This window comes from Kogia breviceps, chromosome 2, assembly GCF_026419965.1.
Source record: "Kogia breviceps isolate mKogBre1 chromosome 2, mKogBre1 haplotype 1, whole genome shotgun sequence".
Classification (NCBI taxonomy): domain Eukaryota; kingdom Metazoa; phylum Chordata; class Mammalia; order Artiodactyla; family Physeteridae; genus Kogia; species Kogia breviceps.
In genome coordinates, this window is record NC_081311.1 from 127,770,284 (window position 1) to 127,901,302 (window position 131,019).

Sequence of the window (131,019 nt, forward strand, 5' to 3'; positions counted from 1 at the left end):
TGTGTCTCTTAGACTCTTGAGTTTATTTGAAAAATAATATAGTCATTTAAAAATCAATGTTCTTTTTATTCTCCAATTTTTCTGAAAGAACACAATTAAAATTAACTTCATCACCTGGAAGATTTCTTTGACAAGAATTAGGTAACCATTTTGTGCTTACAGCAGAGGCCTAGAATTTTCCTATAGATCAAATAAATTTATAAGATTATTTTAAACAGTATGCCAATGGTAAACTTTTAAGATAAACCCATTTTTGAAACGTTTACATCTTGCAAGGCGCCTGACACAGATTTAAAGATGCTTAGTCAAAAGGAAAGGTTTATTTAGTAGACTAACTTATTAAGATGCAGATATCATATCATCAGGTCAAAGCATGCCAATCAGTTATACCGATCCATGCAGTCTCAGTCTTGAAGAGTTTGTAATGCTTTCTAAGGTGGAACCCACAGATAAATCCAGACTCCCTTATCTGCCTATAGCAGCTTTGAGTTTTTGATAACATTACCTGGATTGCTTTTTCAATACCACACTCACGTAACATCCCATGCAAAAGCTGTCTTCCACATTCCATCAAGCAATTTCTGTGTACAAAATGGAAGTTCCTCTTACCTTCTCTGAATGTCATTTCATCAACACTTGTTTCTTGGAGAGAAAGATCTGTGATAGCCTTATGAACAATATAGAGATTCTCTTCTGGTTTTTCTGGGAAGAAAAACCCCCACAAGATTAATATTTTAACATTTAAGTAGTCTAAGATAAATAAGTTACCAATTAAGATTAACAAGGTAGATGTCTTTGAGTTCTGTGGTCACTAAAAATAACGATTTCATCCTTCAAGCTCATTTCTTCACGGATTCCTTTTATTTATAAGCATAACGATAACCTCTCCTTTAATGTCTATATAAGTTATAGGACCACGAATTCAGACACTTTCAGGTAGATTTAGAAAGAAAAGTTGAATTTATGAATTCCTTCTGACTGAATAATAATGGTGCTGTCCATATAATAATAAATAACGGTAGTTAACATTTAACCAACAGTAATTTTCACAACAACTGTACAAATACCAGAACTATTATTCTGCCTTCTTCTAATGAGAAAACCAAGGCTTCGGGAAGCCAAGAGAGTTGTCTAGGGTCACAGAGCTATCAACTAAATGAGGCTGGATTTGACCCAGGGCAGAGGTTTAGTCCTTATGCTCTGCAGCCCCCGTAGGATAAGGGACTGCATTTGGGCAGGGGCAAAGGGTGGGAGAATGTGCAGCTTACTCCTGTCATAACCGTTCATCCAAAGATTCCTGAGTGAGTTTACAAATCAAATCAAGCAAATTATAGAAAAGGAAAATGCTTTACCTTTTAAAATCTTCTCATCCATGGATGAGGTGAGCCGTATGTTCTCTTGTAATTTTTCACTTTTCTCCTGATTTCCTTCTGTGGGTTCATCTGCAAGACTAGATTCTACCCTGCAGTATGGTGGGGTGCCATCCATATCACTGGCTTCTTCTGTGATTTTATGTTGACCGTTTTCAGGGGGTGTATCCCCATTACACTCAACCTGACTGAATGTCACTGGAGCGTCTGTCATGATGTACAGTTGAGTCCGACTTGGAGAGAGCTTTGGGGAAGATCCTTGATAAGTTCTCTTGCCTTCAAATCCAGCTTTTACTCTAAGGACACAAATGATTTCCTTTAGTGCATAATAACAAGCTTCTTTTCCCGAAGGTGTGCAGATAGAGCATAGCACAAAAGTAATAGAATTTGTCAGATTTGCCACCAACCCATGAGCAAGAATCTGGCCAATCACCACCTTCTTTGTTGCTCAGCAGTCCCACTTGCAGAATTAATGGCAGCCTTTTGATTTACATAAACAAACAATCCGAGGCAATCAGCCTTTTGTGTTGGCGTGTACTGGGGGACTTTCAGCTTGTCAGTCCCCCTCTGGGAACAGAGATTTTTGTCCCTTTTCATAATGGCCCTTTGTCATTTTCCTTGTAACAGGAGCCACAATTGTTCCACAGCTTTAATCCAGAGAGAATGACCACCTTGAGGCATATTAGTTCTGTGTAACCAGCTTAACATTTCCAAACAGATTTTGTTCAAGTACAACCTCAGCTATTTTGTAAAGGACAATGGCCTCTTTTCTTATTTATTAAAGAATAAAAACAGCTTATCAAAAACCTGTAAACAGGACAACTTTATTGTAAGTGGCTCTGGCAGCAGATTCCACGGTATGCTTTCGGGAACCCAGAGAAGTAGATCTAAGAAAATACAAGCATAAATTCTGCCGTCTTGCTAATACCCAAAAGTTTACATTTCAGTGATTTATTTGGTCTATAGCTTCTTATCCTCTAGTTTATTCCTGTCTATTGCAGCTCAACCTATCCTGTAAAACCCTAGTATAATTGCCTCCATGAAATCTTCCCTTCCTCCAATCAGAATTATTTTCAATATTCCCTACTGTTGTTTCATGGTGCTGGTAAAATTATAAGGCATCAACACTGTCTGCCTTGGGGGGAAACAGGTGATTATATAAAACAGCTGCCACCTACCATTCCTTCCTTCTTAAAGTAAGACATTAATTCTTTTCTTTGTTGAATCTCATCTAGTGCAAAATGATTCCAGAGCCTTTGCCCATATGCTGCTCCCTCAGCCTGGAACGCCCTTCTCTTCCTCAAGGCCAAACCCCTGGCCTAGCCAGCTCCTCTGAAGTACCATTTCTTTAAAGACACTTTCCCTGACCCACAGGATTAGGATGGGACTCCTGTTACACATTATCTTTGTCCTTCAGAGTGTTCTTCACAGTTGTGATTAAGTAATTTCACAGTTATCTGCATAATGTCTCTCACCAACTAGAATCTAAGCCTTATCTGGGCAGGGACCATGGTTAACTTACTTACATGTGTCCCCAGCGTGTAGCATCTGCCTTGAAATAAGTAGGTACTGAATAGAGAAAAAAAAAATTACTGTTGAATAAATGAATAAACGTTACTCCCTAGAGAATACATTTAAGATCTTTTCTAAAGGGAAGAAGAATAGAGATTTGAGAGTAATTGCACATTTATCACCTTTAAAACTGTGTCTAGGGCTGAATGCATTAGGGTCTATATCAGGGACGACAAATACAAGGCACTCTGGTCTCATCCCCTTTCGCCATATACTTGGAGGATATGATCCTAGACTTCTCTCCCTTGTCATCACTAACTCTTCTCTACCCAACACACTGATTGTTTGTTTGTTTGGTTCTGCACAGGAGGAAAATTAACTTTCCCTCTCCCTTCTTCTGAGTTCTTGTCTGAGATCCCTGTAATAAAAGATAGATTAACAAGAGAAAAGGGAACAGACGTTTATTCATATGTTGTTAAAAGGTAAATTGAGGCATATTAAAAATTTTAAGAGTTTTTTTTGAGCAAAAATCGATTCTAACTGGGTAACGTTAAACCGGAAGTGACTAGGAGCACTAAAGGGGACAGGAAATGGGGAGACATAGAGAAAAGGCAGAAGCAAAGTAAGGAAATTATCGATTGACTACAGCTTAAAACCTGGTTGGCTGTTTGTGATTGGTTGTCCTTAGCATTTTGATTTTGGAAGCGTGAGGAATATATAGGCTTTTATTTTGGTTTGCTTATGTAGGCCAGCGGGCACTAGAGCCACATTAGTCCAATGGCCTCCTTGTCTAATTAATTTAACAAATATGCCTCGTGTATACATGGGAGAGACCCAGGGAAACCAGTAACTCCCTAAGATGGCCTAAGCCACTCCCGTAAATATCATCTCCAGCTAAAGACAAAAGAGAAAGGTGTGTGCTGGGGGTGGAACAGAGGAGGCCAGTTAGAGGTTTCCAGGAAAAGCACAGTAAACAAGGGTATGGTATGTTATGCAGATTTAAGTGGCTGCCTTCTCCATTGACAAGATTCTGTTATGTTTCAGAGTTATACTTCTCTTCCTGGTACAGAGAGGGAGACACTAAGTTTCTATTTTCTGAACTTCTCCAGTGTCTGCAGTTTCTCAAAAATAATTAGCTCAAAATAATCCTTATGCCAAATAGACATATTTTGGAGTCGCATAGCCTAATGCTCTTCCTTTGTTTGTTTTTATTATATTTTTTTACAAACTTTCATATAGGATTTATTATATGTCAGGCACTGTTCAAATGCTTCACAAATAGTAACACATTTGATCTTCAAAACAGCAGTGTAAGAAAGATGCTATTATTAGCCTCATTTTACAGAATAGAAAAATTAAACACAGAGAGATTAAGAAACTTGCTGAAGGTCACACAGCTAGTAAACCTACTGTTGAGAGTTTGCAGCTTAGATGAAGCCAAGAGCCACCTGGTCGGGGAGCTAATGTTTCCTTGGGCCAGAGATCCCACTGGGCTCCAGCCTGATGAATTAACCACCTAGGCAGCAGAAGTACCTCTAGCCAGGAAAGGGCAACAGAAGGCCTGAGGTGTCATCAAGGCCTTCCCAAGACAGACACCCCCAGCTGCTGAGGACAGGGTTGGGAGGGTCAGGGAGTTTCCCTCCCATCAGAAATAACAGAGCTATTCTCTTAATTCAAAAATCAGAACCTGGAACTTCAGGGCCAGGTCGGTTCACCCCCACTAACTTAGAGTTAGAACAGCCCAGGATCTAGGGCAAGAAGAAAATATAGGGGGAATCAGATGGGAGGATGCAGAGACTAACACCAAAGCTAGGAAAGTATGGGGACATACTAGACTGTGAGATCCAGAAGGGCAGGAAATAGTACTAATTCAACCGAATGCCCAGCAATAAACATAAAAATGTAGAAGCGCTCACATTAGCTTTGAAATCCTGTCTCCAACATCTGTCAGTTCCCTCAAGACTGCCAAGCACTTCAGGGACACGGTAAAGTGTTGTTTCTCTCTCTTACTCTTAGATTTCTATACCATATAGCAACTTGCAACTTGTACCTATAGCTTAGTGTTTATGGGGATTAAAATTTGGGGGTGGGGGGAGGATTATCTTTTCTCTAATGCCTTGCTTTGACATTTTTTATTGGCATTAGAACTATTTCATATTTAGAAATATAAAAAAATGATCCAGACTTCTATCAGCCTTGGCTAACCAGTGTGTTCACTTCTATAAAAAGCCAGGTAAAATGTTTTGTAACATGTATAAGTTTTCCTACAAGTAGACGGCAACACAAAAACCATTTAGCTCCAAAATGAGTCTAACTACCAAATAAAACACAGGGTATTTTATCCATTAAGAGGTATATTGTCACCCATTGACTATAACAACCTACGATTTGTAAAGTGTGTTTGAATTTGCATTAAGGATCCTCAATTCAAAATACCATTGCATAATCTTCACTGCATGAAATATGACTTTTTTAAAAGAAAATTTACTGGAGTATTTATCTTTTTTCCCTAGTTATTATTCTAAATGGTAAAGGATGTCATATAAATATAACCATTCTGAAATCTATAACAAAATATGGTAATGAAAGAATCTTCACATGAGAACTTAAAAAGTTTCAAAATTACATTATGCAAATATCCACATTTCACTTGTCAAATGCCAAATGATTAATGTTAAGGCTATATTAGGTCCAGCTAAGGAGCCAGGAAAAACTGATTCGGTTCACTTAAGGAACTAACATTCCACGTTGACAGGACAGCCCAGCTAAAGTGAACTGTAACAGAAATACGAAATATTATAACATCATAAAATCAATCAGTAATCATATATCTCACTTCGAAAAACAATAGTTGCCTACCAACTTGAATAAATTAGATTAAGTTGATTAACGTATGCCATCTTCATACCTTGTGTTTATATTTAAGCCTAGCTTGAAGCAATAGCTATTATTTGGGCAATATAAGGTCTTGAAGCAAAGGATGGTGTCTTCCAGGCAGCCAGTAGTGAAGTCTGTGGGTAACACTTGAGGTTTAATAATTTAATGTAGGGCTTCCCTGGTGGCGCAGTGGTTGAGAATCCGCCTGCCGATGCAGGGGTCACGGGTTCGTGCCCTGGTCCGGGAGGATCCCACATGCCGCGGAGCAACTAAGCCCGTGAGCCATGGCCGCTAGGCCTGCGCGTCCGGAGCCTGTGCTCCGCAACGGGAGAGGCCACAGCAGTGAGAGGCCCGCATACCACAAAAAAAATAAATAAATAAATAAAATAATTTAATGTAACAAAATTTTAAAATTCAACTGTTTTTTACTAAAAGTATGCTTTCCAGTCTTGGAGATGGGATTGGTTGGAAGGGGATTGTTAGTTATCTCTCTAAAGACAAAGTCTTTCTTATACCCCAGGAAAGATACATGTCTTTGCAGCCCTAGAATCTGGGGCCTAGCTTCCCAGTGAGTCACTGTTTACTATATTTTATTTTATTTTATTTTATTTTATTATTATTATTTTTTTGGTGGTACACGGGCCTCTCACTGCTGTGGCCTCTCCCGTAGCGGAGCACAGGATCCGGACACGCAGGCTCAGTGGCCATGGCTCACGGGCCTAGCCGCTCCACGGCATGTGGGATCTTCCCGGACCGGGGCATGAACCCGTGTCCCCTGCATCGGCAGGCGGATTCTCAATCACTGCGCCACCAGGGAAGCCCTGTTTACTATATTTTAAAAAGTACTGTAAGAAACAGACTAGGAATTTGGTGAGGATTAGAAGAGAGTGTAGCCCTGAACAAGAAGCCACAACGTAAATCCCTGTGGCCAAGGCAGGCAGGTGGGAGTGAGTGAGTGCACTAACCAAGAATTAAGAGCCCCCCCGGCAAATAAAGGGCAAATGAGCATTATCATCAGCGACCCCTGTAATGATCAAGAGGATGGACTCAGTCATCAGATGACCTGGCATGAAATCTGCTCTGCTGTTTTGTGACCCTGAGCCAGTGTACAAATCTGGCATGTTTGGGTTGCAGATTACAGAAACTCAATTCAAAAAGTCTTAAACTCTGGATTGAACAGATCATTTCACTAGAAAGTCCAGAATTGGCTTTGCACTTGTTTGGATCCGAGAATTTAAACAATGTCACAAGTAACCTTTCTCTCTCCATTCCAAGGAAGGTGACGATTAGGAGGTATTTGGGTGAAACTTTTTTCTAGGTCCCATAAGATTTCCAGCTGAGTGTGATAGGCTGGATGATGACCACCCCTCAAAGGTGTCCAAGCCCTAATTCCCATACCCTGTGAATCATCACCTTACAGGGTAAATGGGACTTTGCAGACATGATTAAATTAAGGATTTTGAGTTAAGGAGATTATCCTGGATTATCAGATTGAATCCAATGTAATAATCACAAGGGCCCTGACAAAAAAGAGGTAAGAAGGTGAAATGCGATGTCACAGGAGATGTCACAGGAAAGCAAGAGGTTGGAGTCATACAAGGAAGGGATCGTGAGGTAAGAAACATGAATAGTCTCCAAAAGCTGAAAAGGGCAAGGAAATGGAATACAAAGCCTCTGAATGCAATACAACCCTGCCAGCACCTTGATTTTAGACTTCCAACATCCAGAACTGAAAGAGAATAAATCTGTGCTGCTTCAAGCTATTAAATTTGTGACAGTTTGTTACAGCAGTAATATGAAACTAATACACTGAGTTTCTTGTTTCTCTGCTTTCATTTTCATTGACCAGCTAGGGGCAGAAAATTCAGCTTTTCCAACTATTTGTGGGATATATATTTTTGAATCTTAATCATCTTGGATTGCTTCCTACTGGTCAAAAAGACCTCTCATACTCTCATAATAAGGTTGTATTTTCTTCTCACTCATCTGTCCATCAGTACAGGTTTGACTGAAATCTGTAGCAGTTTGCTAAAAACCATAAGAAAATTACAAACTCTCAAGCATCCTGATATTTTTCTATCTGGTCTTCTAAAATTCAATCTTTAGTAGGAAATGGTCCTAATCAAGATTTGAGGAGACAGTTTAGAGCAATGATGGTCAGTTTCACAATCAGGAATGAGAGAATTCTCATTTCTTCTCATCACTCCTAGTTATCCAATCCCACATTTTAAGATCTATAATCTACCTTTCACTCTTGGTGTCCATTTCTTTGATATATAATGTTTCACTGGTTGAAAATGGAAGAGAGTCAATTTAAAACAAATCCCACAGAAAGGAGAATTATTCTGGCTTCTGGAAAGTTTCATTTCTCTCCCTCTCTCTATTTCTCTCTCTCTCTCTCTCTTATTGTTCTACTTTCCTCTATCCTGGCTTGTTTCTCAAGTAAATTCTCCCAAGGTCATAGCAAATACTTCTCCGGCAACCCTAAGTTTACATTATCAAGATAATTATTAATATGAAACAGGACCATCTCTTTCCCATTAATTCCAGCCCAAGTCCCTGGGATGGCCTTCACTGGGCCACTTTGGGATATGGGTTAACTCTTGAGCCAGTTGTTGTGACTTGGGGGATAGAATCCTCCAGTTGTCAGGCCTGGGACAGGTGTCCACTCCTGAGCAGAAAAATGGGCAAAGACAATGAGAAGGGCCTATAGAACAAACAAACAAACAAAAACCAGACATTAGCAGATGCCTACCTTTTGAAGAGACTTAGATCTCCCATCAGTAAAAGGTAGATTCTAATATAATATTCCTCCTAGAATTGTAAAAACTAAATGTGTTAATCCGGGGAAACTGTTCAGCACCCTGTGGCATAATAGATATTCATTCATACTTTTTTTTTTATTGTTTAATCGTTACTTAGTTATGTTACTATTATTATGACTGCTAGCCATGTAGTTTCGGAAAAGCCACTTAACCTACCTGAGCCCATTCCTTCATATTAATAAGAATGGTAACACATCCCTTGTCATGTAACAGTAAAAAGCAAGTTAATATGTACAAGGTGCCAGGCACAAGGTTGGCACATAGGAGAGAACCATGAAGAGGAGATATTATTTATATTGTTATCGGAGAAAGAAGGAACAGGACCACACCTATCTTATCTACACATGCATAGATTTTTTTTTTACAAACCAAACTCTGAAATTTGACTTCTGAGATAGGTATCATTAGAACCATGAAAGGCTCTTTTTCATTCAGTAGGAGGCAATGCATGGGCTGCTTCCGAGACTGACACACATACATGGAATTTAGATCTAATGTAGCTTCAGTCCTATCCCTTCCTGTAGTCCCTGGGAAAACTTCAGTCATTGACACCCTTTAGAATGACTTGTTGTAGAGGGTCATTGCAAACAATGGTGGCATCTGTTCCATCTAAAAACACACACCTGGGTGAGTACCATGGCTTCATCCTTCCTATCTTGAGTTGGGATTAGTGTGTGAGCACCAGCCTGTGGCCACTACAAATACCCCAGTGCATTGGTTTGGTGGAAACTGATCCTAAAAACGTACAGAAACTGATCCTAAAAATGTATGAAATAACAGGTGACTATGAAAACCTTGACCCCTAGGTCTCTCTTACACATCAATCCTTGCAGTAGAGAATGAATTATGTCTGAGACCCTTGCAGAGCAATCACACAGGTAAGGAAGCGGAAGCCCCATGGAATGAAATCATTTCACTCTGTTGGCCATAATTTTAAGAGTATACTCTCCTAGATGCATGAAGGAGTGTCCCCAATGAGCTGGGCTCTCAAGAGCTTTTAGCCAGGCAATTATAATAATCCTGTCTTACTTACAGTGGGATTTTTCTTGATGCACTTTAATGGAAAGAATGGTTTCTTTATTCATGGACACTCCATATATGTGAGATAATAAAAGGAATTTGTGCAGGTGTTTATAAAACCACAGGAAGAAAATTTTTAACTGCATACACACTCTTTGGTAGTTTGAAAGCATTTTATCATCCTCCTGGGGAAGCAGAGCTGTATGAAAGTCATATCACTGTCAGCAGCCTCCCTCCTGAACTATTTTGAATGTCACTAGGAGTTTAAGGCAGCATATTGTTTTTCAGAGGAGAAAGGCAACAAAATAATTAAATACATTTTTCCTTCAGGAAAAAAAAAGAAAAACAAGTCATCTCTGCTTTTGTACAAAGGTGATATGATGTGACCATGAACAAATATATCTCCTCAAAGATGCCTCTGGTAATTTAGCTCAGAAGACTGTTTCAGGGTAAGCAGGAAAAATGCACACACTATCAATGAGTGAAATACATCTGCAGAGAGATTAGAATTTCTTGTAAATCCTTTGTGTTGAATCCAAATGAGGAACACTGGACAGCTGTGCAGGTTCTTCTGACCTTTAGATGAGGAGAGCAATGATTTGAAAGCTGTATTTATTGATTAGCTTATTCAGCCCCCTGCACCCCGAAACTTGAAGCCAAACAGGAAATGCACTTCAGAAACCATCTGGGGACTTCCCTGGTGGCACAGTGGTTAAGAATCCGCCTGCCAATGCAGGTGACACGGGTTCGAGCCCTGTTCCGGGAAGATCGCACATGCCATGGAGCAACTAAGCCCATGCGCCATAACTACTGCAGCCTGTGCTCCTACAGCCCACGAGCCACAACTACTGAGCCCGTGTGCCACAACTACTGAAGCCTGTACGCCTAGAGGCCGTGCTCCACAACAAGAGAAGCCACCGCAATGAGAAGGCCGTGCACCACAGCAAAGAGTAGCCCCTGCTCGCCACAACTAGAGAAAAGCCCGCATGCAGCAACAAAGACCCGACAAAGAAGAACCAACACAGCCAACAATAAATAAATGAATTAATTAAAATAAAATAAAATAAAAAGAAGCCATCTGACTCAGAGAAATGTAGGAGAAGAACAGCACACTCGCTCTGTGGGGTCTGCACAAGCAAGGTAAATGTAGGCTCTGGGAACTGTTGATGTGGACCGTAGTAATAGTCTTCTAACTGGCTGCCCACCTCCAGTCTTCAATTCTCTGTCTCCCAACTCCAAATGATAATATTGTAAATTCCAAGTACATTATGTGCCTCACGGCAAATGTTCATTCACACACAGAGAAACTCAGTTTTTGCCCATTGTTCCACTGCTTGCCATATTCAGTACCAGTTCCTTGTAACACAATACAGCTACTTTCCAGGTTGACAACCCCATATTGCCCTGTTCTTGTTTCTACCCTTGCCACAGAGAAATGTTCTGTGTTACCACACATGACTACCATTTCCATGTCTTGGAGTATTCTTTTCCCCATGTCTGGAACTTTCAGAACTTCAGAACATCTGGAGAATGCCTACCTCATGGAGTTTTTGAGATTAAATTACGTGACAAAATATACGTGGATCACTTGGTACAGTGCTTGATATGTAGTGAGAGCCGAATAATAGCAACAATGCTATTTATTAATATATTGTTGGATACTTGCAGGCTTTGCATGATTTGTTTTTGTTCTTCGATAGGGGCAAGCACACCACCTAGTTCATAGTCTATGGTATATACACAAGATTTGAGTTGGCAGTAGAGGTTTCTGGCCTTAGAATGTGACAGTAAAATTCATTTGAATATATCTCGGATCCCTTTCTTGTCCTTCTTTTACAAATCTGTTTTTATCTACTTAAATTAAGTACTAGGGATTCAGGATCCAAGAGTTGGGTTTTCCACCGTGTAGGATTGTGGTATGGTTTTCGAAGACGCCACCTACTGGCAAACAGGCAGAGTTTAAGTTAGAAAGTGAAATAAAAGCAGCTCTAAAATAAAAGCACTGAAGACTATGCTCAGTGTTCTGATTTCACTGATCTTCACCCTCCTGGTTGCTCACTGGACAGAAGCTCTCAATAAAATATACATTGGCTAATACAGTCTTCATGTAGACAGTTTTAAAAGTCAGCTGTCACTGATTTGGAGGTGAATATTCTGGGTCGGATTTTCCAGAACAGAAAGCCTCCACAGAGGAGGAGCATGTGATCAGACAGGATGTGACGTGCTTGACATGTTTAGGAGCCCTATATTCTGACCAGGTAGAGCCCACCCTATCCCTCAATGTGCCCCCTCACCAGTAGCTCTTGGGCAAATCCTTTAACCCAGGAAAGCCACAAATCCTGATCTGAAAAACTAAGATCATGAACCTTCCCTCAGAGGCCTCTTATGAGGGTTTAATGAGATCCTACCCAGAGATCTCAGTGACTGGTGTCTAATATATGCTCTAGAAATGGACCTGTTGCTGTGATTAAGCAAAAGAGGCCATGCCAGCATTACTCAGTCATCTTCAGCATTCAGTTTGCCTCAGAATATTCTGGGCACCTCCTTTAAAATCTAGGTTTCTAGACTGTACTCCCAGATATTCTGACTTGGTTGAAGCCCAGAACATGCACTATAAACAAGCACCTTGGGTGATTCTGGTACACATTCTAATAAGCAATACTACACTTTCTAACCTCCAACATACACCTAAACAAAGAAAAATAAAAGGCAGTAATTCTTGGAAGACAATTTTTTTTCATTATTCATATTACTTAAGAATTTAAAGACTGTGAATAAATAAATTTCTGGAATAACAGTAATAATTTAAAAATAAAAGTAGTAATAATAACATGCGCTAGCTCTTATTACATACCAAGATTGGTCAATGAGCTCTCAAAACAATAGTCCTTTAATCTTCACAACAATCTTTGAGACAGGTATTCTGGTTGTCACCATTTTACAGAAGAGGAAACATAGGCACCATCTAGTCATCTGTCTAGTAAGGGACAGAGCCAGGAGCCAGAATCTAAACCAAGTTAAGTCTGGCTCAGAGCCTATGTTCTTAAACACAATCCACCATCTATAAATATATAGCACTATTCATGACCAAACCAAATCAGAGGGACTAAACAGCTATTAGTCAAATAAGGGACCAAATTTCCTGTAGAGCTTTTCTATGTAATAGAAACCCCAAGGGAACAGGTAACTAATATTATAGTCACAGGCCACCTTTTAATGCATTCCACCTTCCCATGTTTGATTTTTAAAAATTTTTTCTAATAGGTTGGTCTTCACCTCTTATACTTTACAATATCCCAATGTTGAATTCCCATGGTCAATAACATTCTTTAGTCTGGTGTTCATGGATAGACTTGCAACTTTATACTTGTTTGCAGTTTTAATTTTAAAAAATGAGCTGCCTAATAAAACCAATACATCCTCAATAAAAGTCAAGGTTCAGAAAGACTAAAGGGATGGAGAAGTCCTAGCAACCTCTGTGAAAGGCTGGTTTTGAGGGAAAGAGCTAATGTGTACCTAAAAGCCTAAAGGTTATACTTAGTTTTTACTATCTACAGTAAGAAACATAATTTAAAGGGTAAGGTCTCCCAGGTTATGTTCTCAAGAGATTCTATGGCTGACAATAAAATTCATGCCTGAGGCTCACTTTTGCAACAAATTTTAAGGAACAACTTGCCACTTCTTCCATCCGAAATCCTGAGGGAGAAGAAAAAAAGGAGTAAGAGAATGACAGGGCTCAGAACTCATAGTCATCCTTAAGGGGAAATTAGTGGAAATTAAACAGTGATTTGTTTCCTTTCTCATTTCTAATCTCTCACACTCTGTGCATAGGCTTTTGGATAATAAGAATATGTGTATAGATGGAGCGTTCCAGTGTTCACAGCCTTTCACAGTCATTCATTTGATATGAGTGAAGCAAATCATTTCAGGCTGAGTCCAGTGAGGAGCTTTTTAAAGACAATGTTGGGGGCTTCCCTGGTGGCGCAGTGGTTGAGAATCTGCCTGCTAATGCAGGGGACACGGGTTCGAGCCCTAGTCCGAGAAGATCCCACATGCCGCGGAGCAACTAGGCCCGTGAGCCACAACTACTGAGCCTGCGCGTCTGGAGCCTGTGCTCCCAACAAGAGAGGCCGCGATAGTGAGCGGCCCGCGCACCGCCATGAAGAGTGGCCCCCGGTCGCCGCAACGAGAGAAAGCCCTCGCACAGAAACGAAGACCCAACACAGCCAAAAATAAATAAATAAATTTATTTTTTAAAAAAGACAATGTTGGCAGCCCAGGATCATCGCCATCTTGTCACTGACTTGACGTGAACTCAGAGCACCTAAGGGCGAGCCAGGACGTGTGTCTTTGCATCACAGAGAACTAGTGCAATGCCTGCCACCAAGGATGCACTTCATAAATGTTTAAACGAATAAACACAGTATCTTACCCAACCCACTCCATTTACAGATGAAAAACTCAAACCTCATAGGAGTGGAAAGTTTCATGAAGCAGAAGTTAAGGCATAAAGAGAGGCAAAAGAGCCAGGCAAATAAAAGAGAACATGCTTCTGCCAATTACCTTCCTTTTTCCCAGCTCTACCTCTTTTCTCTGTGTATCTCTGAATCTTTCTTATCCTCTCTTGGTTCCTTGTTTACTAAATTAATTGACATTAATATGTAACTAAAATATATGGTTAATGTGCTGAATTAAGAAAACATGAAATATTTAAACAGGCTTCTTAAAAATGAGCTGACCTCAGATAGGTTTGGGTTTCTGTGTACATCTCTATGTACACTCTGCATTTATTTGTCTCTCTTAGGGTTAGTAGCCCTCAGGGGTAAAGAGGTTTATCGTACCAGCAGCTTATGTTTTTAGTTAACTCATGTTCTCTGCTCTCATTTTATTTTCAAGGCTAAAGAGGGGAATGAATTCGACATAATGTATATAATTAACTCACAGAAATAACAGAATTACCACTGAGACTCCTGCCTCTTGGTCATAGAATCAAAGATGCTCAGGGAGGAAGGGATCTTTGAGTTGAATCTATGACACCAACTGTTCAATAGTTGAATCCCTTCCACAACACCCATTCCAGGCACTTGACTATTCTCTTTTCGAATATCATTAAATAATGGAGAATTCAGCAATTCATGAAGGCAGCCATGCTTTAACTGCTCTGAGTTCTGAAAACTTAACCCTGTGTGGAGGTGAACTTTCATGCCCTAAAGCTTTCACACATCAGTTGTGCTTGATTGAACCCTCTGGAACCACCCAGAACAAGTCTAGTCTGTCTTCTACCTGACACTCTTCAGATATTTGAAGACAGCTTTCATGTCCGCCCCCATCACCCAAGTCTTCCCTTTTCTGGAATAAACTTCTCTGGTTCATCATGTAACATTGTATTGAGTAGCTTTACACTATCAAACATTCTTACCTGAACATACTGTCATATGCTGTGTACAGGGCTGACAGGGGTCACATATATACTAATATAGACACACTGTGTATTAAAATAGTTTCACTATAATTGATAAAAAGTCATGGTTCTAAAGCTATCCCTGAGTGTCCACCACTACCTTTGCCCATCACCTGGCACCCTCCTGACATCGGCATGACCAATAATCAAGGGTTGTTCCTAGACCAATGTGTTGATTAGTAAATGACTAAATCATATTAGTTGCTAGATGTTCTAAATATGACCTATTTCTAAGTATCTTTTTCAAGGTAATGGCCGGAAATTTAAAAAAAAAAAAACAACTTAAAGGAAACTTTCAACATTTACTTAGAGCTTCTTATGTGCCCAGCAACATGACAAGCATTTTCAAACATTATTCTCATCTAACTGTCATAGAAAGACTGTGAAGTAATCATTATTATTCCTATTCTAGAAAAGAGCACACTAAGATCCTTGGAGGTCACATATCTTACCCAGTGTTTCACAACTATTAAATGCCAGAGCCAGAATTTAAAAACAGATCAATGGTCAAATAAATTTGGCAGATGCTACAGGTTCTTTATCCTCATGGAAAATCCTGATGAACTTGAGCACATTAAAGATTCTAAAAAGTTCTTTAATAAAGAAAGTAGTTTAACCCAATGCGTTTGAAGTTTTACTCTTATTTAATACCCATAAGCACTTAGCCGAACCAATGTTTTAATTACTTTGGAAGCTGATCCTCACTGTTGATTCATGGCAGTCTATATGATAACTAAAGCCCCAGATCTTTTTCATGGATGTCATTGTTAAAGATCAGCTATCCTTTCCTATCCCTGAAAAATGTGTTTTGAACTCAAGGGCAGAAACTTAAGTCTATGTCTTTTATATTACCTTTGGTTAAATTCATGCTTTTTTCCAGCTTGTCAATATCACAACTCTGCCATCTTATGTAGTCACTGTTCCTTTTGTTTTCATTCATCCTCACACTGACCACATTCTCTACATCTTCACTTAGCCTGGGAATTATAAATGTTAAACATAGAAGAATTGAGGACTTTCAGTTTCAGATCTAACATGTAATGAGGTCAGAAGTCATCACCTCCATCCTTATAATTAAAAATCTGAATAAACTAAAAATCACTGACTTTTCTTGGACCTATCAGAGAACTGAGGTTTCAGGGCAAAACATTATCTCCAAATTTGAAGGGTTCATTGAGACAGACACAGTTGATACCTGCTTACTTAGAGCAGAAGGTACTGGAGCCATAAACTGTTAGAAACACTCACACAATAACTTTGACAATTTGCTAGAAGCTGAGTGAGGACCAGTGTGAGAGGGGAAATTCCTGGGGGCCACACTTCTCAGGGGTTCCCTCACATATTTACGGGCTTTATGTCCAGAAACCCAACCAGGTTCTCATGGTGAAGATCTGAGAAAGCTCTACTGGCTCTGGCAGAAAAAAAAGGAAGAAGAATAATTGTGAAATATTCCCCAGAGTCTTCTTCATAACAAAGGTCTAATCTCCCTGGGGAAAGACTTCTCTGAGCATTAGTTCAGCTGGAGGAGGGCATTCCTCCCTCTCCAGCCACATCTAGTCTCCCTGTCTCACCTAAGGGAGAAATTAAAAAGCTATGTTAGTGCAGAAATACTTGTGAAGGTGACAGCTCAGAGACACTGCCCCCAAAAGAACTGAGATTTAATCATAAAATTATTGAATGTTTCTGCTGCCCCTACTTTTCCACCACAGCAATGGGGCTCCAATATAATAGTGGGTTGCCAATGAAGGAGCTTCAAGACATAGATTCTTTCTGAAGAAAAGTAAACAGGGAAGCCCAAAGGCAAGAGAAGAGACAAAATTAAGGAAGAATTTGAAATCTCTGACGCCTAACACTATAGTGAACACTAAACACAGCCCAACTACTAGCCAGATTAACATAAATCCTCACACTAAAATCCTATTACCTATTTATCTGTCTCACTTTCAACCAAAAATTACTAGGCATGCCAAAAGGAAAAACAAAAAACAAAAAAAAAACACACTCTAAAGAGAAAATCAGTCATCAGAACCAGACTCAGATTTGCCAGATCAGTCTGGTAATTTATAATATAATAACTATGATTAGTGTGTTAAGAACTTTAATGAATAAAGTAGGCAACATGCAAGAACAGATAAGTGATGCAAGCAGAGAGATGAAAACTCTAAAAGAGAATCAAAAGAAAATATTCCAAATAAAAAACACTCTAATTTATGGAGAAATATATGGAGGTACCTTTAAAAAACTAAAAGTAGAGCTACCATATGATCCTGAAATCCTATTCCTGGGCATATATCTGGAGAAAATGATAATTCAAAAAGTTACATGCACTTCAATGTTCATTGCAGCACTATTTACAATAGCCAAGACATGGAAGAAACCTAAATGTCTGCTGACAGATGAACAGATAAAGAAGATGTGGTATATATATATATATGCAATGGAATATTACTCAGCCATAAAAAAGAAGGAAATAATGCCATGTGCAGCAACATGGATGGACCTACAGATTATCATAATAAGTGAAGTAAGCCAGACAGAGAAAGAAAAAGGTCATATGATATCGCTTATATATAGAATTTAAAAAAAAAAAAAGACACAAATGAACTTATATACAAAACAAAAATAGGCCCACAGACATAGAAAACTAACTTATGGTTACCAAAAGGGAAAGAAGGGGGAGGGATAGATTAGGTGTTTGAGATTAAGATTTACATACTACTATACATAAAATAGATAACCAACAGGGTCCTACTGTGTAGCACAGGGAGCTATAGTCAATATTTTGTAATAACCTATAAGGGAAAAGGTTAGCTTTTTCAGATTTTAAAAAACCCATATATATATATATATATATATATATATATATATATACAGATATATATATATATATATATATACAGATACATATATAAATATAAAACTGAATCACTTTGCTGTACACCTGAAACTAACACAACATTGTAAATCAACTATACTTCAATTAAAAATAAATAGGTCAATAGCGACTTCTAAAAACTGAAATGCAAAGAAAAAAATAATGAGAAAAAAATTAACAGAACATCTAAATTGCCCATGGGGCAATTTCAAAAGGTATAACATATAATTGGAATACCAGGATAAAAAAGAGAGAATGAAACAGAAGAAATATTTGAAGTATAAAGGCCAAGAACTTTCCAAAATTAATGTCAGACACCAAACCACAGATCCGGGAAGATCAGAGAATACCAAGCAGGTTAAATAAGAAACACAAAACAAAAAACTAACCATAATATTCCAACTGCAGAAAACCAAACACAGAAAGAAAAATCATGAAAGAAGCCAGAAGGAAAAAATCATTTTACCTATAAAGGAACAAGAATAAGAATCACCAGACTTCTCATCAGAAACCATGCAAGCAAGAACAGAGTAGAGTGAAATAGAGTGTTAAAAGAAAGAAGTCCACTCACCTAGAATTCTATATCCTGTGAAATTATCCTTCAAAAATGAAAGAGAAATACTTTTCTCAGACAAAAACTGAGGGAATTCATCACCAACAGACCTATCCTGCAAGAAATGTTAAACGTGGAAGAATCCTGGGAAGCAGCATTTAGAACTTCCTCTTTGGATGACATCTGTTAACATTCTGTTAAGCAGCCCTTGTTCAGACACATGTGAACCATTTTCCAGCAGGATATTTATAATTGCATTAAATCTATTCTTCATCCTTTCTCCAGAGACTTTATGAAGGAACTTCCAATATGCCTGTGGAAGATCAAATACAACAGGCAATATTTCTTGCTAAAAGATGAAGTGAAGTTATTCTGTCATGAAGTGATATTAGTGAACTCTTGCTGGATTTTCTTCTTGGTTTTTCTGAATCCTCTCTTTAATAATTTATTCTGGAACCTTGCCCAATATGAATTTAAAGCTCACTAATCTGGAATGTCAGAATATACTCTTTTTTGTTCCTCTTTTTAAAATGTGAATCTAAATTTGCATTATCGCATCTTCAACTTTTCCTTTATCCTTCTAATTTCTTTACATATCACTGTCCTCATTTGCACCCTGGGAAACTGTACTCCTGATTTGCCACAGCAGGAAACTTGAACACATTTTTAGTAGCAGGATTATCTCTTAGACTATTTTATCCCATCTTTATCTTCCATTCTGCCTAACCAATGTTTATTCTGTACAATTTAATATAGAAGTCAGTCTATCTCAGTATGCTAACACATATATATGGAATCTAAAAAAAAATTGTTGTGATGAACCTAGGGGCAGGACAGGAATAAAGACGCAAACATACAGAATGGACTTGAGGACAGGGAGGGGGAAGGGTAAGCTGGGACAGAGTGAGAGAGTAGCACTGGCATAAATACACTACCAAATGTAAAACAGATAGCTAGTGGGAAGCAACTGCATAGTACAGGGAGATCAGCTCGGTGCTTTGTGACCACCTAGAGGGGTGGGATAGGGAGGGTGGGAGGGAGACGCAAGAGGGAGGGGATATGGGGATATATGTATATGTATAGCTGATTCACTTTGCTATACAGCAGAAACTAACACAACACTGTAATTATACTCCAATAAAGATGTTTACAAAAAAAGAATGTATCAGTGTACAATATGAACTACTTGCTTTTTTCTTAAAGAAAAGAATAAAATATTAATATGTTTTTTGAAAAAAAAAAAAAGAGTTCTACTCTCTGGTGTCAGTAAGCAACTTTATATCCTAATTGTGATATGCCCTCTGTCCCTGAGCCTATTCTCTTGATGATCTTATTCTTGTCCTAAATGTAACTAAGATTATTTGGTCATCCTTGACTTTCTCATAAGTTACAAACCACTTTGGATCTTAGCCTTTCTAAAGCTGATCTTCAGATCTTTGCTTCCCCCTCTGCTGTGACATTAAATTTTTCAATACCAGGAGCCCTTATTTTTACTGCTCTAAACCTAAGGTCATTGAAGAATCTAGTACATTTCCTATACTGCCACTCAGGCCAAATCTCTTCCTTCTCCATACATCTATTACACTATATATGAAAGCTGATGAATGAAATTTCCTTACCAACCTAGATCCCTCTTGAAATAAATCACAAGCAGAGGCTGAATGTCAGTTAATAAAATGTCTACCCTCAGGGTATTGAAATAAGAAAAATCCGTTTCCTGTATCTTAATAAATTTTTAAAATAATTTTTATTGTTACTTACTTATTGGAGACTTTTAATAATAAAAGAGCTTAGTGAAATAAGTCAGACAGAGATAACAAACACTGTATGACCTTTCTTATATGCAGAGTTTTAAAAAATTGAACTCAGAAACAGAGACTAGAATGGTGGGGTATGGAAGAATAGAGGAGATGTTGGTCAAAGGATACAAATTCTAGTTGTAAGATGAGCAAATTCTGGGGATACAGAATAATATCGATAATCACCATAGAGCATGGTGATTATCGTTAATAATATTGTATTATATACCTGAAAGTTGCTAAAAGACTACCTCCTAAATGCTTTTATCACACACAAAAATGGTAATTTATATGATGTGATGTGATGCAGGTGTTAGTTAACTAGTCTATGGTGGTAATCATTTTGTAATATATGTGTATCAAATCAACACATTGTATACCTTAAATTTATACAGTGTTGTATGTCAATTATATCTCAATAAAGCTGGGGAGAAAAAAGGAATAAAAAGAGCTTGAAATAGGGCTTCCCTGGTGGCGCAGTGGTTGAGAATCCGCCTGCCGATGCAGGGGACACGGGTTCGTGCCCCGGCCCGGGAAGATCCCACATGCCGCGGAGCGGCTGGGCCCGTGAGCCGTGGCCGCTGAGCCTCCGCATCCGGAGCCTGTGCTCCGCGAAGGGAGAGGCCACAGCAGTGAGAGGCCCGTGTACCACCAAAAAAAAAAAAAAAGAGCTTGAAATAGTCGTTGTATAATGTATAACACAATAATAGTGTGAAACATAATAATATAATACAATGATGGTATAATTGGAAAGTGCTTTGTTTCTCAAAAAATCGGGCTCCTGTCTGTATCTAACACTGACTAAACATGGGGGAGCAGTGGTCTTTTAACCTCTTTAATCTTTGTTTCCTTATCTCTAAATTTGGTCTAATAAATGAACAAGCTGTTAATGCCAACCTCATAAAGTTCTTGTAAGGGTAAATGAAATAAATAAAGTATATGATCTTGACCCTGAAAGCCTCAAGGCAGTGAATTCAAAGTGTGGGACATGATGTTTTGTTTTGTTTTGTTTTGTCTTGTTTTGTTTTGTTTCGTTTTATGACTGTTGGACATGTACCAATACTAAGTAACATTAAATCACATAGTAAGAAAATAATTTCAATATTTTTAATTATGTAAAGAAGAAAGTCTCTTTTTGGTGCTGGTATGGTTTCACACCTTTCTAGCCCTAGTTAATCTCCTTTTTAAACAAAGGGAATGTAGGTCACAGGCCTCCCTTTAGCAGGCAACAGCATTTATCCAGAATTTAATTACATTATTTTGTTTTAATTGTACTTATTTTTTTTAGAACTATACTTACTTAAAAATTTTTTTTTAAATTTTTATTTATGGCTGCATGGGTCTTTGTTGCTGCGTGCAGGCTTCCTCTAGTTGTGGCGAGTGGGAGCTACTCTTCATTGCGGTGCCCAGGCTTCTCATTGCAGTGGCTTCTCTTGCGGAGCACGGACGCTAGGTGCTCAGGCCTCAGCAGTTGCAGCACTCGGGCCCTAGAGCGCAGGCTCAGTAGTTGTGGCACGCGGGTTTAGTTGCTCCGCAGCATGTGGGATCTTCCTGAGACCAGGGCTCAAACCTGTGTCTCCTGTATTGCCAGGCAGATTCGTAACCACTGCATCACTAGGGAAGTCCCAATTGTACTTATTTTTATAATTACTTTCTATTTAAACTATATTTGTTTTCGAATTTCCATTTCTTTTTCAAATAAGCAAATTGAAATAAAAAGAAAATTGACTTTTTAAATGAGTAAAAACCAGTACAGATGGTTTAAGGTTTGGCATAAATCATGAAGTTAATATAAAAAGGACTGAGGAAATATCCTATAATGCAATGTACTCATTTTAATGTATTATACTGGTGTTATCAATGAAATTATATTCTTATTATTTGTTACTAAAAACAAATAATTCTTTGAAGAATTGATGTTTGGTACAATTTCCTACACCTGATTCCCAATGCTTCTTACACACAATTTTAAAAGAATTCATCCATAAAAAATAAAAATGCGGGCTTCCCTGGTGGCGCAGTGGTTGAGAGTCCGCCTGCCGATGCAGGGGTCATGGGTTCGTGCCCTGGTCCGGGAGGATCCCGCGTGCCGCGGAACGGCTGCGCCCATGAGCCATGGCCGCTGAGCCAGTGCGTCCGGAGCCTGTGCTCCGCAACGGGAGAGGCCACAACAGTGAGAGGCCCGCGTACCGCAAAAAAATAAAAAATAAAAAAAATTTAAAAATTAAAAAATAAAAATGCAACTTGAATTTGATGTCTGACTTTTATCTCCTTTAAGTTAGGGATAATATCCTACCTCCTTTGTTCATCCTACAGTAACTCTCAGAGTGCTGAGTGCACAAGTGTTGCTAAGAAAATATTCAAATGTGTTGAACTGACATTTAGGAATATCAAGAAAGTTTATGTTTAAGATATCAGTGCCTCCCCAACTCTTCTCAAAGTATCACCCGATGTTAACTAGCAGGACAATTTCCTCACCTAACTCCCACTCTCAACTATGAAGTTATAGCTAGATAACGTAGAGACCAGTCTGGCTCACAGAATCTTTAGCTGTTTAGCATGTCTGCCAGTACCCTGTAAGCAGGCTGAGTCTAGGTCAAGAAAGTGTACTTTTCTCCATAGTTTATATACGCTATAATTATAATTACATATCATTAAGTGTAATTATATATGTCTTCTCTAATCCTTTCCCAATTCAGTCCCTGTTCCCCATCACCATGACAATGCATATCTTACAAAGAGAGCCTTTATCAACAGTCAAAATGTGAGACCTTTTGACTTTTCTCTCCAGGGAGCTCATCCATATCCATATTCTCTACTTGTGGGCTCCTGACATTTTAATGTCTGAAATACCTAAATCCTTTATAATCAATAGGGAAAAAAACAAACAAACAAACAAAAAAAAACCATGTCTCTACATTCTAATCACAAAAATGGTTGTTCAAAGTCTTAAGCCTAAAAGGAATAAAAACATTTCCAGGAACCTCATCTTGGAAGATATTTCAATATTCATGAGAAGCATTATTTACCATTAAAATATCTAAAATAGAAAACCAAAGCCTGCAGAGGAAAGCCAGCTAAAGGCAGATTTTAAATTCTCTGCCCTTGAAGCTGGGTTAGTAGAGCTCATACCAATTGCATTTGATTAGGTTCTGCTTTAAGCCTGTGGAATCCTCTCAACTAATACTATGCTTTTCCTTTATTTCTGACTCTTAAGGTCTTTAATAAAAAAAGTGACATGGCTGACTGCCCAAATAACACAGTTGGCTAAAATCCCAAGCTCTGACATTTGTCTGGCATGCTAGGTTGTTCATCAGAGCCTAGATTTCTGAACCTTCTGAACGTTGGGCAGGCTGACTGCTGGCTGATAACAAGCATCCGCCCAGTCTTCCACCTGCCCTCAAGAAGGAATCTAGTGTACCTACTTTGTGAAAGACCAAGCTCTATTTTGCCCTTTATATGTGAGATTTCCTGTCTTCTTCCCAACAACTCAATGAGAAAGTCTTGCTATTTGCATTATAGGCAGAAGGAAACCTGAGCTTAGAAAGTTGTTACTCAAGGTTATGGAACTTGTGAAGAGCAGGGCAAGTTAAAATCCAGGTCTGTCTGACTACAAAAGCCATTCTCTTTCTATTACACCAGCGAAGTCCAAAACGGTGTTATAATGTTAATCTTAAGAGTGTTTTAGAATATTAAAAGAAGTATTTCAATTGACTTGCATCCAATATTAGCTTATCACTTGCCTTAAGAAGCAACTATTTTTCCCATCTGTTCAATCAGAAAATCAAATCTCAACAGATAGTTAGTACCCTCTCTGGCAACTTGTGATGGTAAAACAGCTCCTCTGATGAAATGCTGTTGCAGTTACTTCATGTATATGTGATCATAGTCATCCTTTCTGCAGAAAATACAGAAAATAAATGGACTACCACATCTTGCTAATGCTTATAATTAGTCTGTTGTTCAAACTCCTAAGCTTCTGTTTCAATTCTGGTTTTTTATTTACATTCTTGCTTTTTTTTTTTCTTTCTTTCTTTCTTTTTTTTTTTTTTTTACCGCTAATAACTTCTACTGTGGCTGTTTTATCAAATTCAAGAAAGTCATGCCTTCTGGACCTCATTAATAGCATTTCCTGCAGACCAACAGCACTTGTGAATCTAATAAGCCTGAGCAATCTGCAAATAATACTCCTCCCGGGCTTCCCTGGTGGCGCAGTGGTTGAGAGAGTCCGCCTGCCGATGCAGGAGACACGGGTTCGTGCCCTGGTCCGGGAAGATCCCACATGCCGCGGAGCGGCTGGGCCTGTGGACCATGGCCGCTGAGCCTGCGCGTCTGCAGCCTGTGCTCCGCAATGGGAGAGGCCACAACAGTGAGAGGCCCGCATACCGCAAAAAAAAAAAAAAAAAAATACTCCTCCCATGTGTGTATAACCAAACCTTGGGGAAATATTCTACGACCTTTCAGCTTTCTCAAAGAAGACATGCCTTCATCTAGAGAAAAACAAAGCTCGGGACAATTGGCTGCCTGATTAATGCTTCCATATGGAAGTCTGTGATTCCCAAATTTTTTGACTAGTAAAGCATGTTGGCATCTGCTTATTGCATCTGGAGGCAGACTGGGAAATATGAATTTTATATCCATATATATTTCTTCATGTTCCTCAACAGTGTTTTCTTCCTTCACTATATCTTTTGGTTAAAACTCTTCCTAAAATATGCCCTGCTTCTACATTCCGGCCACCCCTCCCTGAATTATTCCAATAAACCAATTTTTAGAAGAGACCCCAACAGGATTCCTACACTAAGAATGCTTCTATGAAGTTTTAGAAGCCCTGGGACCACAGTTTTCTGAAATACAAACAAAATCATAATGAGAAGAAAGCCTACTCTTATTATCATTTCGTGGAAGAGCTTATCACCACCACTCTTCAGTTCCATAGAGAACAGACTTCCACATCTCTCTGAAGAGTAAGCAGTGAGTTCTAAGTCATAGGCAGCCCACTATGTCCCCCACAGTGGTTTCTATTTTCCCAATTGAGCTCTGACTGAGGCAATCACATAAATTAATAAGAAATGAGATTGAGAACATAGTCTATCTTGATGTGAGTCCTATGCTCTTTCTACAAAGAAATAAATGGCACACTTGTGAAGGTAAGGGAATTTCCACCACCTTGGATACCTATACTACCCATGGCTAACTAAAGTTTAGCTTAGTACTGAGTGGCACCTTAGAAGCCATCCTAGTCCAGTGCCCTCATTTTACAGAAGAGAAAACTGAAGTTCAGAATTATTGAGACTTGCCAGAATCACCCAGATAGAACGTGGCAGAGTGATAACATGAAAACAAATCTTTTGAGTCACATACAAAAAAAATTTTTTTGATTAACCCATTAACTTTCACATTACTACAAAGGAAGAAAGAATCTGGGGACTAGATAACAAGAGAGGAACAAGTTTGGTCTTGCTAAGAAAGGGAGGACAAATCTGAATGATTCTGCCCTTTATGAAGGAAATTAAGAGTGGAAGGGGGTGTTAAAGATTAATGCTGTCTCTTCCAAATTGTGCCAACATAATTCACACACACACACACACACACACACTCACACTTCAGTTATTTATCAAAACCATGTCTATTTGTGGGAATGAAATTATGGGTTTAACACAGCTTCCTTCTTTAGGATTGAAGAAACAAATCTGCTTTGAAATGGTAAAGGAAACTGGGAGGCTTGAAAACGTGGGGATGTTGATTTCCCATCTGCGCCTGAGTAGGACCCAGATCATCTGCATCAACTACCTGGCAGGTGAAGGACTGGCAGGTGACATGCACACGTAAATTCTCCAGAGCAGTACTATCCAGGCTGGGCACTACAGGTTCCCAAAGGAGAGGAAAGGGTGGACTCAAAGTAATTTCAAGAGTTCTGTTAATACATATAATTTCCTTTCATAGAATTTTCTGTGGACTAGTTTTTTTTTGGCTCCCTGTATTGGAAGCATGGAGTCTTAACCACTGGACTGCCGGGGAAGTCCCTGTGGACTATTTATTATCTGAAAGCACTCAGAAAACAAATGGTTTCTAATATTCCCAAATGATTAGGAGTTGTTATTTTATGGGTTTTTTTTTTTTTTTTTTTTTTTTTTTTTTTTTTTTGTGGTACGCAGGCCTCTCACTGTTGTGGCCCCTCCCTTTGCGGAGCACAGGCTCCGGACGCGCAGGCTCAGCAGCCACGGCTCACGGTCCCAGCCGCTCCGCGGCATGTGGGATCTTCCCGAACCGGGGCACGAACCCTTGTCCCCTACATCGACAGTTGGACCCTAAACCACTGCGCCACCAGGGAAGCCCTAAGGTGTGTGTGTGTGTGTGTGTGTGTGTGTGTGTGTGTGTGTGTGTGGTTTGTTTTTTTTTTTTTTTTGCGGTACGCGGGCCTCTCACTGTTGTGGCCCCTCCCTTTGCGGAGCACAGGCTCCGGACGCGCAGGCTCAGTGGCCATAGGTCACGGGCCTAGGTGCTCCGCGGCATGTGGGATCTTCCCGGACGGGGCCATGAACCCGTGTCCCCTGCATTGGCAGGCGGACTCTCAACCACTGCGCCACCAGGGAAGCCCAGGAGTTGTTATTTTAAAGCAAATGTGTTGGCTCAGCCACATCTTTTCTTCTCACTGGCTCCCTTCCCTTCACTACCTTGCCCTTTTCTGGGTCACTGCACATCACAGATGAAAGAGGCAGCGGGGCATTCTCTGGGACAGCCCCAGACACCTGGGTGGGGAGACACGGGGGAGGTACTGCTATTTCTGCATGAAGAGAAGATCCACCAAAACAGAGAAGTTGCAAGTATCGTCCTAATCCCTGTCTCATTTTTGTGTGTTTCTTTAATTCTTTCAATTTTTACCACAGGTAAAATTTTAAAAGGCAAAAACAAAACAAAACAAAAAACTGAAAAATCTTTGCCGATATCAGCCAAGATAACTTTGAGATTGAGTTCTCAATTAAAATAATTACTTTATTGCAAACCGCTATTCATCTCAGTAGACTAGAGCTGAATGTCTGATTTAGAGGTTAGGTTGAGACAGTCAAAGAAAGTTTGAAAAGCCCTAAACTCAATGTGATTGCGCCCTAAGAAGTGGGAAAAGGGATGGAGAGGAGGAGTGAAGACTTATGATGCATGACTAAGAAGGCCAGGGTCAACATGCTTGGCAAGAAAGCTCAGGAAACAGCGTTGAATTGAACTTAATTGAAACTAGCCAACAAAGTGGAATTTCAATGTGATATTTGAATAGAAGACTAAAATAATTCTAGAATAGAAGAATAGAGAAAGAATATAGAGGAGTCTGGTAATTCCATTGAAAAATTAAAGACAAATATAACCCTTTTGGTGGACTTAGATGACTAAATATAGTAATATGTCAGGAAACAATCATAAACAGTGAACTAAAAATCTTAACAAAAGAGAATGAAAAAAAGGGAAACATTGGGCTCTTTCTCCAGGTCAAATATATCACTTCCTTTAATATTCATAATAACCTTATAAGACAAATATTATTTCTACTTTATGGATTAGGAGGCCATGATTCTGGAAGATACATAATGTGCTTGAAGTCATAAAGATACTTTTGTTTCTGCAAATGTTGGTAGGTATTCTAAAAAAAGAATTTCACAGTAAATAATTTTTGAAAGACAGCAGCTAATGCCATTTCTCTCTTCTAGAGATTAGGCTATGAGAGATTGTACAGAGATAAATATTTTTAACCTCTCTTTAACCCAGAACTTCTCAAACTTATAACATGATGGGAAATGTGTGTGTGTACGTTTGTATTCTCTTACTGCCTTTATGAGCACATGAATGTTCTACAGGAAGTATTTTGCAGGAGACAGCAAAAAGCTATAATACAGCTAAACCAATAAGACTAAACTTAATAGAGAACAATTTTAATCTGGCATTGGATATTTTTAAAGTCTGATTGTGCAAGAACAAATTTCAGGCCAAAAATGTCATTTAAAATGCCAGAAGCAGAGCTACCATGAGTCAAAAGATGATGACAAAACTAAAAGTTAATGAAATCTTAGGCTATGTTAATAGAAGTATACTGCCAATATTAAGGGAGGTTAAGGTGTATGTCTGGCCCTGGATGAAACCTTGAAATAGAATGTTTACAAATTAAAGAAGACATTGACATTAAAGTTGAAAGTTCTGGGAATTATGTCACATGACATTATTGGTTAATTTGAGAATATTGTAACTGATATAAATATTTGGTTGGAGGCTTGGTGTTGCTAAGGAGAGGTACTTATCTTGCCATAGTTAACAGGTTGTCATAAGGATCATGGTGTAGACTAGGTGTTTTTCTAGAATCCTGAACTAGCACTAACAAATTATAGTTATAAGGGATTAAGTTTAGGTGTAACATAATAAAATGATTCAATAAGGTATCTGAGAAGAAAACAGGCTGATGAAAGATTAGACTTGTTAGATAGTCTCTTAGAAGTTACCAAGGAGCAGAGGCATTTTCTGGTTACTTCACTTTATAAAGTTTTACTCTGAAAATTCATTAGTAAAAATGGCAGTCTCAGAAATCTCATAGCTGTGTTTAAAAAAGAAATATAATGTTATGTACTGATGTCCAGAATTCAGACATTTTTAGTTGTCAAAGAACTGTTCTGTTGACCCAACACAGCAACTCCAGTTATTGGCTATGCTTGTGACTGAACTTCTCCTCTTTACTGCTCCAACTGCTTTGACCAGTCCCACAACTGACTAACTTCTTTCCATCTCATGGCTTCTCCTATTCATGACTTCTTATGCTTCAGGGCAGGAGAACCTGCTGCATGGTTTGTACTCACTAGTTTCTTTCTCTGTTGTTTGGCTTCTGACAGCTCTGTTATCTGATGATTTTCTCCATGACTTACTTTAAAACTTTGTAGGAGATCATCTTATTGTATTGACCTGTCAACATCCAGTTTAGTGCATCACTATTAGATTTCTCTCATGAGGCTGTCTTTCATACTACTTTCTCCAGATAGCTGCCTTGGGGAAAGCTATCCAGCATAATCCACTCAGCGGTGACCAGGATGTTGCTGTCACATGATAGCAAACGTTTTGCAACCTATATGAAGGAAGTTCTTAAGCAGGGATATGAATGGCAGACACTTTCAATGACCTATCCAATACCACCAGCTCTTAGGAATGTTTCAGAAGGAGGTTTTGCTCTTTATGAAGATTAAATAAGATCTCCACCATAGTCTTTTCCAACAATAGTATTCTATTACATTAGAGAATAACTATGAACTTATTTTATCATATTGATAAACTAGATTTTAGGTCTTCTGGAAATATTAGACTTACTGGCATCATATTTGCTACAAAGCATTAATTGAACATAATATTACTTCTTCCAACAGAAGCCTCTAATCCAGACCATTAGTTAACAAGTGAGACAAAAGAGAGAAATGAGAATAAGATATAAGCATACAGACACAAGCATGTATTTAACATGTTCCATCCTGCCTTTTACTTGCTGAATTTAAGCAAATCTCTTTATCTCTCTTGAGACTCTGTTTCCTCATTTGAAACATGTGGAGACTATCATCTGCCTTCCAGGATGTAGGAATCAAATGATATAATTTTTTATAAGTACAAAAATTTCTATAATACCCTTGATCAATAATCCAAAAATGATTAAAATCACAGGATTTTGTTTCCCTCCGTATCTCCAGTTATCAAAGTACATTCTTTCAAGCAACTGTAGAGTAACTGTTTGGTGCTCAGAAGAAAATTGGGCATTTGGAATTTCAAGCACGTTTCTAGATGACAAACTCACGGCTAGCCAATTGTTCTGCCTTGATTTTCACCATTCCCTTCTCCATGTTTTTCCCATTCGATTGCCCTTAATGATTCTTATGTATACAACCACTAATTATTCTATATTTCTTATTAGCCTTTGCAAATCACATGGAGTTACAACTTAAACAATAAATCTTAGGTGAAAAACCCAAGAGTCTGTTATGACACATTTCTTGTTCTCTGGAATAAGCAGGGATAATAATTAAGAATCACATGAAATATCACTAAAAATAGATTTCCTGGTTTTTTTTTGGTCACACACACATCTAAACTTTTTTTAATGTTTATTTTAATGCGATACATATTTAGTGTCTGAGAATCATTTCACTGAGTAGCCAGGAAGCTGCAGTAAATTCTTAGTTACTAAAATGACAAGTGGATGAGTTATTTAAATATCCTTATGTGCATGACAATAGCATGTTTGAGACAAATATTCCTGTTGTGGCTAACTCATAAAGAACTCATAATCTAAATAGGAGGTAGCATGCATCTTTTTTTCCTCAATGCATGAATCTCTTTAGATAGTCATTCATTCAACATTTATTGAGTATCCCAAGGCTAAGGATACTGCAGTCAACAAGACAAATGAATATACTTCTCTCATAAATTCATAATTCTATTTTAGGAAGGCAGACATTGAACAATGAAATAAATAAATATATATATAATTCCACAAGGAGATAAGTGTTATAGAAAAAGAAACTGGGTAACAGAATCAGGAAAAGCTACAGAGATGGGGACAAGGAAGAGCTTATTTCTACTGAATTCTTATGGCAGACTCTGAGAAGAACTGAGTGATGAGAAACCTGTCACTTAAACAGTGGGAGGAAGGATGGTTAAAGCAGAGGGAATCACAATGGTAAACATGACATATTCAGGGAAGGGAGGCCACTGCAGCAGAAGCACAGAAATCAGAATGTGGTTGGAGATGTGGTCAGTGTGATAAATGAGAGCCAGATTCTGCAAGGACATGGGAACCTTGATGATGAGTTTATATTTAATCTAAGTTCCATGGGAAGGAGCAACTGAAGAGTTTTTAGCAATGGACCAATAGGACCTAGTTTACATTTTCAAGAGCTTACTCTGGTTATTTGGCAAATAGGAATGGAAGTAAGGAAGTCATTTAGGATTTTGAAACACTCAGTAATACAGACAGAAAAAGTGATGGCTTGGACTACCATTGAAGGTGGGTGCAGAGAAGAAATGGTGACTTTGAGAGGTGGTCAGATTCAGGATGTATTTTGGAAGTAAAGTCAATGGGTGTTATGATTGATGTGACACGTGAAGTTAAGATGAGGAAATGAGGCAGCAATTTTTGTACTTTATTCTTCAGTCCATTTTGTACCAATCTCTGTGTTGCATGGTAGGAGTTCATAGTTGATAATAAAAATAAAGAGTATCTACATAACAGAAGGTTTGAGAATGAGGAAGAGTCTACTAGATATTAGAGAAGTGCAGAACAATGCATTGTGAGACCCCCATAGAAACAAAAGTAAGTAAATGCTGTTTCTAATTCTGTGATCATTGCAGGAAGACCAGGGCTTCTGGATTTGTGGAATTTTCCATGTCCTTCCTCTATTATAACACATTATTCTACTACTGTCTTTATGTTTTACACTAGACTATAAATTTTTCACAATGTTTAATGAAGTGCCACAACCCTATTACATAATTTCAATAAAATTTGGTCAGCATAGATATGGACATAGAAAAGAGAAAACAAAATGAAAGTTAAAAAAATATGTATAGACAAAGAGGATGAAAGAAACAGAGGGGAAAAGCCTGAAACATGCCTGGAAAATACAAAGCAAATTCATTTCTAAACATCAGTTCCTGTGTGCTTTTGAACTGAGGAAGTTTTGAACTGAGTGAGTTCAAAAGGTGGCCAAGACTGATAATGTGTCTTTGTTAATAGAAAAATTTAAAACAAGTCTACTTGAGGGAGGCATACTTATAATCTTCTAATGAATTTCTCAGTGGAAAAAAAAAATCTGAACCTAACCTTTGGTTTAGTAAGTTAGTTCTCTTAGTGAAAGAGAAGTCTAGTGAAACGAATTTTATGAAATGCTGAAGGAAAAACTCTGCAGAGAATTGGGGTCCAAACTACTGCATTTCAGGCCTTTCTTCTCTCTATATTTTTTTTCCATTCTCTTTGTTGGCTACTCTAGAAATCACGTATCAGGATTCCAGGCAAGGCAAAAGTCTGAATGCTTTGTGACAGGCACTTGAAAAAAATCACATATGTCTATCAAAACTTTGTATTTGTGGAGGTGAACAGTAAAAACCAAGAGAACAAGTCTGCAATCTGTATTACTATTACAAGGATAATGCTCAGAACCCTTTATACTTAGAGGAAGAATAGCATAGGATCTCAGACTATGTCCTTGAAGTACAAATATTATTATACAAGGAAAGATCTGCCTTGAACTGCATGGCCCTTGGTATTTTGGTAAACGTAGTTTCATAACCTTATAAATGATGCAGGGAAATTTCAATAAGAATCTCATGAAAGTAGACTTGGGTTGTAGAAAACATTATAAAGCTTTAGTTCTGTAAATCTCGAGGTAATTGCAAGCATCCAATTTTACCAGCTCATTACATAATGGTCAGCTCCTTTTAACCATGGATAAAGAATAGAAGAAATTTAAAGATTCAAAGCTCTAAACTGTTTTAACTAACTTTTATAACAGTTACAGAAGATATTTTGTCAACATGAGTAAATAAAACAAAGTGGTACTTGAGTTAAATTTGGAGTATTTCTATAGAACTTTTCATGGTAAAATGGCCAAGGTAAATTGGATAATGGGGCTGGAGGGTGGGACACATTATTTTTATATAAGATATAAAAGTAGTGATACAAAGGTAGAGAACAAGTTTTCCTTTTTATTGTTTATCAGCAAGTACCAGTGTGCCCCTCTAGAAACAATCTTTTCCATCAATGGAAAAAAAATAACTAGTATATATAGATGGTTAAGGTAAACCTGAGAAAAAATGTCAAAAGCAAGATTACGCATTACAGCTTAATTCACGTGTTTAAGATACTTTATTGGAAAGCCATGTGGTATTGCAAAAAGAGCACAAAGTATCTAGTAAGAAAGACATGTTTGCATTCATGTTCCATCACTCACCAGCCAGGTCATCTCAGGCTAATTACTTTACCTTTCTGAGCCGCAATGTCCTTAACTGTAAAATTTAGATTCAAAAATTAATCTCATGGAGTTGCTCAAAGACATAAATGAGAGATTACCTTGGAAATATTTGACCCATGGTATGTAATACCTAAAACACTTTCACATCTAATTCACAGTGTTATCACTAGCATAGGTGGCAAAACGATATCAATTTGTATTTAAAGGAAAACAGCATCTATTCAAGAAATAAGAAAATTCAATGAGTTCTATAATTCCATTTTCCCTTAAAATACTGCATCCTCCTCTGTAATTACACTGAGATATTTTATTATTGGCAATGAGTTAAGCACCTCTTTACACAAATACACTTCTTGTTAACTTAGAAGCTCAGGACAAAGGATAATGAGAAACACCTTTTTTACAGGCTTAGGGAAAAAGGGAATAAGTGAAAGTAAAAGGCTAACAAGACAGGCAATTTCTTCTCTCTCAAAGGCGTTTTAAGAGAAAGGATCAGAGTATCTGGAGAAGAACACCGAGTGTGGATTTATTTAAGGTGAACTTAGTTGGAATGGAATGGTCTAAGTTATAAGAACTCAAGTAGGATTATCTGTAAGTAAAGAGGAATTCTAAAACCAATGGAAGAATTTCCCAACTTTCACCCTTTTAAAGGAGTTGCAGAGATAAATGCCAAAGTGTGGCAGTTTTTAAACATAATTAACATTTGTTGAATCTTTATTATGGACCAGGCACTGTACTCAGAGCTTACATTAACAATCTCATTTAATCACCCAACAACTTTATGAGGTATATAATATTTTCATCTCCATTTTAAAGATTAAAAACATAGGGCAAGGTCATATAATTAGTAGACAGAAACACCAGCATCTGATTCCAAAGTCCAAGCTCTCAACCCTTTCACTGTACTCTTTAACAGCACCGGTAGATCTCGTAAGCTTCTGCTCAAACATTTCCACTTACCAATAACAGCCTCCTGGTGTTTAACCATAACTTATGGGATCAAATTCTTCAAAACAAGCAGCCTGATATCGGACACAGTCTGACAATTTGTGGTCATTTTCTTAAGCAGCCTATGAAAATCTCCATATTGGGTTTCTTTTTTTTCCAAGTAAACTTATTAAAAGAACTATTCCATTTCCTTTTCCTCTTGCAAGTATCACTAGGTATGAATTTCATAAAACTCTGATTATCAGATTGATTTGCAGGAATTCCCTCCTCTTCTGTAACCTCTTGCTTTCAATGAAGATATGAATTATTTATTTTTTATAGCTAGCATTTATTGAGTCTTAGTATGTGCCAGGCTTGGTCCTAAGCTCTATGCATAACATATTCTATTTGATCCTCACAAATCTCTATAGGTAGATGCTGCTATTATCTCCATGTTATGTCTGAGGAAACCGAGGCTCAGAAAAGTTGTGTCTTGTCCAACATTACAAAGCTTGCAAAAAGCAGGGACAGGATTTGATTCCAGAGCTATGCGACTACAAACTCAAACTCTTAGGCATTATAAAACTGGATTAATGTCACTTTTTATTAGCTATGAGTACCTTGGGCAAGACATAAAACCTTAATGACCCACAATCTCCCAATCTCCTCATATGAAAAATGAGAATAATAATATAACTGGCTCTCAGATTATGATCAGTAAATATGAGATAATGTATGTGTAGAGTTTAAAGAGTGCTATAGCGTACATAGTAAGCATTAAATAAATACTAACTAAAATTTTAATTCTACCCAACAGTGTTTTTGAATAGAAATGATAAACTCTATGCAAATATGCTTAGGTGTATCTCAGGTCCTATGAACACCAAGTTGCAATAATAGCAGGATAGAGAAGCTTCCTGGAAAGACTTCTACCTGATTATGTGCTGTTAAAATGCTACAGTTGGTGATGGTTAATTTTGCTTGGATTTGTCCTTTGGCTCAAACCCCAGTCTCCATGTGAGCTACTGTTCAAGTTCTAAGGAGAGGAGAGGCTATAAGTAAAAGCTCCCACAGTATTTTTGTGACCCAAAATATCTGTAAGACTCTTGTAGATAGAAACAGAAATGCAAGGTGTCACTCTTTATAATCAAAGTAACATGGGAGAAAGAGAGTCTCCTAAAAATATTTTCTGGGAAGAAGTTCATAGTGTTTAAACCTTTCTCTTGCTTTGCTGTTTGGGTTGGCCTCCTTAGATGGTATCTCATACCAAACCACATCAAAGGACCATCCTTCAGGCTTATATTGAAAAAGAAGCAGGCCTTGCATTTAGTTCCATTCTTCTAAAATTGTTTGGTTTGGAATTTCAGGAAAATATGTCGAATTAAAGATATATCTATTCTAGACTTTTCGTTGAAATCTACCAAAAGTACCAAAAAAGTTTTAAACGGGGAGGAACATTACATTCATAAGTTTAGAAAAGTGCTACCATACAACCAAACAAACAAACATAAAAAAAAAAAATCAAGGGGAACGATCATGCAAAATCTACTGAGTTCAGTAAAATGTGGGCCAAAATGAGGGAAGAAGCTATAAACTTAAGCATCTTAAAGTAAGCCAGAGGATCACTCAAAGACTCTTCTGATGGCATTTTATATAACATAAGGAGGATTAAGGGCACGGCTTCTGCAGAAGACTCATGGTAGAGCCCTAAGAATGTCAAAGCCAACATCATGAAAATAGCACAGGAGAAACTACCACCGAGGATGGGATATTTGACCTCAAACCACCATCTGGAGGTAACCCGAGGAGGAGGAGAATAACAGGGAAACAAAAACCAGACTTGCAATTAAGTATGAATGCAACTGAGCAGAAATAAATGCAGAATGATCACTTTTAAGACCATCGTAAGCCAAGATGCGCGAAACCCAATATGACCTCTGACTAGTCACCTGCTCACCCTGAAGGGAAAAGTGCTACAAGGTCAGAAAACTGTTGAATTGATGAGGACTTGTGAGGCAACATTCCTGATCTGAAGCTGTCCATGGCTCCAGCTCAGACCAGGGGTGCTGGTCCATAATGCTCGTAATCAAAGTGCAGGTACACATTTATTTCCTCATTCAGGAACAGGAATAATAAAAATAAAGATTCCAACATAGGAACCTCAACTGAAAGCTACAAAATTTTTAAAAAATGAATAAAAGGATAAGAACAAGCAAAAAAAATCTAACAGTACCCTAAGAAATAGAAGAAAATTAAGCACTACAGCCCTACGCTCTTGAAAGTTAAAAGGATTATGAACTCTGAAAAGGTATTCAGTGAAGAGCTATAATGATCAAGAACACACCAAGGAAACAAGTCACCCTGGGTAAGAGTCACTGGAAACAATAGATTGTATCATCAAGGTCTTCAGACATTGGAACTATCACATATCAGATATCAGAATATAAAATAGCTATGTACTAGGTATTTTTAAAAATGAAAAATTGATTTTTTTTAAATGAGCAAGGGACAAAAGAGTACTAAATAATGATGAAAATTTGAAAAAAACAACAAGTAGAACATTTAGGGGATATAAGCATTGAAATTAAACTTTCAGTGAATGAGTTGAATAGGATATTTGATGCAGATAAAAGAACACTCTGAAGAAATTATCCAGAATTAGTTAAATGTTATGAAATCAAGAGGGAAACACAGTGAAACTAAGAGAGGCAAAATGCAAAATAGAAGTTAAAACACAGAAGCATAGAATGGAATTATCCAACATACATCTAATTAAATATGCAGAAGGAGAAAAAATAGAGAGAATGAAGGCAAGGTGATATTCAAGAGATATAGCTGAAAAATTCCCAGAACTGATAAAAAATAAGAAGTCCTAGATACGGAAAGCAAAATATATGCCAATCAAGATAAACAAAAGAAATCAACACCTATACATATTGCAGTGAAAAAAGGTAGATTATTATAGATAAAATGAAGATATAAAAATTATCCACTTAAAAAAACAACCTAAGAAGGACAATAAACTGATAGCAGACTTCTCAAGGGCAAAAAATTAATAAAGTCATAAAATAAAATCTTCTAGGTGTTGAGAGAAATTGCTACATGCCTATAATTATGAATCTATAAAATCTTTATTTCATAAAATATGAAATAAAGGGTTTTTTTGTATTCAAAAAAGAGTATTCACCACTAGATTTTCACTAAAGGATTTTCTAATGGATCAATATTTGGAAGAAAGAAAATTATCTCAGGACTGTCTGAGAAACAAGAAGGAATTAATCACAATAAGGGTCATAAATATTGTCTTTATAAAATAATAGCTATTATATTTAATTTGTATAGTTAGAATTCAAATAATGGAAAATAATAGCATGCAAGTGAAGAGAAGGATGATCAGAGTTAATGGATAATATTCTTGCTTTCTTCAAAAGAGGAGGTTAACTGTTTTTATTAACTTCAGGCCTTACTAGGTTATTAAATGAACAAGGTACAAGTTCAAGGGTACCCATTAAGAGTATAGAAATAGGAAGTATACTCTCAAACCCAACCCAATAGAGGGAAAAAAAAATCCACTCATTTAAAAAAGAGCATTTTAGGAAGCATTGAAAAAGCAAATCAATAGCACAATATAAAATACTAGGACAAAAAATTCATTTATCAAAATAAATAAAATGAAACTAAATATTCCAACTAAAAAATAGACTTTTTAAGGATAAGCTTTTAAAAATTGTTCAAAAGAGACATTTAAAAAATAAAGATCTAGGCCCTTTGGAACTCAGGGAAGGTCTAGGAAACTGAATGAAGCCTATTTCCTACAAACAAGAAATGAGGGACACAGGAAGGATTTGTACTTGCGAGGGCCCCACAGGGTCCTGCTAGGTTTCATGCCTGCTTGAGCTAATATGACTAAGCAAAAGCAAACGAATACAAAGGTTAAAGTAAAAGTAAAAGAAACTGACCCAGTATAGAGTCAGATTTGTTCTTCCCAATTACACATTGAGTTTCTGTGATGGACCAGGCATTGTAATATGCACTAGAGAAACAAGGATATTCCCTGTCCTCAAGGATTTTCCCTTCCAGATTGTGAGGAAATGTATAAACTCCATGAAGCCAGACATTTTGGACTGCTTTTTACTACTGAAATCCACAGACCTGGATTAGTTCCTGATTCATACTGTGTGGTTGACAGGGTCTTGGTGCTCCAGCTGGGTGTCGGCCTGTGCTTCTGAGGTGGGAGAGCCTAGTTCAGACATTGGTCCACCAGAAACCTCCCAGCTCCATGTAATATCAACTGGCGAAAGCTCACCAAGAGATCTCCATCTCAACACTAAGACCAGGCTCCATGCAACAACCATCAAGCTACCCACGCACATATGGTCACCTTATTTTTGATAAAGGAAGCAAGAATATACAGTGGAGAAAAGACAGCCTCTTCAATAAGTGGTGCTGGGAAAACTGGACAGCTACATGTAAAAGAATGAAATTGGAACACTCCCTAACACCATACACAAAAATAAACTTAAAATGGATTAAATACATAAACGTAAGGCCAGATACTATAAAACTCTTAAAGGAAAACATAGGGAGAACACTCTATGACATAAATCACAGCAAGATCCTTTTTGACCCACCTCCTAGAGGAATGGAAATAAAAACAAAAATAAACAAATGGGACCTAATGAAATTTAAAAGCTTTTGCACATGAAAGGAAACCATAAACAAGATGAAAGACAACCCTCAGAATGGAAGAAAATATTTGCAAATGAAGCAATTGACAAAGGATTAATCTCCAAAATTTATAAGCAGCTCAATATGAAAAAAACAAACAACCCAATTCAAAAATGGGCAGAAGACCTAAACAGACATTTCTTCAAAGAAGACATACAGATTGCCAACAAACACATGAAAGGATGCTCAACATCAGTTATCATTAGAGAAATGCAAATCAAAACTACAATGAGGAATCACCTCACAGCAGTCAGAATGGCCATCATCAAAACATCTACAAACAATAAATGCTGGAGAGGGTGTGGAGAAAAGGGAACCCTCTTGCACTGTTGGTGGGAATGTAAATTGATACAGCCACTATGGAGAACTGTATGAAGGTTCCTTAAAAAACTAAAAATAGAACCACCATATGACCCAGCAATCCCACTACTGGGCATATATACCCTGAGAAAAACATAATTCAAAAAGAATCATGTACCACAGTGTTCACTGCAACACTATTTACAATAGCCAGGACATGGAAGCAACCTAAGTGTCCATTGACAGATGAATGGATAAAGAAGATGTGGCACACATGAACAATGGAATATTACTCAGCCATAAAAAGAAAGGAAGTTGAGTTATTTGTAGTGAGGTGGATGGACCTAGAGTCTGTTATACAAAGTGAAATAAGTCAGAAAGAGAAAAACAAATACTGTACGCTAACACATATATATATGGAATCTAAAAAAAAAAAACAAAAAAAGGTTCTGAAGAACCTCGAAGGCAGGACAGGAGTAAAGACACAGACATAAAGAATGGACTTGAGGACACAGGGAGGGGGAAGGGTAAGCTGGGATGAAGTGAGAGAGTGCCATGGAGATATATACACTACCAAATGTAAAACAGATAGCTAGTGGGAAGCAGCCACATAGCACGGGAAGATCAGCTAGGTGTTTTGTGACCACCTAGAGGGGTGGGATAGGGAGGGTGGGAGAGAGACACAAGAGGGAGGATATATGGGGATATACGTGTATGTATAGCTGATTCACTTTGTTATAAAGCAGAAAGTAACACACCATTGTAAAGCAATTACACTCCAATAAATATGTTTAAATAAATAAAGATCCAAAAACATGGAAATCATGGAAGATGATATACCTGGCAAATAAGAACAAGAATTAAAAATTCTGAAATATATATATTAATATTAGAAATATGGACTTTAATACAAAAGTATTATAGGGACAAAGACATCTCTACAAAGTGCTGAAAGTAGCCAGTCATCAGAAAGATATAATAATTCTAAACTTTTATACATCTAATAAAATAGCTTCAGAATACATAAAGCAAAATATTATTTAAACATGAGAAACTGACTAATCTAACCCGAAGTGGAAGACTTTCAAACACATTTCTCACTGTCCATGCACAGAAGGGTGAATTATATATAACTCTACAGCCAGAAATTAGAGAATACACATCTGCTCCAATAAAGGTGGAGCAAGAAAAACTTGACCATGTAAAAAGCTAAAGAAAATCTCAGCTCATGTTAAACACAATGCATCATGCAAACCATATTATTTGCATTATAATTAATTAACAAATTAACAAAAAGTTAAAGCATCCCATACATTTGGAAATATAAAACACAATTCTATATAGCTCATTTATAAAATAAGTAATAATGCAAACTTAAAATATTTAGTACCAAATAACAATTAAAAAAACCATATATCAAATATTTGTCAAAACGTGTGGGATGCATCCAAACTAGTCATCAGAAAGAAAGCTATGGCCTTCAATTATTACTTTAGAAAATACAAATCCATCATGAGAAATTAGAAATAGAACAGTAGACTAAATTTGAAGAAAGTAGTAGGAAGAAGAAAATTTTAAAAGAGCAAAAGTTAATAAAATCAAAACCAAAAATACAATAAATTCAACAAAGGTAAAAGTTTATTCTCTAAAGACTAATAAAATAGACAAGGCTCTGCCAAGATTGAAGAAGGAAGATGAAAAGAGACAAAAAAATATTAGGATTTTTAAAAGGTAATATAACCAGAAAGTTAGTGGAGATTAAAAAGTAAATAAAATGATACTATGAAAAATATTATGCTAAAGTCTCTGAAAAGTTACACAAAATGAACAGTTCTAGAAATACATAAACTATTAAAAATGTCCCAAGAAGAAACAGAATTATCCTAAAATTAGTACAGAAAATCAAATCAAAATTTTAAAGTTTTTCTGCAAAGTAAATAGTAGACCTAGGTGATTTTACAGTTGAGTTCTACCAAGCCTTCAAGGACAAGACCATACCAACCTTTCAGAAACTCTCTGGGAGATCAACCCTAAGGCTAGTATTACCTTGATAGACCAAAAGGCTACAATGAGGAAAACGGTTCGGTTAAGAGTCAGGACCATATTCAGTACTAGAAAGTTTTGGGTATTCTTAAACCTCAAATAGGATAAGAAGGATAGGGTGGGAGTGGAGTGACTGGATATCTGTAACTAACATAGACAAGAAAGAATAAAATCAGGAAATCATTAGCATAAGCAAGGGACTCATTTAAGATAGTTAAAATGCTAATTAGAAGAAAACATTTCAAGGTAACATAATTAAATTTTAAAGGGCTTTAGATATTAAAAACTTGATTGTAAATTTTACAAAAAGAAGTGGACTCTAATGAAATTTAAAACATCAAGTTGCTGAGCATTATATATGGTATAATTCAGTTTATATAAGTATATTAAACGTTTTTGGTTTTTTAGATATTAAAAAGTACAATTTAATATATAAATTATATATATATATATTTTTTAAAACCACAATTTAATATATCAATGCCCAGACAAAGGCCTATAAGAAACTCACCAAAGTTTTGACAAAAATACCTCTGAGGAAGTGAAGAGGAGTTAACTGTGAACATCTTTTTTTGTTTTTTTGTTACGTGGGCCTCTCACTGTTGTGGCCTCTCCCGTTGCGGAGCACAGGCTCCGGACTCACAGGCTCCAGACGCACAGGCTCAGCGGCCATGGCTCATGGGCCCAGCCGCTCCGCGGCATGTGGGATCTTCCCGGACCGGGGCACGAACCCGTGTCCCCTGCATCAGCAGGCGGACTCTCGACCACTGCGCCACCAGGGAAGCCCGAACATTTTTAATTGACTTAATAACAGCACAAAAATTGTTTTGTCACTGCCAGGCAACTATGCTCATGAACATTCTCATTTGAGGACTGTCAATGATCCATGCTTGATTCCTGCTAAGCACGTTCCCTGTTCTGACACCACGCAAGGGGATTCTGCTCTTGTAAACCTGACATTTTCAAATTCTTTTTTGTTTCCAAAATAAACCCAAAGGGCACACATATTTCTGTTGCCTTTCTAAAATGACTGCCATCACTTCTTGGCCTTTAGGCTAACATCAAGTGTAGTATCTGTTCTTATCAGTTTAAAATGACTGCCAAATTTTTGTCTGTTCCATGCTTAGTGATGCATACACAACATTTTTAAGTTTTTTTGTTTTTAAGGCAAAAACATCAATAAATGTCTTCTGGACCATTTTGAATGTGAAATTCTTCCCCTTAAAATAGCAACAATCAAAAACCTCCAATTGCCCAAAAGTAAAGCATGTGGATTTACAATCTTGAATTGTAAAATTAGCATAGATACTGCAAACATGATCATGTATTAAAATCCAAAGATTTTGCTAAAAGCAGTGAAAGTCAACTCAGTATTGGCCTGGCTATATACCACTTCAAAGTTCAATGTATCTTTCTACCCGGAGTTGGTTCATGTGCCAATTCCGATGACAGAAAAAGGGAAGGAACTCATTATTACTGGCCTGCAAATTCTGTGACAGATTTTAAGTCTCTTAAGTATTTAAATACAATCTTTCAAAGGAAAGAAAGAAAAGGAAGAGAGGGAGGGAGGGAAGAAGGAAGAAAGGAGGGAAGGAAGGAAAGAAGGAGGGATGGAAGGAAACAAAACCTGAAAAACAATTCAGTGGAGCTGAGTAGCAGCTGGTTTCCTGGCCATAACCTCCTGAGTGCCCACCTTTCCCTGTTGTCCTGACACAGAGGCTGAGTGTCTGTTCCAAAATGATTTCTTTACCTGGCCCACACCACTCATTTATGCATTCTCTCTAATCTCTGTAGTCATAGAGACAGAAAAGTTTGTTCATTCAATACAATTAAAATACAGGATATGTAGAAGAGACAGGGAAAGATAAGGTCAGAGGGTTAGATTAAGAGCAAGGAATTCTGGTCTGGGAAAATGGCTGAGGTATACAGCAGTGATATTTGAAGTTGTAACAGAAGATGAGAACCGCAAGGAAAAGAGTATAGAGAGGAGAGAACCTAAGGAATGGCTCCATTTAAGTGGCTGAAAGAGGAATCAAAAAAGGAATAATCAAGAAGGCAGGAGCAGAGCATTTCATAAAGGAAAGAGTCTGATCACAGATATCAAATGTTACAAAGAGGTTGAGGAAAATAAAGTTTAATTTAAAAAAAAACATAACACTGTTCTTTAGAAGGCTGTCAATGACACTTTTCCAAGATTAGTTGTTAACAGAAGGAAAAAGATACAGCAACAGATGCAAGAAGAAATCAGTCAAGATGCATATATACAGATGTATACATATGCATGTGTATTTATATATATATATATACACACATATATCACATATATATACACATATATTTAAGGCATATAAAATTATGACAAATTTCTCTAAGCCTGGAAGTGGAGACAGCAAGTTATCTTGAAGTATGATTTTGTTAATAAGGGAAGAATCACTAGAATGGCTCTTTAATTAGCTAGTTGTAACACAAGTAGCAACCTACGTCCCAGGTGTAAAGATAAAACAGGACCTTTCATCAGCAAACAATGGTTGTCCTTGGTATGTGAAGTTGGACACCATTGGAGAAGAATCAAGAAGCCAGAAAAGAAATACTGGTTCCTCTCTCCTAGACTCTAAAATTAGCTACTTAAGATCTCTGATAAATTGAGATTGTCTTTAATGAGGTCCACTAACAGGAAAAGCTCACAAATAGATTTCACCAAAAGGGAAGGATCAGTCTCAACTGGTGGGTTTTGCTCAATATCTGAGCCTTGCTAGCCATGCAAAGAGGGGTTGCTCCATTTTGAAAATTAGACCACAGCTCCTTCCAGTTCAGCCATCCCATTACTAAAGGGGTCTTGAAGACGAAAGATGGAGCACGTGACTGAAAGCTAAAAGAACTGCCATCTTGGGAGCTCACATTCTTTTGGCTGCATTAAATACCAGATGACCCAGACTAGCTTCTTTCCAAGAAATACCAAGATCTTGAAGGCTCAGGAGAAGGAATGGTGTCAGTGCCTTGAACTCTACAGGGTAGGATTTCAGTAACAACATTTTGTGACAGTAGCAGAACAGTAACTGAACCTGGGCCCACTAGTGGCATTTCAAATTCTCCATTTCTCTTTTCAGGAAGTTTGGAAGTAAGTACCACCAAGTAAGGACCCTCGATTCCCGGGGAATTTAGGGAAGAAGGCAGAACAGGATCCATGAATGAAAATCTCCTCCTGCGAAGCTGAGCAGATCGTGGGCTCATGAAATTAAATATTGAAGAGATGTGATCTTCTTTCTACTTCATGCTGGAAAAGCAGGTCTAACTGGTTAAATTCAGAATAAGGAAAAATAGAAAACATTTATAGGCCTAATGGAAGAAATCCGTGGGTAAGTAAAAAAGATGGGAGGGAAGGGAAAAACATGAATTCACTTCAGTCAGTACCTTATCTCTGAAACAGGGGCAAAGGGAAAGAGACACAGAAGTCAATGGGGGAAGGGAATTAAGGAAACTCCTTTCCGAAGACTCCCACTGCAGTGGAGTAAGGGTTAGTGTCACTTGCTGAAAATGAGGGGTAATAGAGGCTGGAAAGGATAAAGATTTCACACAGCCCTGATGGGAAATAAAACAGGAAATTCCTAGGAGGTAGCTTTTTTCTAAAGACACTTTTAATATTTTTAGATTTCTCATAATTTTTTCTTATACTTCTCTCTTTATCACTCAATCTAGCCCTTTAACATGACCAGAGCTGGCAGAGAAATTGTAAGCTTCTTGTGTTTCTCAAAGTGTGGTTCCTTGGCTATCTGTATGAGAATCTCTTGGGGAGCTCGTTTAAAAGGAAGATTCCTGGACCCCACCCAGACCTATTTGACAGACTCTCTGGGATCTGGTGCCTGGGAATCTGCATCCTAACAAGTTTCTCAGGTGATTCTTACACAGCAAGCCAGCACTGGTCTGAAGATGCTGTTTCAGAACCACTATCTTAGCTCATGTCTAGTCCAGCAAGTCCTATGCATAACTGTTTACCCACATCCTGTTTTTAATCAGTGGCTCTGTCTACAGTTTTAAAACTAAATAAAAGTGTCACACACTGTGGTGAGGAAATGACAACCATGCCTTCAAGTGCAGCTAGCTAGGATCAGACTCCTACCCATACCCGTGATCATCTTCTATGGTTTCATTATTTTTTTATATTTAAAAATAGTTTAAAAATCCACTTAGTTATTGATGGTCAAGAATGGTAGAATTACTATATTGAAGCAATGTTATAATAGTAAACTGCATTGTTTAGTCAATTAGATTTGAAGATATATTGACCTAGTTACTTAATTCTGGGCATTTGAGTACAAGACAATTACAGAATTTCACTCACCAAACAGTGCAAACACTATTCCTCTTCTCATTTCCTCTCTGGTTTAACTGGTTCATTGGTATTTGGAGATACAGGTAGGAAACGAGTGTGGCGAGAATGGAAGACACTCTCTTCATTGGCCATTGGGAAGGAAAGTGGGTACCATTCCACCTGCTCTGTTCTTCAGTCTGAGCACACTCTTTCATCAATAATGAATTTGTGACCTAACCAGAAGGCTCTCAAGTCATAATCACCAAATTGGCACAGTTGTGAAGAAAAGGAAAGCTTACTTCAAATCCAAGTGATTTGCTTAGATTAAAAACTTTGTAATTTCCTTTGTCATATGTCTGCTAAAATGTTATAACCAGGCGAAGTTCTTTGCACTCCTCCCCCGAAGGGTTTATGAGAAATAATTATTACATTTCTAACTCCAATCTGAGTTAAGTGGCCCTTGTATAAGTTCTTAAATTACGTTACATATCTTTACCTTAGAATTTATCATGGGGAATTCCCTGGCGGTCCAGTGGTTAGGACTTCGTAGTTCCACTGCAGGGGCCAAGAGTTCAATCCCTGGTTGAGGAACTAAGATCCTGCATGCTGCATGGTGCAGTCAAAAAACAAATGAATTTATCATGCTATAATATCAATATGTGTCTTCTGACAGAACTCTAACTTTTGAGATAAGGGATTTTTAGTTGTTTTGACTTTCTAAGAGTTCCCATTAATTAGAATTAGCTCAAAAATTATTTGTTGACTTGGATGATTGAAGAAACAAGTAAAGATTGAATATATGTATTCTTTTACATACATATATTCAAATCCTTGTCCCTTTAATAAATATTTTCCTTACCTAGTAACTGCAGAAATATAAGAAAGAAGGAAAAGCGCACGTGTCACCAATGGTAAGTTAAATTCTGCCCCTAAGAAAGGCTCATAGGAAATCACACAAAAGATATCACAAAGTGGCATTCTTTACATGAGGGATTTAGTAGGTCTCCTCTGTGTTACAGATGTAGAAACTTGATTCTGTCAACATCATTATTGTTCCTTGTGATTTCTCTTTTCTCTTTGGTTGCTTTTAAGATTTTTCTCATTGGCTTAAGTGTTCCATGGTTCTACTATAATGTGTGAGTGTGGATTTATTTTTATTTGCCCTGATCAAGCCATTCTTGGGTTTTTATCAATTCTGCTAAATTCTTAATCATCAGATCTTCAAATACTACCCCTCTCTCATTTTCTGTATTTCATCTTCCCAGAATATCCATTAGATGTATATTGGAGCTTTCCATTCCCTTTGCCTTGTCTTTAACCTGTTTTTAATACTTTCAGTCTCTTTATCTCTCTCTCTCTCTCTACATTAACATAATTTCCTCCATTTTTCAGTTCATAAATTCTCTCTGTACCTATGTGTGATATGCTGTTCCACCCATTGTGAAGATTTAATTTCAGTGACAATGTTTTTAGAATAGAAATGTGTTTATATTTATTTATATCATCCCAATTAATGTTACTATTTTTATTCCACTATGATTTCTATCCTTTTTATTCTCTTTAATCAACTTCAAAATCCTTATATTTACTAAACTTTATTTTTTAGAATACTTTATATCTACAGAAAAATTGTGAAGATACTATATAGAGTTCCCATATACCTTGCACCCAGTTTCCCCTCTTACTGACATCTTACATTAGTATGGTACCTTTGTTATAGTTAACAAACCAATATTGGTATATTATTACTAACTAAAGTCCATACTTTATTCAAAATTTCTTTTACCTAATGTAACAACTGTTTCAATTAGAGTACAAATGTTCATTTATCACTTTTTTTGCCTTTAATTTTACAGACTTAAGTCGTTTCCAAAGTTACTTAGGTCAGCTTCTTTTCCTTCCACTTTTTTAAGTAGGTTGTTACATACATTATTAACACAGATAGATTGTCTTGTCACATTCTGCATTCTCTTCTGGGATCCCCCAAACTCCTAAGTTGGTTTTTATTAATTTGCATACATTGAGTCATTCTTCGTACTGAAAGTTCTGTGGATATTGAAAAACACATAGTATCATGTATCCACAATTACTGGTACAATATCATACAGAGTAGCTTGCCACTCTTGTCTTAGCTCAGGCTGCCATAACAAAATTCCACAGACTGGATAGCTTATATGACAAAAATTTGTTTTCTCATTATTCTGGATGCTGGTTCCAGATCCAGTCCAGGTTCAAGTTCTGGGAGAGTTCAGTTTTTGGTTAGAGCTGTCTCCTTGGGTTGCAGATGGTTTCTTTGTCCTCAGATAGCTTCCCTACACCCAAGGTTCTGCTGGACAGTCAGCCTCCAGAACTATGAGAAAATAAATATCTGTTGTTTCAGTCTCACAGTCTGTGGTATTTTATTTCAGTAGCCCGCATAGACTAAGAGAACATTATAAAACTCATGAGTGCCAGCAAGCCCTCGCTGCCCTCAAGAGCAGCAGCAGGGTCTCAGCCTGAAAGCCCGAGGGTGGGAGCACCAGCAGGTGTCCCCAGAATGGGGCCCTGGGCCAAGAGGAGATCACCTGATGGTGCAGCCCTGAGGTCACATGACAGCCATTGGCCAGGGCCGCTCTGTCCCCTCCCCCCCCATCTTACTTGTATTTAACCAGGAAAAAATGTGATAGCACATGGGTAGCCTAGGCAGTGAGTAAATATCTTAGAAGTCCTCTTGCAGCAAATGTCTGTACATGTTGTTGTCATTTTCTATCTTAGATGTTCTCAAATGTTTGTATTTCAATAAACCTCTACCTCTTCACACACACACACACACACACACACACACACACACACACAAACTCATGAGTGCTCCATCGATTCAACCTTCTCCACGTGCACCCCCACCCTGCACCGCCCGCAAACCCCTGCAAACCACTGATCTCTTTACTATAGCTATAGTATTGTCTCTTCCAGAATGTCATATAAGTAGAGCCATACAGTATGTAACCCTTTCAGACTAGCCTCTTCCACTTATCAACATGCATTTAAGGTTCATCAAGTCTTTTCTTGGCTTAAGAGCTCATTTTTATAATAGTTGAATAACATTCCATTGTTTGTTTATCCATTAACCTATTAAAGGACATTTTAGTTCCTTCCAATTTTTTTGTGATTGAGAATAAAGTTGCTACAAATATTTGTGTGTGGTATTTTGTGTAGACATAAGTTTTGAAATCAATCAGGTAAATACAGGCATACCTGGGAGATATTGAAGGTCCAGTTCCAGACTACCGCGATAAAGTGAATATCTCAATAAATAGAGTTACATGATTTTTTGGTTTCCCAGTGCATATAAAAATTATATTTACAGTATACTGTAGTCTATTGTGTGCAATAACATCGTTTAAAAAAAAAACCCACCAATGTACACACCTGAATTTAAAAATACTTTATGGCTAAACAATGCTAACCATCATCTGTGCCTTCAGTGAGTTGTAATGTTTTTGCTGGTGTAGCATCTTGCCTTGATGTTGATGGCTGATGACAGATCAGGGTGGTGATTGCTGAAGATAGGGGTGGCTGTGGAAAGTTTTAAAAATAAGACCAAAAAAAAAGTTTGCCACATCGATTGACTCTTCCTTTCACGAATGATTTGTCTATAGCATGCAATGCTGTTTGATAACATTTTACGCACAGTAGAACCTCTTTTAAAATTGGAGTCAACCCTCTCAAACCCTGTTGCTGCTTTAGCAAATAAGTTTATGAAATCTTCTAAATCCTTTGTGATCATCTCAACAGTCTTCACAGCATCATGACCAGGAGTAGATTCCATCTCAAGAAACTATTTTCTTTGCTCACCCATAAGAAGCAACTCCTCATCAATTAAAATTTTATCACGAGATTGCAGCAGTTCAGTCACATCTTCAGGCTCCACTTCTACTTCTGGTTTTCTTGCTATTTCCATCACATCTGCAGTTATCTCTGCCACAAAAGTTTTGAGCCCCTCAAAGTCACCCACAGGGATTGGAATTAACTTCTTCCAAACTCCTGTTAATGTTCATATTTTGGCCTCTTCCCCTGAATCACAAATGTTCTTATTGGCGTCTAGAATGATGGCTCTTTTCCTGAGTTTACTTTGCCCAGGTCCATTAGAGGAATCACTATTTATGGCAGCTACAGCCTTACAAAATGAATTTCTTAAATGATAAGACTTAGAAGTCAAAATTACTCCTTGATCCATGATGTTGTGTTAGCAGGCATGAAAACAGCATGAATCTCATTGTACATCTCCATCAGGGCTCTTAGGTGATGAGGCACATTGTCAACAAGCAGAAATATTTTGAAAGGAATCTTTTTTTCTGGGCAGTAGGTCTTAACAGTGAGTTTAAAATATTAAGTAAACCATGTTGTAAACAGATGTGCTTTCATGCAAGCTTTGTTGTTCCATTGATAGAGAACAGGCAGAGTAGTTTAACAGAATTCTGAAGGGCTCTAGGATTTTCAGAATGGTGAATGAGTTTTGACTTCAACTTAAAATCAGTAGCTGCATTAACCCCTAACAAGAGAGTCAGCTTGTCCTTTGAAGATTTGAAGCCAGGCACTGACTTCTCCTCTCTAGCTACGAAAGTCCTAGATGGCATCTTCTTCCAATAAAAGACTGTTCATCTCCATGGAAAATCTGTTGGTTAATGTAATCACCTTCATTAATCATCTTAGCTAGATTTTCTGAATAACTCGCTGCAGCTTCTACATCAGCACTTGCTACTTCACCTTGCACTTTGATGTTACAGTGATGGCTTCTTTCCTTAAACCTCATGAACCAACCTCTGTTAGCTTCAGACTTTTCTTCTATAACTTTATCACCTCAGTCAGCCTCTATAAAATTGAAGACAGTTAGGGCTTTTCTCTGGATTAGGCTTTGGCTTAAGGGAATGCTGTGGCTATTTGATCTTCTATCCAGACCCCTCAAACTTTCTCCAAATCAGCAATAAGGCCGTTTCACTTTCTTATCCATGTGTTCCCTTCAGTAGCACTTTTAATTTCCCTCAAGATTTTTTCGTTTGCATTCACAACTTGGCTAACTATTTGGCACAGAGACCTAACTTTTGACCTATCTCAACTTTCAGCATGCCCTACTCACTAAGATTTATCATTTCTAGCTTTTGATTTAAAGTGAAAGATGTGTGACTGTTCTTTTTGCTTGAACACTTAGAGGCCATTGTAGAGTTATTAACTGGCCTAATTTCAATATTGTTGTGTCTCAGAGAAGGCGAGAGATGGGGGAACACCTGGTTGGCAGAGCAGTCAGAACACACATAACATTTATCAATTAAGTTTGCCGTCTTATACGGGCACAGTTTGTGGTGCCTCAAAACAACTACAATAGGAACATCAAAGATCACTGATCACAGATCACCATAATAAATATAATAATAATGAAAAAGTTTGGAATATTGCAAGAATTATCAAAATATGACACAGAGACCCAAAGTGAGCAAATGCAGTTGCAAAAATGGTGCTGATATTGCTTGCTTAATGTGGGGTTGCCTTCAATTTGTAAAAAAAAAAAAAAAAAAAAAAAATGCATTATCTGTGAAGCATAATAAAATAAAGCACAATTAAACAAAGTATGCCTGTACCTAGAGGTGCAATTGCTAGATCGTATGGTAAGATTATGTTTAGCTTTGTAAAAAACTGCCAAACTGTCTTCCAAAGGGCTGTACTAGTTTGCATTCCCATCACCAATGAAGGAGCATTCCTGTTACTCCACATCCTTGCCAGCAATTTGTATTGTTAGTTATCTGGATCTTAGTCATCCTAATAGCCATCTAGTAGTATCTTGCTACTACTTGAGATTTAATTTGTAAACTCCAAGTGACAAATGATATTGAACTCTTTTAATGCACTTATTTGCCACCTACATATTATCTTCGGAGATGTGTTCACATCTTTTGAACATGCTTTAATTGGGTTGTTTGTATTCTTATTTTTGAATTTTAAAAGTTCTTTTTATATTTTGGATGCAAGTTCTTTTTCAAATATGTGTTTTGCAAATATTTTCTCCCAGTCTATGGTCTTTCTTTTGATTCTCTTAACATTATCTTTCCCAAAGCAGAAGTTTTTAATTTTAATAAAGTTCAATGTATCAACTTTTTCTTTCACAAATCATCCCTTTGGTGTATCTAAAAAATTTATCATGAAACCCAAGGACATCTAGATGTTTTCCTTTGTTATTGTCCAGAACTTTTATACTTTTATGTTCTACATCTAGGTCTATGATTCATTTTGAGTTAATTTCATGAAATGTGTAAAGTCTTGCATATGGATGTCCAATTGTTCAAGAACCATTTTTGAAAATACTGTCCTTTCTCCATTTAACTGCATTTACTTCTTTGTCAAAGATCAGTGACTATATTTGTGCAGGTCTATTTCTGGGAGCTCAAATCTGTTTCATTGATCTATATGTCTATTCTTTTGCCAAAACCATGCTGTCTTAATTATTGTAGATTTATAGGAAATCTAGAAATTGGGTATTGTGATTCCTCCAACTTTCTTCTTCTCCTCCTCCTCCTTCTTATACTTCTTCTTCAGTGTTACATTGGCTATTCTAGGTCTTTTACTTTTCCATATGAATTTTAGAATTAGTTTCTCAATGATTGCAAAATGTTGATTGGAATTTCAATGAATCTATAGATTAAGTTAGGAAGAATTAATATCTTAACACTACTGAGTCTTCCAATCCATGAATACAGAATATCTATTTAGATTTTCTTGGATTTCTTTCATCAGAGTTTTAGAGTTTTCCAGATATAAATTCTGTACATATTTTGTCAGGTTTATACCTAAGTGTTTCTTTTTTTTTTTTTTTGGTACTATTGTAAACAGTATTGATTATTGAATTTCAAATCCCAGTTGTTCATTTCTGGTATATAGGAAATCAGTTGACTTTTGTATAGTTATTTGTGTCCTGTGACCTTGCTATACTCACTTATTAGTTCCAGAATGTTTGTTGTTGTTGATTTGAGGGGATTTTCCACATTGACAACCATACCATCTGAAAACAAAGTCAGTTTCATGTCTTCCTTCCTAATTTGTATACTTTTTATTTCCTTTCCTTGTCTTAGTGAACTAAGTAGGACTTTCAGTACAGTGGTAAATATAAGTGGTGAGAGGACATTCTTAGTTTGTAACTGATCTTAGAGAAAAGGCATCCAGTTTCTCACATTATGATATTAGCTGTAGGTTTTTTGTAGATATTCTTTATCAAGTTGTGAGACTTATCCTTTATTCCTAAGATATATATTTTTTATATTCTTTCAAACTGTTTTATTTTCTCAAGTTCTAATACTTCTGCTGTTTGTGGAATCACCTGACATTTGCTCATTGTTGATCATTTCCTTTTGTGCTTTGTAGTTTTGATTATGAACGTTTTGTTTTGTTTTTCTGTGGAATTCCTGTCATCTGCTCACAAAGATGCACCCACATAGAAGTGATAAAGTCCAGCATGTCAATCACTGAATTCACTTAAATACATTCAGATTCCCTGAGCAGAATTTGGAAGCAAGTAACTGGTTCACTCTTTAATATTCTTTTAAAATCTTCTATCATTTCATGCACTTGGGGGACAAAGTTGGGCGGTCAATAATAGACCTGGATACAGTTTCCTACTCAGCTTATTGGCTAGTTATACAATCTTGGCCAGTTTCTTTAATTTCAAAGGTCGTTAATCTTAACATTTCTCTCTATAAAAATTAAAAATGGTGACATTCACAATTTCTTTTTGCTCAGAGAAGTTTAGAGAAGACTCAGTATCTGAAGTTATCAATCTGTGAACTCCTTGAATAGTGTTGTGAATAGATACTAAGGCAGCCCCTGATCCCCACCGCCTGATGTTCATGCCTTTGTGTAAGTCCTGCTTTGTGAGTGTGGGTGGTTCCTGTGAGTTGTGTCTGACAAACAATATGCCACAATTGATAGGATGTCACTCCTGTGATGATGTTCTATTATATGGCAAAGGTGCCGAGATGTCAGTCTGGTTACGTTGCATTATTTAGGACTCTGTCTTGCTTGCAGTATCTCTTTCTCTCTGTTGCTGGGTTTTAATAAGCAAGCTGCAATGAAACCTATGGCCACAAGGAATGCTTCTGACAACAACCTGAGGGATTGCGGTAGGAAATCCTTCCCCAATAAAGCCTGCAGATAAGAACTCAGTCCTGGGTGACACCGTGATTGCTGCTTTGTGAGACACTGAGTAGACCCAGGTAAGCTTTGCCCATACTCCTGACCCACACTTTGAGATAATAAATATGTTTTAAGCTTCTATGTTTGCAGTAATTTGTCAAACAACAATAGAAAGCTAATACAAGTGCAAAGCTTCAATTAAGTAGGTAATGCCTCTTAAGAACCACAAAGAGGTAGGTGTTAAGATGTCACCCAGATTGTTTTTAATCTTCTTTTAAAACAACCATTTTATATAAAGTAAGTAAGTAAAGGGAGAGAGAGAGAGAGAGAGAGAGAGAGAGAGCAGAAAGTTCTGACACTGAAGAATAGCATTTTTTATTTCAAAAAGGTGTCAAATTTTTATTTTATTGCCCATAGTTCTGTAAGGAAATGGATATAAAGCACCAATAATTTTGTGATCTGAAGGATAGTATAGTTGCTATGTATCATTTACTGTGTTTAGATTGTATACATCCATAAATATTTATACTTTATGATTAGTCACACTGTGTCCAAGTTTGATTTTCAGTTCAAACTGGTATTTTTAATATTGTTTGTATCATGCAACTAAGATATAAAAGAATTGAAAAGTAGAAAGTAATAAATAAAAGTTCATTTCAAAAACTATGGTTCCAACCTGTTTGACATGGTGGTGTTCCTTTTAGTCACATGACAGAGTAAGTCCCAAGAGGCTTGATTCAAATTTGGCTTATCAATCAATGCCATACTAGAAGAATGCATTTTCATAACAAATTATCAATTAATAAGTTCACCAACATTACATATTTGACAACTTTGGGGTTAAAAAAACTTTTCATTTTTCTTTTCCCAGTAAATTACAGCAAAGTGAGTCACTGTGGTCATTGTGCACCAGAAAATTAGAGAAATGAAATCTTCTAAAGCCCCACTGAGGTCAGATTCAGTCTGAAAAGCTGTGCTATAAGAAATTTACCCACATTTCCACTAAACAATAGTTTTCTTACAACTTGTGAACACACAAAACATGACATACCCTTACTTCTTGTACTTTGGTTAAAAAGTGCTTAACTTTTTTTCCTGAACATATCTAATTCTTGACTCTAATTCTGCTCATCACAGACTACAGCAAAACATGCCATGTGCTTCTTCCCTGTACCATTTTGGGTTTGATGTTTACTGTAAGAAAGTATTACACTATATTTAACACTTAAAACCACAGAAAAGCAAATGATATATTGTCTGCTTTTCCAGATGAACTGTGGTAGTTCTTGAAACATTGTCCACATTGTAGAAGACTTTAAAGTCATCTTTCCTCAAATAAATGTGATATTTCTTTCCCCTTGACTTGGTGAAATAGGATTAACAGATAATGCTGCATTCATATAAGCAGATCTTTAACTTGATAATTCTAGCCTACGATGAGAAATAAGCAGTATCAATCAAATCACAATTGATTTGCAAGCCCTTGTTGAAAATAAATGTATTGCTAACCATGCAGTTATTAATGTGCTTAGATCTGAAAACTTGCTTGTGGAAGCGAAGGAAGAGTCACCCTAAATATATGTTTGTTTTCCTATTTACCAAATAGGATTTTTTTTCCTATTTACAATATCCTTATTCATGCAATATCTACAACTGCACATTTTAAATTTTCCTGGGATTGGGGCAGGAGGTAGTCCTGTGGTGATAACTACACAGAACCAGCAAAAGGGTAAGCAATATCTAGAGAGACTAAGCGGGTAGGCTAGAGCTAGGAAGAACTGGCTTCCAATATCAGCACTGCCACTGACCATGGGAACTTCTCCCAATACCTTCTTCCTTATCTGTATGCCTAACATCTCTCTACAGGGTTATTTCCAGGATCACATGGAAAGCATCTATAACCTATTATGCATTCAGTAAATAATAGACAAGGTTGCTATTGTTCCTGTGAAAGCTCTGCTTTTCACATAAATGATTCTCAAGCAGAGCCCACTGGATACTTCTGAATTCAGAGACTTACTAGGAAGCAGATCTCAACTAGAAATCTTTTTCTATTTTGTTTTATTATTTATTTCTTACCCTACAAGCTTCCTTACCTTCACCTCTTTTTTTTTTCTCAAAATGACTCACTCTTTACTCAGTTTATTTAAGTGTTTAAGTGTATCAGTTGCGCTCAAAGTCAACTATCACACACACACACACACACATACACACACACACACAGAGAGAGAGAGAGAGAGAGTTTAAAATCAGTAAGGACTATTTATTGCATTGTCCAGATTATCTACCCTAGAATATAGGTAATGAGCAGCTTTATCACCAGAACAGAGAAATCATGGACTTTAATGGGTATTGAATAAAAATATGATTGAAAGGTTAGAAGTAATGTGATACTAACATAACTAATAGACAAAAGAGTGCTGAGGAAATAATTATTTGGAATATATAATATAAAGTGAGGAGTAATATGGAAAAAAATCTATAGGAGGAAAATACTTTTCCTGACTAATTTTTCAAATTTTAGACATTTGTTCAAAAAAATCACAAGGCTGTAGGATCTTGAGAGAGCTAGACTTGTCATCAATGTTTAGGCAGAACAAAAGTTGAATTAGGTAAGAATCACATCCTCATCCATTTTGTTTAGGCTACCAGTAAAAAAGGACTTATAGTCTTCCTTAGCACCCATCTTAGATAACATCTTTCCATGGATCTCATAAAGTTTAAACCCCCTTTTAAAATCTTATACTTCCTGACTTATTGTCATTGTGGATGTAAAAAAGGGCTGATGATCATCTTTGTTTATAATCTTTCATAGATTTGAACAGAAACATTCAAAATTGCCTATTAATAAGCCTCCCCAAAGGCTACTGAGCTTAAGCAAATATAAAGTTTTGTAACCTACCAATGAACCTACAGAAGGTATTCCAAATAATTATATTCTGTCACTTTCTTATTCACACTTGACTCCAAAAAGTTCTCAACTTTTTACATGAATAATCTAGAAAATAAATTTTACTCTTGCCTTCATAGGCAGCATTAAAATGAGCAGGCACTTGTGTTAACTTGTTATATTTTCTAATTTATTACTTAATTTTCCTACTGCCTGCTTAGAACTTGAGTTGTTCTGGTTAAAAAAAATGATTGAAGGAGCAAACATAATGATACAAAAATTTAAATAAAGTTCATTATTGCCATGAAATGGGATGTCAGTTTTGCAATCCATCTGCACTTTCCCACTAAGCTGGGTGGAGTTGGTCTAAATGGATCTGAAGATATTTATGCAATAAGCTAATATGAAAGGGCACTACAACCCATTAAAAGCGACTCTCTTCCTCTTCCACAGCGCGATGAAGGCCAGGGATGAATTTTAAGAGCTGTTTCCGGACACTTCCCCTTCTGCTTTTCCTGGGCAGAGTCCCAAACATGCTTGAGAAGTTGCCTTCCCACAAGGGAGACATGGACCCACTACTAGCAGAACTAATGCTCTGGTTCCTCCTCGAAGAACACCTCTTCAGAAAATCATCCCCATCCTTGAGGACAAAACACTCATCATCTGTGCTTGTCTGTCGGCTGAAGGCTTCCCTGCTCGAGTCTTCAGACACGCATGTCTGGTACCCATCCTCACTGTCTATCGTCATGGAGCTCAGGCAGCTCTTACAGCTGCTCTCACTGGATAATCGACTCCGGTCCAGGAGAGCTGAACCAGGCAGGGGTCCAAACAAACCTGATTCATCTATGTCCATATTTTCCAAACTTGAGCAGTTAGCTGCATCACCTAGAAAGCAGAAAACAAAGCCTACTGTGAAATGGATCTGAGCATCACTCCTTACAAGTAAATACACCAAATTTCTCTTTGAAGGGCACAAGAAAGAGTAAGGGTAAATAATACTTTTCACTAAACTTTCACTTGCATGAATAAGTAACTGTTCATGAGACCATTCGATAAACCTTATAGTACGATTTTTCAAACTATTTGTTCATGAACTAGCTTCCAGGTAAAAGGGTTCCATGGTGACAAAAATGGTAATGCTAGATTAAATAAATTGAAACAAGATTCTTCATATGAGAACAGTTCAACTCATCTAACAGTATGCCAGTGTGACTTATGAATTTCCAAAAGAATCATTTCTTATATTGAAGTGACCATGCCACCTTTTATTAAAATTATCATAGAAATGGGCTCCAAAGAATATACTTGGGGAAATGCCTCTTATGGATTTTCTCTATTTTAGTTCCTCTGATTTTTAGTTACTATCTTTTTTTAATAATTGTAAAATTATTATAACATCACTTGAAGTGTATGGGAAACACAGTTATAAAACCTGCCCCTGTAGGCTGATTATTAGATAATTCAAAGATGTTTAAAACAGAAAGGATATCTTCCAGCCTCGATATGCCCAGTTGATTCTTAGAACACTTTAATACTTAAATGCTTTGAAATGGCAGTGTACCCAGAAAACATCCCTGTCCTAAAATAAGTAATAATTCATTTGAAGAAATTGAATGTTATCTGCTTAGCTGAATTTCTTCATCAACCTTTTATAACCTACATCTGGGCTCTCCAAACTCAAATTTTAATCTCACACCAACAGCCTATTCATATCCCACTTGTTTCTGTACTATTTGAGTTGGTTAGTATGCTGCTAAAAGAAAGGAGATTATTTGTAATACTAGCATGAGAAAAACATCATTAGAAGATGACTTTGCTTCAGGAAAAGTAATAAAACCTTACACACTCAGAAATTGTTTTATTTTGTGCTGATAATCTCTACTTCTGCTCTCCTTTGTCCTTGGTTGACACTATTAAAAGAGACTGTTTATTTTTCCATTTGATCTGCAAGGTTGAGTAAGGCCAGCACTGTGGTGACTAGTTATAATGCCTTCCTTTTTGTTAACAAAACCGATTTTATTTCATCTCCCAACAAGTTGATGAATTTCTTTTGATTGGCGAGCAGTTGGCTTGTAGAAACTCATACCCTGGATATTTATTGTAGGTCTAGAAAAAGTAAGCTAAAGAACTCTTTCAATCTCTCAAAAAATATGTACAACAATGACCTATGAAAAGTCAAACTCCTTGATTCTGAACTAAGGATCGTGTCTATACAAGGCCACTTCCATAAAGCCATAGAACTGCCCACACTTACCAGACCAAACCCCATCTCCACTCCAGGATGCTCCAGAAGTAGAGGCAAAGATATCCCAAACACCCTCAAGTCTACAGAAATCCAGGAAGTGGCCAGAAATGTGTGCCTCTGTCTGGTTAGCAAACTTCAGACCCCCCCCAACAAAGCCTACTATATGTTTTTAAGAATATTAATTTAGAAACACAGAAAAGAGAAGTAACTCATACATGTTTCATTTTTTGAAAAAAACAGAACTTCAACACAAGCCTCTAAGCCATAAATTAGTGCCTAATTAAGAATTAAATGTATCCTTCTTCTGTAAACAGATTATCACTTTTAACAAACAGATATTCTAAGGTTATAAATAGAGATGTTAGCTCTGTGTTATCTGAAGAAGATACAACCTATATTTCACACCCACACAGTCAGTGGTTTCAGTGAATTATTTGTATCTACAAGTTCATTCCTCAGGTTATACCAGTCACATGGCAAATGCCAAGTCAACAAATTTTAAACTCAACCCTTCTTTTTTTTTTTTTTTTTTAAAGCGGTACTCGGGCCTCTCACTGTTGTGGCCTCTCCCGTTGTGGAGCGCAGGCTCAGCGGCCATGGCTCACGGGCCCAGCTGCTCCGTGACATGTGAGATCTTCCCGGACCGGGGCACGAACCCGTGTCCCCTGCATTGGCAGGCGGACTCTCAACCACTGCGCTGCCAGGGACGCCCCTAAACTCAACCCTTCTTTTCAGAATGTACACAACAGCAAGAGCCATGCATTTACTGTTATAATGATCCTTCATATTTCTGTTTTGGATTTGAGGACCATGAAGAAGGATTTCTCTGCATTACTGTAACTTACACAATTTGAGCAAATAATAGGAGCTCCACCCAAGAAGCATGTTACCATTCCCAGCTTCAAGAGTTTCTGAGAACTACCCAGCCCCTGAACCGCAGATGTTCTCAGGAATTTAATTCATCTGCTAAAGTAGTAGGAAAATCAGGCAATCATTCATATTACTCTTCTAAAATCCCCAGGTGCCTCTTGAGAGCAAGTGCACACATGCACCTGTGTCCATGTTTTCATGTGCATGTGTTATGTGTATGGAAGAGGGGGTGTGATGATGCCTTACCCCTCCTCCAAATACAGTGATCACTCCAAAAGCCATGCCAAAGAAACACAGGCTACTATTCTCAATCCATGCTAGGCAATTTTTTTCTTGTAATGATGATAATCTTAAAACAATTTAGAGGCAGAAATACTGAAAGAATGAAATGTAAGTGTGGTTTCTGAACAGGAAATCACATTTACCATGAAGCAGGCGCTGTTCCTGTAACTGCAGAGATCTGAACTCCACCCATTTTCTCTTCAAGGTTTGCTGAGAAAGAAGAAAAAAAGTGCAAATTATTCAGAAACCCCAGTGAAGATAGCAATTTACTTCCAGGTGTTGAGATTTGTCGTTAATTTTTTTTTCATTTCTTTCTATCACTAACAATCCCTCCCACTCATTTGAAAGATTCTTTTTCTGTATAAAAGCAGAATATTGGGAACACTAATTTCTCAAGAAATAATCTAGTATCACCAACAAGTTGAAACAATGATGTCATTTCAATAAAAATAACAGATAATAGAAACAATGATATTTATATATTTTTAATTTAAAAATATTAGAGAAACAGATCACTTAGGTTTGTGTCCATTTACTAGCTGTTTCGGCAAGGCTTTACACTCTAGGCTTCTTCCATCAGTAATATGAGAACAACAACAGAACCTAAACCTGGGAATTGTCATGAGGATTAAATGCATTAGTAAATGTAAAATGGTTGGAACAGTGGGTACAGCTTAGTAAATGTTCAAAAAATACCATGATCATTTTGAATGGATACAGAAGATGTGTTATATGTATACAACAAAATATTACTCAGCCATAAAAAAAGAATGAAATAATGTCATTTGCGGCAACATGGATGGACCTAGAGATTATCGTACTAAGTGAAGTACATCAGAGAGGAAAGATAAATACCATATGATGTCACTTATATGTGGAATCTGAAAAATGATACAAATAAACTTATTTACAGAACAGAAACAGACTCACAGACATAGAAAACAAACTTATGGTTATCAAAGTGGGAACGAGAGGAGGGATAAATTATGAGTATGGGATTAAGAGATACACACCACTATACATAAAATAGTAAACAACAAGGATTTATTGTACAGCATAGGGAACTACATTCAGTGTCTTGTAATAACATGTAATGGAAAAAAATCTGAAAAAAATAGATGTATAACTGAATCATCTTGCTGTACACCTGAAACTAACACAATATTGTAAATCAACTATACTTCAATTAAAAAAAATACCACCATCATTCTATAAGCCTGGGGTACTAAAATAGTCTTTTCTGCTGGATATCTACTTATTTTCTATACCCCAAAGGGGAAGCTGACTAGTTCTAAAAGGCTTCCTTGGAGGGCTAAACTTAGAACACTATAAGCACCCTGACTTCTTAACTGCTTCCTTCCTTGCCTACCCCGCACATGAGAGCAGTGGCCCAGGGAAGGATGAAACAGCTGCTGTAATGGTCATGACTTCATGTGAGGCCTGGCCTAGGCCACAGGCTGGAATCAAAAGTCAACCAAGCAGAAAGCATCTGACAGGCAAAAAGGCTCCTTCTCCGTCCCCCTCTTTGTTCTTTACTCCACCCCTTCCTTTGCCATTTCAGGTCCCCACAGCAAGTCCAGCAGGTAAGCACAGCTCAGATTTGCCTGGGGACACTTATCCTGAACGACAGCCAGCCTAGTTGGAAACAAGTGGTCCTTTGTACAAATCAATCTGGAAGGGGCAGATGAAGGCTAAAACGGAAGAGGGGAGAAAAAGCACATTTGAAAGGGGAAGACTGAAGGAAAAGAAAATATTACAAGAATGTCATTAAGTGTTTAAGGGGGAAAGTGGCTGGTTCCTCAGTTCAGGGATTGAACAATCACTGGGCAGGATTTTCCAAGCCTTGATAAGAGTAACATTTAGCAGCAATCATTATGGCTGTCAATATAATATGCAATCAATGAGTCAAAGCCATAAAATACCTGGCTCAGTTAATTTCTTGTTCTTTCTGTACTATAATATAGTCCACCTGGCTATGAGACTGTTGGGCTACCTGAATTACAGCTCTTGCAAACCTTTGGTCATGTGAAGGTCAGAGTTAGGAAACCAGGAAGTACAGAACTAGCAGGGATCTGGCATATATACCAAGCCCCTTTTCCTTTCTTACTCTTGCAAGAGAATAGAGTCTAGTTGGGGAGCATAAGGATAGACTGATGCTCAAAACTAATTATAGGGAGAAGAGGAAGTTGTATTTCTGCACTTACTATGCAGGAATACAAAGTTAGAGCTTGCCAAACAGTTTCTGTGAAAGTCAAGGTTTTTAAATGTCAAATCTGTTGATTTGTCCCAGTCATCTAAGTATGTCGTCACTTAAACCAAGAAAATACCAATGCAAAGAGCAGATGTGTCAAAGTGACTAAGAGTTTTTAGTCTATACTGAAGCTTCCTTATTTTCCTCAGAGTCAGACTATTATTAATATCCCAGTAGTGTATTTGGACAAATCTAACGTCTCACTGTTAGAAGAAAATTAAAGTACGTGTGAGAGTTAATCCTACTGGATCACGTCACCTTGCTGTGCCTAGCTCAGTGCCTGGTACATAGCAGATGCTCAGTAAATATTGGTTAAATGAATAAATGAAAGGATGGCTTCCTGAAACAACACTCAGCTATCACAGACTGGATATTTTAGTTGAACATATCTCCAACGTTTTCATTCTACATGAGACATATAGCTAAACATTTCCATGGCACTTTACTACTTTTATAGTGCTTTCATGGATAATATGCTGTTTAATTTTTCTAACTGTCCTAAAAAGTTCCAGATTAGAAAATAAAGGTTCAATGTAGCAAAATATTTCCCAAGGGCTACAAACCCAGTAAATATCAGAGCTGGATTAAAAAGTAGATCCCATAGCCCACTAGATGTGCTGTTTTCATGTTAAACATTTGAATCACAGGCCATGAGAAAGGAAATCCCTGAAAACACAGCTCAGAAGGCACCATTGTTTCTAAAGAAGAGGTTATGGCCCCACAAAGAGTCTTTGAGGGACACAATGCACACGTAGGATGCACAAACTAAATGTCATTGTGTGAAGGGGAAGCCAGCCTGACTCTGGTTAATAGGTCAGACCCAGACATTTCTGGCTCAAGAGATGAGCTGGAAATCTCATAGTTTCAAGATTAGAAAAGGAACAGAAATGAAAGAAAGGGAGCAGAAATGAACCCAAAAGTCTTCTAGACCTGGAGACAAAGAAAGAGGTCACAAGGAAATTGGACCCTATGGCGATAGTTTAAATGCAATTATGTGAGGCAGAGACAAGGACAAGTTTCCTGCTTGAGAGAAGAACCTTGGCTGAAGCTCCACCGTTGTGAAAAGGAGCTGAGCAAAGCTGTTGAGGGCGACTAAAGCTCATGGAGAGCATGTACCCAGAGAGGCAGGAGCACATAAACGTAGCCTCATGACCTGAACTGAGCAGCACACTGGCCCTCCAGGGATGGCATCCAAGCTGCCAGACCTGGCTTTAGACCAGAAGCCTTGAAGTGCAGAGCAGAGACCACTGCCCAACTCTCACACTGAGTGGAAGGGAGAGGCCCAGGGCAATGCGCTATCTAGACTCTGGAGCTCCACAGAAGTTTAATGATAAGAAAGACAACAAAACTGATAATCAGTACATGGACTCTCTGCAACAAAATAAAAATAGGTAAGTGTTCAAAGACTTTAAAATAAGAATATTTACAATCCTCTCAGAGACAAATGTGATGTTCTAAAGAATAAGAAATTTGAAACAAAGGAAGAAAAGAACAGATAGACATGAAAAAGAACTATTTGAAAATAAAAAATTAACTTTTAAAACTCAAGAGAAAGAACACATTCTATACAGAACACAGACAACATTACTGAAGATATTACTAAGGAATTCAAAAATAACATAACAGTGAAAAGAATTGAAAAAAAGAATATAGATATAGTAGATGTATACACACTTATGTGTATAACTCAATCACTTTGCTGTACACCTGAAATGAACACAATATTGTAAATCGACTATATTTCAATAAAAAATAACATAACGAAAAAAGATAAAGTGATACAAAATCTGGAGTGGTTAGGAAGCATGGAAAGTAAATCAAAAGACTGTGAAATATGTCTACAGAAATTTCAGAAGATAATCCAGGGAATGATGAGGAAGGTGTATTCAAAAAGGTCAAGCTGATAATTATCCAAAACTGAAGAAAGTCAGAAGTCTTTAGGCTGGAAGGACATTGCAAGTTCCAAGCAGTATAAATTTAGAAATGAATCCAGACCTAATCACATTGTGGTGAAACTGTAAATCAGGAAAGACAAAAGAACACCTTAAAATCAACCAGCAAAAGATGAAAAATTGCCCAAAATTGAAATACTGGGTTTTGAAAAGAGCTTAAAAATGGGAAATCCTCTAGAGAGAATTACCAAGAAAAAAAAATAGAAAGAAGGCATTAAAAGTAGTACAAATGAAAATGGGGACACAAGAACAGCTGTGATAAAAAAAAAAAAAAAGATGAGAACAGAATGTTTATTATCAACTTCATGCAATAAATTTGAAAATTTTAAAACTTTATTAACAAAATCATCATTCAATAAAGCTGGCTCAAACAAACAAACAAAAATAGAAAGCCTGAGCAGTCTTATAGCTAATAAAGAAACTGAAACAGAGTTTAGAAGTATTCACATCAATAAGAAACACAAACCCAGATGATTCAGATAGTGTTACAAGAATTCTACCAGAGGACAAAAAGGGGAAGAGACTCCTCACCTCATGCTAAGAGTCCAGTAAATTTGATACCAAAACTAAAAAAGATAGTCTGAGAAAAGAAAATTACAGGCCATTCTACCTGTAAGATGAAGTTACCCTCAACAATGCTATAGAAAATGTTATAAAATCAAATCTAAAAGTATATAAAAAAGATGATAAATTATGACCAGGTTGGATTTATTATAGAAATGCAAGGGTGGTTTTACATTAGAAAATCTTTAAATGTTATTCACCGAATTGACAGATTTTTAAAAAATAAATAAATGAGAAGACCACCTCAACACTTACAGAAAAAAAGTATTTGTACAATTTAATATACGAGCACTGTAAAAACTACCAGAAAACTTGGTGTAGAAGGGAACCTCCTTAACCTGAAAAGTATAACCCTAGAGACAGGAAAGAATCAACAGAATTCCCTTTAAGGTCAAAAGCAAAGCAAGGATGCCTACTATTTTAGTTTCTACCCATCATTGTATTATAGGCCTTAACCAGTGTAGCAAAATAAGAAAAAGAGCTAAATATCATTCTCAACAGACAGTTATTATCTTCATGAGAAACTCAAAATAATCTGTAATTTATTAGAAATTATATAGTTTAGCAGGGTGTTTGAATATAACAGCACAGAAAAATTGATTTCACACATCTACACAGTAATCTCAGTCAAAACATTATTTTTAATAAAGAAACTATAATGACAACAAAAATCATTTTACAAAGGAATAAATCTAATAAAAGCTGCATAGGATCTATCTGCATAAAATTATAGGAATTTATGGAAAGACAAAGAAAATAATTAAAAATTATTTACTGAGATAGTCTGTCAGTAAGAAAATTCAATACCATATGGATGCCAAGACTCCTCAAATTGATCTATCTATATAAAACTGTATTATCTACCAAAACTCCAACATACATTCATAGAACTTAACAATCTGATTCTAAAATGTATACAGACAATCAAAGGGCCAAGAATAACCTGGAAAGCTTGCCCAATCAGACATCAATATTTATTACAAATGTACAATAGCTGAGTTTGAAATAAACAAATTGATCAATGGATCAGAATTGGAAGCCTGTAAGATCCATTCATATCTGGAACTAGCTTAAAAATAGAGGTTTTACTGCAGGTCCGTTGGGGAAAAAGGACTGTATAAAATAAATGGTACTGGGAGAACTGAGTACTCAAATAGAAAAAAATAAAACAAAATTGCAATCCTATCTCATACTACATACAAAAATTAATTCTGAATGAATTAAAGACTTGGATATTAAAAAGCTTTAAAACTTTTAGAAGAAAATATAGAAAACGCAGTGTACCTTATAAAGGATAAACAATTAGGAGCTCCTGCATAAACAAAATATCAAAGGAACAATACGTTCAAAGCGCTAAGGAGACAAAACACTAACTTAGAATAAATTCAATTACCTATAAAACTCTCTATAGTAGCAGTGAAATAGATATTTTTCAATAAAGACCCACCTACCCTCACTAAAAGGAGTATAATACTACAGGAAGAAGGAAAGTAAACCCGGAGGTAAAGAACAGAATACAAGAAACAAGGGCAAGGCCAACGGTTCACAGGTTGGTATACTTGTTTACCAGCTGTTAAGAAAAAAAGCCTGTCTTTTTCATTTTAAAAATGGATAGAATTTTCTAAAGTAAGCAGTAATAAGGAAGATGGAGCCTTAAATGGACATTTAAACATGTTAAGGTCCTCATGATGTTCTGGGAGAAGATGGAGATGTTGAAAATTTTCGAGGTTAGAAAAAATAATAAAGTATGTATATTAAAAGTTCAAGAGAAAATGTTCAAAGAACAGAAAATGCTTAGAAGCATGCAAATATGTGTTGTGCAAGAGAGTTCTTTATTCCATGAAACATAAACCTATTTTTCACTTATGTTTTAAATAACATCACTAGTTTATATTCTACATTTTTTTCCTTTTTTTTTTTTTTTTTGCAAAAGCCTGAAAAAGCCAGTTTTACTTTTTCGAAAATGATGTTCACTAAGACTCTCTCTCTTTTGCAGAAACAACTTAACTTTTGACAATTTAAAAAACCTAAATATAATATGAAGAACTATTTACTCCTTAAAAAATTTAATGATAAAATGTTAGAGGCACCCCTTTTAACATGAAGAATAAGACTCACTATTTACAACATGCTGAGGGTCCTAGCCAATATTGTAAGAGAAGAAAAAATAAACTAGTTGAATAATTGGGAGTAAAGGGGCAAAACTTTCATTATTTGCAGATGATACTATGTTTATATAAAAAAATCCAAGGGAATCTACAAACATATTACTAGAATAAAGGGAGTTCAGCAAGACTCCTGGATTTAAAGCTTTACACAAAATCAATAGCAATAAGAGTTGAAAATGTAAAAGACCACATTTATTATAGCAAAAAATTAGAAGGTATATAGGAATAAATATAATCAAAGATATATAAAAATGTATGAAGAAATTACAAAATGTTTTTGAAGTACATAAAAGACCTGAATGGAAAGAGAGATCCTGCGTTTGAAGTAAGGAAAGCGAAAACCATAAAAACATCAATTGATATCGTTTATTCTATAAATACAATTCAATTACTATCACAGTCTAAAGAGGACTTTTTTCCAATGAATTTTATAAATTGATTCAAAAGATCACAGGGGTAAGAAAAGTGACAAGAATATAAAACCAATGTTGACAAAGAAGAAAACAGGTCTTGTTGATGAATTAAATATGGTGGAAGGGAGGAATAAAAGATAAAGTAGGAATATACTAACTCTACCCTCTTGAGCTCAATAACTGAGTGCATCCTGAGATGCACATGAGCGAGGGCCTAGACTTCACGGTCTGCCAGAACCTCACCAGTCTAGGAAACTGAGATTTTTAAGACCCTCAAATAGCCTAGAGAATTTTCACTGAACATCCTGCATTGTACACTATCTCCTGTAAACTTTAATTTCCTCTTCAAAGTTGACATTGTATTTGCCAGTGAAAGTAGATTCAAGGACAGCCACAGGAGTAGAGGGAGATGATTTTTGTAGTAAGAATGAGGCAAAATGAAAGGACGCAGAGGAGGACAACAGAAAAACAAAAATCCCAGGCCCTCCTGCACACATATATAGCATTTGGGAAAATGACAAAGAGACAGCTTCTACTTCTTTGGTTTTTTTCCAAACAAAATGTAAATTGAAAGAGATCACAGGTGCATTAATGAAAAGTTCTTCAGGTGATGTGCCTTCCTGTTGCCTTTCTGAGCCTCATAGACATGCAGAAGGAGGAAGGAAGAAAGTGATTTGCCCTGGTTTGTGGAATTTAATATTCCTGCAAAGGTAATTGTATGGCTCTTGATAATTCAGCAGTTTAGTCTCATCACGACATTTCATCTTCAAGGGCTATCTCAATTCTTCAAATAGATCTTTATTCTACCACTCACATTCAAGGATGAAAAATGTGTCTCACTGTATTAAATGAAATTACCTTTAAAACTTGCAGCTTTGCCTCAAGCTCTGTTCTTTTGAGAATCATTGATCCATTAAGAGTCTCTATCCTGTTTTAAGAAAAAAAAGGAGGGGGAGGGGAATAGCACGAGTAATTCTTTCAAACAAGTACCATCCTTATGGAGTACTACACTTTGAGTACAGGCTATCCTTAAAAAGCAACGTAAATGTTACCATTCTCATGGCACTTCAAGTCTCTGGATGTAAGCCAAACCTTCTGACAACATTCAAAGAAAGAATATGGAAAATAAATACTCTCTTTAAGAGGGTGACTGAAAGAAAAGACTGGTTTATTTGTAAACTGTAGCTCACTTTATAGAAGCCCCTATATGGCAATGATGGTTGTTCTCTGCTAGAACCTATTCTTGTGTGGTCTGGGTGAATCACCTCCTTCATTTGGTGAATATTTATTGGGCATCTACTACGTGCCAGACTCTAGACATCATGCTAAAAGTGAGGGATACAGCAATGAAAACAGGCACTAGGGACTTTCGAACAATAGAATCAAGAAGTTATTTCTTGAAACAAGGGAAAATCCTTTCTTCCCTAAGATTCTAGGAAATTTTACCTCTGTAAATTGCCTTAATTTTGGAACTAGAACAAATAGAACCAGAACTACTATGAGATAATAACTTTCATATGACTCTCTCATCTCAAAACCTTTTAAGTGGGGCTTCCCTGGTGGCGCAGTGGTTTAAACCTCTTTTTTTTTTCTTTTTTTTTTTTTTTTTTTCTTGTAGTACGCGGGCCTCTCACTGTTGTGGCCTCTCCCGTTGCGGAGCACAGGCTCCGGGCGCGCAGGCTCAGCGGCCATGGCTCACGGGCCCAGCCGCTCCGCGGCATGTGGGATCTTCCCGGACCGGGGCACGAACCCGTGTCCCCGGCATTGGCAGGTGGATTCTCAACCACTGCGCGGCCTTGGCGCAGTGGTTGAGAATCCGCCTGCGCGGCCTTGGCGCAGTGGTTGAGAATCCGCCTGCGCGGCCTTGGCGCAGTGGTTGAGAATCCGCCTGCGCGGCCTTGGCGCAGTGGTTGAGAATCCGCCTGCGCGGCCTTGGCGCAGTGGTTGAGAATCCGCCTGCCGATGCCGGGGACACGGGTTCGTGCCCCGGTCCGGGAAGATCCCACATGCCGCGGAGCAGCTGGGCCCGTGAGCCATGGCCGCTGAGCCTGCGCGCCCGGAGCCTGTGCTCCGCAACGGGAGAGGCTACAACAGTGAGAGGCCTGCGTACTACAAGGAAAAAAAAAAAAAAAAAAAACCAACCTTTTAAGTGTACAAACTTTAATCTTAGAATTATCCATCTAATGGTGTTCTTTCTCCCTATACCAAATGCCCTTCTACAAATAAAAAGACTTGCTCTATCCTGAGTGATTTGATTTGTTTTGTGGGCTCAAGTTAGATGCTATCAATCTGCATAAGATAAATATGACATGTGAGTTATACAACTAAGCATTTTAAAAATATTGGTTCAAATTCATTCTGATAAATAAGCTGTAACTCTATAAAGATGCAAGAAAAATGTCAAGCCATGGTAAAATAATAGTATTAAATGCAGAGACCAGTTTCCCTCTATTTCTGACAGCATTATACCCAAGATAATGAGATGATAGCAAGAGAACACATTGTCTGCTTTCTCATTAGCGGGTCTTGACTCTGGGCAATAGTGACAATCCCTATGAATCTATTTGGCACTTTAATGTTGACCTGACCTGCCCAAGCAATAGATGTCTGTGGGCAGAACTGCAGCCATAGATTGGCCGCTCTCTTCAGTATTTGTACAAATGGTCTCTCATCTTCCTTATCTCTGGATTTCCAATTGTCTCCACCCAATACTCTTTAATTACCCACCTGAGGTCTGCCCACTTTACCCATCTGGAATATAGGTTTCTGTTTCTAATCACCAGCATGTTCTCCTGGACTCTATATGATTCCTACCTTATAGACTCAAGTTTCTCTGGAGCTCAAGTGGCCCCATCCTTTACCCTGAACTCATAGGATCCATAGAGTTGGACTCAGTCTTCTACCACCACCAGTCATCTTTCAAAACTACTCTCACACAAACCCCAAAGAAACATCCGCTGAAGTTTTAGACTAGAATCACTAAAGAGTGTCCAGCAGATTTTTTATTGGCAGCTTACAAGGAACAGCTGTGGTGTAGCTGGAGAATAGAGCTTGGCATCCAGAGCAGATGGTCAAATCCCAGCCCTGGCACTTACTATATGGTTGGTCTTAACTAAACCACATTTCAGCCTGAGTCACTTCGTTTATAAATAGGAATATAACTAACTTCTGTGAAGAATAAATGAGATGATCAGAATAAATTCTAAAACTATTAAGCCTGGCTGGTGAGACCCATACTCTGCTCCCTGGAGAACTCTCTGTCTTCATTTCTTACTATACTCTTCCTAATTCACCAACCACCAATTACACTGGCTTCCTCTCTATCCCTTGAATATGCCAAGCCCACTTTGAGAACTCAGAGACCTCTCCCTTTACCTGAAATGTTCTCACCAGGAGTTCATCTAACCATCCCTTCTCTTCATTTAGCCCCCAGCTCAAAGCTCACCTTCTCAGCAAGGACCACTTTAAACACTTAAGCTAAAATAGCAGCCCTCTCACTCAATGTTCTATCCCATTTCTTGTTTTCCTTTCTTTATAGCAGTTATCAATAATTGAAATATCAAAATTACTTATTTTTGCAGACTCTTCTTACCTATCTCCTTCCACAGTAAAGCAATAGAGGAGTCTGTCTCTCCTGAGCCTATCACAGACCTGGAAACAGTATTTGCTCAATAAATATCGTTTTAGTGAATGGGTGAATTCCATCTTTTAACTAATTACTAAGGTATTATTAGGTACTAAGGGTGGAAATGTCAGTTGAATCTCTAACTGGGGAAACAAATGTCCAATTAGTAAGCTGGGAACAGTAGCAGATGTGAGTGTGTGTGTTGCAGGGCAGGAGGGCCGAGCAGACTGTTCTTTCAAACAGAACACTAGGAGAGAAAAACAATTTGCTGGTGGTAGAAGAGGAAAAAACTCAGCCCTTCTGACCTTTCATTTGTTCTAACCACAGGATTATATCAGCCATGGAAATTGGACCCATTCCTCCCTCCCTGTCCAAAGAGAATGTGTGCCAGTTTAATTGAATTTGAATTAAAAATAAAATTTTAAAAAATGCTATCCCGCCCACTCAGATGTTTGGGCTATTGATGTCCTCTGACTTCAGATGTTGACAACATGTTCAAGTTTCAGGAACCTTGAGAAACAAAAGGAACTGATAAAAACGTCTGTACCCAATCCCCAAGCTATGGTGCACTGCCTCCCTTCTTGTGATCCTGAACAAAAAGCCTATTCATTCACTCAACAGGCATTATGAGAGACCATAACATTTTTGAAGCCCCACAGGAAGCAGCCAGATAGTTACGTTAGCAGTTTTCCTGATGATCTGATCAGGTCAACAACTTGTTTGTGGGTAAAACCTTCTGTGCTCACACCATTGATATTTGCAAGGACATCACCTGGGAGATGCCAAGAAAAATGAGTGTTAAAACAGTTGGTTAAATAACCTTTCCTGACCCACGAATGAAACAAAACAAGCAAGACCCAAACCTTGGCAACATAAAGGAGTTAAGGAAATTCAAAGCAACAATCATGTCCTGACCTTCACTATCAAAAAAGTTATTTTTCTTGCTATTTAAATAACATGAGCATAGTTCTAACTTACCAGCTTGCAGGCCAGCACAGTGTGCTGGGCTATCCTCCTGGATTTTGCAGATCAGGGTGCACATCTCTGAGGAGCAGGTGTTCTGGTTTTGGAGCCTGTAAGTCTGTAAAATTAAAGGGATACATAATTACCATTACCAAATATAAAGTGGATTACCTTTACCAAAAAACTCAAAATCTATTTGTTAAAAAAATATTAAGTGGTATCAGTTACCTTAAGCAGCATAACAGATAAGTGCAAAGAACAATTTGGGAAGCTTTTCTGAATATAAACTAAATCTAAGTACCAATCTTACACTTCTCCCACACAATCTGTAGCTGACTCCATTTATAAAAAAATACATCTGAAAAAAAAAAAAAACATCTGGCTTAAGAAAGAAAGTAGGATAAGACTGGCTTAAGACTTTAAGACTTTCAAGCCTAAGAGACCACCTGATGCTATCATTATTGAATATTTAACAAGAAAAATTTGGTTTCTCTCTTCCCAATGGCCAAGAGTAGAGAGAAAAATCTCTATGTGGTTCTCCCGAGCTAAAGTACTTATTACAGGAGCGTACGAAGCAGAACACATCCAGCTAGGGAGATATGCCAACAGTAATTATTTTAAATCAGAGTTCTACAAATAATGACAATCTGCCCTGCATTCATTCAAAAGCACTATGATTGACTCAATTACCTTCATTCCTGAGCGCTCGGTGGTACATCTGCCCTGAATACTCATTCATTAGCCACTCAACTAAATTAGAAAAAGTTATGCTTCGCCTCTGGCCTCAATCTAGCAAAAGCAGCTTGTTTTTGTTTTTGTTTTTGTTTTCGATTTGTACCAAGAACATAGCACAAGTGTTTGGTGAATAGAGTGGCCCAAGGACCTATATTTTTCTTTTTCCCATATTTAAGTTATGAGGTCTCGTTGCATTTAGAATCAAAATCAGCATTCTGAGTTGAGTAAGTCTTCTAAACATCTGTTTCCTAAAATTAAACCACATTCCAGCACTGCTTCCCTGTGGAAAAATGAATGTCAAATGTTCATTCATTTTGATTTTACAGACCTACAGGCTCCAGAACCAGCAGAACCAGAAGTCAGTCAAACTTCTAGAAACTTGACTTTGTTAACCTAAGAGATTTCTATGTACTCTGCAAGGCATTTAGAATCCCCATATCTTAAAGATAGAGGGGACTTTTAGAGACCGTGTGATCTACTTTCCATCTATGCCAGAGATCCCTTTAACAGCTTTTCTGCCAGGGAGTCTTCTTGCCACAGCCTGGGCCCTTCCAGAGATGGAAGGGTGGTCTGGTTCATGGAGGACATGAACCAAAGCTATAACAGACCCTCCTTTGGGAAACCATTGTTGTAATGATTCTCATCAGCAGTGAGAATCTACCCTCCATGTCCAGGGAGCAAGGTGAGTACAGTGAAGGGGAAACATGTTAATTGATGTAGCCTGCACCTATGTATATGTTTGCAACAGGTGTAAAATTTGTGGCTTAGAGAAGGAAAGGCAGAGGTCCCCAAGTTTTGGAAAGAAATTATTAGTTGGATATTTCTCTCTTTTATCCAGTCTTCTAGCTCAATCATTTCCTAGAGACACAAAAGTACATTGCCTTTCTCATGTCTGATAGCCTTCATTCTAACACTTGTCATTTGCTGACCTACTGGAACCAGGCACATTACTAAGTACTTTATGTGTTAGTTCATTTGAAGTGCCTAAGAACCCACTAAGGTAGCACTGAAAGAATATGAACTCAGGTCTACATGAATCTAAGGTCTGTGTTCCTGCCAAATTACTATATTACTCTCTGTAGCAGCAAAAACTAGCACCCAGGGAAACCAGAGGAGGCGGACTTGTTCTCTCCCAGCATGCCCTGCACCTGGTAGACGAGGGCCCAAATACGTGTTAATGATGGGGGCACAATAAGGGTACATGAGGTTCTATCTGGTCTTCAAAATGTTCCCAGAGCATGTCTCCTATTTGATGACTACTACAAATCTTATAAGTACTAGAGAATAGGTTATGGCATTAGAGCTGGTAATGGAAAGCATACACCATAAGGGAATTTGCAGAGTAGTGGATCCTTGCATCACTAAGACAGCACAGACATGCTGAAGTCCACAGGTGAAGCCATTAGCTCACGTGAATCCACAAAGTTTCAAGGCACTATAGCCTGTTGTCTACTAATGATAGTTTTCATTCTTGCTTCATGTAGAGTAAGTATTTATGGTATAAGGGAGAAACATGGGGGAAGCGGTGACATGTCTATAGAAAAATGAGAAGAGATCTTCACTGGTTACATTAAGTAAGAGTAAGTGAGAAGACTTTGCTCCTGTTTTTAGTAGCAATCACTGCACATCCTTGGGGATAATCTCATTTGAAAAGAAGTGGTCACAAAAAGCATAGTGTCTCTACAACAGAATAGGGAGTGTTTCATGTGAATGAGGAACAAGAGAGGGTACTATGCTTCTAAAACCTGATGTTAGAATTAGAGATTTCACCAAATTCAAAAGTAGAAGAGTTCAGAAAGGAGAAGGTCTCTTCTTTTCTCCTAGAGCCTTCTCCCTATTCATTGCCGCTAGAGTTCCATTTTGTTTCTTTATTCATAAAACACATCTTACATAGCAGTTTCCTGTTCCTAATCTTAAAACACACTGACTTTACAACTGTGGGGCTGATATTTAGTCACCAAAGTTTTCTGAAGGCAGCACCAAAGTTAAGATATAAAAACTGATGTGCAGTATAAGGATATGGTTATGCAAAATGCCTCTAAAAAATGCAAAAGTGTAATGGAAAAAGAACACAGTAATACTTAAACTACTTCTCTTGCACTTAATTAGACTAGACTTCATTTGACCTAACTCACCACTTTAGCAAATATGGCCATGAAAAGCAGACAGCAAATAAGAAATGAAATTCTTAGGCTATTAAATAGAAATCCATATAGAAGTTAAAATTTTCCTAGAGCATGAGACAATATGCACATAGAGCCAAATGTTCTTAACTATTTCAAATAATAGTTTAAAAATGTTGCCGTAGCCAAAGCAGTCTTGAGAAAGAAAAATGGAGCTGGAGGAATCAGGCTACTTGACTTCAGACTATACTACAAAGCTACAGTAATCAAGACAATATGATACTGGCACAAAAACAGAAATATAGATCGATGGAACAGGATAGAAAGCCCAGAACAGGATAAACCCACGCACATATGGTCACCTTATCTTTGATAAAGGAGGCAAGAATATACAATGGAGAAAAGACAGTCTCTTCAATAAGTGGTGCTAGGAAAACCGGACAGCTACATGTCAAAGAATGAAATTAGAACACTTTTTAACACCATATGCAAAAATAAACTCAAAATGGATTAAAGACCTAAATGTATGGCCAGACATTATAAAATTCTTAGAGGAAAACATAGGCAGAACACCCCCTGACATAAATCACAGGAAGAACCTTTTTGACCCACCTCCTAGAGAAATGGAAATAGAAACAAAAATAAACAAATGGGACCTAATGAAACTTAGCTTTTACACAGCAAAGGAAACCATAAACAAGATGAAAAGACAACCCTCAGAATGGGAGAAAATAGTTGCAAATGAAGCAACTGACAAAGGATTAATCTCCAAAATATACAAGCAGCTCATGCAGCTCAATATCAAAAAAACAAACAACCCAATCCAAAAATGGGCAGAAGCCCTAAATAGACATTTCTCCAAAGAAGATACACAGATTGCCAACAAACACATGAAAGGATGCTCAACATCACTAATCATTAGAGAAATGCAAATCAAAACTACAATGAGGTACCACCTCACACCAGTCAGAATGGCCATCATCAAAAAATCTACAAACAATAAATGCTGGAGAGGGTGTGGAGAAAAGGGAACCCTCTTTCACTGTTGGTGGGAATTTTAATTGATACAGCCACTATGGAGAACAGTATGAAGGCTCTTTAGAAAACTAAAAATAGAACTACCATACGACCCAGCAATGCCACTACTGGGCATATACCCTGAGAAAACCATAATTCCAAAAGAGTCATGTACCGCAATGTTCATTGCGGCACTATTTACAATAGCCAGGACATGGAAGCAACCTAAGTGTCCATCAACAGATGAATGGATAAAGAAGATGTGGCACATATATACAATGGAATATTACTCAGTCACAAAAAGAAATGAAATTGAGTTATTTGTAGTGAGGTGGAGGGACATAGATTCTGTCCTACAGAGTGAAGTAAGTCAGAAAGAGAAAAACAAATACCGTATGCTAACACATATATATGGAATCTAAAAAAAATGGTTCGGATGAACACAGACATAGAGAATGGACTTGAGGACACGGGGAGGGGGAAGGGTGACAAAGTGAGAGAGTGGCATTGACATATATACACTACCAAATGTAAAATAGATAGCTAGTGGGAAGCAGCCGCATAGCACAGGGAGATCAGCTTGGTGCTTTGTGTCCACCTAGAGGGGTGGGATAGGGAGGGTGGGAGGGAGACGCAAGAGGGAGGGGATATGGGGATATATGTATACGTATAGCTGATTCACTTTGTTATACAGCAGAAACTAACACAACATTGTAAAGCAATTATACTCCAATAAAGGTGTTAAAAAAAACACATCACTAATGCAAATATATAAAATGCACATTATAAAGAGTATATTGCTCTCTTATTTATGAGCTGGCTGATATCAAGAATTTCTGATCAGTCTCAAACCTATCAGAAGACTAAAGCAGCTACAAACAAGAAGCAGACTATGTCTCGGGGCAGGTTTTTTATCCGCTTGAATGTTTTCTTTCCTTGATGGTACCCAACACACTGAAAAACTACCAAAAACATTGAAAACAAGTCACAGCCTCCATCATTCTCTAAGCCCAACTTCATTCTTTCTCTGCAAATATCATGACATAACCAGTGCCACTTTCTTCATTAAAAGGCTGGAAAATCTGAAAACTGCCCACCTGAATTTCAAACCCAAATTTTCCATTATCTTGTTTCTCCACAGCAACCAGCTTTCTGTAAAACAAACAAACAAAAAAATTAGGCATGAAGATCAAGGTATAACATTTAGCACATACCTATCATTAAAAATAACTGTCAATAAAAAATAGCTGATATTCATGTAAACTGTAGTATATATGACTCTGTGTGTGTGTGTGATATCAACAGCCTGGAAAGCTGTGTTCCTAAATATCTTGCTGAGAAACCAAAAAATAAATTAATTTCTTTACCTTTGAGACCAGGAAAAGTCACCTAAAGAACTTGATCTCGTCAGAGCAAGCTGAAAAACACAAGCACACAGTTACTGAAAGGTCCTTAAGACACATCTGCAAAATGTTCTATATCACAAAGAACTTTGTTCTTTATCACCTTCTTTGGCCCAGCTCCTGGGCCGTAATTTCCATTCTCTAGCGATAGCAAAGGAGAGCTGGGAAAGGGACCATTCAGGCAGTCCACTTGAAAGATTAAATGAGGCTTCCATAATAATACCCCATGGCAAAAGAGTTAATGTAATGTGGCAAAGATCCAAAGCTTCCAAAAAGAACTACATATCTAATCTGTATTTAAAATAGCCTCTGAAAGGTTAACCACAGCAATTTATAATCACACTGAAATCCAAAGAAAAATAACACCCATGGAATGGCATATAAAATAGTTGATAGTTTTGGGAGATGCTGATGAAGTGACTGTGTTTATTGTAATAGTTCAATATGTTACTGTTTTTAGCAGGATAAAATCATCTCTAAAGAACTAACTAATACCCAGAAGCACAATTCGGGTGAAATCAGAGACTCAAAACCTCAATTCTTTTTATGATTTATTTTTGCAATAGTTTTAAAAGAGTACAGTGAGATTTCCAGCCAAGAAAGGAAAGGAACCTCAGAATGGTGTAAATGGTATAAATAACATCACCTTTACTCCTCTGCATGTTTTGGGAAAAGATCATATAAACATAAGCTTCCAGGATACAGTCTACCATTATAAACAAAGTAAAAGTTAACAAAAAGTGGCATCTTGTTTTTAAGGTAATTATAGTGAGTTTTTGTGGGGGTTTTTTTTGTCTATTTGCTTAGGAATTAATTAACAATTAGCAATTAATTAGCAATTAATGTTAATTAGCTCTTTCTCAAGTGTTAGTCCAGGGCTCCAAAACATAAGCTCATGCTACTAGTTAACCCATGGTGTTTATTTAACTGGAAACCTATTATGCTTCTCATATGTCAATGACTACAGAAAATATTAGGAGATCAATGCAGGAGTCCAAACAAATAAAAGTTAAATAGAGGATGAAAGCCAGGAGAAAAACACGTAGAAGAAATTAATGCACAAATTAAATCTTCATTAAGGCATTTGTTAGTGGAGAAGCTTACATCACTATAAGGAATTTGAATTACCAAGTACAAAATGCCAGCATTCTCACAAATTTTCTGGAATGGCTCAGTGTTCAGAATTTGGCCACTGGTCAGTAATGTTAACATAATGAAGACCTGATCTCTTCCTAACAATTTTATATAAATTAATTATATTTTCCTCTCTTGTCAGTTTTAGACTTCAAATCATTTATATCATCGTGAAGACTGCAATAGGAAGGCTCAGAACCAAAAAAAAAAAAAACAAAACAAAAAACCAAAACTCTATATTTGCTAAAAAGTATCTATTTTCAATTTATAAGGACTAACTGTGGAAGACCTATAACAGTTTGAATGGTTTGTTTCAGCCTGATTTTGTCCTGATAAGTACCATTAACAAGGGTGGGGACCATTCAGTTATGCAGTAGGCTGCCTTCTTGTGGAAGATAGCAGTAAATTTGATATGCCCAAGCATTCTCAACCTCTCTGTTATACTGTACTCACATTTTCTTAATCTACTTTCATTATTTCCATTTGCTTGGCTTTGATCCTTATTTCAGATTGTAAAGTACTTAAGTAGGTCATACCTAATCGTGCTATCTGTAAATCATAACTAGGGTTTATATTTAAAATTATTACTCTTGCTGTCAATATTCAACAGATAATGCACATATTCATTCATGTGGAGGCACAGATGTGTATTTATGTGAAAGGCAGATTGGATTAAATACCTCACTTCGGTTCATAATTCCCCGTATACTTTGGGCCTCTTGGGGAATGTATTTGTTTTACTTTCTACCCAGCACCCATCACAGGGCCTGGAGTCGAGTGGAACCGTAAAAACAGCTAAAGAGACAAACAGAAGTAAACTACTAGACTACAATACAAGCAAGTAAGAGGTGGTGGGAGATCCAAAGTAAAAGAGTCTTCAACTCTGTCCTTCATTAAATTAAATATCCATAGGAAAAACTCAAGGGTAGACATTTAAAAATATAAAGTAAAATTTAAAATGAAAGAAAACAAACAATGATAAAAAACGAACACCTGAATCGCAAAACAGCAAGAACCATAGAAAAAGGACTAATAGAAAACAAAGTAAGTCAGTAATGCCTTAATACACAACTGCTAAATGAATGCATGTTGGCAACAATTAATGAATCCTTACAATTTTGAGCCTTCCTTCACCAACTTTAAATCCTCTTTTGCTAAGCAAATAATCATAGCATTGATGGGAACTTCAAGATTTCATCTCTTCCACCATTAACCTGCCTTCTAAATCAAAAATTATTCTAGATAGATTCAAATATAAAATTGTTTAAGTCCACATGACAAATCCCAGACTTCTATAGAGAAGGAAATTTCCCCACCTCTCTAGGTCTAACCTTTCTAACTAGCTAATCGACTAGATTAAGATGGAAATATCTGCCTAGCACAAGGTGAGATGCAGAGCAGATACTCAATTCTTGTGTACTGACTGATCCGGGTCATCAGTGACACAAAGGAAAAACTCAGACTAAATCAAATTATGAATTAGTTTCCACTCTGGATCAGCAGTGAGCCTGTCATAGGCACCTAACGTTTAAATAAAAAAACAATTTAAATAAATTAAGCACCATCAAATTATCTGACACGTTCCACATCTTGACACAGTGCTTACTTGGTGTTGATCTGGGCTGTCAGACTCAGGCGATGTGGAAAGGAATGTTCTCAGGGTTCAACCAACTATCTGCCTAAGTGACAAGAAGAACGTCTGAGGTCTTACCAAAGGTCTTACACGTTAGAAAAAGTTTTCCCTGCAGCCCTTTCCCTAGACTGAGCAGCCCTCTTCTAGAATGACCAGTGTAGTCTCTGCTCCCTTGACTACCCTCCCAGCCCGAGCTTTTTCTTAGGGCTGTGAGGATGACACCAAAACTCATGAATGAGGAACTGGTGTGCAATGAACAGCATATGCTGGCAACAGCTGTCTTTTATTACACATTATCTAATATGAGAAATTTAGGTTTAGCAGTTTGGCAGGGCTGCAAACTACACATTCAATTACATCTGCTGAGTAGACAAAGCTCCTTAACCCCTTGCTAGCCTCTAAAATAAAGATGCCTGGGGGAGGGCTGAGGATCCGTCTCTTTTGTTTTTAGTCAGATGACTTAAAAGATTAGACATCAATGTTAAATATGTAATTTTTGCTGCTATGCAATGATTCACAATGCCCCTCTTTAGTGGGAAACCAAGACCAAATACTTCAGCTGCCAGTTTGCAAAAACTAGGAGTAATCTGCCACAGAGCCAGACAGACAACCGGGCAGAGGAGCTTGTAGTTCCATACTGTAGCCACTTCTGCTGCTAAGTAACAGCCTGTTACTTCCTGTCCCCACTGTGTACTCATTTCCTGAAACTGTTGCGGGTCGGGGAGGGGAGGATACCTATTCACAGATGAGGTATTTTTGTTTCTGCTGCTTGTTTCAAAAGTCCCCAAATTAAGTGCTCTGCTCCCTTTCCAGTTCCCTGCATCATTCTCCCCAATTCTTCCATGAACACAGTTTTGTTTTGTTTTTTCCTTTTTAAGTCAGGAGCCTTAGGATAGCAGGGCTCCACAGAAATATTCTAAGATTAGCAAGATAATAGAGCTGAACTCAAGTTTTTAATTTTAAGTGCCCTTAAGGAAACCAAATAGAATGTTGAGGCTTCTCAGGAAAGTCTCACCGTGGGCCCATGAACCTCTTTTTCAAGAAAAAATTTTTGGATATTGTCTCTTACCATACCACAGTATGGATTAGAGAATACTTTTCAAATTCTTTTGTAGTGAAATTAACAGTTTTCTACTAAAAGTATACATTAAATGATCAAAATATCTTGCCGTCGGGAGCACTTGGGAGTTTTGGTAACGGATGGGTGTGTAGCCAGAAATAATCTAAAAGCTCCTGAAGGGAAGAACCCATCCCAGAAATACATGCATTACCGGGTTTAGCACAATATTCTGTACCTGAACTTATAAGTGAAATAACCCTTCCAGAAGTTGTCTATTTAGTAATAATTCGATAACCAAAAGAAAACCAGGCAAAGAGAGTCTGTCTATGGTCCCACTAATGCACATTCAGGCTTCTCCTCTGTTTGTCAGGATTTCACTATAGCATTCAGTGAAAACTACTTTCCAATGACAACCTGCTACCCTTGGGAGAGTGGGTGTAAGGTCCAATGGCTACTCCTTTAGCATTGCCACATTCATCAAGATGACGTTACTTCGTCCTGTCTCCTTCCTACAGTGTTTTCCATTGTAGAGAATTTTTTTTCTAAAACCATGTTCAGAAGTAGGAGCCATATTGGGAGTGTGTCACCTACTACAAATAAAGGTATTGAGATCATATAAACACACAGAAATCTGTTTTTAAATAATGTTGAGTATAAACACCCTGGCTAACCAGACAGAGCTTTGCAGAAAGCAAAGCCAATGATAACAAGAAGTGTGAATTGTTGACGTCAGCCCTGAAAGGGTTGAAAATAACAGTGGGCAGAGAAACACCTGCTTGTGGGATTGCCTCACAGGGATCTTGTTGCCTGCAGTTCAGTCAGTGCCAAATAGGTGATTATTCTCTAAAAAACCAGTTAAGGGAAATGAACATCCATTCGGAAAATTCTGACCTGTTGGGGTAAACTTGCATCAAGCCTCGCTGATGATAATTTTACAGAATCAGAAGTATCGTATACAAGATGTTTTGTTTTGTCTTTTTTTTCTTAAGTAAATCTCACAACAGTAAGAAAAAGCTGTTCGAATAGGAAAAGTCTTACCATGGGAAAGAATATGAGAAAAGGGAAAAGAGAAGAACTAAAAAGATGAGAACATATGAATAAAATAACTGGTGTGGAAGTGTGTGTGTATGTGTAGATATTACACAGATTATACACACACACACACACACACACACACACACACACACACACTCATGTACATCTCATATGCCTACATCCCTCTCATTATCTTCTGCCAATAGCCTTCTACTGATTCTTTTTAGTTCACGCTACCTTCACTCAGGCTTAAAAACAGATGTGTATCCTCCTTCTTCACTGCCTTCAGAGCCAAGCCTTTGAGTCTCTTCTGCATTCCTTCGAATCTTCTTTCTCCAACTACAAAAGTTGTTCCCTCACTTCTAGTCTCTACCCACTTACCAACAAGCAAGTTTCCTGACTAAGGTTCCTAAAACCTTCTACTCAATCATGCTCAGTTGTTTCCCTGTGCTGGTCAAATTACTACTTCCTCAGGGGAAGTGTCCAAATGTTGTGTAAAGCAGCCCAGCTCTGAGGTCTCCACTCCCCTCCCACACAGACTCTCATCAGGTCCACCCAACACAATAATGTGTTGTTACTTAAACTGCCCTAAGAGCCCCAAGATCTGTGCTGCAGCATTTTAATTATTCCTTTGCTCTGGAATACCCTTCAATATCTGGAATATCTATCCTTCAAGGTTGTATTCAAAGACATGTACTTGGATTGGAGCAGGTATGTTATTTTATGTTGTATAATGCCTATTGGTTCTGCCTACTCAATTGTAAACCCCATAAGCCAGGAAAAAGTGTCCTTCTCATCTTTGTACATCCTACACTGCTGTACATATGAAAAGTGAATAGAGATTTTGGTACTTCCCACAGTTGCTTTAGTTTCAGACAGTAAATTGATAGGAATATTCATTATTATGTTAAACAATGTCATAAAGGCACTTTTGGATTGAAAAGGATCAATCATCCAAACCATGACAAATTATTCCCTTATCTTCATTGTGAAAAATACCAAGGAATCAGCTATGTACATCACTGAAAACTGATCACGACTTTCCCACTCTGCTGTAACTCTCTAATTCTGAAATTAGAAGGCTTAAGAGGAACATATGATGTGCATACAAGATTTAAGGGCAAAAGTTCATGCTTTAAAGCAATTCTTAATATTTTCTGTATTCAGATATGTATGTGGGGCATTATAGCAAGTTATATAACCAAAATCTGAAGAGGTGTTTTGGTTTACATTTTTTTTACTAGCTGGAAATTGAAAAATGAAAAAAAAAAAAAACCTCACAATAAATCCAGTTGTACATGGATTTTTTCCAAATGAGTTTTCCTCTCTAGGGAAATACTTTTCAATAAAAATTAAAATAATAGCATAATTATTGAGCACATACTACATGTCAGTCACTCTGTTAAGCACTGTACATTTCCCCACCTAAGCCACAGAAGAGTCCCACTGGAGGTTCTATTATTATCTTCATTTTAGAAAAAACAAAACTGAATCTTAGAGAAGAAAGTGACTCTACTCAAGATTCCACAGCAGTAAGTGGTGGATCTTGCACTCATTTATCCCGTTAAGAGTCTTAATTCCCACTAGTGTGAGGTATGTGCCAGTGTCCCAGAACTGAAGATAATTTAGTCAATAAAATTTGCCCTAAAAAAGGGATTCTCATTGGAGTATGAACTGAAATGACTATCAAGGATTGGGAGAGAGGCTGGGAGGGAAGGAATCAATGGGAGACATTGGAAAAAGGAAAAAGGAACAATAACTCTCAAACTGGTTGTGTCTACATACACCTTCTTCAAGTTGATGTGCTTAATGATTTTTATTTTACCCAAACACCTCTTCCAGTGAGAAAAACAATCTTCTTTTAACTTTTGCCTTAAAAATGTTGTCTTATAGTCTTAAATCTTAAATTAAGATTTAAGGATTAGTACAGGAGCTCTCTGGGTTCCTCACCTCCTTCCTCACCCATGCTCTGAGCCACTAATTCCAAAGCAGCTAAAATAACATTTTTAATATGCAGTCAGACAAACATATCACTCTGCTCTCAAGAGAACATGAACACTTTAAAAGGTACAAAATAGCAATCATACCTGCTTTCTTGCCCGAGGCAAAGTAGCCACAGTATCTGCCAGCATTTGAAGCCTTCTATTATCATCCATGGGAAAGCTGCCTGTGAGTATGGAGTAAGAGCTATACGCTGGACCAGCACAGTACTCCACGAAATTGCCATTGCTGCTCTGTTGCATGAGCCTTTGTAAAGACATTGTGAATAAAGATTACTCCAGCTAGCATATGATTGAGTGGCCTTGCAGGCTGGGGGGAAGCTAGAAACATAACCCTCTGACAAGTAATCAAAAGTAGCAAAGCAGAGAGAGCCCATGTGACTTCTGTGGTTTGAGGTACTTGTTACACAAATCCTATCTTGCAGTTCACTCCCATTTCTCAGTGCTCTTTTCTTTAAGCCCCTGAGAAAACCTAAAGCTAGTTTATACCATTAAAATAAGCCGATTTATTTTTTTTTTCTCCTTCAAACAGCCAGAACTCTTATGCTTTCATGTTCTATGGCACGTTGTGTTCAAAACACCATCTGCCTTTTTTTTTTTCAAAGGAAAAAGAAAAACTTCCCCAAATTCTGCCATTTGTTTGCCATCCACTAGCCTACTTAATATGGTCAGTGCAATGTAAAAGTCAGGATGTGCGGACATTGAGTTCTTGTGAATCTAAGCAAGACTTACAGGATCCAGTCATAAGGTCCTCTCACAAAATCCTTGGAATGTACTTTCCCCAAAGTACACTTAGCTCATTAATGGTCATCAAAAAGACATTATATCTGCCACGTGGTCTGTGACCATTCAGCATTCTTCTGGTTTCCCTTCCACTACTTTGTCCTCACTAAAATTATCCATCATCTTTACAAAGAACAATGGGAGGGAAGACCAGCCCATTTAGAGCACAAAGTTGGCCCTATCTTAGACTGGACTTTGTCACAGCATCATCAAGTGGTCCCAGGGGAGGAATGCGGAGGGCATGAAAGTAATAGGCAGACCAAGGTGGCACAAGAATGTTGCCAGTTGGTCCCTGCCTGTGCATATGGGCCAAGGGTACCATCATGAATTACTCAAGATCACAGATGCTTTTATTGGCTGGTGGGTGGGGGGATTGGGGACATGCAGTTTTAAGAGACTTGATTTTAGAGAAGGAGCAATGTAAATAAGTAGAAGTAAGATTCAAAACAAAAATCAAAATGAGAAGTTTTGCATAGTATAAAAAGTCAATTGTCATTTTCAAAATCATTTGGAAGGTCAATAGTAGAATTTTAGAGACAGAAAGTCTTTGAACTAAAATGGAAGTCAGTGTGAATTCAGCTCAAGCATAACCTGCCAAATGTAAATTGTAAAATCTTCTGAGTTAACAGTGCTTCAAGAGATGGAGCCACCTCAAAAATTTTTAAAACCCTATCACAGCATGACTCATTACCATTGGAACTGGATAATGACATGACCAAATGATATCTCCGAAGACATAAAAAGATCTAAATCAGGGATTACAAACACATATGCCGTCTGGGTTCAAGTAGGTAAAATAATATAACATACATGTGTAAAACAAAAGGGAGTGGTAGAGACTTTGGCAACTAAAAATATGGTCAATTATAAAGACATTTATGTAATGTGTGTGTGTGTGTGTGTGTGTGTGTGTGTGTGTGTGTGTGTGACAGAGAGAGAGAGAGAGAGAAACAGAGAGACAGAGAGAGACAGATGGATTTTAAAAACATCTCCAAGCTGCTATAAGGTACATGACTTAAATCAACACTGTTACTTGAGGACAGCAGTCTACCTGTCCTCTGGGAATTTTATAAAATTAGGGAAATACTTTAATATTTCAAAATACCAAACAGAAATTACATGTTTGCCTCATATAAGGCCACTAGGCCAACCAACAACCAAGTTTTACAGATGGATGCTAAAATTGTATCAATTCAGTTGTGTGATACTAATCTTAAGCTAATATAAATTATAGAAATCTATTATTAAATTAAGAAATTTGAAAATAAATTATCTTTTTACTTAATTTATAAAATGTGTTTAGCAAGTAGAATATTTCAAATCATGAGATCCATGGCTGTAAAATTGGAGTCAAAGGCAAGTTTGACATTCAGCCAGTACATACTGGTATGGTCACACTTGTTAATTACATATTTATGACTTGGTCTATTTTGATTGGTCAGTTCCCTGTTCTGATTGTCAGGACCTGTGTCATACTAGTTATTAAATATTTTAATAACATCCCTGATCAAAAGTATCCTTTGTGACAAAACGTGAGGAAAAACTAATCTTTCCATACAAATGTGACTTCAACACTCAAACCTTGATTTACAAAGGTGTTCTACTATTTACAAATTCTCTTTTCTATAGAATTTACCTTAAGACAAATATAATAGTCTGAAGCTGTCTTCCCCTTCATCATCCCCTTTATTTTATAATAAAATGAAACCAGATCAAGCTATCTACCTCCTCAAAAGATTTCAGGAGTCCCTCATTGTCCATAAAATAAAATTAAAAGTAAAATTAAATTAAAGAATCTCAAGTTCTTACCTAACTTCATCTCTGAAATGTCATATCACTTTTTTTAGAGACATCAGTGGTTTAATGGATGGGGGATCTTGCATGTCTGAAGCAAGGTCCTGGAGCAATACCCCGCTGTGTGCTGCAGATGGAGGGCAGGACACGGTATCTGCCTTTGCTCTCATATCACTTTTTTCAGATCATTCTTTTAAGACTTAATATTTTATTGTTAGACTATAGTTAATTGTACACAAGTCTGTTTCTACAGTGTCTAATTTCCTCTAATTACCTTGAGCACAAGGCCCATCTCTTATCTTCAAATTTATACTCATGCCCTATATCTATAGGTGTTCAGTAAATGTTTGTTAAGAAAAAGAAAAGGGTAGAGCAGTAGATATTTAACAAAATGAATTCAACAATATTGTTCTAAAACATCAAAGAAGAAAAACTAAACTGGCAGAAAATTTTTGTGCTATTAACCCATATTCCAAAGTGCTATAGTCTTCTATAAGAGTGATCTGAAAGATGTGGACAGAATCTTTTACAGTAGTCAAAGTAGTCAAAAAATCATGAGATTAGATCTGGGTTACTTTATCAGTGCTATACCAAATTTTCAAGATAAATACAAATCTTATATTAATTATCCCAGAGCATAAAACAAGATGCATTCTCTAAAATGAATTAATCTGATCTTAAACTAGATATAGAGGGAAAAAAGGAAGGAAGGAAAGAAAGGAGGGAGGAAATTAAGCTAATTAAGCTAATGTCACTTATTAATTCTGATACAATTAAAATATCAAATTGAGTCCAATAGTGTATTAAAAATAATACCTCTCAACGAAGTAGGATGTACCCCAGGAATACAAGGATACTTCAACTTTAGGATATAAAATACTAACAGAAGTCACTAAATCTCTGGATAAAAGAAGAAATTCAATGCAATAGACACCGATACTAGTGTGATTCATCTTTGCTTTGAAAAATCCTAAATAAATGAGGAATAGAAGGAAAATTTTCTTAACATAATGAAAGGTATCTACCAGAAACACCCACGAAATATCACCTTCAATGTTGAAATGTGTTTCCATTACAGTGAGAAGAAAGGCAGAGATGACAATAGCCCTCACCACTGATCACTGTTGTAGTTCATATCACAGATAGGAGGTATACAATTTGTAAAGAAAGAGACAAAACTATAAGGTTTGTTGGTGATATGGTTGCATAACTAGAATATCCAAGACAATCCACTGAAGAAAAGACTTAATAAGATAGTTTTCCTAGATGTGAGATTCAAAGGGTAACATATAAAAAGAAATAAATTTCTCATACAGCAGCAGTGGATGATATGAACTGGTAATATCGGAGGAAAGAAATACTATAAAAATAGCCAAAAATTCATAAAACAGGAATGAACTTAGCAAACATTTTTAAGATTTTATGAAGAACATTATAAAGTCCAGAGTAAGGGAAAAAATACCATGTTCCCATATGAGAAGAGTCCTTCTTGTAAAGATGTCTATTATCCCCAAATTTTCTAAAATATTCAATGTACTGAATTCAGAATCCACACAGGTTTTGTTTGTTTGCTTGCTTGTTTATAAAATTTGACATACATTTTTACACTCATCTGAAAGAGAAAGTGCACAAGACGAGCTAAGAAAAATTTGAAAATAATAATGGTAGGGGATAAAGGTAAGGATGAGCATTGAGAAAATTACCCTACTTGGGTATCAGAAAATATTACAAGAGTTAGGACTGTATGGTCAAATAGAATAGGTCAATGAAAAGAATACTGACAAATCAAATATTGTCAATGAATAGAGAATCCCAAAACATATCCATGAATATTCAGAAATTTACTATATCATTAACTAATTTTAATTCATTAGGAAAAGAATAACCCCTTCAATAAATGGGTTGGTACCCGTGTGGAAACAATTAAGTTATACTCTTTTATTACGTTATAATAATAAATTCCAGATGGCTTAAGGAGTTAAGTATAAAAATAATTTTAAATATTCAAAATAATAGCAAAAATATAGAGTATTTTAGTAAGATTAGACTGGGAATGGTTTTCCTAACAATACAGAAAAGTCCAGAGAGCATTAGTAACATAAATATTAATAACTTCCATTCAAAAAAATAACTTCCGTTCAATGGAAGCTATAATACACATAGGTTAAAGCTAAATGACAAGAAATTATTTGTGATACATAATTGATTAAAGGCCATAATACATAAGGAATACTTTATTCTTTGAAGAAAAGTATTTTTAGATGATTAAAGGCTCTGAACAGATAATTTACAGAGAAAGCTCAAATAATCAATATACTTATTAAAGGATGTTCAAACTTACTAGTAATCAGGAAAGTAAAACTTGAAACAACAGTTAGATACTAACTGTTGCCCACCAAAAAATGAACAAAAAATAAAAATTGGCGATATCCAGTATTGGTCAAGTTACAAGTAAATGGGCTTTTAGCACTTTGTAGGAATATAAATCAATAAAACTTTATTAGTGGGGTAATTTGACAGTATCGAAATTTAAAAATGCATTCCAGGAATTCTACTTTTAAGAATTTATCCGACAGAAGTACTCTTACATGGGCAGAAAACAAGCATGTTTCTTGTGACATTGTTTGAAATTGTGAAAAATTGAAGTTTTAAATGTATATCAGTTGAGAAGTAGCTACATAACTTATGATAATTTAATTCAATGGAATGCTCGGCACCCACTGGAAAGTATAAAATAAACAATTACGTGCATAAAGATTTTTAAGACAGATAAAGTAGGGGAAAAGATAGAACAATGTGCACGATATGTTCCCATTTATTCTTTTTTCTTAAAGAAAGAGCATGTATCTATATGTACAGTGACATATACAGACATAAAAAAGACTACATAATAGTACTCCCCACATAAGATGGTCTGACTTAGGATTTTTCAAATTTACCTTGGTGTGAAAGTGGCATTCAATAGAACCATACTTTGAATTATGAATTTTGATCTTTTTTCAGGCTAGCAACATGGGCGATGATACTCATGATGCTGGGCAGGGCAGGCCAGCGAGCCGTATCTCCCAGTCAAACACCTGATCACGAGGGTAAACAAATGATACACTTTACAACTATTCTGTTTTTCAGTACAGTATTCAATAAATAATTCAATAAATTACATGAGATATTCAGTACTTTATTATAAAATAAACTTTGGGTTAAATGATTTTGTCCAACTATAGGCTAATGTAAGTGTTCTGAGCACATTTAATGTAGGCTGGGCTCAGCTATGATGTCTGGTAGGCTAGATGTATCAAATGCATTTTCAACTTACAATATTATCAGTCTGTCTGGACGTAAACCCATTGTAAGTGGAGGAAAATCTGTATATACTAATCTGTTAACAGTGGTTACCTCTGGAGAACGAGTTGAGGGAAAAAGTGGGAAGGGTTGTGAAGGAAGACTTTCAAATTTTGTTCTATTATATATATGGTTTGAACCATTTTTAATAAGTATTCATTCTTATACTAGTTGGTCAACTTTTAAAATATTAATAACTCAGAGAATTTTTAAAAGCCAGTCACATTTTGCTGAGAATACCTTATGATTTTCTAGGTCCTCATACTGTTTATGCTTATTGATAAGAATTATCGGTCTCTCTACTGAATGTTTGCCATTTGTTTATAGGCTAAAATTTTACTTTGCTTAATGGGATTTTTTAGGTAATTCTTTCATATTTCTTTATCATTTTCTTCCAACCAAGCAAAATTCCTCCTCAAAAAGGACTGCTGAAGTCTCCACAAAATAGTACAGTAAAGGAGAGTAATGCAATCATGCCACTAATTCTTATGGAAGCAAAGGGCATTGGTTTGTCCTATTGAAATCCACGGTTCTCAAATGGCAGTTATCAACTGCCTAAGAGTTCTCATTAGTCATTATTACCTCCACCTTCCCCCACCGCATACTCACAGTTCCATTTCAAAATCAAAATCTTTAATCAAAATTCAGGGTAAACAGGTGACAGTGTTCCTTCCTCTTCCTTTAACTAACACCCTGAGTCACACTAAGGGTTCAGCTTTTACATAACTTGCTCAATGCGGGTGAGTAAGCCACCCCACAGACCTGAGAAGGGCTGTAGTGCTTTAGAAAGTAGCTTCTTAGAAAGCAAGAAACCTGTTTGGGACTGGAATTTTGTATAATACTTGGCACAACAAAATACTTACTTGAGATGTAGGTAAATTCCCCCTGGCCTTTGAATAAAATCCAAACTTTTTAGCCTGTCATTTAAGGTCGTGTATGTTCTAGTAGATTCTCCTATGGCGTCGTATCAGACCACATCCTGGTCCCACTGGCCTTCCTTCTAACCCTCCAACAGAAGCAGTTTCTCCTCAGGGCTTTTGTACTGACTCTCCTGCCTGGATCACTGCTCTCTTGTTTTCTCTCTCTCTTTCTCAGTCTCTCTCTTCAAATCTCAGCTCAAATGCTATCTACTAGAGAGGCCCCAAATATTCCTCACTGAATGGATAAAGGTGTTAAACAGGCTGCATCCAAACGGAGCGGCTCCAAAGAGAGCTTTCACCTTGGAGTTCTCTAAGTAAACACCCCTCCAATCTGCTCGCCCCCCAGAGCTGCCTGGATTGGCCCTGCCACCTGGTGGACACTTGCCTTTGACAATAGCAAGAGAATCAGCAGAGAAGGGCCAGCGGGAAGCAGCTTAATGGAAGGCTCCTCACCTTCCCCATTTTTGTTTTCAGAGTCTAGAAAGGTGGCAGGGGCGGGTATCCGGAAATGTGTGTGCACCAGAAGGAAGTGCAGAGAGCAATAAGGTAACTTCTTAGAACATCAGAATCCCCTATTTTCTTTCTATCCCTGTCTAATTACAATTTCAGAACATGATATGCAATCTCAATTTCTTTACTATTCAAATGTAACACAGGGAAGAATAGTATAGTAGTCATTTCTATGTATAACACAGAGAATAACAGTGGGCATCAGTAAATATTTTTTAATTTTACTGAGTTCAAATAATTAAGCCAAACAAATATAGCACAAGGTAGTAAGTACAGGAGATAAACCACTAACAATACATCTTTCTTTGGTAATCACAGTGCTTGTTAGAATAGAATCAACTATATATAGAACTGAAACTATATATATATATTCTTGAAGTCATCAGAAGATACCAGCTGAACTTACAGAATGTTAGACTGGAAGGAACCTCAGAGCCATGTCATCTAACTCCCTTAATTTTCAGATTAAAAAAATAATGCCTAGAAAATGTAAGTCTTGCCAAAGAGACACAATAATTTAATGGCAGAACTATGGCTGGACTACTTGGTCTCCTTCAACTCAATTCTACAAATATTTACTGAGAATATTGTCACAGTAACAGCTAGGCAATGTGCTAAAGAGTTTAATCCCATAAAACAATGAGAATAGTATTATATTTCTCATTCTTTTCCAGATGAGGATACTGAGGCTAAAACACCTGCTTAACGTTACACAGCTGATATCTAGGATAGCTGGGATTAGAATCCACATCATCCACTTCCAATGACAAGGTTAACCACTATGCAGAACTGCCTTCCCCAAATTGTGCTAACACTGTACAGATGGGCCAGGTATGACCCCTGCCCTCATGGAGATCAGAATCTGGTAGGAAAGATAGAGAAAAAAATGTCTCAGTGTGATAGCAATTAAAACAGTGATTCTAACAACCACTATGAATTTACCAAAGAACAAAACAGTACTCCCTCTACTATAGTTCAACTCATACCCCTAAGAATTTTACAATCTAGATAAAATGTTATTATCTGTATAGAATTAACCATAATAAAAAGGAAAAGTGCCAATTATTACTTACTATCTTATAGGTTAAATTAGATCTCCCCAAATGATATGCTGAAGTCCTAACCCTTGGTATCTGTGAGTGTGACTCATTTTAGAAATAGGGTCTTTGCAGATGTCATCAGGTTAAGATGGGGTTTTAGGGTGGCCCTAATCTGATATGACTGGTGTCCTCATAAGAAGAAAAAAATGCCATGTTAAAAACAGACACACAGGAAGAACACAACGTGATGTCAGAGGCAGAGTTTGGATTGTAGGCTTTACAGTTGTAAACTAAGGAACACCAACTATCAATGGCCACCACCAGAAACCGGGAAGAGACAAGGAAGTATTCTACCCAGAGTCTTAGATGGAACATGGCCCTATGACAGCTTGATTTCAGACTTCTGGCCTCTGCAACTGTGAGGGAAAAAATTCTGTTGTTTTAAGGCACTAAATTTGTGATAATTTGTCATGGTAACTAGGAAATTCATATGCTAGGAAACACATACACTCTCTATTCTTCCTTACATTTAGAGATATTATGACAATATTAAAAGTGCAATGTGCTGTCAATCTCAAGAACAGATAGGTGATTGTTCGCACCTCATTGGCCAGGATATTAACTCAAAACACAGTGGAAGGTCTTTGAAATAACCAGTATTGAAATTTAATATACAAATATATGACAAAGAATTGTGCTGAATTCAGAAATAGTGACACCTTCTCTTTAGCCAAGCACTGTGGGCATTCTATTTCACTAATAAGCTGCGGAGTAGGGGTCAGAAACGTTGTGAAATGAATGATTTAACCTAAGATAGTTGGACAGCTGGCCTAGTTCCCAAAAGAGAAGTCTGCGAAATTTTCCATGAAATCCTGACACTGTTTCAAGAGGTAGCAGCTAGGACAGCTCCTTCCTCATCAGTGGAAAAGTACAGAAGTTACTGTCTCCTGACTAACCACCTGACTATGTGATCCTGCCTGTGTCAGCCAGAAACTGGTCCATTTTTCTTGTTGGGCAAGGATACTATCTTCTACTTAGGAGTACTTATTTCCAGTGTTGAGCAAACCCATCAATTACAGTATGTAGACCCATCTACACATCTGAATGTAAAGAGGGGATTGTTGATGTAAAACCAGTAAAAGGAAAAGAGGTCTGAGGAAAAGGCAGAAGCAATGATCTAAGCTCCAGAAGATCTTGCTCCCTTCTCTAGCTCCACCATCTATCAGCCCTGGGGCTTGCTTAGGCAAAGTTAGTACCAATGTGGGGTACATTTCCCCATATACCCAATGCAGGGAGAAATGCCACATCAATCTGAGGATCAAAATAAATGACATAGGAAATGAAAAATATCTTCGAGAATGTAAAGTCCTATAACAATTTAAGGGTTTTAAATGTTCCCTGGAGGCTGCTAGAATTTGACACACAACCTACCCTCCTCTGGTACCATATTTCTAAAGACCATTACACACATTGATTCTATTACACACACTGACTCTATTACACATACCAAAAGGGGGGTGGCAGAGTGTTCCAAATCCAGGGAATGCCATAACATTAGCTACAGACTAAACTTCAGACTCCATCACATATTTTGCAGCACCTTCCCTAACCTGTGTCCAGCATTCTTTCACAGCTGTATATTCCTGTGTGTGCCCTTACAAGCACACTGCTTATGAAAGGAATAAGGCCAACCGGATCAGCTTGAGCTCTTAGACCCCTGGGCAAGTTAATTAACTGACCTGGTCTCACTGTCCTCAGCTATAAAATGGGATCAATCATTCTACATATCACCAAATAAAGTGTAACAGGACCTAGCACATAGTAACTGCTCAATAAATGTTTCCTGTAATCATTGTTATTATTATTATTCACACTTTTCCCTGCAACTACCCTGGACTGCTGTGCTCTCTGAATATGCATGGTTCTTTCCAACTTAACCTTTGTTCATAACACATGGTTCACCTGTATTCACTTACTTCACCTCTATCTGTAGAAATCCTACTCATTCTCCCAGGCCAAGTTTAAATGCTACATCCTTCATGAAGCCTTGCCTGATATCCCCAAGCAGATATGGGCATCACCTCCCCAGAGCATCCAAAGGACCTTTTTAATGATAAATCACAATTTGCCCTGTGAAAATTATGTGCACCTGCCTTTCTTCTGTAATAACTTGTAAGCCCCCAGTCCTACCCCAAGACAGAGTTTCTTTCTCATTCATCTTTGTATCCCTCCTGCCTTTAGAAGAGTGACTTTCTCATGAGAGCTGCTTGGTACACATTTGATGAATACATCCATAATCTCCCCAAAGCTCTGGCAGTTGATTTATTCTCCTAGTGATTCTTTTCTTTGGGCAACGTAGGTATTTGATGAATAATATTTACTGTGTGCTTAATACTTAATGTAAATTATATTTACTGGGTAGTTTGGCTTAATTATAATGAGAGTGAAATAATTTAGCAGTTTGAAAGGAAAATCCAATACAGTAATAATATATATTTAAAACTTTATTTCTATTATGATAAGTTGCCATCAGTTGCAGTATTCACCATTGATTTACTAACAACCTTTCAAGAAAAACTTTCACATTAAATGTGCCCATAGGGCTTCCCTGATGGCGCAGTGGTTGAGAGTCCACCTGCCGATGCAGGGGACACGGGTTCGTGTCCTGGTCTGGGAAGATCCCACATGCCGCAGAGCGGCTGGGCCCATGAGACATGGCTGCTGAGCCTGCGCGTCCGGAGCCTGTGCTCCACAACGGAAGCGGCCACAACAGTGAGAGGCCCGCGTACAGCAAAAGAAAAAAAAAAAAATTGTGCCCATAGATGGTAAGAAGCATTTTAATTTCAGAAATGTAAAGGGTAAAGTAGAGGTGAAACAACATGAGAAGTACAGTCAGGGCTCTTTTCTCCCAATACATATTCCCCTCCATACCCCAAGAGATACACACATTAAACTAGACTCACCCAGTCAATCCTGTAGAGCAGAACACAGCCTAGCATCTCATTTATCTCAGACTTTTCATTTTCTATTGATTGGACCTCACGTTTTGTCACTTCTGCCTCTAGAATGTCTAACATCTGTCTCCTCCTTTCCATGACCACCTGCTGCTTCCAAGCTGAGGCCCTGGGTTAGGTCCTCAACACATACAATAGCAGGCAACAGGTCTCCCAATATAGAGTCTCCCAAACCTAACTATTACTATCTAATCATGTCCTACCCCATGCCTACTGAATGAAGTTTAGACTTCTTAGCCTTGCATTAAAAGTTACCCACAGTCTAATTCTTACCTAATGTTCCAGTCTTAAGTTTTAATTTAAATAAATTGACTTAGAGGTGCCAAGATATAATAGCCTTCCTCCTGAGAACATACCTAGCATTGTCATACCTCTGCATCTTTTTTTTTTTTTTTTTTTTTTTTTGCGGTATGCAGGCCTCTCACTGTTGTGGCCTCTCTTGTTGCGGAGCACAGGCTCCGGACGCACAGGCTCAGCGGCCATGGCTCACGGGCCCAGCCGCTCCGCGGCATGTGGGATCTTCCCAGACCGGGGCACGAACCCGTGTCCCAGGCATTGGCAGGCGGATTCTCAACCACTGCGCCACCAGGGAAGCCCCTCTGCATCTTTTTTTAAAACTATTTCCTTTTCCTAAAACTCCCTTCTATTCACTGAAATCCCCTCTGCTATTAAGAGCTGAGTTCAAATTCCACCTCCCCTGTGAAGTATTCCCTTTTGACAGCAGCCAAAATATCTCATTACCACTACTGAACTCCCATAAAATTTAGTATCTGCCCCATTCACATAACACTTGTTACATCACCATATAACCCAATTATTTATATGCATGGTCATTCTCCTATTAGGACAGGAACCCCAATTTATATCTATTTGTGACCCTCATAGACTTGAACATCTTGGTTTAGTAAAAATTGGATTAACATATGTCAAATAAGTAAGATTTTTGGAACAGGTAATTTCGTTGATTAGATGTCACATGGCGGTTTCTGATATGACATGGAGGGAGTCAGACCGAATAAAAATTACTGAAATTAAGAATTTTATTTCAAGCTATTTCGCATGCTCATTCAGTGGGACACTCAGAAGCGTGGTAGAGGAACACACCAGACATGTTTAGAATGCACTGAAAGGTGAAATAGCCATTGTCCCAACCAATTTGTGTTTTTTAGGCCAAGCAGAACAAGTGCAAAGTGGAAATTTAAAACGTTAGTTTCAGAGTCAGAGCAGGGGAAACCAGGGTGTCAGAAATTTACAAAATACCTGTATTTTGCATTAGCGGTGTCAGGAAAAATGTATCATCACCATTTTATAGGAAGGAGAGAAGCAAGGAAAAATAATGCCATTTTGCAGGAAGAGAAAAGGAAGCCCTTTATGTCTTTCTCACTAGTGGTATGACTTCAGCAGATAAGCTCTGTAACAGAGAATTTCAGTACCACCCTTCTCCACAAGACTGGAGAGGAATAAAAATGAAGTCTGTGTAAGAGATGCATCTGGAGAGAGACAGTAATTACTGGCCAGGACTGTTTAAAATTCTCAGTAGGACCTCAAAGAAACACACTGAACATGGCTGAGCAACGGAAGGAAAGCATAGCAACTGCTTGGAGGGAGGAACAAAGAGAGGAAAATATAACCCTGGCTTCCAGCTACAAGCTAAAAAACTGAATGAAGGAAAAGCCAGATTGTATCGATCTGTCACTCCTATCCATGATGTGATATTCAACTCCACCATAGGTGTATAAGATGTACTTCCCCTCCATGGCAAGAAGATTGTTAACATTTCCTAGTCTTTCTCATGCTGCTGCATTTCCTCTCCCTAAATAATACCTATCATAAGGGCCAAGTGTGTTTGTGTCACATATTTTGTCTTGCGCACCTGGCAAAAATTCTGTACATAATACATACCGATACAGGACCAAATAAGGAATGTTTCCTTCCCTCTTGACTCCAGAAAACAGACCCCAGATTTTACTCCCAGAACCAAGGGTTGTAAGGTGTTTTTTTGCCAGGCTACTGACTCCTATCTTTCCCTGGCTTTGAGAGTCAATTTACTAACTAGCTTTTAAAGTAGATTTTTCAAAATAAATGTTTTTGAAATATTCTTTCTAAAACGCAGGGATAGCGACTTCCTTCGTGGTGCAGTGGTTAAGAATCTGCCTGCCAATGCAGATGACAAGGGTTCTAGTCCTGGTCCAGGAAGATCCTACATGCCATGGAGCAACTAAGCCCGTGTGCCACAACTACTGAGCCTGCGTTTTAGAGCTCACAAGCCACAACTACTGAGCCCACGTGCTACAACTACTGAAGCCCACGCACCTAGAGCCCATGCTCTGCAACAAGAGAAGCCACCACAAATGAGAAGCCCGCGCACCACAACTAGAGAAAGCCCGCGAGCAGCAATGAAGACCCAATGCAGCCAAAAAAATAAATAAAATAAATAAATAATTTTTTTTAAATTAAAAAAGAATTAGCCAGGAACCTTTAAAAAGATAAAATAACATGCAGAGATAACATGAGCAATGGTGTTCACTACGATTAACTGATTTGTTTTCCAATTTCTGCTAACCGATGACTTTATTTTTCAAAGGGTAGAAATTCCCTTAAATAGTAAAGAGTTCACAAGTGCATAGCAATATTGATTTGTCACTCTCCACTGGACCCGCTGCTTGCTGTTTGCTATCCTTTGCTTAATGGTTTGGCTTTTGAAACATGGCTCACTCTTTCAAGCAACTGGAAAACAAAAACCCCCTAAATCAGTGAACTGTCCAGGAAAATGAGTATACTTATTTGCAATGCTGGGTAGGGGGGTTGGGTAGGGACACACTAGGAAGTAAAACAGCCTTTGTCATTTTCAAGTGAACTGCCTTGCCCTAGTGTGACTTCCCCTTTCCTCCACTTTTGGAATGCGATTTCCCTAGAGGCAGGAATCATGTCATGGAAACTTTAGACTGCATGGGACTTTGAAGATTGTCTAGTCCTTGCTCAACAAACCCTGAACCCCTCTTTGTCATTCTCCAAGGGAGGAGTAGTTAGTTATTTACACGATTCCATGAGCTTGTGAAGGTTTTAGGTGTGGAGAGGAATGCAGTTCTGCTATTTTGCTTTTAAGTACTGAAAGTCTGTTAGTTTTATTTAATTTTGTGAGTGCCTTTCTTTTTATTTCCTTTTTTAGCCCCACTTTTTTTTTTTTTTTTTTTTTTTGCCAAAACTCTAACACAGTTTGCAAAGACACACACAAAACTGGCATGCAAACCAGGTTTGAAAAAAAGTAGGGCAGGCTGGAAGGAAACAAGTAGACTCCCCAGAAGAAATTGTACTTGGCATTAATTTTTCTATTTACTTTCTTTTTTTTATTTTTTACAGCTGGTATTTGAACTGCTAAGAATAAGCAAGACACAATGGGCTTTACAAAGGAAAGGAAAGAAGATAAACATTGAACCCAAATGCCAACATCATAGATTAAATAAAATTTCCCCCAATTCTATGAATGTTTCATCCCTAGCTTTAAAAATGCAGTATTTTTTTTCTTACCAAGGTTAACACCATACACGCTGTACATTTCTTCTTGTTCCACATTTCTGGTAGATGAGAAGCCATTATAAAGTTTGAGCTGAAGAGACCTTAAAAATTAACCAATGCCCTCATTGACTAATATGGACAACTCGATATGAAGAGGTAAACAGACTTGGTTCATTGGCAGCAGCTGTAGAACAAGGCAAAGGTCTCCTACCTCACAGAGTAATGCTCTTCCTGCCAAACCACACTACCTTCTACTGGAAGATCATCATTAGAACCCACTTTGCCGTTTTCTCATCTTTCTTCATACATGCAAATTTTCAATCATTTTTATGGTCTTTCAACTAATCTGTATAATTTCAACATGGTACAAGTAGTTTTTCAATAAAATACAAAATAATCAGTTCATTTTGTTGTAACAGTATCAAAAGTTCCAGCCCTCTAAACTTACTATCTTTCTATTCCTCCTAGTAAAAATAATTCTTTGCTGCTATTTTCTGACTTTAGACCAAATTCTCATACATATTTCTGTTTTTGCTCTTTTCCTACTCTTTTTCATGTGCTACAGATCAGATTGCTAAGATTTCTGAAGCCTGACACGAGAATCGTTTAGTACTCAATCCTGCTGCCTACTGCCTGTCATCCATCCATCAATTCAAAAATGAATATGTAGGAATGTATTTCACAGTCTTGGCAGGACACATTTTTTTAAAGACTCTTACTGATTTACAACATTATACTAAATTGCTAGAAATATACTCTGACAAAAAATAACTCTCAATACTAAAACATAATTATAGGAAAGCAAAAAAAAAAAAAGAAAACAAACCTGGAAAAAAGTCCGAGATAAAACAACTAAATGAAACTGCTTTTCTTTTTATTTATTCTTCTAAATTAAATAAATCTAAGACTTTTTTTTTGTCCTTGATTATTTAAGGTAGAAAGGAAAGGAGATAGAATACAGATTCAATCATGGTAACTGGAATTTCATTGGAAAATAAAATTAATATGTTAAAGCAAAAAAATCCATTGTACTAAAATATGCACCCTGAATTAGCATGACCTTTTTTCATGGGAAGGAAAAATATCATGGATACAAGGAATCTCACTCTCTAATAAATATTCTATCCACTGAGCCCTTTCTGTCTCAGGTGGAAAGCTAAGGAGATGCAAAGTTAATTTAATATACACATAATAAAGTTTTTAAAACACACATGGACATTGTCAGACTTTTTCTTCAATATCAGTCTACATAAGAATAAGAATTTGGGGTATTCATTGCAAAAATATCCTAAATGTGCTGCCTAGAAAATGTATGCCTTTTTTCTTCTGGAAGAATAAAATGGGAAGAAAGAAGAAGAAAGAAAAGCATAGGGGAAGGAGGAGAAAAAAAAGGAGAAGAAGAAAGAAAATCAGCAGGGGGAAGACAAGGTTGAAGACTCTTCCTGAGTTACGGTGAAGACTCTCTCAGCAGCAGAAAGATGATCCTATTTGACTCCCCAATTCTTTTTTAACTTCAAAATTCATGTCTTTTTGTCCAACTTTCCCTTCACATTACCTTTCTATCCACAATGACGTTCACCTACAATCTCAAAATCAACAAGTATGATTGGAATATGAAACATCCTTGGCATAATGCCGTTCCTCTGCTTCATTTATAGATAAAGAAACTTAGGTAGAAACAGGGTATTCAGTTTTCCCAAGAACACATAGAAACTTATTCTAAATAAGTTAGAAGAAATAAATTAATTCCAAAACAGAATTACTCTGGGCAGGAGGTGGTGGGATGGTCCTTTAGATCAGCTTACCAAAAATTTATAACTGAATATTTAGAAAAGATATATTGTCTGTCCTCAAGTGTTCAATCCCATGTATATGAAGACACGAAGTTGAAGGACTCAGAATGACCTTTTACTAAAAGTTGTCACAGGAGTATATCTTCCTGGTCCTTGAGGTTCTTAACCAGAAGAGTTGGAGCTGAACTAGTTGGTGAAAAAGCAAACTTCCTTCACTGAGTTTATTTGATGTAGAAGAAAATTCAATATGGAAAATAACTTTGGAGTAAAGAAAGCCCCAATTTTAGTCTTTCATAGGTTGTGGATATCTGGGAGGTGATTCAGAGAAGTAATCAGGAAAAAGCTAAGACCCTAATGACAGGGTTTGGATAAAGCATGATAGATAAATGACTTGATATCAGTCTTTTGATTATCTAAAAGAGGACATGACTGATGTCCTCAGATATCCCGATAAGAATCACCTGGTTATTACTCTTCAGATGATTACTTGAGGTGGTACTTTCCAGAAAAGAAGACCATTTGACATTAGCATGTATTGTCAAGGGAATTTGTGAAGTTTCTTTTTCCTAAGTTCTACAAAGTTAAGCAAGACATCTGGAGAAGGGAGTTGGATGAAACCCAGTGACTACATATAAGAACTGAGCATGTGGGACTTCCCTTGTGGTCCAGTGGTTATGATTCAGTGCTTTCACTGCCATGGCCCAGGTTCAGTCCTTGGTCGGGAAACTAAGATCCTGCATGCTGTGTGGCATGGCCGCAAAAAAAAGAACTGAGCATGTAAGAAGTGAGTATTATCAAGCACCCATTTAGCCCTAAGAAATCAAGCAAATGACCAAGAATGTGGAAAAAAGAAAATATATCCTATTCTCTAAAAAAAAACAAAACCAAAAAATCATAAAATGACAACAAAAAAAACAAACAAAAACAGGAGGTAAAAAGGAAATTGCCTTAGTTTGTCTCCTAGCATTTGCAGAAGAGAACGCGCTGTTTGCATCTACAAGGACTGAAAGATACTATCAAAAATTATCAGTTTATGGGGTCACATTTCCTGTCAGACTAACCTAATTGTCTTTAACTCACTTTTAATCTGAGTGGGTGTGGTGAGAACGGCTGATGTTGCTTAACAGCACTTGGTGTTGGTGTTAAATATAGAAAATTCACAAAAAGATTCTTATCTACAGAAGAATGGAAAACACTGTTACACATGATGAAAGAGTCAGAGAGAAAGGAAGTTGGGAAACGTCCCCCATCCTGCCACACATTTCATCTATGAACAAAGCTCTGACTGGCCTCAAAGGAAGCTCTGTGCCCAAAAGAAATAGTTGAATATGTAGTGGGGACTGATAATCAGATCCATTATGAATAACATTACCAAAATAAATATGCATGTATTACCTGAAGGTATGATGGAAAAATGACACACTTCAAAACTGAAAACAGGATAACTAAATATTGTTGAGGTGCAAAGAGAATCAATTCTGAACATTATAACATTTAATATAACAAAAAAAAGATTTAGGGCTTCCCTGGTGGCACAGTGGTTGAGAATCCGCCCGCCGATGCAGGGGACACGGGATCGTGCCCCGGTCCGGGAAGATCCCACATGCCGCCGAGCGGCTGGGCCCGTGAGCCATGGCTGATGAGCCTGCGCGTCCGGAGCCTGTGCTCCACAACGGGAGAGGCCACAACAGTGAGAGGCCCGCGTACCACAAAAAACAACAACAACAACAACAACACCAAAAAGATTTGAAACAAAAAATCACAAGAAAGAGCTTTTCTTTAAAAATAGCAGTTTAAAAAAAAAAATAGCAGTTTTAAGACTTTAATATGCAATTTTCTGTGACCCTAATTTTCATACTAGCCTACACATCAGTTGGCTCTTCTTAGTATAGTTGAAGATGGAAAGACACATTGGAGGTTCTCTCTTCTCATAAACCTACCACACGACAGAGCTCACCTCTGAAAACAGATGAAGAAAACAAAGGCATAAGGCATATATAGCAAAGTATTTAAAGACTTCCCATGTCAGCATATTGGGTAAACAACCATTGCCATTACTTATAATTGGAGTTACTGTCTAAGAGAGTTGTTAGAGATGATAAGCTTTAACACATAAGAATAACCACTGTACATCCAATTTTTGAGGAAACAATCCTATTGTCCTTGGGCAATTATATCTCTTTGATATCCTTTAATAAATCACATTTAAAATTTTTGGCTTAGCAAATATAATCATGATAATTAGACACCAAAACCAATCATACAATTTCTTTACATACCCCTTGCTTTACACTCTTTACATACAGAAAAACTGCAGTTAATGGTCTGAATTAGATGTAACTTTTACCCAGAGAGAATCTGTGAAAATTCTATTCAAAACAACAAATTTTAGCCAAGGTCTACTACCTATCTGGCTCTAAGCTAAGGGAAAGTGATGCTGAAGTTATTAAAACCTCATCTCAGCCCTGCATGAGCCTACAGTCTGGTAAGAAATCAACATGCCCACTTCCATAGCTTACAAGACAGAAAATGATACAAAGTACTTCAAGAAGACAGAAGAGAAACAGTAATTTCTTCTTGAGGTGGCGTAGGAATTGCCATTGAAGGACAAAGAGAAATTTGTATAAAGAGAATCAGTATAATTCCAATAGTTAGATGTGGTGGCCAGGAAAGAATCAACATTTCCCATGTGAATGAGCTTATTAAGGAGAGCCATTAAGAGAAAACACAGAGAGAGAACTGATCAGAGACTGGTAATGAGACTGGTAATGAGTTTCAGGACTGTGGGATGCTTAGTAAGGGATAACTACCATGCACTTTATTAGGGCTGGATGGGTAAGGCCTCTTGTCTATTATACTAAATAATTTGAACTTGATTCAACAATCAAAGGGGAATAAACAGAGTTACAGATGTAGAAAACAAACTTATGGTTACCAGGGAATAAGGGGGGGGAGGGATAAATTGGGAAATTGGGATTGACATATACACACTACTATATATAAAATAGATAACTAATAAGGACCTACCCTAGAGCACAGGAAACTCTACTTAATACTCTGTAATGGCCTATATGGGAAAACAATCTAAAAAAGAGTGGATGTATGTATATGTATAACTGATTTGCTTTGCTGTACACCTGAAACTAACACAACATTATAAACCAACTATACTCAAATAAAATTTTTTTTAAAAATCAAAGGGGAATCACTTTTTTTTTTTTGGCTCTCCACGTGGCTTGTGGGATCTTAGTTCTCCAACCAGGGATTGAACCCTGGGCCACAGCAATGAAAGCGCCGAATCCTAACCACTGGATGGCTAGGGAACGCCAAAGGGAATCACTCATTTCTTGAGGAGAGGCGTAAGTTAACTAAATAGGAATGTTAGGAAAATTGACTTGGCATTGGATTATAAGAAAATTGAAGGGAGAAAGCTTAATGTTCAGTTCAGTTAATGCCATAATCTTAGAAACAGGCAATAAAGGCTTGAACTAGATGGGTGCCAGTAGGGGGAAACGGGAAAGCGTAGAAGCCAGAAGCACGGGAGAGGAATAAGCAATAGGATTTTGTGCCTCCTGGATATGAGGAGCAATAGAGGGAGATGATGACTGAACCATCCTGGGGAACAGGAAGGATGATGGACAGTGATGACAAGGAGCCTAATGATTTTGCTCCATCTTTTGATTTGAATTTCACTGCCACCACTCCAGTCAAGATCCAGTAAACTGTGCTCAACTTCTGAGGTCCAAAAGTTAAAGTCACACTGGGAAATCTAATTCTCTCTTTATCCCACACTACAGAAGCCATTTTCAATGGCAAGTCAACAAGTGTCAAGATTCTGTAGCTTTCCAAAAACAGTAATTCTGAAAGCCACACTAAATGTACACCTTGAACTCGACTAGATAATTGTGTCTGACCATCCCTTTAGACCAATGTCCAATCAGAGGATCTGACTTGAGTATCAAGAGGCTGTCGTGAAATTCATGTTTCAGTTGCTTTCTCTTCCTATATCAGGCAACCCCCAATGGTTACCAAGAGGTTATACTCTACCAAAGAATTTTATCAGTAGGGGAAGAACTTGGTCAGTGATAGGTAGGCAGCTGGAGGTTAGCCTTTAATGACCTACTCAAAAGCAATGGTTTAAAGTAGTTTAAATGTTAAAAATAGTAATAAAGCATAAGCCACCCCATGACCTCCCCTGTTAGCACTAAATTAAAGGGAGGATGGAGTCAAGCAATACTCAGGATATCCACTTGGGTGGAGATGTCAGTAGGCAACATGACAGAAAGCTTCTACAGGTAGCCAGACGTATTTAGCCAAAGACATTGACCTTGTCTGTCTGATAGTTTTCCAAATACACTTAATTGTGAGTACAACAAGCATTTGTTCCATTGTATCCCTGGTTCTAAGCCCTTGCATCATCATTGAACCTTAATGACTGCTTGCTCCAACTCTTTCGAAGCCAAAATGGGAAGAAGAGCAGAGCCCTTGGAGCTTGCATGCCCCAGTTAAGACTCCTCTGAAGGAAGACCACAAGTATGTGCATTACAGTTGTACATGTGCATGTGGTGGGGGTCAGAGATTATTCCTAGGGGCCAAGTTGGTCTGAGCTAGGTGTCAGTTCAAGTGACACCAAGAGAGAACTAATGTGTCAATTTCCAGTGAGCAGGGGAGGTTGAAAGCTGAGTGAGGAAACCAAGTGTGAGACAATGAAGGGTAGTTCAGAGGAGAGGACGGAGAAACAAAGAAGACAAAATAACACGTAACAGGAATGGGTTCTGAAACAAATTCTATGAACAAGGGCATCCATCCTATCTCCACCTCTCTCTTTTGCACAGCTTACTTTGCTTGGCTTGGTCAAGAAACGTGTTCTTCAAAACCAGACCTCAGCTGGTGTTACAGACTAGTTTCGGTACCAGAAGGCCAACATAGATACTGTCAGTGCTCTGATAGGCACCTATAATATTTATCTCCCCCAAGGCTAAGACAAAATGAGACACAGCCTTCACGCTTGGCTCTCATCTATCCTACCCAGAGTTTCACCTTCATACTAATTTAACCACTGCCAAACATGCAAAACTTTTGAGCAGTGCAGGTGAGCTTCACTAGAAAGGGTCAGGGCTTTACGCGCTGACTGTGGTTCCTAGAGGATGCACAGTTTCAGTGCACCTGCTCACATGAAACTGAGCCTAGCACTGGCCCCTCTTTCCCCTTCACAATCAAAATGGCACTTCTCAGAAACCTCCTGGACAAAGAAGACAGCTCAAAGGCATCTACTAGTTACCCCAAGGGTATCATTTCATAAGCACCTTGTCTAGTAACCTCTAGCAATTGTCCCTTGTGAGATTTTATACCCTTTTGAGATAATGGGCAGCATATTCACAAGCATGAGCCACCACCTCCCCTCCCTTGTTAGCCCAGAGAAGTGCAAAGAGCTGTATCCTCCCAATCTGGAGTCAACAATTCTATCTCCTAGACATTAATTGAGCACCTACTATATACAAATATAGGAAATAAATGTCTGGACAATAGAGTGATGGATCTAATATAAAAAGATACTTGTAACAAGTTGTATTTTCCAAAGACGGCCTCATCCATATAGCTTATCCCATACAATCTACTTACAATGTGATTTTTGAGAGGCAGGTTATACTTTCTTTCCCCTTGAATCTGGGTAAGCCCATGGCTACTGCAACAATGATATTATGTGGCATCCAAGGGTAAGTTATAAAAGAAAATACAGCTTCTGCGTAGTTCTCTTGGGATGCTTGAAACCCAACCACCACACTCAAGGAAGCCAAGCAGCTACATGGAAAAATCATATGTAGGTGTCCCAGCCGCCACCTCATCTGAGGTCTCACTGACAGCCAGCATCAAACACCGCACATGTGAACAATTGAGACTTCAGGTAATTCTAGCCCCCAGCCTCTGAGCCACCCCAGATGATGCTGAGTGCAGCAAAGGTGAGATTTTCCCAGTGAGCCCTGCCCAAATGGCAGATCTGTAAGCAAAATAAATGTCGTCTTTAGTTTAAGCCACTAACTCTTGGGATTATTTGTTACTTAATAATAGATAACCAGGACAGCACACATAGCATGACCTCAGAGACCTTACAGTCAATTCAGGGAAATAAATATGTTCACAAATAACTATAATATGTCAAGGTATGACACAAGTACCTTAAGAGATCCAAAAACTAAAATGAATATGTATGCATATGTGTGTATATCTTGATTTATGCATAGACAATTTTGAAATACATAAAAAATTAATAATAATTACCTCTATGGAGTAGTCCTTAGGTGTAAGGGATGGAAGTCTTCTTTTTGTTTCCCTATCTCTTTGTATGTTTTAGTCTTTTCCTTATACGTGCACTTACTTTTGTAGCTTCAAAAACAGTTTAATTTGTAAAATAAAAATGAAATAAAGAGGAAAAGAGTTAAACAAGTGCTGCTGGTACCCCATGAGGACTGTACTAGGGACCCCATGAGGACAGGAAGCAACCAAACTGCTGGGAATCACTGCATTTTCTCTCTGTGTCCCAGTTTTTACATCTATATAAAAACAGTACCAACCTCATATGGTTTTTGTGAAAATTAAAGTGCTGTAGAAGTACATGACACAGTAGCAGGCACTCAATAAATATTAATAAAAATAAGATATCCTGAGTGGCTGAGCACTAGCATGGCATGTGGACACAGGGTCCCAAGTGGCAGAATCAGACAGTTGCTTTAGGAAGAAAGACATTCTCTCTCCTCCCTAGATTAAAGGAGAAAAAAGAACCAGCATTCTTAGGTGCAATTACAAGAGAGAATATAAGATAACAATGTTGATAACAATGTTAGAACTTCTGCAAATGCCACTTTGACTTACATTTTCCAACATGTTAAAAGACCACTAAACTAACACTTTCCATCCCATTTCCCCATTCTAATTCCCCTTCATGGTTTTCATTGGGTGTGACAAGCTGTCTGTATATTACAGATGACTGCCTTCCATAGGAGGCCAAGGAGACTAGGTGTTTACAACAATTTTGCATCTAACATTTAGCTTCTCCCTGTATTTTGAGAAACCAGTTATTATCTCAACTACGTCAAAGGAACACCAATCTTTCCATTTGTTCTCATATATAGTTTTCCCATTCAAATTATCAATACATAGTATGGAGTAGGTCACCCAAAAGATGGAGTGTTGTAAGTCATCTTCTTCCTCCCCAAAGTGTCCCATGTTCTAAAAAGTTTGTGAAAATATGATCTAGTTCTGAAGGGCTGAAGCTGTCTAAAGGAAATGGAGAAGGTGAAGTTATCTATGAGATTACATGGTGTGAGAGCATAACCATAGTATTTCATAATCGACAATGAGTTGTCTTAAGTTTTGTAAATTTCAGGGTAGTGCCATCATCACTCTGCTTGCTAAGTCACATGAGTAATGAGCAGTTCCTCTCTGATTCAAGGACTTCTGTTGTTTCCTGTTTGGTTTAACTTATCTACGTATATTAGAAACAGATAAAATATTATTTCAGCTCCTTAAAGATGGCTGGACTTAATGTTTTTTCTTATGAACTAGGTGTTTTATCTCATTCAAATTTCTGGCATTTCAGAAAATTTTTTTTATCTCCATTTTCCTTTCTTTAACTTAAAGATGATTCCAGCTTCTCAACTGCAAGAAAATTCTCTATACTCACAATGAATTAACCCTCTCCCCAAAAAAGTAAAACTTGCCAAAAAAAAGAGAAACCATGATAAATGTCAAGAGCCAAATGGTTGCATTTTACTAAAATTTAGCCATTTAAGTCCCTTTTGATATAAACAGGGATGAGATTAAATTAACGACAAGATTGGCTAAATAACAAACAAAATCTGGCTGATTCCATCACTGTGTAGTGTATATGAACAAATGTGTGTATGTGAATTGTAATGAATATGGAGTGTAGACCAGAAAAATTGAATACTCAAAACTCTTCCTGATACATTGCGTAGAACTGTATAGGGGCATGAAGCATCCCTAATTAGCTCTATGTGAAGTTCTCGAAGGGGGAAAATTTACCTATAAAGATTTTGAGACAACACTTAGCTGGGACTTCTGAAAACTGGTCCAAGCCAAGAACAAAAAAAAATGTAAACAAGATTTATGTGATACAACAGTCAGCCACAGCCCTTTTCCAGGCAATTTCCCCTTCCATTTCATGTCTCTATGGCAACATTCTGAAAAAAGAAGTAGAAGGGATTCTCTTTGATATCTTCTAAGTACGCTTTCATCACACACCTTTAGCACTAGTGGTTCTTCAACAAGAAGGCTACTCAGTATAAGATGAATAAGGTCTGAGGATCTAATGTATAACATTGAGACTATAGTTGATAACACTGTATTGTACAATTGAAATTTGCAAGAGTGTAGAACTTAAATGTTCTCACACACACACAAAAAAGGTAAACTTGTGGGCTGATGGATATTAATTAACTCAATGTGGGGAAACCTTTCATGATGTATACATATAACAAATCATCACATTTTACAATTTCAATATCTTACAGCTTTGTCAATTATACCTCAGTAAAGCTGGAAGAAAAAAAAGAAGTCTATTGAGGTTGACAGTACTTCAAAACAAGAAATAGAGCCCCATTAATCCATGGCCTATAGCTAAATACACCTTCTATTCTTAGCTTCCCAGGCCATACCTCTTCCTCCATTACTGAAAGTGCCTCTTCAGTGACCTGGTTAGAACCAATCTGACACTTGCTCTAACTTCATCCCCTTGAAATAAGGAATCTCTGTAATCTTTTTTATCTATCCACATAGCACAGAGAGTAAAAATTTAAATTTGCTTTTGCATTCTTTCTTATTTTATGTATTCTTACAATAAGTAAAACATTATTTTCATAAAAATGTGGTTTTTTACTAATAAAACTTTTATAGCAGCACCAAAGCATCAGTGTATTTGCAGGGTTACATAGGAACTGCTGATGTAAATGGTGTTGATCAGATAATCAAATCACCTGTCTCCCTGTCCCCAACCAGGGTGGTTTCAACTACAATACATCAGATCATTTTTTCTGGCCAAGAATTAACAACTCTAAGTCCATAACAACCAACACTCAGTAAACAGTACAAACGAAAACAAAAAACAAAACAAAACAAAACAGAAAATTAATGCCTAATGACACCTCTGCCCCAGGATGGAGTATTCAGGCCTCCCCACTGATTGCAGATTCTGGCGTCTGACATTGTTTCTCCACCAGTGGGGCCCACTTAGCCTCAAGAAGACCCTTTGCTTGCCTTGTGTTATGGACTGCATGTTTGTGTCCCCTCCAAATTCATATATTGAAACCCTAATACCCAATGTGATGTTATTTGAAGATGAGGTAATTAGGCAATGGTAGGTGCTCTCTCGATATTTGCTAAAAGAATGATTGAATGCTAGAGGTAGAAGCAATGGTGGAAGGGTTTACATCAGAGGTTAATAGCAACAAGAATTCCAAGAGGGAACAGAGGGACTTATGTGATATGGAGTAAAACCGCAGGCTAATACAGCTCCACACTTCTAAAGAGACTTGGTGACTCTAGAGGCATCTGAGCCTACCTATAGACATTCCAACTTTAAATTAGCATTTTACAATTGTTTGTGACTTTTATATTTACAAAGCAGCAGCCAAAATCATAGCTGAACTACCAGTAGGTCTGTACCCACTAAAAGATGAACTGGCTCAAGTGATGAGATGTTCCTGTAAATAGGCACACCACCACTTGTGTTTAAAAATTTGGCAGTTGGGGTACAGTATTTGGTGGCAGGCAAAACTGCCTTCAGAGAGAAAGAGGAGATAGGAGATGAAAGAAAGTGAAGGTGGAGGAGTATGAATTCACAGGCATCATCTCCTCGGCTCAGCAGAGCAAAGCAGCAAAACATTACATATGCTCTGATGATTAATGCCCTGGGACTCGGTGATGTCACTCTTTGGAGATCCAACAACCAGAATGTCACATCCTGGGTTGATGGAGAACCCCGTGGAATCTTACTGAGTCTGAGGGGGAAGAAAATTCTCCTCTCTACATAATATAGTTCAACGATGACTCAATGGAAAACACAACTCTAAATACACTTTGTTTCTAGTCAAGTTCTTTAGACATAAATAATTATGTTCATGTTTTAACCAAAGAAACATTGATACCTATTAAAAAAGAATTTAAAAAAAAACAAATTCTTTTCTATCATGCCTACCTAAATGGTCACTCACTGTTGGAATATGGGGTTAGGTGGTGGTGGGCAGGCTAGTTAGTGCAAGAGAGGGCAGGGTGAGATCCCAGAGTAATCTGAGGAGACAGAAGCTGAACTTATAAACTTGAGTGTGTGGATCAGGGACCCAATATGCTGAGAACAAGCACATGAAGAACCAAGAGGTCCAGTTGAGAACTGAAAACGCAGGGAAGTAAATTCTCTTGGCCATGGTGCAGAGCCTACAGCCAAGAGATAAACACATCCAACTTCAGGGGAGAAAAGCATTTAAGAAAATACTTAGACCTTCAAACTCCTCCAAGACAGAGGAGGCCAATTGATGTGAGCATAGGAAAAGTTGGAAACTTCTGTATTTTTAGACTATAGAGAAATAAAAGCAACAGTTAATAGACAAATTACATCTATGTTTGCTGCTGCTTCCTGAACCCCTCAAAATTTATAATATAGCATGAATTGGAAAGCATGTTCCTGGACTTGAATTCCAAGACTCATTTCTTTGAAAACATCTTAGGCAGACATTTTAGAGGTAAATTTGAAAACCTTCATGACATCTGTAAAAACATGAGTTTGGGCAGAAAACTAGTTTTTTTTTTTTTTTTTTTCCGATACGCGGGCCTCTCACTGTTGTGGCCTCTCCCATTGCGGAGCACAGGCTCCGGACGCGCAGGCTCAGTGGCCATGGTTCACTGGCCTAGCTGCTCCGCGGCATGTGGGATCTTCCCGTACCGGGGCACAAACCCGTGTCCCCTGCATTGGCAGGCGGATTCTCAACCACTGCGCCACCAGGGAAGCCCAACTAGTTTGTTTTAAGAAAACACTTTCATCAACATATCCCAGGGGATGGATTGGCTTCCCAATGGTTGAGCGAGAAGCAGAGGTCTGTCCTTGCGGTTGTTCTATTGACTCCAGTGCTTTGAAGGAGCTGGCCAAAAGCATTAATTGTGCCAGTATATTTATTTGCTCTATGCTCCATTCCAGCTCTGCCAGGATATCAGATCTGAGATAATATCCATGTGCCTTTCACCATTTTCAATGATCTGCCCTTTTTTCCTTTGTCTCTGTATTGCACGCTGTATTTCTTTTTTCTTACTTAAAATAATTTTCCCCATTATTATGTCTGTTTGTTTTAGGCAGTTTGTAAAATATAAAAATGCTTTCCGGGGCTTCCCTGGTGGCTCAGTGGTTAAGAATCCGCCTGCCAATGCAGGGGACAGGGGTTCGAGCCCTGGTCTGGGAAGATCCCACATGCTGCAGAGCAACTAAGCCCTTGTGCCACAACTAGTGAGCCTGTGCTCTAGAGTCTGCGAGCCACAACTACTGAAGCCCGAGCACCTAGAGCCTGTGCTCTGCAACAAGAGAAGCCACCTCAATGAGAAGCCTGCGCACCGCAAGGAAGAGTAGCCCCTGCTCGCTGCAACTAGAGAAAGCCCGTGCACAGCAACAAGACCCAACACAGCCAAAAATTTTAAAAAAATAAATTAAAAACAAAATCCTTTCTGTCACCACTTATCATCATGGACATTTATTATGACCTTCCTATTCCTTTTTTTATTGTTATTAATTTTAACTAGATGAGATAATTATGCATAATTATATATCCTCTTTTATTACACAAAGCATTATCTAATAACTGTTTTCTTTTCTCACTAAGAACTGCTCAAAACATGATTTTAATTGTGGTGTGATGGTCCATCCTATAGCTGTACCATAGTTTCCACTTATTACCAACAAATTCAATTTTATTAAACATTGTTTCTAATATTACACTATTAAAAATTAATGATGTTATAAAAATGTGAACATAAATCTTTGTCCACATAACCATTTTCTTAGGACAAATCTTTATATGAAAAAATATTGGTTTGAAAAATATGGCTGTCTTTAAGGCTCTCGACAGATGTTGCTAAATTATTGTCAGAAAGCTTCAACATGAAATCGTCCATTCGTCCTGTAGAACTCCTGACAACCTTGATTATTATCAGTTAAAACTCTTTGCTAAAATGTGCTCTGTGAAAACTGCTACCTAACTTTTGTTTTAATTTGAATTTCTGAAAAATTTGCCTTTCTTATATTACAAAAGAAGGTATTTTTCATATTTTGTTAACAATTTCTGTTTCCTCTTTTGTGATTTTCTTATAGGTATGTATGAAAAATCACAATTTCTTTAATGTGTTAGTTGTTGTTTATCTTTTCCTTTGGTTTACAACATACAGAAACTTTTTTATTTTATCCATCAATCTTTTCCTCTGTGATTTCCTTAATTGCTTTTAAGTTTAGAAAATCCTTTTCCATCTAAAGATCAGATAAATATTAAAGTATATTTCTTCTAAGTTATTTTGGTTTCGCTATTTAGACGTAATTTTTTAATCTATTTAGAATAACATGGGTAATTATTTTTAGGGGGATTTGCTAAACTGAATTTATTTAATCTAAATAATCAGTTTCCTCAAAATAGCATTTTAAATTACCCATCCCCTGTCTCACTGATATATGGTGCTTCATTTATCCTATTAAGCTTTTCAAATGTTATTCTATCCTATTTATCTTTATTACATTAATAGCTCTGATCTTTAGCTGGTACTGGTGCTTTTTCTCGGATTTCAACTCTACCCCTTATTAGCTATCTAACAATAGACTAGTTATGGCCTCTCTGTGACTCAGTTTCCTTATCTGTAAAATAGGCATACCAATATTACTTCCATCATGAGACTGTCATGAAGAGTAAATTGATTAATAGAATAAAGAACTTAGAACAGTGCTTGGCACGTAGAAAGTGCCACAGAAGTAATGTCTATTATTGTTGTCATTGTTCTATGTTAGCAGTGCAAGTCCTTCTTGTAACCCTCATCTTTCAAAATTGTCATATCTCCTTTATCTGTTTTTCTTTTAGATAACCTTTATTTTCAAATGAAAATATATTAATTTTTTCTGATAATAAAAAATGCATGTCTATTATAAGAACATTTTTCAGAAAATGCATAAATATAATTTTAAAACACCTACCATACCACCACCAAGAAATACATGTTCTTAACACCTAACTAGAAGATTTCCAAATATTAACTCTTTATTAGTTGGGCATGCCCTCTTATTTTGATAGAGTGTAGTCTGAAATACTGAGGCACAGAATGGGTGTCTACAGCTAAATGTGAAAAAGTAACATAATAGGCAAATGCGAGGTTTGCCCAAGGGGCTACATTTCTCAGAGCAGCTACACCATGTCAAATTTGCCAGCTTCAATTTTGTCTTTCTCTGCTTCTTTTAACCTGGTTCAAAGACCAACTAAAATTGTGAACACAGAAATGAATGTTCTAGGAAAACAGAATCCCAAATTTGAGGGACTGCTGGTTTTTTTAGGTAATAATGAGTCACTGTAGAGTTACATCATTCAGAACAGTAAGTGTGGTGCAGTTTTCTGTGGCCTTGAAAGTAGCTGCGCTATCAAAGAGAAGGCTTCCAGGAAGAGGCATCTCTACTCACCCACCTGTGCTGCTGCCTAGTCATTTCAGGATCAGTATCGATGACCATAAAATACAGAGGAGGCAGAAGAGTAAACGCATCTATCATTTGCTAGACATTCACTGTCCAAGGGAAGGAGTCATAACAAAAAAATCGCTCAGTCCCACACAAAAGTGGAAAATCTGTTATCCATTTAGAAAGCAGACTTCTCTACTTTGGCTACCTATGACTGTTTATAATAATATTTCAATATAAATTAATATTTAAGTAGACTATCTTTTACAGTAGTGTTAGGTTCACAGCAAAATGGAACAGAAAGTGCAGAGAGTTCTCCTGTATCCCTTTTCCTCATACACACACAGCCTCCCCCCATATCAACATTCCACACCAGCATATTTGTTACCACTGATGAACCTACACTAACACCTCATTATCACCCAAAGTCCAGAGTTCACATTAGGGTTCACTTTGGGTGTTGTACATTCTATGGGTTTTGTATACAAAACAATGTATACAATGTATACATGTATACAATGACACGTATTCACCATTTTAATATCACACAGACAAATTTCACTGCTCTAAAATCCTTTGTTCTCCACTGGTTCATCTCTGTCCCCCCAGTCCTTGGCAACCACTGATCTTTTTAATGTCTCCATAGTTTTGCCTTTTCCAGGATATCATATAGTTGAAATTTGGAATCATACATTTATAGCCTTTTCAGATTGCTTTCTTTCACTTAGTAATATATATAGTTAAGATTCTTCTGTGTCTTTTCATAGCTTGATAGCTAGCTCATTTTTTTAGTACTGAATAATATTCCATTGTCTGGACATACCACAGTTTATCTATTTACCTACTGAAGGAAATCTTGGTTGCTTTCAAGTTTTGATGATTATGAATAAAGCTGCTTAAACATTCATGTGTAGGTTATAATGTGGATACAATTTTTCTACTCATTTGGGTAAATACCCAGGAGTGCAATTGGATCCTATGGTAAGAATATATTCAGTTTTGTAAGAAACTGTCAAACTGTCTTCCAGAGTGACTGTATCATTTTGTATTTCCATTAGCAATGAATAAGAGTTCCTGTTGCTCCACATCTTGGCCAGCATTTACTGTTGTCAGTGTTTTGTATTTTCACCATTCAGATAGGTGTGTAGTGGTATCTCACTGTTGTTTCAATTTGTAATTCCCTAATGAGATGATGTTGGGCATCTTTACAAATGTTTATTTGCCATCTGTATACCTTCTTTGATGAGGTGTCTGTTTCAGATCCTTTGCACATTTACTAATCAGATTGTTCATTTTCTTATTGTTGAGTTTTAAGTGTTCTTTGTATATTTTGGATAACAGTCTTTTACCAGATATGTCTTTTATAAGTATTTTCTCCCAGTCTGTGTCTTGCCTCTTTATTCTCTTGACAATGTCTTTCACAGATAAGAAGTCTTATATTTTATATCAATTAATTTTTGCCCCCAAGAGTGCATAAATGTAACAGGCTATTGAGGGCAAGTCTTCCTCTTACCCTAGATATGGACTGTAAGGCCCCAATATTGGGATAAAGAAGTTGGATAACTAATGACTGGAGCCACTAGCTCCTTCAAGTTCAGACTCCTCAGGCAAGTTCAGATTCATCAGTAAACTCTTCACTCAAAGTAAACAAAATAATATAATATTGCCATTAAGAACAGAAATGCTCCACTAAAGTGATCATAAGTGAAAAGTGAAGGAGTAGGACACTAACACACTTTGCATTGTATTTCTTTTTTTTTTTTAATTTCAAATACATGTATAATTTTTCCAAGCCTCCAAATATTTTTTTGTTAGTTTCTGCTTTATAACAAAGTGAATCAGCTATACATATACATAAATCTCCATATCTCCTCCCTCTTGCGTTTCCCTCCCACCCTCCCTATCCCACCCCTCTAGGTGGACACAAAGCACGGAGCTGATCTCCCTGTGCTATGCGGCTGCTTCCCACTAGCTATCTATTTTACATTTGGTAGTATATATATGTCCATGCCACTCTCTCACTTCGTCCCAGCTTAACCATCCTCCTCCCCGTGTCCTCAAGTGCATTCTCTACGTCTGCGTCTTTCTGAATAAAAATTAGGAGACTCTGAATCAAGAAGAAACTATACAGGATTATTATGAATGCACTCAGTACAGCAGATTTATGGTATATTAAAGGAGTAGAAACATGGGTTTTGGAATTAGACCTAGATTCAAATCCTGACTCTGCTATTTGCTGTCTCTGTGACCTCTCAGAATTCTCATGGAAGATGGCCACAATAACGCCAACTTAACAAGGTTAGTATAATGACAAAAGATGAAATGTGATGAGCATAATAACTGGCAGATGATAGGTGTCCAAAATATAGTGGCTTCTGTTATTTTTTTCCTCACTATTGATCATTACTCTCTATTATCATAGTTATTTATCCAGAGAACTAACAGCATTGGTAAAAACATATTTAAGTTGAAATTTGGATTTATGGGAGAAAAAACACTAAAAATTTCATAGTTCAGGGTAAATAAAATTTCTCAAAATAGCTAGCATTTGGTGATAACTTAGGTACCCTAGTTAGGGACTACTTTCCAGGTGTGAAAAATGCAAAATAAAATGTTTAAAGTGTTGGGATTTGACCCACCATCTATGCCTTATCACAGTGTATCAGGCCTAGAAGGGCATTTAGAGAGGAAAGTAAGGCCCAAAGAGCTAAATGATTTGCCTACAGACAGTCTTATCCTACCTCACCCCCACCTGTCCATATCCCTCATCTACTAACTTGTTGGCTGGTTCAGCCATAGCATACATTCAAGTGCTGATAAATTTCATCTTTGTCTTTTAAGAAAGGTATCAGTCCCATTTCCTCTACTCTTCATGCGCCATCTTGGCGGAGTACCTGGCAGCAGCCACATGCAAGCAAGCCAGCCTGGTTCAGTACCACCTGACATCCCACTGAATTACCAGAAAAGGATTTCATTTAATGACAGTCTATTTGATTTGCAGTCCCTGTTTCCTTCCTCCCTTTAACCATTTTTCTCTTCATTCATTAATCCTTCTATGTAGGGTGGGTGGCAGAGATGAACAAATCACTGAATTTGATGCATTTCACTCTGTTCCCTTTTAGATGTTCTTATAATGGTTTTCCTGAGGACAATCAATTAAACTATTGACTTAAATACTTTTGGGGGATCAATTATAATTCCAATTAACTGTGTCATCTGGGTTGTTCATTACCATCCTTGGGAAACATTTGTAATGGTGAGAAATTTTGTCTCCCAAGCTCACGTTTATTCATCTTCCGGTCTAGGATCTAATCTATCTTTAGAACTAGCCTCCTGGTTGGTCCTGCCTTGCTCTGTCTGCTGCACACCATTTTCCTGGCCTCAGGGGACTTATTGACATTTCCTTCTGTCCCTACTACTAGAAGTAACGTTTACTAATTGCTTTGTTATGTGCCAGTCACTCTGCTAAGTGCTTTTTTTTCATTATTTCTTTAAATCCATGAGGTAGACAATAGGGTTCTCCTCTTTCTAAAAGGAGGAACCTGAATTTCAGAGAAGGAAAACACTTTAAGCAAAGCCACAGGGGATTCAAACCCTGGTCTGCGTGGCACAGGCATTAATTACCTCTTCCTCCAAGCTGCTCAGTCCCTCTCAGAGCCGAGCAGCTGGTGGGTTCTGAACCAACAGTCCTGTGATGAGATCAACAAGCTAGAGAAGCCTGACACTTTTTTCTCAGAAGTGACGTCCTCTAACACCTACGTCTTTTACAAAGTAAAGATTCCCAGGGATATCCGTCCCACCCCAACTGATGACTTCCTGAATCTGAATCACCAGAAGTGACAACCCGGAACTAGTCCTTGAACATTTTTCATTCTTAAAAGTTTGAGATCCACTGCCCTGTGTCTTTCTTCGACACCGAAAGTGTCCTTTAACAAAGCTTTCTTGGAGACAATGTCCTGATCCGTGGTGGTCTAACCCAAAAGTGTGACTACCCTGACGGAGATTTGAGGGAATACTCTGTGATCTGCTGCTCACAGCTCGCCTTTTGGCTGCAACTTATTTGATTAAGTTCCAGCCGCCTCTGCCTGAGCTCTGATTACCTTATTCAGGCCTGTCTCACAGAAAGCACATAAAAGCAACTAGTTTGTGGACCATTTTTTGTAGCAGCTACAAAAAGAAATCTTTTGTGATCAATAAATGTTTTTTAATTGTCATTCTTTGCAGATTGTACAGAGCTAAGAACAGAGTCCCTCTCCTCAGAAAGGCTAGTGTGGATATAGATAAGAAAATAAGCAAGTCTTCTCTCCCTGTCTCTTACACACGCGCGCGCGCGCGCGCACACACACACACACACACACACACACACACACACACACACACACACACCGTAAATTTCCATTAGATGCCTTACCCTGTCTTCATCATTAGAATATTGTGTTTGAGCTCTAGCACTCAGCCAATTTAAACTTGGATTCTTACCAATTCCCTCTTTTCTTTTCTCTTAATAAGAACCTTCAACTTTCTAAATCAGCCTCTTCTATTTTTCCCTTCTTGTAGTAACATCACACTCCTGTTTTTATTGGACCTTTCTAACTATTACCAAAAGTTGTCTGGGTATTACAAATTCAACCTTTGCCTTGATAGAAGACATCCCTGTCATCAAATCTGCTGACCATATGCTATCAGAAAAAGTAGCAGAGACATAGTAACGAGAATATCAACAAAAAAGAGAGACCTAGTAAAAACAAGAAGTCCAAAATATTTAGGAAATAAACCAGAAAGAGCCAACCAGCTTACTCATTAAACACTTGAATAAGCAATTCCCAATAATTCCATCAATATTTTATTTATCTTATTATAAAACACTTCATTAAAACTCGTTTGCTTCCTCCCCTCCCCCATATCAAAGACAAGAACATAATGAGAATCAACCGCATATTTCAAAGTCAAACTTACCATAGAAGTTTAGTTGGCAAATCTCAGTCAGAGATCCCTCCTGGTCGCAACACCAGAGCGTATGAGGTGTCCTCTAGTCTGCTGTAGATGAATTTACAGCCCCCTGCAAGGCAACAAGACACTGACAGTGTGAAAAGGAAATTCGATTTCACCCTAACTCATGCTAACCTCCTCATCTTTCCTGAAGGGGGTTCCCATCTATTTATTCCAGGACATGGACAAACTGTTTAGTATCAAATACCTTACAAAGACAGAGAGAAACAACAAAAATTCAGTAATGCCTATGTGATCCTTGAGCCCTGCACAAATGGAAAATCAGGGTTCTTCATTCTATAATGAATTAAGTGGAGAAAGAAACCATTTCTTATCTGGAGTCACTCCCATCTAAATGTTTCACATGTGGCTTTTATGGGGATGCTAAGCTTTCAGAGTTTCAAATGCTACTTACTGTAAACTAACTACAAATTTTATTCCCCTTGCTTTTGTTTTCAGATTAATAATGATTGCAATTTAATTGGAAGGTACTTCCATAATTTATTCTGAACAAAATTTGAGACTTTTGGTTGACTTCATGCTGTTCAACTAAACCAGGCTTACCTGAGTTTTCCCTTTAAAGCAAAGCAGGCATCATTTACACGGTCTATCTTTTCACTAGAAAACCATGTTAGCTTTTATCCACATAACATTCATTTCCAGTCCCTAGAAACAATTTCTCGAGAGAACAAATTTGCACGCATACAGCAACTAACATATAAATATGCATCATGGAAAATTTTCCACACAGAGAGAAAACATCATGATTTGGTTTGGAAAACAAGTCATTTTAAAGTTGTGGAAAATAGGATCTGTTCCTGCCTTTAAGGCAAGATCTGCCCCTGATAGTCAATCTAGTTATTCTGCACCTGTAACCGGCTTTCCCTGAATTACCTTGAGATATGCATTGTGTGTGATCAGTTGAAAGTTCATATATTGTAACCTGAAAAAGAAAAAAGAAACTCTTCTTCTAGAATTTGTTCATAAAGGACTACCATTCTTAATAGAAAACAGCTTTTGTTTCACAAATCACATTTGAACTGTTTAATTATTGAGTTTCTAAAAATCAAGGCAATTTTTATAGCAATTAACACATTGGAAAACATTGCAGCCTATGATTATCTATTGTGAGATAGAATCTCTTTTTTTCATCATCAAATATTTTTTAAAATTATAGGGAAAGTAATCATAACAGTTGAAATTTTTACCCATGTAAAAGAAACACATCTTGTCTTATTGAGTCCCTTCTAAAAACAACTCTAGTATTTTCTGCCAGTTACTAGTCAAGGTTCTGTATTGTGTGTCTAAAATCATAACACTTTAGAAACCAGCTTCTTTGGCACATGCTCCCAGTTGCCTCTCTGACACCCTCTATCTCCCCTTCAGGATCTAGTTTGATGTATCCTCACAGATCAACCTGCCTGTCCCAATAACTTCTTTCATGGCCGACCAAGAATCTGCATCCCTCTATACACCAATTGCTCTAAGTGTTATTAAAATCAACCCAAATTCCATATTTCCAGAGTCTCTTGCAAGGTCTTAAAGAAATTTTTCTGGCATTTGCTCTGTCCCTACCTGTCTTGCAGGGCTGGAGGTAACAGCTGGGAGAAGGCAGTGAGAGCAGTGTGGCTGCCTTCTGGGAGATCCTGGTGCAGCACAGAGCTGGGGGAGGGCACAGTGGGGGCAGCTGGAGGAAGAGGAGGAGGAATAATTTGTGTGCCACTGCAAACATGAAATGGTGCCAAAAAAAACACCATTCTTTTTCCCAAGAATTTCAAAGTGCTTTGCAAACATTAACTCATAAGACCAAGTAGTCATGGAGCAATTACTACTTTATTATGCCCTTAAGGTAACCACTGCAAGCAAGGTCATGAAGAAAGGGAGTCTATTCATTGTTTCATTAGACCACAGATATTTAATGAGTACCTATTATGTGCAGGGCCCTGGCAGTAGAGAAACAAGCAAGAAGCCAAGATCTGTGCTCCTCCAGGCTCTTATGCTAGTCTATGGCCTCTTGCTTGCACAATGAGGGCACTAAGAACCTGGCTACACTTCTTATCACACTTATTTACACTTTATTTTTTGCCCAAATTGTTTAATGGAATGTGCTCCATCCTTCAGAATGCCTATAATGTGCTAAGTGCTGAGCAAACACACAAAAGAAAAATTTCTTAACTTACATGTAAATCTCATTATGATGATAGGGATTGGGGAATATCAGTTCAAAGTGCTTTCTTTTAAGATGCCATAAACAAAGCTTTATTGTGAGTAACGTGTCTCTTGCAATGTTTGTGGAATTACTACAGGCAGACAAGAAAGTTTCATGCCATTCCAAGCAGCTTTTATAAATAATTTGACTTTTAAAAATGATTAATCAGATCAGCAAGCATATTTGGTGAAGTGGAGAGCCTTTATCCATGGGTCTTTTTCTGATCTCTTTTTTATTTTATGTGACAAAACGGCAGGTCAGACATAGAAAGTGCCTTATGACATTTGTAAATACTTCTCCTTAGGCAATGGACTCTAGATATTTTAAGGTATATGGTTATCTAAGACTAACTGGACCAAAGAGGCTGATTTTTAAAAATGTGTGATTATCTGATGATTCAAAAGGGATTTAAGCTGTTGTGTTTTAAAGATCCAAGATAAGGATTCTAGTCTGTTCTGAGACTCACTCACTAACCCAACTTAGAGGTTGTTGCAGTCCTCATTCAGCAACTTACACATATTTTGAAAGGCAAAGGGTATTATAACACTACTTCAAACCCAACTTCCCTCCCTCATAAACACTTCCCTGACTAAACAGAGTATCACAGAGGTATAATATTAATTCGTCACTCAAGTGTATTAGTTTACACACATACCCAGTGAAATTCAAAATCTATATCTTATTAGTTTAATAGCCTCTGCATTGGGCCCCAAACTACCAGTCCAGCCTCAGCCTCATCTCCCCATTATTTGTACAGATTTTCATAATTTTCACTGTATCTTACCTGGAACACTCTCTCCTGAAGGCTGCTCTTCACCCACCCTAACACATGCATATATTCACTCCGCCCACCTGGAAAATTGTTCAATTTTAAGATCCAGTGATATCTTCTAGTTATTTCTTCCCCATTTTCCACACCACTAGCTTATCACGTATTTATTTATATAAGTATGTAACTAAAGCCTGCATATCTCACGAATATCTCATATATTTCTTCATATGTTCAGCAACTAGTACTAAATCGTTGTTGAAGTAGAAGTTTCTACAAAACATCAATATAGCACTTACTGAGGCTGGCAAGGTGATCAATTAAATTTGGGTTTACTCGTCAAGCGAAAGCACGAATGGGATGTTTAAAAACCCTTTATTATGCAGAGCTGCTAATAACGAGAATAACATGAATTAAACAAAAAATCTATTATTTTTTTATTAAAAAGCTACTACAGTAATATCAACACCATTGTCATTCAGCTTTTTACCCTTTAAATGAGCCAGGACCATACTTTACTCCAATTATAATAATAACACTGAAGAGGAAACGACATACTTATGGAATTTCTACAGGGGACGAGAAATAGCTAACCATTGACAGCAGTGACAATACTAGCTGAAGCTACTTATTTCTGGTTTCAAATCAAACAGAAGAATGGAAGAGAAGGATAGGGAAGGGCCCAAGAAAAAAGAGGAAAGGAGAAAAGGGAGGGATTATATTTCTGTAAAAGATTATTCTTCAAATTCATTTTTGCCATTTTTCTCTTTATGAAAGTGAGAAAAGCAGATGTTCTTATAGGTTGTACAGAACATAGTGATAGGCAGTTGAAGATAAATACTACTTAGTAAAAAAGTTCTGTCTCTAGAGCTTTTTATAAAAATTATTTGCAGGGCATCCTGCTTTCTTTTCATTCTCTGGATTTGAAATATCGATGATCTGTTTTCTAGTTTTACCCAAATACATTTCAGGAAGTCAATAATTGAACAATGTTGGTTTACACGTTTGTATGAACTCTTGTGTGTTCTGTTTTACGTAAACTTAGTTGATAAAGCGGTGGCAGGGTTTGAGAGGATTGACTCTAATTTTGAAATAAGTTCTACTGGGGGTAAAATGTTATTAAACAGCGTTGCAGGCTACAGAGAAATCATTCATGGAAGGAAGAATCAACGGAGGAAGCAAACTTCATTGTTGTCCTATTTTAAGAAATTGACACAGTCACCACAACCTCCAGCCACCACCCTGATCAGTCAGCAGCCATCAACATCAAGGCAAGACCCTCCACCAGCAAAAAGATTATGACTCGCTGAAGGCTCAGACAATGGTTAGCATTTCTTAGCAATAAAGTAGTTTATAATTTAAGTATGTACATTTTTTTGGACATAATGCTATTACATAGTTAATGGACTACAGGATAAACATAACTTTTATATGCACTGGGAAACCAGAAAGTCTGTGTGACTCAATTTATTGTGATATTTGCTTTATTGCAGTGGTCTGGAACCAACCCTGCAACATCATTGAGGTGTGCCTCTACTTTGTGTGTGTGTGTGTGTGTGTACTCTTGTGTGTACCTGTGCATAGCACGTATATTTAAGACCTCATACTTTCAGTGGGCAGAGCGAAGTGCTTTCTCATTCCTTGTTAGCTCATTTGATCCTCAGGGCAACGTTTTAAGGTGGATATGTACCTTACAGAAGAAGAAATTGAGTCTCAGATAGATTTAGTAACTTGCAGAATTAATATTTAAATCCGGGCAGTCTGATGGTTCTCCCAAAGTTCTTCCTGTCATATACCATGTGAATACTTTAAAAATTATTAAAGATGCAGCTTTGATTCTTTACATTTCTTTAAAAATGCCAACATTGCACCCCTGTTTACTGAGCAAGATGTATACATATGAGACACAAAGATTTATTTTTTTTCCTGGATACCTGGAAGTCTTCTAAGAAAGCCACATGTCATCCAGGGGATGCACTCCTTGATTAATTAGACCTCATCAACATGCAAGCAAATATTTATTTTCAGATAAACTCCCAAACTTTCAACCTTCATTAATTCTTTAGCAGGCAATGCAAATTCATTTTTCCTGCCAAATCCAGCAGAGGGCAGGATGCTCCCACCAACAGCCAGCTAGCTGGTGCCAACAGCCAAACCAGAGCAACTGCTTGGTAGAGAGTGTTCTACCTTTAGAGCAATCATTTTCTCACCGGGATCTGATAAAGGGTGTAGGCTTGAGCTGCGAATAGTGGCTGTGGGATGCGGCCTCGGAAATGTCAGGAAAAGTTTTGCCTTGGAGGTTGCCCATGTTTTGTTTGGGACTTGAAATTAAGATACCTGGAAACCAGCCAATTCCAATTATCTTCCTGAAATATCTTTCTGAAGAGGCTACACTGGGGAATTAATTTAAAATGTGGCATGATAATTTCTGTTTCTGGTTTTAGCCTGTCTGAGGTCACAGCTGGGCTATTACACTCACATGTCGTGTCTCAGGTCGCCCACCTCAGCCCACCCTGCACCTACCAGCTCTGTCTTTCAAAACTTCTCGTGACTTCCCACTGCTTGCTCTCCTCTGCCTGTCATTACTGCACAGTCCCCACTGATAGGGGCTAATGACCTCCTGCTTGCTAATTCAAATCCTCTCTCCCCAGGCCCAATTCAGGGCTCACCTCCTCTAAGAAGTTTCTGGAGACCACAGCCTCAACGATCATCAAGAAATTTTCAGGGCTTCCCTGGTGGCCCAGGGGTTGAGAGTCCGCCTGCCGATGCAGGGCACAAGGGTTCGTGCCCCGGTCCGGGAGGATCCCACATGCCGCAGAGCGGCTGGGCCCGTGAGTGAGCCATGGCCGCTGCGCCTGCGCGTCCGGAGCCTGTGCTCCGCAACAGGAGAGTCCACGACGGTGAGAGGCCCGCGTACAGCAAAAACAACAAAAAACTTCACCTAGTATTTCATTTGTTGAAAATTTCTTTTTCTTTTCTTTTTCTTTTTTTTTTTTTTTTTTACCGCAAAACAACAACAAAAACCTTCACCTAGTATTTCATTTGTTGAAAATTTCTTTTTCTTTTTTTTTTTGTGGTACGTGGGCCTCTCACCGTCATGGACTCTCCCGTTGCGGAGCACAGGCTCCGGACGCGCAGGCGCAGCGGCCATGGCTCACTCACCGGCCCAGCCGCTCCGCGGCATGTGGGATCCTCCCGGACCGGGGCACGAACCCGTGTGCCCTGCATCGGCAGGCGGACTCTCAACCCCTGGGCCACCAGGGAAGCCCTAGGTGAAGCTTTTATACCAGGTCTTGGGTCTAAAAATATATTGCCCATTCCTCCTAGTCCAGGTAGTAGCATGGTCAAGGCAAGATGGAAGGGAGCAAGGATAAAAACCACAGCTCACAATAGGGATAAACCAGGGCTTCTGAAGGTGGTAGAAAAATTGTAACAATCCGCTAGAGTTTTCAAACTATGGACTGGAAGTTTGTCATTGGTACCTCAAAGGTTTCCAGAGTTGGGTGGTGGCTGGGGAAGGGATGTTGTTTGGGCGGGCTTTCCATCACTCTCCCACACACTCCTCTCTCCACGTGTCCCCCAGTGGAGCAATTCCTTTTTCCCTTGTATTATTTATGTACACTTCTGAACACTACATACAGATTTCCTTTAAAGAAAAGGCGCCTTAGAAAATAAGCAAAGAAACAATCCCTTCGTCAATAATCACAACAACAGCAAAACAAATTTTAAAAAGTTTGAAAATCATTGCTTAAAAATCCAAAGACCTTTCTTTACTATTGAAGTAACCAAGCCTGGAGAGGGGGAAAGACTGAGGTGGGTTTCTGGCTGGAGGGTGAGAGAAGTAAGACCTGAATCCTTATATTTAGTCTCTAAAGCCCAAGATGGGGACTTCTCTGGCTGTCCAGTGGTTAAAACTCCACGTTTCCAGTACAGGGGGTATATGTTCGACCCCTGGTCAGGGAACTAAGATCCCACATTTTAAATAAATAAATAAATTATAAAGCCCAAGATGCTCTCCACTAAAAGATGGGGCTTGCATTGAGCCTGAAGGAAGAGGACACATTAAATAAAGGAATGAAGCCCTCAGCCACCAGTGGCTAGAGCATTCCAACCAGTGCAGCTACTCGGAGCAAAGTGAAAGACAAAATGTGTTTGCATGGGCTTGACCAGCAAAAGAAGATTAAGGTTATATTTTTCAGCACGTTTATTGAACACTGACTATGTGTAAGGCAATGTGTGGGACAGAGCGGTGAATGAGATAGATGTGGCACCTCTCTGTGTGCATGGAGCTTACATTCTAATAGGCGAGACAGACAGGATTGTAATTTGATAAATGCTGCACTGGAGAAGTACAGGGTGCTACAAGAGCATTCTTAAACTCTATGACCAGCACCACTTCCTGGATTATTCATTTGACCCCATCTCTTGAATTATGCAAGAAATCACCTATATTCTAATAGCATAAAATCCTACCTGGCTCTCCAGAGAGCTTCCCCATCCCCAAGACAGGCTCTAATCTACGATCCCACCCAGTCTCCTCCAATCTGGGACTGTTCCTCAGTCTTATATTTTCTTTGTCTTTCATGACCTTGACACTTTTGAAGAATACTGGTCAGTACAGAACAGTTCGTAAAATGTTCTTCAATTTGGGTTTGTCTGATGTTTCCTCATAATTACATGCAAGTTATGTGTTTTTGGAAGAACACCAAGAAATGATGTTGTGCACTTTTCAGTACCTCCTATCAGGAAATCCATGATGTCAACGTATCACATTATTGGTGATGTTAACTTTGGTCACTTACATTGGTGTCTGCCAAGTTTCTCCATTGTAGAGATACTACTTTATCTTTGTAATTAGTATCTTGTAGAGAGATATTCTGAGATTATGCAAATATCTTGTTTCTAATTATGTTTCTGCCTACTGATTTTAGCATCCATTGAGTCTTCCCTATGACAACTATTACTGGGCATTTGCGAAATGGTGATTTTACATTTCCACCATTCCTTCTACATTTACTGATTGGAATTTTACTGTAATGAAGAGCAGTCTTTTCTGCTGTATTTATTTATGTAGTCAATTGTATTAATCAACAGACACAGAGGTATTTATTTTATTCAGTGTGTTATAATCCAATATTATCATTATTTATTTTGTTACCCAAATTATCCCAGCTTTGACAACTGAGCTACTTCAGGTTGGTGCCCAAGCTTTTCCATATGCTCCCATCATTTATTGAACACTTACTTTCTGGTACCACAAGATGATCAAGGATTACCTTATGCTTTCTGCACCCAGCCCTGGATTCAGTCATTTTATTGAAAAATGGCACTTAGAAACCAAGTTCTGGGTACTAGGTATACTCATTACTGCAGGGGTGTCATTGCTTCTAGGTTTTCTAAGTGAACAGAGCAAGGAAATATATACATGTATACACATACAATCACGTGTACATCTGTATCTTTTCTTTTTTTTCTTGCAGTACGCGAGCCTCTCACTGCTGCCCTTTGCGGAGCACGGGCTCCAGACGCGCAGGCGCAGCGGCCATGGCTCACGGGCCCAGCCGCTCCGCGGCATGTGGGATCTTCCCGGACCGGTGCACAAACCCGTGTCCCCTGCATCGGCAGGCGGACTCTCAACCACTGCGCCACCAGGGAAGTCCTGTATCTATTTTTATATCTCCCTTTTTCTCTCTCTCTCTCTCCCCCTATATATATTATATATACATAATTATTACAGAAAATTATTATAAATAAATATATCTATATTACATAATATGTATATATATATATATATATATATATATATAACTAGTAGTGAAACTGATACCTACAATGCTAATACCTGAGGTTCACTCTAGTCTTCTCCCTTTCCTCAGTTGTAACCCCTTTCTCTGACAGTGATAATTCGGCTCTCATTCTACAAAATTTATTTACTTCTTTACTCACTTTCAGAATACACATAGTTTCAGAATTACTAATATATATGTACCTCTGTGAAAAACAAATTTACTAAAAAGACTAAGTATTTGTGTGCAGCGCTTTTGACTTTGGCCTTGTAGAATATATTCAAAATACTGTTTTTCAATATTACTTAGGTTTGTTATTTTCTTTTTTAGCCCATCTGTTACGGTTGTGGTATTCATTTCTAGTACATTTATTAGTAATCATTTGTATTCTGTTTGGATTCTCACACATCCTGGTTAATATTAATTATCTGTTTGTTAATATGTGAACCACTACTTGGTTCTCAAAGTCAGAACTGTACAAGAAGGTGTGTTTACAGAAGTGTCCCAAGTCATCCCTTCTATCCATTCCCTCTCGCTCATTCTTCCTGCTCCATTCCCAGTCACCTCTGTAGGTAACCAGTCACATTAACGTTTTTAATTTATCCTTGCCATATTCCTTTTTGCACAAATGAGCAGATATATGTATAATTTCTTCTGTCTCCTTCATGTTTACTTGAAGGGTATCATACTATAGATATATTTTGGCACTTTGCTTTTTTTCATATGAAAGCATATCCTGGATATCACTACATGTTGGTTCGAAGTGGTATTCCTCATTCTTTTTTTTATAGCTACATAATGCTGTCTATTGTGTGGATGTATCATAGTACATTTAGATGGTTTCCAATATTTTGCCTTTACACACAATGCTCAAATGAATAATATTTTGCATTGTATTGCTAGAGATAGGTCTCCAAAATAAATTCCTAGAAACAGAACTGAGTCAAAAAGTAAAAGCATATGTACCTTTGTTAAAGATTGCTAAATTTTCCTGGAGAGTTTTAATACCTATTAATGTCCAAGCCCTACCCCCAGAGGTTCTTGTATAATTGGAGACTGCAGCCAAGCAACAGTATCATTTTTTAATACTTTCTACCACTTTATCAAGGCATAATTTACACTATAAATCCACATACTCTAAGTGCACAATTAAATAATTTTTAAAGTAAATTTATAGATTTGTTCAAACATCACCACTGTTGGTATCTTTTCAAAGCTTCCTAATGATTTTAATGACAATCAAGAATTTAAGACCACTAAACAGGCCCACTACTGTTGGTGCTTTTTGCTACCACAGAGTGTCATTATTAAAGGCCCATCTGTTACTCGGAGGCACCAGGCTTTTCCTACACTACAGTGTCCCTGCTGGTTTAGATCCAATGTAACCTGTTGCACGTTGAACAAACTGCAGCTCAAAATCTGTTTTCATTCTTCAAAGTGGAATCAAAATCCCTAAGCTACAAAGGCTGCATTTGAGGGAGCTTCCAGCAAAAGTTACACACTTGTCCAAACCAGTTCTCCACTAGACTCATATGCTGAAACCATGTCACTAAACCAGACTTCATTTGTGACTTCTTTAAGGATATTCTCTTTTTCATGTCAATCGGTTCCTTCTGTCTCAGCAACTAGCTGAGCACAACCCTAACAAAGGAGAAGCCAACATAAATTTTAAATGTCTCCCATACGAGATACTCCTTTGAACATCTCCCTTAAGAAGCACTCAAAGTGTTTCTTATATAAAGGGTGTAGCTACAGACTCAGTCTGGAAGGTGTTGAAATGGTTTCCTTAGGTAGGTGATATTTGAACAGAGCTTTAACTGAAGACTGCTAATTAACCTGGTGAAACACAGGGAGGTGAAGGAGGACACACCCCAGGCAAAGCAAGATGCATATATATGCAAAGACCCTGCAGGAGGATAGAACAGGAAGGCTAGTGTGACTGGTGCACAGAGAGATGATAGGGGAATATGTTGCTAGATAAGACTAGACAAATAGACCTGAAGCCAGATCATCTGGGCTCATTAGAAGCCTGAAAGAATTTGCTCCTAATCTTAAAAGCAGTGGAGTCCACTGAAAAAAATATAAGTGCTGGATTAGAGGAAGATAGGGGGGAGTTGCATGACATGACAATATTTACTGAGAAAAGTTCACTGATTGCAGCAAAGAAAACAGACTGGCAAAAGTAGCTAGTGGAACCCCATTTAGAAAACTAATGCTTTGAAACAGGGAGAAATGATTTTTTAAAAAACCCAGTGGGTGACTGGAGTGGTGCTAATATTGAGAAAAGCAATAGACTGACAGAATTTAATGACTGGTTGACTGGGGGCTGAGAGAAAAGCATTGAGGATGACTCAAGCTAACAGACTATACCATCCACTTCTCCTTATTGCAATCATCTATGGCCCTCCTCATCATTCTTTTTAAACTTTTAGCTCCTAGTTCTCTGTCGTTTTCTCCATCCTGTGATAATTCTTGATTATTTCAATATATGTGCAGAAAATCCTTCCATTTATTTTCCTGATTGCTTAGTTCCTTGATTTCCTCTCCTTCAATTATTTTGTATTCTGTTACCTTAGCCACAGATTTCCATAGACATATACCTGACCTTTCACTACTATTAACTGAAATCCCTCCATAGTCTCATTAGCAAAAACTCCTCCTAGTACTACAACGCCAATAATTTTTTTACCCTATGTGGTCCCATATTCCATTGATTCTACCATGGTTGCACTGTCCCTCATTCCATCATA

General features: G+C 37.7%; 2 protein-coding genes and 2 pseudogenes across 6 annotated transcripts in view; 1 reads left to right on the forward strand and 3 right to left on the reverse strand.

Annotated features, from left to right (window-relative positions):
* ERMN (ermin) overlaps nt 1-1,841 on the reverse strand; it is a 7,216-nt gene extending 5,375 nt beyond the window's left edge. The window contains exons 1-2 of the mRNA XM_059051946.2: nt 1,353-1,841; nt 610-702 (exon numbers count right to left, since the gene is read on the reverse strand). Of these exons, the coding sequence (XP_058907929.1) occupies nt 610-702; nt 1,353-1,584 (325 nt within the window). The 5' untranslated portion in view covers nt 1,585-1,841. The remainder of the gene's footprint in view (nt 1-609; nt 703-1,352) is intronic.
* A 40,467-nt stretch (nt 1,842-42,308) lies between these two features.
* LOC131751708 (U2 spliceosomal RNA) lies at nt 42,309-42,519 on the forward strand (annotated as a pseudogene).
* Nucleotides 42,520-49,023: 6,504 nt separating this feature from the next.
* LOC136793377 (tigger transposable element-derived protein 1-like) lies at nt 49,024-50,777 on the reverse strand (annotated as a pseudogene).
* Nucleotides 50,778-54,091: 3,314 nt separating this feature from the next.
* On the reverse strand, nt 54,092-121,189 carry CYTIP (cytohesin 1 interacting protein). Of its 5 annotated transcripts, XM_067027516.1 has the most exons (11): nt 121,081-121,136; nt 120,400-120,448; nt 119,473-119,575; nt 84,190-84,349; nt 77,205-77,254; nt 76,935-76,989; nt 71,978-72,080; nt 71,678-71,771; nt 68,233-68,302; nt 60,170-60,236; nt 54,092-57,514 (listed from the first exon to the last, which is right to left on the reverse strand). In XM_067027516.1, exons 4-11 carry the CDS (start codon nt 84,343-84,345, stop codon nt 57,054-57,056), a joined length of 1,056 nt encoding a protein of 351 aa, XP_066883617.1. In that variant the 5' UTR covers nt 84,346-84,349; nt 119,473-119,575; nt 120,400-120,448; nt 121,081-121,136; the 3' UTR covers nt 54,092-57,053. The 5 variants fall into 5 exon arrangements, with proteins under 5 accessions (XP_066883617.1, XP_066883616.1, XP_058907927.1 ...); XM_067027515.1 differs by lacking the exon at nt 120,400-120,448 and having other exon boundaries at nt 121,081-121,180; XM_067027518.1 differs by lacking the exon at nt 84,190-84,349 and having other exon boundaries at nt 54,121-57,514; nt 121,081-121,143.
* Nucleotides 121,190-131,019: the final 9,830 nt, after the last annotated feature.

Coding starts and splice junctions, on each gene's coding strand:
- CYTIP (XM_059051944.2), bottom strand. CDS start 84,363: ATGTCTTTACAAAGGCTCATGCAACAGAGCAGCAATGGCAATTTCGTG. Junction 71,772..71,977: donor CTGTGCTGGCCTGCAAGCTG/GTAAGTTAGAAC, acceptor GGCATCTCCCAG/GTGATGTCCTTGCAAATATC. Junction 60,237..68,232: donor CAAAGCTGCAAGTTTTAAAG/GTAATTTCATTT, acceptor CTTCTTTCTCAG/CAAACCTTGAAGAGAAAATG.